This window comes from Vanessa atalanta, chromosome 24 (assembly GCF_905147765.1).
Source record: "Vanessa atalanta chromosome 24, ilVanAtal1.2, whole genome shotgun sequence".
Lineage (NCBI taxonomy): Eukaryota > Metazoa > Arthropoda > Insecta > Lepidoptera > Nymphalidae > Vanessa > Vanessa atalanta.
In genome coordinates, this window is record NC_061894.1 from 4,886,454 (window position 1) to 4,997,168 (window position 110,715).

Sequence of the window (110,715 nt, forward strand, 5' to 3'; positions counted from 1 at the left end):
GTTTTCTCATAATGCTACTGGGTTCTTCTACTATTAGAGTCGTTAAAAAGATACCTTAGAAACTTGATGAAGTATGGGAATTAAGTTATCGAAAGCTTTATCACAAAAATATAAGTAATAAAAATAAATATCTCAAGTCATTAGTCATTGTTTTTTTTAATGCATAACTATTTAAAAATGTAACAATTTGTAAGTAACTAATAAAAATATCAAAAAGCCGTGATCGAATTGTTTTCTTTCAAAATTAGAGCAGTTGGTTACAATTTTAGACTAAAAAATAAATAATGTGGAAATTTGTAGTAACGGGAAATGAAAATGCATCACAGGATGCATATTTTTCGTTTTTTTTTTTTCAAATAGTCATAATTTTTAAAATAGTGACATAGATTTTTTTTTAGATTTTTATGATAAGTTTAATAAGTAACCCAAATCCGGTTTTAGTTATGAAAAAAACAATTTTCACGAAATATTCCAATGGTATTTATTGATTCAAAAATTACTATTGGTAACTTATTTATGACTTCGTTTGACTAGAGCTAGGTTATATTGTAAATATTAAATATATTTTAATTTTAATGGCTTCTATAATATCTATTTTAGACAGAAAAAAACAAAACAAAACTCCTGAATGTTGAGAAAATTCTACAATTGTAATGCTTTTGTAATAAAAACCTTTGTTGTTTATATTAACTATTATTTATTAACAAATTTATCTAACAACAATATTAAATGCTTTGGTGGCTGCATCTTCGATTTCTTTGTGAATTTTGTTAACTTCTGCCTGTGTAAGTGTCCGCTCTAAATGCCTGTACACTATGCTGTAACAAAGGCTATGTTTCTTTGTCTTTGGATGAATAAATTTATCCTTTAACTTCACCTGGAAAAAAAAATAGTACATATAATTAAATAACTCTTACCTAAGCTACTATATCAAATTTGCTTTTGAGGTATGCTATGAGGTAGCTAACAATTATTAAATAAAAACTTTTAGGATTAAAAAAATTACAGCCAATTTTATTTTTTAAGAATTTTCGATCATAAACAATTTAAATAAATAATATAAAAAACATATTACAGTATTATTAACATAGTAACATATTACACATTAATACCTGTTCAATAATATCTCCACCTATATCCCTGACTAGATCATAAAAATCATTACTTGTAAATGTATCTATAGTAGTTGTTGGTGGTAGCCAGAAAGATAAGTCATTCGTACATTGCGGATAGATGGATACTGGCTTATAAACAATATTTGCATTGGCATTCTTATTTTGAAATTGTGCCAAAAATCCTGAATCTGTACTCCACACCAATCTTATATCTGGTATTTTATATAAAGCCATTGCAAGTCTCTCTAACCCTATCCCAAATGCATAGGCTATGGTGTTATTTGGACCTGCATTTGCAAGAATTTCATTCCTAACAATACCGCAGCCTAGAGTTTCCATCCAGTTTTTTTCGTAGTAAATTTCCAGCTCCCATGACGGATGGGTGAATGGAAAGTAGGCATCAACCCATCTATATTTAATGTCTTCACCAAACAAAACGCGAACCATACCAATTAAATGGTTTTTCAACTGAGCTTCCATTAACTTTGTTGCTTCTAAAGTGTGGCAGCTCTGTTTAATAGGGTTTGATATTGAGTTTGTATAAGCATGTGGATTTGTTCGGTCAAAGGATGGTTCAAAAATGTCTAGATCTGGATGATTCTCAAAAAGCTGTTCTTTTCTCTGAGATCTCACTGCATCTATCTGTAATATTATCATTATTACATGTTTATGAACAATTTTAATAAAATGAGTTTTATTATATTGTTTGGTGGTAAATGTTATCAAACAATTTAAATTAGACATAATAAAATATTAGGAAAGGAAATTATTGCATTATTTGTTTACGGTGGGTAATACTTACTTGATGAAACACAGGAAAATGTGTAGAGTCTATTTCATCTCGTCTATATACATCTCCAATCATCAAGAAATTATCAAGTCCGGCTCTCAATAACTCACTCTGATGAGCAGTCATATGAGCGCGTAAGAGTGTTGTACTGTTTATATAATAACAGTCAGACTTAGCTCGACTCGGATGGTCCTCTGGTATTAATAGATCGTCGAAGTTTTGCTTTGTTGATACTACAGGGGATACGTTATCGTACACGCTAAATATGGGATTTCCTCCGTGTGTAAAGGACGAATAAAAGTAATTTACAATTCGCTGACGCACTAAAGACAGAGGATTATCTTTTTTTAAATGCAAATTACGATTTAAATACGACAATATCTTAGGTGTTATGTTAGTGTATTCATCTGTACGATATTCTTTTTCGCCTATACGCAATGTAGCCAAGGATTTCGGCGCCGTACTATACTTATTTTTGTTGAATGATAAAAACAGTATTCTTCTGTTCTTAAATAGGATTTTCATGATTCTCATTTATAATTATTATACTTATATTAAAGGGACATAAGTAAGTTTTTCTTATTTAATTTATATTTTTGAGCACTTCTGTTCCTATTTTCTAATTAGAATCGTAATTTGTCAATTATCAGCTGACAGCCGACATGTGTTTTGACATCTTGAAAGGTACACAGATAAAACTATATTTTTATTTAGTTGAAAAACAATATTTACAAATATTATTTTTATTTTCTCACAAATAATTAAAAATGGAGTACACATTTCTGAAAAGGTTACACAAAATATCTAGTAACCAGATGTTAATTTTATAATGATTTGTCAGTAAGCACTAAGGGTCAGAAGTTAAACAATAAACATTTGACAATCAAATCGATAATCTGATATTTGACAGTTTAAAATTTTAATTTAAAGTTATCTAACCTCTGCTATATCTACTTATAAATAATAAAAAAATAATATAAATTGTATGCAATGTTTTCAAAGCGAATATTACATATCGCTCAACTCGGTGCGGTCGGTGTAGCGGGATATTATATAGGTTGTAAGGATAAAATTAATAGTTTAAGTGACACAGTGGTTATCGATGGCAAAACTTTAAAAAGCATGCCTGGTCTGCCAATATTTGGCACGGTATCTGCAGCAACACCATATACAGAGAGCGGTTCTCCTCAAGATAGAGTAAGTTTAAGTAACAAAATCATATTTAATGAACAATAGATTTACCTTAACCTACTATGCGGTTAAGTAAAAGTAAATTATATTAATTGATTAAAAATAAAAATTGTTAAAAATTAAATGCGCTAAGTAGGTGAATAAACGAAATAAAAAAAATATATTTACAACAATCAACACATTAATTATTAATTTTTTAATTATATTTTCAGATATCGCAAATTATGAAATACGGCTTTCCCAGTTTGGATAATGTGCGTTCCTACGATGACTACGTTCTATCTTACGATCGTCGAAACAGGGTGCCTAATTGGGTGTTTGAACATATTACGAAGGGGCATGTCATGAAAAATGATGCTGTAGACAGAAGCAAGTGTGACTTTAAACCTGATGAAAGTATTCATCCATTCTTTAGGTAATAATTGCCTTTTTTTAACCTTCAACAATAAATTTCAGAGAATTATTTTAGTAGTCAATTTACAATACATTCCATATTAATTAATGTATACCATTCATAACATTTTATATGTGCTCAATTATTTTGTCAATCAATAATGTAAACTTTTACAAACATAAAAAAAAAGTTATATGCAATATTTTCTATAAATAAGTGGATATTGGAAATTGACAACGGATCTTTTATTCAGAATAGAAGGGAAATAAATGATATTAAAGACATTAATATAATTAAAAACAGGCAATTATCATAAAGTTACTAAGGTTTTACTTAAGAGAATTGATTTTTATATTTTGTTAATTAAATTGCAGATCTCAAAATAGTGATTACAAAGGATCAGGGTTTGATAGAGGTCACATGGCAGCAGCTGGCAACCATCGCCTTGCTCAGAAACATGTGGATCAAACCTTCTTCCTAACAAACATGGCTCCTCAGGTAACAATAACCACAAACAACAGATTTCCTTGATCATAATAGTAAAAGCACACAAAAATATTGTTGAACTCTTTATATAGTGTTAAAACATACATAAATATATGTTTTATAATGCTGCACATACTGAGTTTCTGGGGTATTATCCCAATAAAAGTTATTATACAGTTGACAGGTCTTACACACCTGTGCCTTGGGAAGTGTGTATAGTGTCTGGTCCTGTGGCTGAATTCATTCTTGTCATATAAGGTTACTATGCCATCAAATTATAAGAGACCTATATAGCAGGCATAGTCAAAATGGTCACGACAATTGTCTTATTTGGTAGACTTCTTAGAGAATTGCATTGTCATATTTGATTGGAAAGAAATTATCTACATTTATAATTATAATGAAACAATATGTTTTAATAACCAGGTCGGCGAAGGATTTAACAGACATGCTTGGAATCGCTTAGAGAAACATGTTAGGAAACTAACCAAGGTTTATGACAATGTCTATTGTTGTACGGGTCCTCTTTACCTTCCTAGGTAAATATTAATCTCTTTAAATTTAATATTCTTATATTGAACAATTAATATTCTCAATTAAGTAAATTAAATATATATAAGGCTGTTAAAAGTAATTCAAAACTAAAAGAAAACTATATTAATAATTATTGTTCATTTACTCATCATATAAGTCAAATCAATTCAAATCATCCTTGAAGAAATTAGCTTTTGATTTTCTTTATCATTTAAAGAAACATATATTTTGAGTTAATTTGTATTATGAAATAGCAATTAAAAAATTAATTGGTACTAAAATACCTTGTACTGGTACCTAAGTTGTTATCAAAATGCATACCTATTATGTATAAAGCGGCTTCATAGCTCTTCTATCGCCAAAAAAAGAAAAATTATGCGAGCGGACAGAGCCAATAACAATGGCTACACAATTATTTTATAATATTTGTTTGATTAAATTAGTATTTCCATGAGTTGTACATGAATACTTATAGTTCAAAAGAAAACCTGCAACTATTTTGGACATTATATAGTACAATATGGGGTCTCTATTATAGGAGTAAATAATGTACTTTACATAAGACTATAAAAGGGTAACAATGTTTTAGTGAATATTGGGATGAAAAGATGAAAACAAATAACCAAAAAAACAAAGTCAAGCCATGGCACATTTAGAATTTTTATTTCAAGTAATAACATGTTCGAATTTATCAAAATTTCAGAAAAGAAGTAGATGGTAAATCATACATTAAGTACCAAGTGATAGGTGCCAACACAGTGGCAGTGCCCACTCACTTCTACAAGGTTGTAGTTGCCGAGTCCCCTGATGGCTCGTTGGACATGGAGGCATATGTCATGCCCAATCAGAAGATACCGGATGAAACACCTGTGTCTTCTTACATGGTAAATTTAACGTTTTTAATTGTAGACTTTTAATTTTTTTCAGAATGTATTATTGTTTGGTTATTTTGCTATAGCTTTTAAAAATGAAGGGCATGAATTTTCTTTGATTGTTTGAAATCAATCATATTTGAGAAAATTTGCTTGTTCTCATTTTACATTGTTTTTCTTTTCAAGGTGCCGCCAGAAACGATCGAGAGAGCAGCTGGTTTACTATTCTTCGATAAAATACAAAGAAGTAAGCTCAGCAGAATAAATGGAAAAAAAGTGTAAATCAAAGAACTCTCAAATATATTTTATTAGTTCAATTATATTTATTAGATTTTTAATGTATGTGTAAATAATGTAAATGACATAGTAAATATTTTTAACCTTAAATAAAAGACGTTAAATTAAAATAAGTCAGTTTCATTTAATCAAAAATGTATACACTAATATTATAAATGAGAAAGTAAATCTGTCTGTTACTTCTTCACGCTACAATAGCTAAAACGATTTAGATTCAATGGTTTGGAGATAGTTTGAGTCACAGGGAAATACTAATTCTACTTTTTTAATTCAGCCCCGAGGGTGTAAAATGGAGTTTAACGGTTTGTACGCTATAGGTAGTTTTATAAATTTCGCGTGGCTATGTAAATGCGACAGTATTATAGAAGTAAAATCTGTTTGTACAGTATACATATATAAATCTCACAAACACCCAAGGAAAATATGTATAAGGGGGCGGGGTTTATAAATTATAATTTTATCGCTGTCGAGTTTAATTCAATTGTAAGCATTCTTGTCGAATTATTGTGAAACCGGAAAAAAATAATTGATTTATTGACTTCTCAACTACTTTTTACACAATGTTACGTCTAGACTTTTGACGTATCATTGTTTAATATGTATATACCTATAATCTCATCAAAAACATAAATGTAAAAATGAGAGCCAAGTTAAATATTATGATATATACCTTGGTTGTTGTCTTCAACGACAAAAGAAGTGAGATCTAAATTTGTGCCAAGTTAATAGTCCTTTCTGAAATTTATTTATAACTACATAAAATATCATTTCTTCTTATAACTTGGGGTAATATATTGTTGCCTATGGTCTGACTTGGCTAGTTCTTATATGTTTATAAACACAACTTGTAGTTTGTGTTTATAAACATATAAGAACTAGCCAAGTACCAGTAGCCAACAACCAAGGTATATATCATAATATTTAACTTGACTCTCATTTTTACATTTATGTTTTTGATGAGATATCACTACTTTTTGTATATAAATTATTAGTAGGTACTTATTAATAACAAAATTAATACCAAATGGTTTTTGTTAAACTATTCTATTTTCCTACGTTTACGGGGTATAATTGTCTTTTTTTTGATACGTTCTTAATTTTCTTGTAGGTACCTCTGAAATGTTCGAGTGAAATGCCCATTCAGTTTCCGGATTTTTTTACGCGTTTTCTGTTTATACTTAATTTGGCCAAATAGGGGTGGTATAACGTGCGCAGACGGTTGTACTCTACAATAGAGCTCTCTTGTGTCTTGATTTTACTTGGACCTAAATTGATAAGATGTACTCCATCTAAGGTTTTAACTCTGGAGAGGCCAACGTAAGCCTGCTCTTTACTTAATATAGAGAAGCCTATGTCGAAAAGAGCACCGTCAAGGCGAAGGTCTTGTAATTTGTGTATAGTAGTAGAATATGCTAAGCAAATAGAGAATTGTTTCCTTTGAACATATATGTACATTACTTAATATCTGTAACTTGGTTTTGACTTCTAGTTCGCAAATTAAATTATGTTTAAATTGAATTGTTATTTTACGTGCGCTATTGTTGTTGTCGACGTCCCCAATGTACCTTCTCTATTTTTCCATTGGACCCTTTCACCAGTCCTGCTGACTGCTGACATCAGCAAGTTTTTGTTGTATACTAGTATACTCAAACAAAAAATATGCATATGCAGTCGAATAGACTAGGTAGCTTCCATCGGCAGGCATTGAAATAATTCTTATGAGCGCGGTTGCCACTCGCTCAGACACGTCCGCGTTAAGGTTTAATTGCAACGCTCCTATCCCGCCGCTCCGGCGTCGCGTCGCGCGCCGTGTACCGAAATGCCTATTATTATTATTTTTTTAAGTATAATTATTTTGCACCATTGATATGCGCTAAATGCTAGTTAATAACGTAATAAATACGAAAGTCGGCTATACTCATAAGTACTAAAACGGATATATTTGGATTTAAAAAACTTAAGGGTGGTATTCAACTTGTTATATATTCACGTGAAGACCTTAAAATCCACATTAAGACCGGCTGTCATAAGTTTTGATTGCTGGTTCTTACATAATTTTTTTTATTGCAGTTATTACAGGAACTTTACAGGAACTAAGTATATAAGTGTTCTCCTAATAGACCTAATAAAATGAAAAATTATAATAAAATGATAAAAAATTACCAGTTTCAGATTTTTTCCTTTATATTGGCCTAATTATCTACCTGCATGCCAAATTTTAACTTTCTAGGTCACCTGGAAGTAGGATATAGTTTTGATCTATAGGTCAGTCAGTGATAAAAATGACGATTTTTAGACGTTAATATCTAAATAACCATTTGAGATGCGTTTATGAAATTTGGAACACATATGTATCTCGCGAGTCTCAATATATGAGCCAAATTTGACACATTTATGTCAAATAGTTTTTGAGTTATGAGGAGGTCAAAAGTGGCTCCAAATGGTTCGTGTAATATTACACACGGTGCTGCTTGCCAGTTCTGTTACTAGAACTTGGCTGACACGCTACCGCGTGTCTAGATATTGCGTATGTATTGCACTAATCCTCTTTCCTTTGACACACCCTGAGACCTTGCATATACCTACTGAGCCTTTGAATATGAGATATTTAGGAACGTCGGCATTTTGCATCGCGATAAAATCAATTGATTCATGACTTTCAATATATAATTTTTATTAAGCATAATATTTGTATGATGTTTTGCTGTCACATACTAGTACAGTTAGAAAAATAAACAAGAATATATTTTTTTCTTATGTTTATCTTTTGACATAAACGTTTTATGTACTGTGACCCCTTTTCGACTCATGCGAAGCCGGGGCGGGTAGCTAAATTAGAAAAAAATTATAACTGCCAATGTTAAATAAAACAACAAGTGTTGTATAAAAGGGTTGTATATATATTTATATTGAAGTCATATAGTACAATACGATCAGTTATCGTCGTCTTCGTCGGAGGCGCCGTTCTGTTGCGGTTCTTCATCCATACCGGCGTCACCCATACCTGATAATACAAGAAAAGATAAATTAAATAATATAATACATTTAATTGCATATAGGTTACGTATTTCACTCGAGAAAAAGAGTAACTACTGAGTTCCTTGACAGCAGGTTTGCTAGATGACATAGTTGGACACAAAATGTGTATAATTTAGTCATCTCGTGTATCCAGTGTGTATTTTAGATTGACTATAATTTAATACAACAAAATAAAACGAACAGTTCGTGATCTAAAACTAAACATTACCGAACGTTGCTAAGCAACATTTGTAATATCTAGCGAATTTCATGTAAAGGAAAATATTTATATCTAAATAAATCGAAGTGACGAAACATTTGTATTCGGAAGATTAGAATTACGCTAAAAGAAGGTCGTCTGACAAAGTTTACGGCAACAATAGGTTTGGTTCTGTGTCATTGATTGCTCAGAGACTAAGGCGTATAAAATAAGTTTGCTTTACTCACAGCCTTGCTTGGCAAACATTCTCGGTAAAATATGCATATAGCCTATTCCAATGGAAGTAGGAAAAAAGATAAACAAACCTTAGATTTATGTATTTCATACGATTTGCTAATAACTCAGCTATATCGTGCACTACTAAGAGTTTATGAATAATATATCTTTTTTTATAATACAACACTATTGCCCTTATTTCTCCTTCCAAAATTCCGATAACAGTTTCGTCGACGTTTAAAAAGGCATTTTTTCGCAAATCCATAGTGAATATCATAGATTAATCAAACTCTCGACCAATGGTATCGCGTCAATTTGCTGTCGAATGTTGTTATTTGGCTCTTTTCCTGTTATGGTTGGAATAGAGTATACATAATCTGTGGTCATTTAAATACTGGATCACGAATTAGGAAAATTAAATGATGTATGCTGTTTAAAATAAGAATATCCTGTAACCTTGGTCTTCGTTCTCCTCGGCGGAGTCTCCGGCCACTTCAGCGTTCTCAGCCTCAGCGCGCTCCATTTGTCTCGCCAGCTCGGCCTCGTCCGTGGCGGTCACCACCTTCGGCTGTTTGAACAATTTCATATTACAGTCATATATTTCTCATCTTAAATATTATAGAGAAAATCAATATCTAGTAAGAAATAATAATAATGTAATTTATACAAACTTATAATAAATCAAATATTAACTAAATAAAACAAATGGCAATATTTAAAAAGAAAATTTCCCTTTTTAAACTTTAACGAAGTCCAGATTTTACTTTTTAATACAGATTTCGAATGGTCTCGACCTGAATTACTGTCTTTTCCCTTTTCCCAGTAATAGTTGATGTATTGTGATAAGTTTTCGAGCGGTCTAGGCTATCACATAGTGACTGTTAGCTATTACATATAAATACAAATATATAATCTAAAAAGGTGACATTCCAATGGCACAGAACATACACAATGCACATATAATCGGGTAGTTTGATTTCTATGAACCATATTGAGACTGGGCTCAATATTAATTTACTAGAGCTTGATATAAAGTAAAATAACACCTATAAGTGCCCACTACTGGGATATGGCATCTCCTATTTTTATAATATAAATAGTATGAGATTTATAACACTTACAGCCATTTGCACGTTGAACACACCACCGGCCGTGGTGATTGTATCCTGTATTTTATCAATTGCATCTTGCAATGCTTTGAGACCGTCTGTTTTTTCTGGGGTGGAAGTTGTCATTACTGAAATTTAAACGAAAAATTATAATATTTTATTTAAGCAAACTATTATAACTTGTTTGCATTTACGTTTCGAATTTTATATCATCTCATTATTTTGATATGCTGTTGAAAATCTTATAGCTTACACACAATGTATTTACTATTTATTTAATTAAAAATGAGGACAAGTATTGCCCTGTACTCAATGTATTATAAAACAATGACTCTTGCTGCATCTGTCTCTCTGAATGGATAAACTCAAAAACTACTTAACAGATTTAAATACCATACACCAATAATACCATTTCACCAATAGATAGAGTTATCCATGAGGAAGCTATAGGTCTATAGACTTAATATCTAGTATAACTAAGATTTGTGAACAATAAAGTCGAGAGAGGTTATATATCAAAACTTACCATACAAAGGTGGAGCAATAAGATTAATCTTAATTGGCATCTCGGCTGTGGATAGAGCAAGTCCAGATTTTAATGCAGCTTTAACAGCATCAATTCCTTCGTATCCATAACAAGCACATTCAATATCAGCACGGATTTTAACAGCTTGCGAGGTGAGTTTCCTCTTAATGTTTGCTAATAATACTTCCTTTGTTTTCTCATCAAGACCACACTCATTAAGGACTGAAGGGTCACTGAAAATTGATAAAATAATAACATTTAATAAAATAATTATACCAGATGATGCGATGTTAATGCTTTGTGGAAGCCCCCCTGGGTAGGAAGCAAGCACTAGTAGACATAGCATCTGTTTCCAAGGTTGGTGATGCATTAACATTAAATAAGAAATGGTTAAAATGGATCTGGTATACTATTTATACTAGACTTGCACTGATCTCAATTAACCACTCACTCCATTTTTCATTTAAATTAGTGATGTTTACAACTGATCAAGATAGCAAATTATCTACTAAAGAGGTTTGTCATAATTTAATGTTTATACTTAAATTTTCACTCTCAAGCAAAAAACTTTAAAATAGAAACTCACACTGCAGCTTGTTTGAAGAAATCATAAGCAGATGCCTTTTTCTTATATTTCTCTTCAAAGAGCCATGCCGTCTGCTTGTATAGCTCCTCTAGCTGTTCTGAGCTCTGGTAATGAAGAAGTTCAGCGACATGTCGAAGGATTGAGTTGACAGCTTTAGCCTTAGCATATCTCTCTGTGCATTTGTCTATGTCTTCTGCAGATACACGACGCTTTGATAAATCTATGTAACCTGTAAATGTTGATTGTATTATTATTAGTAGCAACTAGCTGTCACTATGTGACCATAAAGAAAATTTAAAAAGGCACATACTCAGGTAAATTACTTTTTAAATTATATTAAATTAAAAAATAAATTCTAATAAAAATGCTGTTGACTTTAGATAATAAAATAATAATTAGAATTATCACGAAACATCAATGACTAAATGCAAATATATTTAAAATATATTTTTTTATGATATTATTTTTTTGATATTTTTTCGTCCACCAACAAGGTTATAAATTTATAATTTCTTAGGATTTATTCAGTATCAATACAATATAATAGATATGACTAAACTAAACAGATTTTACTAAAATTTAAAATCTATATACATACACAGTATTTTGTGGAGAACTAGGGCAGATTATGACTGACCAAAAATATTGAAAAATGAGTTTATATTTTTTGTTGAGAACAATAATTATAAATTAGTTTATAATAATATAGTACCATATGCACAAAGGTTTTTTTGAAAAGTTTAAACAGGACGTAACTTTAAGTGTTTCTTACCCTTTTCTTTATCTACTCTGATAACCACGACCGGTTCTGTCTTTCCTACACGAATTAACTTGTTGATAGATCTTATACGCCTTCTCGACAGCTCAGAGAGCAATATCATACCCTCTATATTATTATATTCAAGTAAATGTACATATGCACCCATTTCGGCGATTGACCTTACGTTTACCATCACTACATCTTCCACTTCAGGATATTTTTCTTGATAAAATCGACAGGACAACGGCATCTGAAGTTAAAAAATTATAACCTATATGTAGCAAAATTTTTTGACTTAATAACAAAATTTATGTTGAAGATAATTGAAATACTAACTTTTACTTATGGCCTGAACTTTTTTTAATAGAATTATAAGAGTTTTTTCTAAAAAATGATGCAATTTTATTTGTTCACGTTGAACCTCAACAAAGTCAAATTGAGTTGACAAATTGACAAGTTAACACTAAGCAATAGACAAAGCACAGATAAAATTCATAATAGATTATATGATTTATATTTTACAAGCATTTTGTGATACGTATACTTTGTTTAAAAAAATATATCTATTCACGATATTTATATGTTCATTATTTTAATTAAATCAATATTTTTTATTAAATATCGTACTAAAATAATATATTTCCTATTTCATTTCATAAGCCCGAAAATTAAGAATAAGGATAAAGAAGTTCGGTTGAATGCCATAATTATTTTTTATAGTCATATAAAAAAAATAAGTCGGGTTATTCGAATACATATTATATAGATTATATATGTAGCAGTTAGGCATTAAAAAGTCTTATTCAATATAAAGTAATTAAATTATAGGGATGGATGTGGCATGCTTATAGCTATAAACGATAGGACAAGACAAGAATGTATGTTTAATTAACGTTTGTTTATTGCCTTTATCTAGATCTGTAATTGAATTCTTTTGAAGTATGCGCTGTTCTGTTTGTACTTCATAAAATAATATTTCCGGAAGACAATACATCGTTTACATGAATTAAAACCAATTTGTAATGTTTGTATTATTATTATAAATGTCTTTCTTGATTTTTCTGAGAAATGTAATTTAGAAAACCACTATGTGTTTACATTTTTCATGCGAATTATTAAAAATAGTTTATTTATCTCAATTATTCTATGTAAATGTATACTTGAATAGAACAAAATTTGTTGTGTTGAATTTTTCTTATATTTTTTTATATTCTAAAAATAAATGTTTGTACATATATAGTTTTAATTATGTATAGTTTAACTACATTTGTAGCAATTTTCTATTCTTCTTTTTTATTTCAAATATGTAAGCGGACTGAGAAATTGACCGCTGATAAAAGCGGCCACCACTGCTTTAGATGCATTAGAATTTATAAGAAGAACACTATAAGAAGTAACCTACCTCAACGTGAATGAGCTTTGAAAAATGGATGGATTGTGTGCGGGATGATATTCAAATATTATAGAAGACAATTGGGCTGACTACAAATAAAATGGAATAAATATATACTAATATTATAAATGCGAAAGTAACTCTGTCTGTTACGCTTTCACGGCTAAGCCACTAAATAGAATTTGATGATATTTGGTATACAATAAGCTTAAAAAGTGACCTATGTCCTTCCTTGGTAAAGTACATAGGCTTTTTACTTTTTTATACTTAACACCTGACGACCCTGAAAGTTTTTTTTTTTTTTTTTAACACAACATAATAATAGTGTAAGTATTATGTTGTGTTAATTTATTAATATTAAAAAAAAAAAAAAAAGATGATTTACATTTTTTCTTCAAATTCAAATGGGGCCAATAGAGAAGTAACAAGTATCCCAAAAAAAAAAACTCATATCGGTTCATAAATAATGGAGTTATGAGGCAATAAAATTAAAAAAAATAAAAAAGCGAACTAATAACTTCCTTTTTTAAAGTCGGTTAAATATAGTAGGAAACAAGTTAGAAAGAAATTTAAACCTTGTTCGCATCGTTAATGTATGTTAACATACAAAGCAGATCATCTGTTGATTGAATAATACGTCCAGAAGTCGTTATATCAGCAGTTATATTCCGCAAGAATTCACTTCGACCACAATCTCACTCGTGAAATGCTAAAAACCGATTTGCCGTTACGTTGTTTTGATCTGTTTTTTTTTTTTTAAATTATAGTCATTATCGCACATTCAGGGTCGGAATTTGGGGAGGGCAACCGGGGCAACTGCCCTGAGGTCTCCACAATAGATATTCCGACTAGTTAGCAATTTTAATGCAATTATATACAATATTGCAATAGTTCGAACAGAAATGAAAATGTTCAAATTAATTTGTAAAATAATAATTAGGGGCACTACTCTGTTGCTCCAGGGCCTCCACTCCTGTATTGTTCCAGGACCAGGTGTTCTGCGCTTATCACTTTTTGATATTACACTATCGTGTTCTGCGGTGAGTTTCGAATGTCCTCACAGAATACATCTACAGATGTTTATAAACACATGCCATGGTAATTTAAAGTGTAATTAAATCCTTTTGTATGGATCAAGATTACAGTCACTTGTGATGCGTTATATCATTTGTTAGTCACATATTCTAAGAATACTAATTTCTCTGTGTTGTTTAGATTAAGGCCTAGTTACTATTTCAAGTAACGATGTGTTTGCTTACGGATGGTAGAACTGTCTACGCGGCGTAATATAATAATATCGAGATAAAAACGTTTTATAAGTTTCGAAGTTGTATGTCTATACTACTTGTATAAAGTCTATGCTACTTTTAAATCTTAACTAAAAATTGATCCGCTACTAATGTACAATAACGATTCGTTCAATAAATACAATTGGACGTGAACTGGCAAAAGTAATATTTGATATGGAAAAGGATTTTACTCTATTTTTATAAAACAATTCACTTTTTGAAAATAAATTTCTTAACGTTCAGGAGCTTAAATATTTGTATGGACGCGAGGGAGCATTTAAATATGTAGCGTGCGAGTGGGACGCATATACCATTTATGATGATGCGCTTAAACTCCAGTGGAAATATAAGCATTAAAAAGCCTGTCAGAAAAATTAATTGATATATATCATTCTGCGTCAACAAATCTCAGTTTGTTGATTAGCCTGCGTCTATTGAGCATACCAGTACTCGTCGTGGTCTATAATGGTGATGCCATATACTAAAATGTGTTCATAATTTAAAAAAAAAAACGCCTTACATATTCAAATCTTGTTAATTAATTCTAATATTATGGATATTTTTAGGTAAGTTTTTTGCAATGTAATTTAATTATTATTAAAAATCGTAACTTAGCTTTAGCAATTGGTGCTTTTGTTGCTAAATTGAATCGCCAAATATTCGGTTAATTGGTTCAATAACCGTTCAAGTTGTAAAACTGTAATTAAAAACGCGTAAAACGAAACCAAAGAGATGACTTCAGCATTTTAAAATGCGTTGTAATAACCAAAAGCTTAATAATACCTAATTATTATAAATATTTCAAATGTTATGTTTTCTTTAATTTAGTTTTTTTGTTGTGTTTATTAATGTAATGGACTTATATAACAAATCTTTACCTGAATGCGATATTCTCATTTTTTTTTAAATTAAATCAATCTTATAAATATAACAATTAAAGAAATGTTATCATAATCAATTATTCATTTTGAAGCATTACAGATTTGAAACGTTAAAATAACAAGGTTGTAAAAATGTAATGAATATCATTTTAATTTTAATTATGTTAAATTTATTTAAAAAGAAAAAATTATTATACATTATAATTTATGTCGATGAAGCGAGATTATATGCAAACAACTCATGTAATTATTTATGTAATGTATTGATTATAGTGTCTATTTGATTATATACACCGTCTGCAAATATATAAGGTACCTGTTGTTTGAAAATCCATTAGAAATATACCGTAGGTAGGAATATTTTGCATCTTTATAAGTAGTAAGGTATTCTTAAATTTCAAAGTTAGTTATTTCATCTCTAAATCCGTGATAATACTTAAGTCATAACCTAGTTTCATAAACGGATGCACGTAAATTCGTGATATTACGTTTAAGCATACAGTTTTGCATAAAATATTTATCTCACACAGAGATGATGATTAGTATATGTTTATAAATACTTTAATTTTCTTTTCCGCATTATGTTGCATTTTTTAATTTTAATTCCTTAAAGAACGACTCGAAGTACAATCATTCATTCGAAACTTATGTCTTTTCGAAAGTTAATGAGATCAAATTTAAATTTAAGATAGACTGATTAAGACTCATATTTGACAGCTGATAAAAAAAAATCAGAAATCTCAGTCCAATTTTAGTCCTAGATCTGCACCTGATTCTGGTCTATAGAAGTAGGACAAATTTAATGGTTTCTTGAAGGTCAATTAATTGTTAACCCCACAGTATCGAGATTTGATGACCTGCTGAATTGAGCCGCGAGGTCACATTGATTCGGTTTGATTGGCTGTACGATATTGACTAGAATGATAGAAAATTTATTGTTTTTCAACAACCTTAAGAGGTTGTGCAAAATTATTATTTTTTCTAAGTAACTAAATTTAAATCTAAATCTGCATCAGAAATGTCGTTAAGAAATCTGTGTGTTATGTAATATTATTACCAAATATGTGTAATTTACTAATATTTTATGAATAGTTTAGAAGTCGAGGTGGCCCTATCGATAAAACACTCAAATCTAGATAAACATTATTTAATATAAGTCATCTTGTACTCGGTGGTCATGGTTAAATGTTATAATCTAGCCAGCATGTATCAGATGGTACACCCCATGTATCCATCAACCCACACTGGAGCATTGTAAAGTAAGCTCTAAGCCAAGCAACAGACGTACTAGCAAACCATCTTGGATTGAATGGGGCTAGACCCTTCGCTGGTTTCCGCAGGACACATCACCAAAGTTTAATTACAATCGGATGAATGAATAACAATTAAGAAATGTACAGAGGAAAAACAAACAAACATAATTTTTTATTCATATGGAGATTATAGAAATTTCACATTGTACTTAGAAAAAATAATAATATCATTTTTATGACACAGTTATGCGCTCATTGGGCCATTAAGGTCGGTTCAATTTAAAACAGCCACTTGACCAATACTAGAGACATCATTAGCTTAGCTGGATACAATCTTATATTTTAAATTACTGTAACAATCTTTATTGTTTATAATAATATTATAAATACGTAAGTAATTATGTCTGTCTGTTATGCTTTCACAACCAAAGCCCTAAACCTAATTTGTTAATTTACCCAACAACTAGTACAATATATTTTATAAACGTCTTGACAAAAGTTTTGTGTTTCTTCGAGAAAGTATATATAGTCAGAAGCAATACTAAAAATACATGTAATAAATAGAATTACATACGCAAAATTGCAGAAATAATTCTGAAATAGAACGTTATCAGAATTCAGTTCCATTTATATAAAAAAAAAAAAACAACCATTACAAATAATAACTCAAATTAATCCTAACTTGCCTAACTCTGTATGTATATTGTTTGAGTGTGATAATGTTGGTGTGTGAAATGTTAACCAGTAAACTATTTAAAGTTTGCTCTTTCGACGATATTAAGCATAATACTCTCATCTTTATTTATACTAAACAGTAACTGCTATTGGCAGATCCAGGATTGTCGTTTGGGTGTGGGAGTGTTCTTTATACCGCTTCATTCCACCCTCAAACCCCAACCCCCTTCCGCCACTGATGTTGCCCGGAAATGTCCCACTTCTAAAGAAAGTCCTTCTAGGTTATTAAGGAGAATGTTTAAAGCTTATTCTAGAATGGTAAACTAATGCAGGTATAGGATATTTGTAGATTTTTTATTTAACTTGCAATGTTTCTTAGTTAGTTTAGGTAAATCTGCGTCTTATTATACGGAATTGTAATTTTACACATTGGTCCAGTTCCATTTGGCCCCCTTATTCTACATCCACTTGGTGGTAGTGCGTTGTGCAAGCCCGTCTGGGTAGGTACTCTCAGATATTCCAACGCCAAACAGAAGTACCGGTTTGAAGGGTGAGTGTGCAAGTGCAACTAAAGGCACAAGGAACATAACAACGCGTGGCCATTGTCTGAAGTCGGTGGTGACCACTTACCATCAGGTGACCCAGTTGCTCGCCCGCCAACCTATATCATAAAAAAGCCAATTGGACTCCAGACGAACAGTATAAACACATAACACGATAAATCTTGGCTCGTAATTTCCTTAACTAAATTTTAATAAAAACTTATTTAAAAATTTCAGGTATTATTGCATCGTATTTTTAATTTACACTACACGACTGAAGACGACTAATGCAATAGGTAAGACTATATACACATGAATATTAAATATACATCTGAGTACCCACTGACTATTCAATCGCCAAACGGCATATTTTACTGCCTCATTGCGATTTGCATTATAACTGATCCAGAGTATCCGGGAAGATCCAGCCGAAACAAATTAATGTTTAATCCTAATTTATATTTTTAATGCCAAAGTTAAGTTGTTTATTTGTAACGCTTACTTCTTACTAATCAATCGAAAGTCACGAAATTGGATATACTTCGTCAGGTTACCGGGTTACCTCCCTATAACCGAAGAAAATGCAGATGGAAACTGGTTTAGTGTAATTAAAACTCAACAAAAAAATTAAATAAATTGAAATTACATCTATACTGATGTTATTAATAAAATAGTAACTGTGTTTGTCTGTTTGTCTGTCTGTTGTTTTGCTATGACCAAACCACTGAACTAAAGTTGATGAAATTTGGTTTGAAACATGCTTGAACTATAAAGGAAGGTTACAGGTTTTTTTATGCCCAACACCGACCAACCCCAAAACGCATATATCAATATGATTTATTTAACCTTTCTACCTCCTAAACCTATTGAAAGTTGCATAAAGGTTCCATCTATCGTTCAGATAGAAAAAAAAACGTTCTCCACCAGACAATCTTCGGAAAGATTTCAATTTGACTAAGGCATAAGGTGTTCAAATTGTAATATAGTTCAATGAATTTCCAGATAACGTAACATCAGTATCACCACTAGCGTCGTGTTCCTCGATCGGCGGTATTGATGTTGATTTTCAAACGGTAGACTTGATAGCAGTTTATCGACTGGACAGATCCGATACAACCGGTGTGACACTCGTCCAAGGGTCGCAAGATTTGCAAAGGGCGTACAGAATTGGTGACGGAGCGAACCTTACTTTGCCTTTGCGGTATGTACACGTGCTCTGATAGCATAATTTATATATGGAAACAAACCATAGTTATTCTTAGTTATTTTATGTGTTAGTCTTTCTCGTACTAAAATTGTGGTTTGTTTCCTTAGAATGTTTTAAATAAATCGTGACGTACACAGTATTAATATAGTAATACTGTGTAACTTACTTAGTTAGAAGATAGAATTCTTATGTACATAGAGTTTAGTGTTGCATATCGATAGTCCACTATCGATAGACTATCGATAGTTAAGGTGTTAGAGATTGTATCGATAGTACTATCAATATCCTGAATAGTTTTCGAGGTCAACTATCGATAGTTCTGCAACGCTGATAGAGTTAGTGATTATGTTGTAGATCAATGCTTATATAACAAGATCCCAGAGAAATTAAAAAAATATTTTAAATTTAAGTTTGCTTGAGAATGGAAATTTTTAAAATAGTGATTTCTTAAATAATAAGCTCACCTTGGGAAAGAAACGATCATTCAAAATATTGTCAACAATGATTGGTGATACGAAAAATTTGGGTGAGTTTCTTACAACGGTTTTTATCGAGTCTGTGATATTTTTCCAAATCGGTGATAGATTCTCGATATTCAATAAACAATTATTAGATAATAATTGTTTACAATTGAAAACAAATTCGTTGATACAAGAAAAAGAAAATGTGCAGCAAGGGATTGGATTATTAATTCGATAAAGGTCTTCGGAGAACAATACTAATTTCAATAGGCCCTTTTATTTTGCTACATATACGATAACAATGAAGATATAAACGAAACAAATATAATAATAAGCTTTTATGAAATGGGATGTACGTTCTTGGTATACATTACTAATATAATCCCCAATTGTTAAACCAAAAGTAAACTGGAAGAATATTTCGAAGTTAAGTTATCTTTTTGGAAAATCACAAGCAACAAAGAATAATCTAGAATATTTTAAATGTCAATACTTAATATAAAAATGCAAATGAAAAATCAAAGGATAATGTAGGAAATAGGAACGATGAACTTTACCGACAAAGATCTTTACGTTTTAGAAGGAAAGAAACGTCTTCATCATTCGCTTCGTGTAGTTATTCTTTTCTTCGTTTATAAATTAAAATTTATACTAGGAAGCGTAGATTAAATTAGCAGTGTTAAACTGCCTGAAGGTCTCAAGTTTTTTTCTTAGTTTAGTGCAAGCCTTCCATTCATGAGTTATCATTAGCTCAACTATACAACGTATCGCCTATGCAACGTATTCCTGTGTTCCGGGTTGAAGCTTGAGTGATCCATTTGGTTGAATGTCATGTAGGGCGGACTAGCAACTTGTAACTTCACCTTTGCCCATAGATTTTTTTGTTTAAAAAAGAAAGAAAGGTCGCCTAAAGGCGGAATGATGCTTTTTGCTTACGTGAAGACTTCTGGCAATTCACAATACTGTAAGCCGTGTAAAAAAAGAACTTCGTTCCTATAAATCTTCTTTTTGGGTTGGGGACCCTTGCGGACATACGTAAAACAATTCATCTAACTATTACCACAATCAGACTAGTGGTTTAGTAATACATAGAGGACAAACGAACATACATACATTTTTATTTTTACAGTGCTAATATCCCTGGGAGTATCTACTTATCTAGTGCATGGGCTTTCTATTTGAATATATTGTAATAATTTTTCCAGACACGTCTTTCCCAATGGTCTGCCAGAATACTTCAGTGTCATAGGGACATTCAATGCTCATAATCACCGACGGCCTTGGAGCTTGATTCGCGCTAGATCACAAACACTTCAGTTCTCGATAACATTACTGCCGAATCTCAGGAAATTTGCTGTTTTTGTGCAGCATTCTCGAGTGGTCTTTTCTTCACCGGAGGTAAGACGTTAACTGTAAAAATTTAGTTGTAAAAGTAAAAAAGTTTTCAGAGAAAAGCTAGGAAAGTATTATTTTTACGTCGTCTTGTGAAAATAAGTTGTCGCATCTAAAGTAGATGATTCGTAAAGTTCAGTTCAATCCCAAGTTGACATTCAAGTAGAGAAGTTTAAAGTTAGAATTTAAATAATGATAGTTGTTACGCGTGGTTTCTGCCCATTATATTTTTCCCGGATAGGTAACTTTTATATATTAATAAATTATGTGGATCCGCTGCTTAGTCAATGGATGAATTGATGAATATTCGTGAATCCATGAATATCATGGTTTATTTAAGCTTAGATGTCACATTTTTTTCGTTTGTATTCCTTGTGGAATAGATTATAATATTTTTGTATTTTAATGTAACAATACTTTCAATTACTGTCTATTGAATTGGTATTTATTAAATATACTTCTGGTATTCCATATTACCAAATAAATAAGTATAAATAAGTTTATTACTCATCAAAAGATACTCGTACAATATGTTATCCAAATAGACTAATTTCGTTTCGAATTATTGGCACTCATAAATAAATCTAAGATGAAGCCTGTATATCAAATGAAGTCTTCGAAAGGTTGAACTGGAAATTAATCCGAATATAAATATTAGTTAATTGTAGACCATTGCATAGACACATACACACATGACATTTTAACAAAAAACATATTGCGATGCTTGGTGCTGTTCAGCTATATCCGTCCTAGTAGATACTCTTTAAAGAGTATCATCGAATATTTTTTAAGCGATTTGTCTATGGTATATTTAAAAAAAATCATTGAATATTCATGGTTCTATTTTTAAATGTTATTAACAAAATGTTTCAGCTATTCAGACCAGGGTGGCATAAACTGCACGTGGCTATTACGAATGACACCGTTTACGCCGCTGTTGATTGTATTGAGGTAAGAACTAGATTTTTTTAAAGTATGTTTGTTATACATTATTAGTACTTTATTACACAACAAAAAATATATTATACAAACGACGAGCTATTTGCTACAAGTATCATCACATACAAACTCAAACTCACAAACTCACAGTTTAAAGTTTACCAAAAGAGAAGTAATCACAGGCACAAGGGACCACATCTTAGTTCCGAAGGTTGGTGTCGTATTAGCAATGCGGTGCTCACTGGAGCGGTGATCACCTCTTAACATCAGAGGGCCTATTTGCTCGTCCACCTACCTATATCATAAAAAAAAAATGAAAATAAACTAAAACATGCTTATTTTAAAGATTGCTAGTATACGAAAAGATACAAGTTTCCAGATTATTCTTTGATTAGTTTTTAAACTCAATGTTCCAGTTAGAACCGGAGAATATAAGTCCGCACGACTTCAGTAACGCGACGTCGATCACCATTATCAGTAACGACGATGGAACTCCAGCTCCGGTAAGAAATTACAGCATAATTGAACTAATTTTGACGACGATCACAGTCTTGACATTTTCCATTAATAATATATCCTTGAAAACCCCTTATTCATACACAATCAAATCAGACTAAACGTTTTTGAAGAAGGTTTTATTTAATCCAAAACGAATTAATTTTTTGATATTCTAATTGTAAAACAGCTCCACCAATGTCTGTCCAAAATTTCAGCTAAACTGGAAACTAGTAAAAAATTTATTTGCACTATTGTATCTTTACTAGTAAGTAAAGTTTTTTAAACTGACTGATACTGATAGAACATCTTCATAATATTTTTTGAATAGTTACAAAAAGGTCTATCCATCTAGTAAAGAAATACTCTAATTACTAACCTAATTAATTAAGGACATTTACACAGTGACTAAGGCAGTCCAACTTTTTCTTTTAAATTAGATTGTATTACGGAATGTGCCTGAAATTTCAAATACAACAAATTTTGTTTTTGGGTTGAATTGTGATGTTGTAAAATCAACCAAAATTTATCTAAGATTAGTTGTAACTTATAATCTTTAACGCATAAAATCAAATGCTATTTGCTATGTGATGTTTTCTATTTATTATTGATAACATCAAAAGTTCTGGAATGTTCCCTAAAATTCAGATTATTTAATTATTACTGAGTAATTTATTATTGTAAAATTTATGAATTAATTCGATGAGGATAATCCCGATATAGATTTAACCCAAACGATGCCGCAGGGAATAATTTGTAAGTTGCCTTTTCAGATTGATCTCCAATGGTTATCGCTGAGCTGCAATCGCTACAACCTGACTGACGAAAGTTGTGAAGAAATTGTAAGATTTTTGATCTACTTTAGTTATTACTACTTTCATTCCATTGTTAACTAGTTGTCTACTGAGGTTTTGGTCGAGTTTTGAGGGTTAGGCATAAAAATAGCCTTTGCCCTAGTTTAAGTTTGTTTAATACCGAATTTCATAAAATAAGGTTGAATTGGTTTGACCATGAAAGAACAACAGACACACAGACAAACAGACAGAGTTACTATCGCATTTATAATATTAACATAGACTGGTTTTTTGCCTTGGCTTCGCTCACTTGTGCGGTGGTAAAGGTCAGGTATACTTTCCATGCCTCTAAAAAAATGTATGCTAAATTCCATGGTGATCAAGATACTTAAGACGTTGGAGTAACAAGCTAACAAACTCACATTCACATTTATAATATTAGTTAGGGTTTGATGTTTGATTCGAAATGTTTGCAAAATACCAAAAAAAATCAAGTTGATTCTCTAGTTTGGAATTTCTTCCCATTTGAACTTCTATACAACGTCTGCTATATGCATTAGATCCGTGGAGTATGCTCTTAACCTACTCCTTGAGACTTTTGCCCAGCAGCGGGACTATTAATTGTTATGTTAATATTAGTGAATAAGATCGGATTATCAGTATAATTTTAAATTAATTTTTGTTTTGTATAATTTGTTTGTTTTCAGGAAATACCCGAATTTTTGATTGCCACTATACCTCCAGTAAGTACATTCACAATTTACTACAGGGGAGGGGATTGTTGATGGGATTGATGGGATGGAGGAGATAGTAGGAGATAGTTAAGTAGTTTTTCTAACGATGTCTTCTGGCAACATAGTTGATTGACAAAATGTTTTGACAGTTTAATGCAATTTATTGACGCGTTCGAATTTTGAATTTAATGACATCACCAAAAATCTAATATGGCGGATGGAACAGTTGCATAGTAATAAATATAATAGTTGAATATATTCTCTGGTCGATATAATAGTTTACATTGTCACTATGATTCGTAGGCGTAAATTATTGTAAGATCATCTCCATAACTCAGGGGTCCGATGTGGTTTATGGGAACATAAGACCTGAGGCCGTATTTGTGACGTCACACTACTGTTATTTGCTATGTTTAAATAACTTGTACAATTTCAATTATGTTGATTTCTCATTATGTTTATTAGTATATGTCCAAATAGACGCTTATTCATGTAACTTCATATTTCAAATTTTTTTTTAACTTAATTTTTTCGTCACATATAAATGGGTCATATATAAATGGGTCGTATATAAATGGGGCGTCTGCTGATTTAAGATCAGTCATGCCTAAAGACATTGAAAATGTAGGAAGTATAATAAAGTATTATAGGTAATTGGTACCATGTGTCAGCAAAAGGAATATTTTCCAATAAGCTATTTAGTTAATAAACTGGTACTATTTTTTTTCAGTTTCCTATCGTGCCGCCAAATATTGACCCTTATTTGGAACAAACATGTAACCAAACATGTCCTCCGGTATGTTGAGACTTCACCACATAGAATAAAATGCATGTAGTTCTCATTTATTTATTTGCTTTAATGGCTTAAATTTAACCTTCAAGGGTCCTGAAGGGCCCCCAGGGCCAAAAGGGGAAGAAGGTATTAGAGGTTACACAGGATTGCCGGTAAGACTATGTTATATCACTGTTTTTTTCGTACTTTATGTTTTATAACGTCAAAGTAATTACTTTATAAAACTTTTAGGGAGTACGTGGCTTGCAAGGGCCACCTGGTTTAGAGGGGTCTCCAGGGCCTAAAGGGGAGAAAGGAGAAAGAGGACCGGCGGGAAACGCTAATAATGTGTGTATTTTATTGAGTATTTGCAAGAGTAGAATTAAATACATTGTATGTACAAAAAGACGGTCTACGGGGTCCATTTCCAAAGATGCAACTATGCAAAAGTACCTTATTAGTGCACAGTGTGCTCAAACATAAACGAAATGGAGTTAAATCTGGCCCAGGGTTTGTTGCTTATAATGGAATGTAACTTCTCTTAGGAGTATATTAAATTAGTAAAAACTTGTAAAATTGTCTATGTCTAAATTATCTTTTTTTGTCTCTAATCAGACAAAGTGATAATTTCAATAACATTACTGGTCTGATTCGAGATCTTAGGAGCAATATTCTGAAAGATTTGTTTATCTTTTATTGTCACGATATTCTAGGTGACACTAGTTCCCGGACCTCCAGGAAAGGAAGGTCCACGTGGGCCGAAAGGCGAAAAAGGAGTTCAAGGTTTTAAAGGTATTATATTATATATGTATTATATATTTACCATTTCATTGTTTCATTGCGTTAAAAATTAACTCTCTTTACTTGTAAACAATAATTGGTCATAATAAAACATTAATTTTATTTCCTTCTGAATCCAAATATAAATAATATTCCATTTTTTGTTTGTATTTGTGACTAAGATTTCTCAAGCTACTGGTAATTTAGATTCAGGTATATTTGTAATTATGGACACTATTAATTCAGCTTTAAATGATTAATCAAAATCATTTGGTGATAACTAACTCAGATATCTTTTTTCACTAGGTTCCGTACTATTAAATCAGCAAGTAGAGTTATTTATAAATAAAAAAAGTATTAATTCTATTTATTTGTCTGCACGTACGGACAGCACTAAAATATCACTTCATTTATCGATATATCGATTTAATGCACCTTAGTAAGAGGTTAACGTCTTCCGAGGCAGTACACTGTTATCTTAATTTAAATCTATCAAATTTTTGGTCAAGATTTATGAGAACTCAATTATTATATTAGTAAGTTAGTTAATGTCCTGCAATAATTAGAGTAAATCTCCACAATTGACCATTCCAGTTTTAAAACTGAAACTGAATGAAACGTCCAAATTTTCAACTTTACCAAATCAAGAAAACATTTTTTGATCAAGTAAAGATTCATGTTAAATTAAATAGAAAATTTGTAGTACTTTCATAGATATCCATTTGCCTCAGTTCTTATAACGCGATTTATTATGTTGGTATTTTAGGTGATCCAGGCGAGGCTGGGTTAGTTGGCTTAGCTGGACTTCCTGGTGTAGACGGAAGAGACGTAAGCATATGAAATCAAAAAAAAATTATTCAAGTAGACTCTTATGAGTTGAATCGTCTCTTGGATTGTACATAGATTCTTTTATGATGAATCAGCAAGGCACTCAATAGTTACTTTTTTTCTCATATAAGTACATAGTCCACTAAACATATACATATATATTGCTATATAGCGGATACAAGCATATTAACAAACTTATGGCAAAATAATAAAAATGTTACTAAAATCTAATTATATGTACATCATATTTCTGACTTCTTCCTTTAATTTAAAATGTTATAAACAGGGTTCCCCGGGTCCTCCTGGACCTATGGGGCTTCGCGGAGAACCAGGCCCCGTAGGCCCCCCTGGACCAGCAACTAGCATTAACGTTCCATTAACTCATGGTAAAATAATTTAAATTATAGAATTATAGAAACTAGAAACTGCTCACTCAAAAATTGAGGAAACCATAGAACATAGAACAGAGTTGTTTCAGTGGTTAAAACGCGTGCGTCTAAGCCGATGATTGCGGGATCAAACCTAGACAAGTACCACTGAATTTTGATGTGCATAATTTGTTTATAATTCATCTAGTGCTCGGCGGTGAAGGAATATTGTGAGGAAACCTGCATATGTCTAATTTTAATGAAATTCTGCCACATGTGTATCCACCAAATCGCGTTGGAGCAGTGTGGTGGAATAAGCTCCAAAATGAATTGATCTTTGTGCATTTATATATATTGATCAAGTTATTCCACTATAAAGGTCAAAAGGGTGAGAGAGGTCTTCCTGGTAAGCCAGGGCTGGATGGAATTCCTGGGCCGATTGGACCACGGGGGCTGTCCGGTGTCGCTGTCAGTATTTATTCTTCAATTATTTGTCTATTATTGCTTATAAAATTTAACCATGAATTACATTATTTGTATATCTATAAATTAATCAATGAGGCGACGTGTTGTTATGATTTGTATATATAGCTGCGTTTCGCTGTTTTACTCGCTTTCAATTTAGACAATTGAAGTCTACGCACACTAAGATCTTGTAAGTACTCGCGAGTACCACTCAAGGTAATGCACGGCGATTACATAACGTGGAAGGGCTTCTGTAAGACATCAATTCGTATCTCAATCGAAATATTGACAATCGACTTAAAGTGATACGGCATTTTGATACCTGTATCCTATAAATTTTATAGTTATATTTGTCAATGTCATATATCATATCACATTTGACATTTCGAAGTTCGCGGGTGTTCTGCGGTGAGTTTGAGTTTCATGTTACAGAATAGCCTAAACGATTTCTATTCCTTAGTTGAGATGTATTTGAATGTCATTATTATGGTAAAATAAAAAAGGCTTGGTAGATGAATTCACAATTTTTTATAAAGAATTTCAAAATTATTTATTATTTTTGTTAGGGCATACCAGGTATTCAAGGTCCACCAGGTGTACCTGGTATACCAGGGGAAAGAGGGTTACCGGGCATACAGGGATCTCCAGGCGAAAGGGGTCCCGAAGGACCGCAAGTGAGTAGATTTTTTTTTACACCTAACAATAAAGACACAATACAATCAATAAGTCAAAGCATGGAATTTCCAAGGTATCGGCTAGCTTATAAGACCGCATATCTCGAGCAGTGGCATAGCTAGGTGGGTGCAGAGAAAAAAAATCTGGCCTTCAGGATCTCTTTAACTTATATTGCCCTTCAAAATTATAGATAGGAATAAGAAAAGGATACAGGATACAGTGAGTTGAACTTATCATTAGTAGGCTAAATCCATACGTCATCTCTCTTCAAGGCTCTATTTCAAAGCCTAGATTACAGGGCCCCTGAGCTACGATAGCTATGCCATTGACCTCGAGGTTCTGGGTTCAAACCCCGGGTCGTGTCAATAAGATTATTGGCTTTTCGGTCAGGAATGTTTTGGCAGCAGTCAGGTATTTTGCTAAGCATAAAATACAATGGCTTTTATGTGCTTTTTGGGCTAATGTCCTGCGCCTGAATTCTCTTCGGCACTATTGTCTCATCGAATTTTGAAAGTGAGCCATTAAAATAAGGCCTTCTAATCTCGCTCGTGCAAGTGCACAAGATCGTCCATCGTTTGGGTGTTGGTCCAACGTCCAATAAGGACGCAGGATTGTGAACTAATAATGTGACGGAAAAAATTAACGTATTAAGTAAATCTCAAAAATGCACAAGCACGAGACTATCTATGTTCCTAGGGTCCTGAAGGGCAGAGAGGATTACCGGGAGTACCTGGTCCACCTGGAATAACCGCATCACCTTCTGTTAGTTTACTTGGATCACCTGGGCCTCAAGGCGATAAGGGACAGGTAACCAAAAAAATAGTTTTTTTAATTTTGGACTTGGCAATATTCTGACAATGGTTGTTATATTTAATATTTGTTATGTCTTGAAAGCTTAAAAACATAAACAATAATTTGTCATAAATATTATCTTAGGAAGAGTTAATTAATTGTAATTTAAATATAATATATGTAGCCTTATATTATAAAACTTTTTGGGGTAGAAAGGAGAAAGCGGTCTGCCAGGATTTCCAGGACGAAATGGAATAGATGGTGTTCCAGGCGTCCCTGGACAAAGGGGACTACCGGGTTTGCCAGCACCCAGTAGTATCATTACTCAGGTAATATTATAATTGCATGTAATACTGGCGTTATTTCTTTTAAAAACGACAATTAAGTTAAGTGCAGAGATCATATGACATTGAGGATTAATAAGGTATTTATTTCTCTTATAAATAATAATAGTCGTAGACATAGAAGTTTGAGTTTGGTGGTAAAAAATCGATTTCAATTACACTTTTGCCAATTTTGTTATTGTCGTGCTGAATAATTTTATTATTTTTGTTCTAGCTCCCGTCAATATCAGAGAATGAAGTTAGAAATATCTGCGAAGATCTGATTAAAGGTAAAAAGGAACTGGTTTTATAAAAAAAAAAAAACAAATATATTACCCCGTTGGTCTCGTGCCTAGATTATAAGGCAGCAGATTTCAAAATCTTGGACAAAAAATTGATGATTTTTCCGTCAATGGGACTGTTTGTTTGGAGTTGGGACTCAGCTGTGCCTCACACAGAAGTTATTAGTCCTGCGTCTGAAAATTCTCAGGACATGTCCAATCGGATTATGTGAGATAATAGGGAGAGCAACTGTTTATTATAAGAGTGAGTAGAGGAGAGCACCAGTTTTGCGTACACTTGAGGTGGACCTCAATATTATACAATTTTCCCTGCGCCTCTCTCTCGGATCATCGAGTTATAAGAGTGAGGTTATAGGGAAGTCATCTGATTGTTATCTCTTACAATAGTAAGCTATTTCCCGTTGAAAATGGCTGCTGTAAATGAAATAACCTAATTAACAACTACCCTCTTTTTAAAATTTGCTGAAATATGAATTTATGTTTGGTCATTTGTTTAATTATTTTATATATTTTTTATCAATGATAAACAGAGCGGTTCAAAGAGCTGGCAGCATCACTCATAGTACCAAATATAGCTCCAATTGAGGGTAAAAGAGGACCTCCAGGCAGACCAGGGCCTCCCGGTAATCCAGGTATGCCTTTAGAAGTAACTTATCTTTCACAATCCAGTAAGATTTTAATTTGAATTTTATGCATTGTTAGCAATTTAATTTATAAACATCATAAGTTACTGTTGGAGGGTAATCATTGGTGGGGAAGATGTGTTTTAATAGTATCTTTTTTATAGATATCGTTCTAAGAAGGACTCTCTAAGAAGGAAGCGGTAGGCATTTAGGACTTTATAACTGAAATGAGCTTACCTTCCTGTAGTTACTTTGTTTTAAATATATATATATATATATATATATATATATATATATATATATATATATATATAATATATATATATATACTCTTCTTACTTTCTTCTAGGATCACCTGGTGACTCAGGTCCAATGGGGCCACGTGGTTACCCTGGAGAGACGGGAGAGCCGGGAAGACCCGGTGGCCAAGGTCTGAGAGGAGACAAGGGTGATAAAGGAGAGAGAGGTGCAGATGGTATTGGACTACCAGGACCTGAAGGCCCAGGTGGATTACCAGGTGCGTTTTATTATATTTAGGGAGTTTATTCATAAGTTCACACCCGTGAAAAGCCGAGCGGAACATGGTCACCCGACCATGTTCCGCTCGGCTCTAAAAATTAGATATAAGAACGGTATAATCTACTTTTTTTTCCGGAAATTATCAGACATTCATATGATTGCACACATATATTTTTATATACTAGTTTTTGAAAATTCACCTAAAAATCTATTAACGTACAGGTTTAGACGATGTTATAATATTCGTATCTACATTCGGGCTGCGTGATTAGTACTGAGATTCTTGAAACGTAATTAAAATGTTCAAAACGTCCTGACATTTTTTATCTTCCTATTCAATTATGATTTCTGATTATCATGTTGTCAATGTCGCATACCAGTTACCGTTATTTCATGATCGAGCTCTACGTCTAGTTTCAAGTATGTCGTTAAAAATAGCAACAATTGCGTTGTGTTTTTTTAAAAAAACCACATTATTTTGGTCCAGGACCGATGGGCCCACCTGGACCGGAAGGCAGATCTGGTCAACGTGGTGACCCTGGCAGAGAAGGTTAGTTATTAGATTTATAGTATACATTTAAATGCAATATTTTTCGATAATATTCACAGATTTTGATAATGTTGTCCTTTGATCCAGTACTTATAGACATAATATAATTTTGATTGAACGCATACAACAAAATAGCATTGGTGCGTGTTACTAAATGGTATCGTCCAACTCGCTCTGGAGCAGAATTGTAGAATAAGCTCCAAACCTTCTTAAGAGAAAAGGGCCTCGTCTTTGGCCAATTGTGGGACATTTTCAGGCTGTTGGCTGTCTGCAATATTACTTTTACTCGACGGTGTGTTCTTGTGTAAGTCCACTATGTTAGAAAAGAGTGAAAGAGAAATCCCAGCACCGCAATATCTTGGCAAAAAGGCTTATATTAAATGGTCAGCTTCACTTATAGACCAAAGTACTGATAGAAATATGAACTATTATTTTAATTATATATGCAAATATGGGAGAAAGTCACGTCCCTTGTGCCGAAGACAATTAAATATGGCAGTAAATGGCAGTATGAGTGGAACCAACACAGGCGGGCTTACACAAAACCCTAACTCTTAATAACCTTCAATATATGTACATATGTATATATTATATATGCTTATCAAATTACAGGAGCAATAGGTCCGAGAGGAGTTCCAGGTCCAAGAGGAACCTGTGATTGTCCCAGTGTCGGGTACTACGCCTATTCACCCCTTGGAAATAATAAGGGGCCATAAATATGTGTTCATAGTTTAATCTAAGTTAGCTTTAGTGTTTTTGCTCCAATAATTTAGATTATTCAGTGTTTCCTTGCTTTATATTTGTAGACAAATGTACTTAAGTTTATTTGAAGTATACGAAGTGAAATAAATAGCGTGATGTGATTGTTTTTTTTTCTCTAAATGTAAATCGCTCGGTCTGTCGATACGTCTCACCGGGTAATTTACTGAACGGGTTTTGATTAAATTTAGTATGGAGTAAGTTTGAATTTCAACAAAGACTACTATTTTTATTAAATCTTCGATGACAATTTCTTAGGCTTTTTGTCAGTAGCCGAAATCCACGCGGACGAAGCCATGAGTACACCTAGTCCAGAAGTATAGTAATATTGTTCATAGTAGGACTTTTTCATCCCAGACCATCAGGTATAACTGAAGTCAAGCGTCCGCCTATTCTGTACATGCAATTTGTAAAATATTAATGAACTATAATTATATCATATATACATACATCATCATACATACATCATAAATAGTTTTGTTTCATGATTTTTTTAAAAAAAAACTTAATACATTTAAAATAATAGACATTCAAGTTTTTGTTGTACTCTCTGACAGTTTTAAGATCTGTATTTTGGAGTAAGTAGCTAGGTAACGTGTTCCGCGTGCTGCAATTTACAATAAAAATTCGGAGTACTTTATTTACGAGTTCCGCCACCCCGGATTTAGTTTATTATTAGTAAGTACAAATACGTGTATCGCTTATTCCCATAGAAGAAACAGTAAAGATTAGGTATTAAATTTACATATTCCATGCGATAATAACTTTAATACGCACGACAAACAGCTCTCGAATAAAATATCTTTATCAAATGTAATTTTACTTCCAAAGTAGGCACTATAAGTCCACACACACACCTCTTCAAATTATTGATGTCACTCACAAACACTAATGCACGCCAATATTATTTAATGTGGAGGGGCGCAACTTCATAAGTCTCTGGTTTGAGAAAACTTTTTAAACGATAGTTATATATATTGCAAAAATAAAACAAAAAATCATTTCAATATATAGTGTACTTTATAAAATAAAAAATTACGTCGTAATAAAATAAATAATATTAAAAAAAAAAAAAAACTCTTCATAAAACATAATTGTCTATGGATTGTCTGTCTTCGAAAGATTCTTCAATACTGATCTAAATTAGGCGGTAACAGGCTCAATTTCTCGAACAGTATCGATTTCAGCTTTACAAAAGAAACACTGTTTACTGTTAAGGAGATGTTGCATTATGCATGCCCTGAAACAACGTAAGTGCTAAGCGAACAACTACGAAAAGAAAATGCGAAAATTTCCACTAGAGACCTTTCTCTGTACATTTACTAAAGTTATACGAATTCGTTACATTTCAATAAACGTTCCACATTTAATTCCAATCTGATAGATATCTACAGAATGTTTATTCTGTCTATGGGAAAATTAATTATTTTCATATAAACACAAATTCATCATTATTTAGTTGCACTTAAATTGAATAAACTCAATTTAAGTTACACTTTTTTTGTATTTTTTTGATTCAATTCTATGTTGGCATAAATTAATTGTATCGAAAGAAAAATATCAGGACAGCAGAATACAATAAAACAGTGCAATTTGTCTACAATCACGCGTAGTACTTTATCGTTCACAATTAATTAAAAAACTGTTTCATGATTAAATTTAAATATAGAACGCTTTTATACCCAAAGGTATACGTTACACATGGTTTCCGTATAAACGGGACTACGCGCACCGCATTTTGCTATTAAAAATAATAAACAGTTTGGAATACCTGCAAGAGTGATGTCCACAAGGCATAAACGCAGTATCCGCAGGTCTGGCATAGCAGATCGTACAAAGCAGGTCTGACTGTGTCCCACTAGAGCCCGGCGACTTTGTCGTCATTTGGGCGTCACGAGCCGCTCGTAATCTCTCAACTAACTTTTCCAGCGAATTTAGCTCTTGTGCGCTCACATCGTCTGGGACTGTGATTAACAAAGGTATATTTAATAAACGAGAAGACGACCCAAAAAAAATGGGGGAACCTAACTGAAAAAATACTAAGTCAATACTTATATAATATGTAGCGCGTTCCGAATAAAGTTTTAGTACAAAACATTGCAAACAACGTCTGTCGACGGATAATCCCTTTGTAAACTATACCTATATATATATATATATATATATATATATATATATATATATATATATATATATATATATATATATATGTATGTATGTATTTATAATGTATATATAATGTTATTGCTATTGACAAAAAAAGACTTAGAAGAACCGATGTGAGAAACCAAGGTTTTGTTATTTGTCTTATTACAACTAGCGACCCGCCCCGGCTTCGCACGGGTGCAATGCTCATACTAAATATACTACAGTATGCCTTTATTTACAACGTTCACACTTCACAGATTTTCAGTCACTAGACAATAAAAACCGCTATGTCCCTGCGTTTTAAATCTGTAATATCTTCGAAAATATTCAATTAAATTACATTCTGTAAACAGTCATATTGATCTAACATCTAATATATTAAACGCACAATGTATTTAACGTTAATTGGATAAGGATTAATGGTGTATTGCTTAAAATCGCTTCGAATATAAGCCATTATTTCTCGTAAAAAGTAAACGATAAAAAAGGGTTATTGTGGGTTATCCATAAGTCCAGCTAGAGTCCAATGTAAGCGCAAAGAAATGAGTTTATTAACGACATCACTTTAAAACCTTTAAAATGATCCGTATTTCTCTACTATATTGTGCATGTATTATACATATTAACCTCCTGAATCACTATATCTATTAAAAAAAAACAACAAAATCATACACAGGGACAGACAGACAGCGTTAAGCGTCTTTATTTTATACTATGTAATGATAGCACTGTATAATTTTTGTAGTCGATTTCTGTATAGTATTAAATTGGAGGCGATTGCGAAGGACACATTAAACTGTATACGCAAACATAAGAGCTCTTAATATGTATAATGCAGTGGGAAATGGTTAAATCGCAAGTCCAACAGATTCACGTCCTTCCTGAGGCACGGGGCTGTAAACACTAACTAAAAAACTTTCAATCTTCTGCTATTAAGATATTTAGCCAGACTTGCGACTAGAGATTTGACTTCACGTCTCTAGGATCACTAACATTATACCAAGTAACGTAGGTACGTATTTATTAAAAAACAATTCAATCACAATTTTATTAAAGTCGTTCTTTTGTTATGTGATGATATAACAAAAATATTGGAAAAATAAAATAGGTTGGAACATGCCCTTCGACTAAACTTGACCTAATTTGGGCGCTTCGCGTCTACCTGCAGCTGACCTACTGCATCGTCATATATTAACTCTTTTATCATTATGTTAGCTGATAAAATGAGTCGCTATAAATTATCATTGGATATACTAATAAAATATATTTATAATAATTTGCAAGCGATACTGGCTTGGACTTTAAGTCCAATCAAGCAGAAATTATACCTAATCTATAAATACTTATAGCATTTTATTTGAACTACAAAAAAAAAATTCAAAACAATACAATTAAATTAGTTAAATGTTAAATCAATTAATATATTAGTAAATAATTATTTTCGTCGTCTTCTTAATTAAAAGTGACATTGACATCCACAAATATTAAAAGTACTAAAATATAGGCAAAGTTAAATAAAATTAAAACTAAATATATACAATTTAAAAAAAGGTTTAATAGACTTTCATAATTTATGAAAGTATAAGATTATGGCAGTGCACCTTTGTTTGAGCACACACTTGTGCTAATATGGCTAGTTGGCGTTGGGCAGTTGGCTAGAAATTTTTGGGAATTGGCCGACATTGGTCAGAAGATATATCTCAGGAACGGCTGGACCGATTTTGACGGGACTATCACTGATAGATAGCTGATGTAATAAGGAGTGATTTTAAATAAATGTAAATAAAAAAGTCACATGTCATAAAATTATAGGCATCTATACCAATCAGTAGATTGCTGTATCCGTTTATCCATCTGAGCGTGATTGAAGATTATTCATACAAACATCCTTTTACATTAGGACCATTAGTAAGATTTAAAAATAGCATATATTTATACGAACATTTGTAGAAGGAGAAATTTTTATTTTTATCTTTCTCCAACATAAACTCGAGCCCGTCCAAGCGGAACAGCGGCTCGGATACCAGCGAATTGGTAACTTTACTCAGGTGCTGAAAAGCGAAAAATATATTTTTAAATATCATGTAAAATTGCCTTTGCCTAAGTATACCTAAAAATATTCATTTGTCTCTAAGTGGTGGCGTTGGTGAAGAAAATTGGTGTTGATTAAGTAATAATTGTGTTATAAGAAATATTAAGAAAAGGCTTTTGCCATCATTGTGGCTTCTCATTGCTTTTAATAGTCTTCGAATATTGCTAAAAGAGGTTATCTTGTGATTGGCTCATGACGGCCACTGGCCAAGGTTTCGTTTCCTTGGCAGAACAATGTTCACCCATGCTCCTACTTAGCTACGCCAATGCTTAGTTGCTTGCCTAGATTTTAACGGGTAATAGGTGTTCAGTCCTCTGGACTATCACTTCTCCTGTTCCACAAGTTAGCAAATATAAATAATAAAATTAATGTCTTTATTTTCCCGCATCCGTTAAGGAGATCTTGGTATCACATATGAATTTGGTTATTTTTCCTAACTGTAAGAAAAATTAACTGATTTCTTCCATTTAAATTGTAAGGGAGATTATGATCGTTCATGATCAAAGGTAATAACGGTATACTCGTTTGGTTGGTAATGTTTATCATTAGGGAAAAATATTCAATCGAAAGGACTACGATCAAAATTGATAGTTGCAAAAAAAAATATATTTTTGGTGAAATTCTAGTTAAAAAAAAAAAAAATATAAATAAGTAAGTAAGTTTACTGTTAGTATTAATACAAGTGCTATACATAACATAAACAGCCCGTAAATGTCCCACTGCTGGGATAAAGGCCTCCTCTCTCTTTGAGGAGAAGGTTAGGAGCATATTCCACCACGCTGCTCCAATGCGGGTTGGCGGAATACACATGTGGCTGAATTTCGTTGAAATTAGACACATGCAGGTTTCCTCACGATGTTTTCCTTCACCGCCGAGCACGAGATGAATTATAAACACAAATTAAGCACATGAAATTTCAGTGGTGCCTGCCTGGGTTTGAACCCGAAATCATCGGTTAAGATGCACGCGTTCTAACCACTGGGCCATCTCGGCTCTCAAACAACAAGTGCTATGGATAGGTACATAAATAGTTAATTAAGGGGGTACACTTTTAATTTAGTAGCCTAGTGCTTGTGCGCTAAGTGAGATCTTAATTAGTGTCAGAATTTTATCTGCCTCTTATGAAACAGACAGTAAATGTTCTACTTATGAGCAAATAATTAATCTCTTATTTACGAATGAATTATAAGCGAAATTTATCACGCGGTTTTCAAGGGGACTAAAAATATAAGTCAAAATTTTCCTTTTTTTGTATTAAGATTTTAAATTTTAAATACTTATGATGCAGGTTTAATAGAACTGACAGATATCATATCACCAAAATGAAAATATCCTGATAAATTTAGAAGATTATTTTTGGACATGAGACGTGTTTTATTAATCCATCCATTAACTATAATAGTTTTCCTAAACTTTCTAGTTATTTATGAAACATACATGTATCAAAAATTCAGGATATAAAAACTTACATCCTGTGGCAACTTTGGGTCTAATATTCTGATCAGACATCCGGCCACTGGTGCTAACGCGACGTAATAGTGCACTCGATCCGTATCTGGTAGACCTCGAGCCACGAGTCTTCTGAAGCCAGCAGCACCGCCTCCTCGAACGCAGATCCGAGATACAACAGCCATTAGAATCTGTAAATGGAACAACTCCTTTCAGTGAGGCCACACGAGTACGTTGCAAAGATTGAGCGTTTAGGTTCCGGTTTATTCATACAAATATCCATGGCATGCGTCATCAGACAATTCATGTAACCAAAAATGAGATCAGGGATAATAAGCGGAGCGGGTGGAGGCGTAACGCAAGAGTGACTTATACTGTTAAAATGATTTACTACTAACACATTTATTTAACTATATTGACACACACGCTGAATGTTGTGACGTTCGTAGTAGCGGCGGCATTTTGTTGCGACACTTGTGATCCTGTGGCACTCCATGTGTTGTAATTAGAGCGTTGCGACAACGCAGAGACTGGCAACTCTGGAGTCACTCTTAGTTTGGCAATAGTACTTTTAAATCGAAATTTTATAAAATTAATGAATCGCAAAACTTGTATTGCTTGCTTAATCTACGATAGATTCCACTATAAAGACCCAATCAGTAACTCGGTATTTACTAAGCTGTGCCGTTATTAGAAATTAGTAAGAAATTATAAATCAAAATTATATTTAGCATGAATATATAACAAATCTTAATTTTACACTTTTTTTATTATCTTGGTATTATATTTTATCAAATAAATCGAAGTGTTATTCACGAAGCAACTTATTTTACTTATCAAACAAACTTTTATTTGCCAATTCTGCAAAATTCTGAAAAGTTTCATAAAATGATTGTTATTGTTTTTGATAAAAATCTAAACAGGTCAAATTGCGATGCGAATCTTTCCATTAACTGGAAGACGAATAAAAAGAACTTTTGCAATAAAAGAGAAAAAACCTCAATAAAATTTTGGCTGCGACATTGTTTCCTCTGCCAAGAGAAGATTAGAGCGCGCGCGGGTCAGTAATTCGGCTGAGCTGTCGGATTTCAATGGCTCGTGAAAACGACCGGCCCCCGTCGGTAAACTAGCTCTTTGTTATCTGAATGTTGCTTTGTACAGCTTACTTTGTGATAATAAAATCGAGCCTTATTTTAGTTTTATAAATAAAATAGTCCGAAAATTTAGAAAGTTGTTCGTAACAAGGGTTATCTATTAATATTCACTCACAATTGAGATGAAGATTGTAAAGTTTATGCAAAGAACAAAGCGGGTCTACTGTCGATTATAAGTCTGTCTTACCACCGCTTATAAGACCACCTAGCACCTTATTTATTGCCTTGTATTGCTGTTTGAAGATTGAGTGAGTCAATATAGTTAAAGGCAGTATGGATCAGCTATGCCTTAAACACAACAAGCGCCCGAGTGCAAATAGTGTTCTGGCGATCTGAACTCTCCCCAAAAACATTTTGAAGTATTTTTTGGGTGCCTTATCGATGGTCTCAGACTTGACCATTAACAATGAGACACCTGTGCTTTTTGTTCTCGCACCGTGAGTAATAAGAATGTTTTATATTTTTCACATTGCTACAGGCGAAAGAACATTGGATCTATTGGAAAAAGTGATTATTAATCATCAAATAGCCCAAAAATCTTCAAGAAACTAACTTCTTAAAAAAATCGAACCTGACACGTTCTTCCCAAAAGTAGTTCGTTTTGATTGTCACTGGATTCTGACTTCGTCAAAAGCTCCGGCGATAATGCAAGGGTCATCTCCAAGGCTCGAGCGAGCCCGTGGTAGAGATCGAAGCAAGTCGCGCACAGCTTTATGTGACGTGGTTCTAAGTGAGCGTCTATTTGTACTCTGTCCATCTGAAATGGGTGTAATGTCACATGTTAGGTCGATTTATCAATTATTATTTTTTTATTTATACTGGCTCTTATTTGCGCCAAGAAGGCACAGATTATTTCGCCAATGTCACGTGCAAATTTTTGTATCTTTATTATTTTCCCGCGCGTTCGTGATGTGTGTCAATGTGATAGTGACAGTGATGACAGTGTGCATAAATACACAGATAATATATATTTATATAAAATATAAACCTAATACTAATTTACATGTTAATATAGATCTCTATACACTATATCGGGTACACGGTTACAAGTAAATGCAGTAGAGTTAAGCATAGCATAGTAGATTTAAGTAAAATACATATATAATTTTCCATATCAATTTCATAATATAATATAATTTTGAAGTATCAAATATCAGTTTTTGACCACTTTATATTATTTTTATTAGTTTATCCAAGTACGTCATAAATGAGAAATAGAATAATGAAAAATTGGGTAAATTAATATTAGTCCACGACTTTAAAATTAAATCAAATTTGGACAATATTAAAAAATTGGTTAAAACTTTATTATTACCGTTAAATACCATTGGTTTCACAGCGAACTATTTTTTCCTTTAGTTTAAATTTATCTAAAATAGTGTGACCAATTTATAAGTAAAAGTATCAAAATTTGTGGTTTTTCAATTTGCAATACCAACTGTCTTCGTGCGTATCTGCATGAGTACGTGCGAGCACGTGCGCGCATGTTTGTGTGAATTCACTTAAATGTTTCTTTCACTCAATATATCTCGAAGAAATTGATGTCTGATATGTGATGTAAATTTTTAGCTAGAATACAATCGGCAACTTTATTTATTATTCATGAAAGTCATAAATGATATATGTATATGATATAAAATTTAGTACATTTATTGGAATAATAAAATCAATCTTACGTTTGTATATAATAATTCATAAAAAAAAAACAAAAGTTCGAGCAACTCATTAAAAGTAAATTTCCATCGAAGCGTCCTCTCGTTGTGTTATTTCAAAGTTCGAACGGTGAAGAGGTTACGAGGCTAGACTACAAAGTTTGCGAGGCTTAAAGCGCTGACATAAGTAAATTAGACTAAATTGCAAACTAGTTGAGTGTGCTCTCGAAACATCAGGCAGATGCATAGAAAATTATTTTATGTTTAATATTTTGTACATTACAGCTCAACGTTTTGTTAACGTATATCCGTAATAGTAGTTACATAACACACACTTGCTCAAATACCATAACACACACACTCACACACACATATATATATATACACACACATGAGTTACGCAATATACTCCAGGAAGATAATTGACATTGATTTCGAATCAAACAATAATATACCGAGACACAACCAACATTTACCGAAACTGCTAAATTGAAATTTAGAAATAACCTTACACTGTCTAATCTAATCTACTCGAGTTTGTACATTAAAGTTTAATTATTAAATTAATTCAATTAACCTTTAATAGTTTTTGTTTTTTTTTTCGACCTTCCGGCTGTAGCTAACGTAACTCACGCAAACACAAACACATACACTTCGTATAATAACATGCTTTTATACTCTTTGTATAAAAGCATGTTATTATACGAAGTGTATGTGTGTGTTAAGATGTTGTGTGTGTACGTATAAACAGCATTATACTAATATCCCTATTATACAGAGAGAACATTGAAGATAGGGAAATGGAGGCTGCTGTTGAACTGTGATAGTAACGTAAATTATTTACGTTTTAAAGAACGTTTCAATTTTATTCGCATTTTCTAAGTATTATTATTCATAGTCAACATTTATATTAAGTATGGAAGTGTTACTTGCTTATTACTTGCTTATTAATTATCAAGAATATTTTCTCCAGCTCGGATTGAAGACGGACGTTAGAAGAACGTTAGAGCCGAAAAAGCCCAGTGGTTATAAAGCGTGCATCTTAAGCGATTTTATGGAAATGCGAATTGGATCTTCAGTCAATAGTCGCTGAATGTCCCGCTTCTGGACAAAAACCTCCTCTACTTGTAAGAAGGTTTGAACTCATTCCACTTCCCTGCTCAAATTTTATTATTTGTACGTAACAAAAAAAAGAGCTAATGACGTAATGGTTTTTGTATAACCAAATGTAAGTACACATTAAAGCCTATCATAATTATAGCATTAATTTTCTTTAAATAAAGAAATAAAAGCAAAACGAAAGTAGAAAGTTGATTTTAATCTTAGAAATTGTTCGTGTACATGAATAAAAGAAAAATTGTACGATTGTCGGCACATTTTGTTTGATAATATGGTCGTATATCCACTTGGAAAAGATAACTGCCTATTTAATTTTTGAGAACTATTTGATCGACGCTCATTTGTCGGTATTCGGTATTTATATACAAGACAAGATAACAGTAATTGAGTTTTCCGTCTAGAAGCAAAGTAACACCCGAACAATTTAGGAAGTTGGGAGCGTTACAGCATTACCCTCCCCTGTCCCTCAATGCACGTTTAGCCGTCGGGTTTATTTTTGTTCGTTTCGGATTTTCAGCCGATATATGTTATTAGCAGAGCACCTGGGTGTGCATACACTTGGCACTACATATCTAATTTCCACCTAGTACTAGCCTTTGAGACTGATCGCATTGGGCATAATTCGGCCAGGAATATTTCATTACCCTATTTATTTTAACTGATTATGATTTTCAATGGCCTTCTTTGAGCAAAATATTCATAAAATATACAATCATAAATAAATTGTTTTAAATAATTCTATGCAAAGAAAATGATGATTTCCGCCTGACCAATTTTGGTCACGACAATCATCTTCAAAGAAGAATAGTCAGCTAAGGAGGACATTAAAGATTACAAGTATGTGCGCTAATCTACGGCATCCCGTAGATAGTTCAGTCATCGGGCAGTCCAATAATATACATATTTCTAAAGTATATGAGACACTTTTTTCTTACCTCTTGCATCATAGTGAAAAACTCCGAGAAGGCCCAGTTCAGCTGACTGAGGAGCGAGTTTAAAAATTGCGCCGCCTCTTTCTGGTGTTCGTTCAAGTAGTCCCTGATGCGACCTTGTATTACTTCCGATGGACACGGACCTAAAAGTATAATCAACTTAATAAAATGATGTGCTACTGAAGCATCTTTAAGGAGTTTGTAGTTTTATTAGCTTGGAATCACAATATGACAAATATCGTTAGAATAAAGTTACAGATGTTGCCAAATTCACCATGCTATTTGCAACGGCTGTATCGTTACACATGAATTTGCAAAATCATGCAGTTAGCATTTGCCTATCATATAAAAACATAGATAAGTAAAAATTTTACTTAAAACTCAAGATTGTTTCTTCAGGGCGCGAGAGAGGGCCGCATTTGTACAGCAGTTCTTTGTTTATGATACCCACTATTGATGGTTTATGAGGAGAAGGTTTGGAGTATATTCTACAATGCTGCCCCAATGTTGGTTGGTGGATACACATGTGGCAGAATTTCATTGAAATTAGACACATGCAGGTTTCCTCATGATGTTTTCCTTCACCGCTGAGCACGAGATGAATTATAAACACAAATTAAGCACACAAAATTCAGTGGTTCTTGCCTGGGTTTGAACACGCAATCGTCGGTTAAGATGCACGCTTTCTAACCACTGGGCCATCTCGGCTCGTGGCCGAGTGGTCTGGTCGGTTGCTACCTTGTAAAAATACAAAATTTAATGTTTGTTTATATCTTAACAGTTCACATCTTACCGAAACATTGGCTCATTAATCCGGCGTCGACTTTTGCCCCCCAATTGTTAACCGTTGGTTCTCTGTCACCGTACCTAAAATTATCACATAATTTATTAAATTTTCACTTGAAAGTGAAGAAAACTGGATTCATTTATTTATTGTTTGTTACTGGAACCATAGACAACAAAGGTTTATCAGTTTCAATTTTTAGATGTCAAAAAATTTTAAACAAAATTTTACTTCTTCCAAAATAAATTGTTTCTGATTCAAAAAGGAAATTTACTTCCGTGTTTCACTCGACTTCACATAACAGGCAGACAATTATCTTAAGCGAGAAATTTGATGTTGATGATGCTGAATATTTTGTTATAAGTTAGTCGTTATCGAAAGGGTAGATAGATTTTTTTTTTAATTTCAACTATTTTGAAAAGAAAAAAATATTTATAAGACTTCTCAGCATAAATTACAAAATAAAAAAAGTGGACCAAAATTGTACATTTTATAAAAGTAACTGTAAATTAAAATAATTGAATTGACTTGGGGGCTTTGTGCGAGCCCGTCTGAGTAGGTACCACTAAATATTCTACCGCCAAACAGCAACACTTAGTACTGTTGTGTTCCGGATGAAAGAGCAAGTAAGCCAGTGTAACTACTTATGGACATAAAATTTTAGTTTACGAGTTTGGAGGCGAATTAGCGATTTAAGGAATATTTAAAATTACTTACAAGGCTTATGTCTATGGGCAGTTGTGACTTTGTGTTGCTTATTTTTTTTTTTTATGGCATTTGTTGGCGGACGAGCATATGGGCCACCTGATGGTAAGTGGTCACCACCGCCCATAGACAAAGCCGCTGTACGAAATATTAACCATTCCTTACATCACCTATGTGCCACCAACCTTGGGAACTAAGATGTTATGTCCCTTGTGCCTGTGATTACATTGGCTCACTCACCCTTCTAACCGGAACTCAACAATATAGTGTACTGTTATTTGGCGGTAGAATATCTGATGAGTGGGTGGTACCTACCCAGACGGGCTTGCACCAAGTAAGCTTATACAATAAAAAAAAACACACACACACAAAATAAGTTTGTACTTGCCCAGGCTTGAACCCGCAATCTTTCATCTACCTTGTAATATCATATCACATATATTAATTACATTATGAAGGAATTTATTTGTAATATGTCGATAAAGTATTTTTAGGTAAGAAAGTTACCTGGCAGCCAAATGTGGCCATTGTCGATGTCGATACCCGAACCCTGAACCGTGCCAGAAGCGAACCAGCACCCAATTCGATTGAGCCCATGCACGATTTTGATACGGACGTACCAGTTCTTCGACCATGCACATTTGTCTGTGTTAATAGATAGATATTATATAAATAACTAACTACGCGTCTCGGTTCCTCTCGGGAATTATAAAGGTATATATAAAACTTTTAGATTAAAAAACAAACATAAAAAATAAAAATCTTGCTGATTAGAAAGTTGAAAATCTCGGTATTTCTCTACATTAATATATGGGTTATATAAAGATAAATAAATAAAAATACTTATACGTTAAATTATACAGGTAGCAATTTTGTTAATCATTTTTTAAAAACATTAATTTACTTGCTATATTTTTTATATCGATTGTTTATTGAAACAAAACACCAAAACTGTTTATCTCTTAAGAGAAATTCATTTTTATCATTATCACAAATATTTTTTTCAAACACATAGAAACAACATTAAAAGCTATTGCTTCAAATATTATTTATTAAAAACTGAATAAAAATATTTCTTTTAAAGACCACGTTTTATTGTACCATTACCATTACATTGTACCAAGCCATAGACAATATTCCTATTGAAGGATTTCTAGAATGGTCATAGAACAAAGTGCTGTCGAAATAGATAACATTTTGGCGTAACATCTCTAGTAAAAGAGCTTCATTTATATATATATATATATCAAAATGCTAATTACATCAAGGAAAACGTTTCGAAATGTTCGAAATGATTAAAATCTCGTCACTTGTAATGAAAACAAATGAATTACACATTATAATTAAAATCGCTTAAACAATCCTTAAAAACAATTACTAGTTATGAATTTATCCTAATATAAATAAAATATAACACTACATTTGTAATTCAGATAGTATTTTTTATTACGACAAAACAAATAAGTTGAACTTAAGTTATTGGTAAAGTGTGAATTTGATTATACAGAATTAAAGTATTTTGATTTCCATAGAGATGGATTTTCAAAAACATTAATATATATATTTTAAGAACAATAATCACCTATTTTGTTTAACTTCAAGTTCCTAAGACGAACTTCATTCATTCTAAATTTCATTCCTTAGCGATTAATTAAAAAATAAAACTTTTATCTAAACTCTAATACATTAACAAGACCAAAATACCGATAAATATATTTCTAATATCAGATAAGACGAATTTCCATACGAGACATCATCCCCTATTTAAGTGAACCCCTGTAGAAGGTGAATTTTAAAAATTCCTTCGTTAGTGCAATCAACAATGAAGCTCGTTCAATAAAGAATTTCTCATCCGGTTAGACCCACTTTCATTTAAAATGTTATAAGGGGATTCGTAAAATACGTTTAGAACTCAAATTAATTTAACTTCAGAGTTTCTTTCCCGTTATACACGATAATCAGCACACCGCGACAGCTTTATATTTAATTAATAAACTTAATTAGTGACTTGTTAAGCGCACATTGACGTTATCATCCTTGTATAATTGCACTGAACATCTGTTCTTTAAAAAAAAAAACAATTTAAAAACATCAAATTGTTATTGAAATAGTTCACTCTCTAAGCCTACTCTTAATCAAAATCAAAATATACTTTATTCAAGTAGATTTATACAAGCACTTCTAAATAGTCACTTAACAAACTATAAGTGAAGTAACACCGGTTCGGAACGTAGATTCTACCGAGAAGAACCGGCAAGAAAATCAGTAGTTACTCTTTTTCAACATTTAAAAATACAGTCATGTTAGTTAAATTTAATTATATATGTATGTAATATAACCTGCCTGAAAGTCAATAAGTATTAACTCCACGCTTTTTTATCATCTGTATAATCTTGTATTGAATGATATGTCTTTTATACCAATGTATTTTTTACAAATGATTTGAATTTATGAAATGGTTAAGTTAAAAATGTCTTGGCACACCCGATGTGACGGCAAATCCGGCACGACCAACGGCTTTACGTATTTTCCACGGCACGGCAGTGTAAACACTTCCAACTTCCACGCTCTGGGCAGATACTGATAATCATTCGATAGAAATCACGAAAGTTTTTATCGGCCGGGGCTTTGAACTCAAGACATCGAGATCTGTGTCCTTATATTTACCCACTAGACAAACGAGGCAGTAATTGTTTTAATAATAAAAAATATATAAAAAATAAAAATAAATAAAAAAAAACATACATTTAACTATTTTATAAAATATACAATATAGATCGTGTATATTCAAGTCCATATTTATCTTAAAAGATTACAAATTGTAATTAAAGAGAATAAATAACATAGAGAAAAATTATTAAAAAAAATGTTTAAAAAAAATGAATGCTAAAAGATTATATTTTTTATGATATCGGTAGGCGGACGAGCAAATGACGGCCACCTGATGGTAAGTGGTCACCACCGCTCATAGACCATTCCTTGCGCCACCAACCTTGGGAACTAAAATGTTACGTCCCTTGTGCCTGTAGTTACACTGGCTCACTCACTCTTCAAACCGGAACATAACAATACTGAGTACTGCTGTTTGGCGGTAGAATACCTGATGAGTGGTTTATTTACAAACATTTCATTTTCAAATGTTTTATTTCGCAATTGTATTGAATGTTGTGAACCAAGAATTGCCACACTTAAGTGGCAGTGGGCGGTGCACATTGCTCGAAGAACCGATGGCCGACGAGTTCTCGAATGGCGACCATGGACCGGAAGACGCAGCGTGGGTAGGCCTCCCACAAGGTGGTCCGACGACCTGGTGAAGGTCGCGGGAAGCCGCTGGTTGCGGGCTGCACAGGACCGGTCGTTGTGGCGATCTTTGGGGGAGGCCTATGTCCAGCAGTGTCCAGCAGTCCAGCGATTTTCTAATAGCACAGCCGTTTTGTACACAAGTAACAGTTCTTGATTAATATATATCTCTATTTATAATACAACAGAATTACATTTACACTTAGTTACTTAAGTCCACTTTAATTTTACTTCCAAATATAATAAAACGCAATTTTATAAAGATTTAGAATATCATAGACTTTATAAAAGCTTTATATAGCGTCAATTTGATGTCTGCGACTGGAATTCATCACATAACACTACTAAGTTTCAACTAACTATTAAGTTTCTTGCCGGTTCTTTTTTGTTGAATCTATATTCTGAGATTCAAATGTGCTTGCAAAAGCCAAAATTTGGGTAAAGTATATTTTGATTGATTGATATTCTACCACCGAATAGGATTACTTATAATTAGTATTGTTGAGATCTGTTTTGACAAAGTTAAGTGTCATAACATTTTAGTTCCCAAGGTCGGTTGGGCAGAAGGTAATGATCGTTAATACTCCTTATAGAGAAGGACTATGGGAGATGGTAATAGCTTACCATCAAATATCCATTGTCAGCCTAGATTATAAAAAAAATACTTTCCCTTTCAATTTGAATATAGAACGTATATTCTCGAACTCTGGAATAAACGATGTGATCTTGTTCAAAATAATATTTTCTTTGAAAAAAAACGTTGAAACACGAAACCTATACAATAATAAATGGAATAAAAGAGATTATTACTGTTGCAAATGAGATATTAATGTATTATCAAACGAAAATCGGTAATATTTTAATCAATTAACATTATCTCGACGAGTGTTGATTGAAATATTTATTTATTGAATTTGGAACAGTTCCGTTCAAAGATAACGACCATCTTGACTTGACCTTATCGCTGTGATCATTGTGACGGTTTTTGCGTCATAGGTTGCGAATTGATTCCCTTAGGCTAAATTGTCAAGTACATATACTACTACTAATTACTATATACTAATTATATAATAATATTATATTAATATTAAATAGCTTAATTGAAAAATAGGTAATTTGCTACTGTTTATATGGTAAATCAAGTTTTTGTATATATTATAGCATGAAGTTTGACGTGCAAATGATAAATATAGAATTTTACCCTAATCCATTAGGGATTAGTGGTGGTGAGCCGTGCCTCGGTTAACACGAAAAGTACCACATCTAAAATATTAGTAAATCAGATCAGGAAATTTTAATAGCTAACGCTTTGACGCGTTGGTCTCAAAAGATTAAAAAAAAAAAACATTCAAATATTTTACGTTACACGTACTTATACAAAATATATACATAACATACACAGAGATTGATCGTTCCACCCACAGGATAATTTATCAATTTTTTTAAATATCGGACCTATAACTTTAGACAATAACTTACAAACTATTATAACATTAAAAACTTAATTAATTTTCTACGCAGATGTGATACGACCCAAAAAACGGGTTAAGGGCAAGCGAATAATCTTACGAAAATATCTCTGCAAAATCGGCAATGCATAAAAAGCGTATAAAGGAATTTGAAGTCTCCTTTGAATATGAAGATAAATTAAAGTAATAAAAGGTAAAAAAAATGTATAAATCTCATATACATAACTGGATTCCTCCTTAACTTTTAAAACGATTTCGATTCTTCTTGGTGGTAGGGATTTGTGCAAGCCCGTCTGGGTAGGTACCACCCACTCATCAGATATTCTACCGCCAAACAGCAGTAATCAGTATTTTTCAGCCTACCGATATCATAAAAAAGAGTTTTTTTCGTGTGTATTTGAGGCCTAACCCACAACGGCTTAGATTGGACCCGGTAGGTGGTACTGCGATTGGGAAGCAAATAAAAATAAAACTCTTATTTTAACCGCACGAGTCAAGACTGACAGCTATTATGAAATAAAATCTAATACTAAATCAAGACTAAAATTTCAAATCTATTAATATACGACCAAGCAAAGATTTAATTTATATAATTAAGTATTTACTATTACTATTGTAAAATTACTTTATAGCTATGTTTTGACGACGATTTTGGCCCTGTGCTTAGCACGGTAGCAGAGTATAGAAGGACACCCTGAGTGAAAAAATAAAAAAGGTTTTATTTAAAATCAAAGTACCACCTCTTTTAATATATTGTCCTCAAGTCTATATAAGTTTTATTAGCTTGTATTGTCTAAAGGACAAGGTGCTCGAATCTGTCAAAAATTCGATCAATACGAACTCACCCTAACGCACTGTAATAACCCTGCATATAACAAAAATGCATTACTCTCCACTATCTATTAAAGTGACTAAAGACTATTGAAGTCAGATAAAATGACTTGTAAGTTGGGTGACTGGAGGTACTAGCTACCAGTCATGAAGATATTCAATCCTGAGAACAGCGGCGAGGGCATGCTTGTTGGTGACCTGGATAGCAGGTTAGGTCTCATTAAAGTGGCGACTGTTGCAACAGAGAAGAAATTGAAAATTGAAGTTATACAAGGATGAAGTTTTAAATATCTTGAGAAGTGACATGGAAGCCACGAAGAGGAATCTTTATGTTGTGATATTTGATACTAGTCATTCCGATAGCTTCTTAGCTTGTGCTAAGTTGAGGCCGATGCAGCCAAAGACTACCAAGTAAGTGCGATTTTACATAAAATTATTCTAGCTATAGGACTGTTATCTACAGATAACGATTACTATAAATTTGTTTGCGTTTCAACGATCTTTGCATTTGTAAGAAAGGCTACAAAGATGCGAACCCTCGTCGCCCTCGTGTCCTGTGTTTTCCTGGCGTCAGCCGGGACAGTGCCGGAGTTTAAGGAGTTTAAAGCGGAGAATTTACGAACTGGTAAGCCATTAATACATTCATAATATTTATTGACATATGATGATCCGCTCCTTCGTTCGCGACTAAGAGTGGGTTAGAGCGTGAGTTAGGTATAGATGTAAAGGCCATAAAAACTTTCCTGACCACATTAACAGCCTGTTAATTTCCCAATGCTGGGCTAAGGCCACCTCTTCCTTTAAGGATAAGGTTTGGAGCATATTCCAACACGCTGCTTTAATGCGCGTTGGTGCATTTCGTTGAAATTAGACACATTAAGGTTTCCTCACGATGTTTTCCTTCAACGCCAAACACGAGATGAATTATAAACACAAATTAAGCACATGATTAAGTTAAGATGCACGCGTTCTAACCACTGGGGCATTTCGGCTCATCTTGACAATGCTTATGCTAAATGAAATGCCGATCATCCGTTACTGATCAAGGGTCGGTCTTCCCATTGATTTCACTGTCTTGTTCAGATTTTATAGCCTTCACTTTTTAGTCAATAATAATAAAACAGGATTTGTCTATAAATATATTTAGAGAGTAATCAATATGTCTTTTTCTATCAAATGTCAAAGCACTCATAAAAAAGAGATGGATCAGTGCTTATCAAAATATGTTTATGCTTGTTTAGCGGAAAGGCGCAATACTAATATTAATAATTTAGTTGCTTTATATATAGTTTTACAGATGTTATGTTTTATGAATAGGGAGGTAGACAAGTAAATATATATTTTAAATGAAAATGCAATATTGGATGTAGAATCACATATTAAAGTCATAAAACAATGACGATCTAAATAATAATAAATAAATTTATATTCAACTAAGTTACACTTTAAAACGACTTAATACTAAAATTAATGGCATTGACGTTCTCGTTACCAATTTTTGCCGCAGTGAATTCCATGAAAACTATATATACATTAGCGTCAAATTCAAGACAACATTCATAATAAGGAGTTTCAAGACGCCATGACGTCATAATTCCCTAAAATATTGCCAAAATTGTAGGATATTCGTATCTTTGTATAATATTTAAGACCCTAAATAAAGGTGATAGGTTCATATTTGAAAAAACTTTATTCGGTAAAGGTTTCTTTGCAATTATTTCTAAACCGCTGACCACGAGTTTAGATCGACCTTCGTTTATAATCCACGTGTGCTATCCACTAAGCCGTCTTGGCGAAATAGTACTAGATGCACCAATAATTCATACCAAACTTTCAAATAAATCATTAAACCCATAACCGTTTGAAAGACTGACATTAATGACTGATTTTGAAGCGTTTGTCTTTTATAAACACTTTATACAGTTTCAATTACAGAACATTACAGTTAATATTAATAGAGTTAAAGGGAAATTAGATTTAAAGTACTTTAATGAAAGAAAATAATTTCAATTAACGTTTGCGAATGGCAATTTCGTAACATAAGTAATGCCCAGCGGTGAGTTTCGACTTTCTTCTTAAAGAATATCTCTACAATAATATTTATTATGATTATACGTAATAATCACATACATTTATATTAATGTAACCTGCTTGTAGATCAACAAATAAGTTCTAGAAAAACTGATTTATTAATACATTAACCCTCTGTCATTCAACTACCTCTCGGAACTCGAATTTCGAAAACAATCATAGTAGGTAACCTAAAAAACCTCTTTTAAGATGTTTGTTGAGCTTGAATTTTGTATACCACAATAAAACAATAAACATCTCAAAATAATATTTGAAGACAATTCTTATATATTTTTGTTCTTCAGACCAGCAGTTCTGGAAGAACATAGCAAGAGATGAATTATACGAAGCCCTTAGAGTAAGACAGAACTATGGGAGGGCGAAGAATGTGATTCTGTTCATCGGTGACGGCATGGGACCTAATACGATCACGACAGCCAGGATCTACAAAGGAGGCGAGACTAATCGCTTGGCATTCGAGAGATTCCCTCATATGGGGCTCCTAAAAGTAAGATAACAATAAAAAAGTGAAATAACAGTGTACAAACGCAGCTCCAATTCAGTCATATGCAGACATGACATATGTAGGTTTTCTCACGATACTTTTCTTCACCGTCGAGTACGAGATGAGTTATAAACACGAATTAAGCACATGGAAATTCATTGGTGCTTGTTTGAGGTTCACCCATTGGTGAATTGGCCATCACAGCTCATCACAGCACATAGATTACCATAATGGTTACTAAATACTTTGCAATTAGTTTATTTGAAAGGAAATTTAATTAAGTTTTAATAAATATAAATTTGATTTTTTTTTTTCATATTTTTTTCATGAATCTTGATAGCATTAACGTAATGAATAATTTCCGTAGTTGTGTTGTAACTTTACTATAAATGTATATATTAAAAAAAAACCTATATGGATTCCTTCTCCCAAACGCCTTCCCTTTTTAGACATATTCAGCAGATCAGACGGTATCCGATTCCTCGAGTACCGCCACGGCTCTCTTATGTGGTGTCAAAGCAAACCGTGGAACATTTGGCGTTGACGCTTCGGTTGGATTCTGGGATTGTCCAGGCTCCTTGAGACCTGAAGCTAGATTAGAATCACTAGCCTCAATAGCCCTTAAGGCTGGAAAGAGTGCAGGTATGTGGTAGTCAATTGAAATTAGATTCTCAACATGACAAAAAATAGATAAAACATTGGTGGGATTTGTTCAAACTCGTCCGGATAGGTACCACCCATTTATCACTAATTCTACCACCAAATAGTGCAAATAGTTGCATACCAGTTTGAAGGGTGAGTGAGCCAATTTAACTACAAGTGATATAACATCTTTGTTCCCAAGGTACTTTTTTTTTAATTTGTAATCAATGTCTATAGATGGTGGTGACCACTTACAATCAGGTGGTCATTTGCCAGTCTGCCTCCTTATTTTAAAAAATAAAATCAATTCGACATATTGTCTTCATATATTAACAGCTACGACTGTAATATTCTGAGAATTTCACTTCAAATAATATCTTTTATAATAATAAGGTGTAATCATTTATCTGTATCGCAGGTGTAGTAACGAACATGCGTATCACACATTCTACTCCCGGCCCACTCTATGCTCACAGCGCCCAACGCAATTGGGAGTGTGAAGCCAAAATGCCGGAATCTGTACGTGCTTGCAAAGACACCGCTAGACAACTTATTGAGGACTTCCCCGGCAGAGATCTTAATGTGAGTTAAACAAACATATATCTCAGATTTTAATTATTAATTGAATTAAAAAAACAACTGATTAGAGTCCTTCCTATAACGGATAGCCAGTTGACTTCACAATGAAATGGAGATGTAAAATATTTTCGGCGAAAGTATTAATCAGCATCCGCAAGGACATCTTAGCTCATTCCATGGCTCTTGGGCACATGAGAATATGCCTCGTTGGATAGTAAATAACCCAGTAAACAGTAGTCCCATTACTTGCTCATTTGTCTTTAAATTGTTGGGCTATATCAACCTAAGGTAGGAAAAAAAACGACGCCACAAATAAATAAAAACATTAAGTAAAAAAAGGCACGGCCAACTGTGAGCCCATGGAAGTAATCAAATAAAAAAATATCATAGAGATATGCGACATTAAGTATAAAAATTATAATAGAAGAAGTTTCAACATTTCCTAAGTGAGATGCGAAATGAATTCTTGGCTAATAGCACTGCTGTCAAATCAAATCAAATCAAATATTACTATAAAATACTAATACTTTATTCAATTAGGCTTTTACAAGCACTTTTGAATATAATTCATATACCCAAATATATATTTCCAAACCTAGTAATTAATTTACTGATAGGAATGATGTCTGTAACACAGGACAAGGAAAGGGTTAACTTATAACAACCAAGTTCTAACCTTTACTCTTATCTTTTTTCACGTATTGTGTAACCCAGTAAAACCTCTCTCCACACCACGGCGGAAAACAGTTTTTGGTAATCACTCAGCAGTTGCTCGAATGTCCAAATTGCTCAATGACTTCAGCGATTCAATAGATTTAAACATTGTAAGCTTCCCAAAGTTCCGATATCTAGTTATAGACCGAATTAAAAACGTCTAATTCTATATTGATGTCCAAATTTCAAATTTTTAATTTATACAAAATTTTACGTTATAATAAACTAAATTTTTTATTCGATTTATGAAACAATACTATTTTAATTCTATAACTTATTAGATGATAAATGATGATTTGTATAATTATAATTGAATGATAAATTATTTTAATTGTTTTCGTTATCAATACATGCCATAATATAATTTAATTTTAAGATATATTAAATATTTTATTGTTGTATTTTATGATTAGACTAACTGTTGACTAGATTTATTGTTGAATACTGTTAACCTATTATTAAATTGATGATATTGTAATCTAAATAACCAATTTATTTTAAATTTTAAATTGTAAGAAATCGTTTTAACTTTATTTTAATTGTTATAATTGTAATATTATTAATTTTTCCTACCATGTGATCATTTTTTTTACTTTGTCGTCAAATTAGAACCGCTTAAACAGAATGTATATATTAATATAGTTGTACATTTAGAAACTAATTAGTATGTAAATTAATAAATTGTATCATCAAAATGTAACAACTGCTAGCAAACCTAATTAAATAAATAAATAAATAAATAAATAACCAATTAACAATACTTATATTTACACAAGAATATGTATTTACAATCTTTTGGTAAATGATGCCTTAAAACTCTTTATTGACATTTATATTACTTAATTCGTGCAGGTCTACGATAGACTCGACTACATATATCCATAAAATTCGTATAATCGAGATATTTCGATATTAAATCCATGAAATTCAATGACATGACATGACATATCAACGAGAGACCATGTTTGATGTTTTTGAGTGCGTTCAGAAAGATGAGTAAAGAATGATAATTGTTAGTTTTCACCACTTAAATAGAAAAAAGATGTTTGATGATCGCAACGTTTATGAAAAGTAAATGATAAACTGTAGTTGTTTTAGTTTTATTTATTTCACCCGAGCGAATTCGGGGTTTTCATCTAGTGCCCAATAATTTCGATCTGTTAAAAGTAACTCTGGAGGACGTATTTTATCGATGTTAAATAAAAATACGGCAACGTTTTGCGCGTATTATTCTGCTTTACGCCAATGTTTGTTTTTCATCTGCTGTATACATAAGTCTAATGCTGATGCATATTTGTTCTTCTCTAGCTGTTTACTTTATTTGTGAAATGGGTTTACCGAATATCATGAGTGAATAATCATACATAAACAAATTATGTTGGTTAAATTGTGTACAAATATTATTCGAAATAATGTTTCTTTGTTAGTTGAATCTCGTTGGACTAACGTTTTTTTAATATCTGATAGGTAATATTGGGCGGTGGCCGTCAAGCCTTCCTTACCGATGTCACCCAGACCCCAGATGATCCTATCGATTCTTGGGGTTGTGTCAGAGAGGATGGAAGAAATCTCATCGAAGACTACAGGCTGGACAAACAGAGACGAGGACTAAGAGCAGCTGTCGTTAATAACAATTTAGAACTGAACAGTTTGAACCTCAACAATACTGATTATCTTCTAGGTGAATACAATTAACTACTATATACTTGGCTTAATTATTGAATAAATTTTGCAAACACTTATCCAATTTAAAAAATACGCTCGGAACTTAATGTACATACTTTATACGACAGTATTATTTCAAAACCAACTTTTTTTTCAAAAATAAACGTTTTAAAATGTTCGTAGAACATTAAATAGAATATTTATAAATTAATTGATGAAGTTCTAATTTTTTTACAGGTCTCTTCGCAAACACTCATCTGAAATACGAGCACGAACGAGACACTGGTCCTAATGGAACTCCTTCTTTATCTCAACTAGTAGAAGCTGCTGTCACTGTACTAAGAAAAAATGAGAAAGGGTTCTTCTTACTGGTCAGTACCATTTAAATGAGCCGAGATGGCCCAGTGGCTAGAACGCGTGCATCTTAACCGATGATTTCGGGTTCAAACCCAGGCAGGCACCACTGAAATTTCATGTGCTTAATTTGTGTTTATAATTCATCTCGTGCTCGGCGGTGAAGGAAAACATCGTGAGGAAACCTGCATGTGTCTAATTTCAAACGAAATTCTGCCACATGTGTATTCCGCCAACCCGCATTGGAGCAGCGTGGTGGAATATGCTCCAAACCTTCTCCTCAAAGGGAGAGGAGGCCTTTATCCCAGCAGTGGGACATTTACGGGCTGCTAATGCTAATGCTAATTATTTATATTGATGACGATGACAGAATCTGATAGACCGGAGTGAGTTCAGGCAGAAGGAACTGCATTATGTGCTATCAGAGGCACGCGAGTAAACACAGTATCAACTTTAAAACTCCGAGCTGTTATTGAGAATATTTTGACAAAAACCCCAAAAACGTTTCATGGGCCAAAGTCGTGTTTTAAACCTAGGACTTCGATATTTCCAGCCTTATAATTAAATATATTATTAATAATATTACCAATTATTATTAAATTTTGCTTGTTCGCTAGGTTGAAGGTGGAAACATCTCAATGGCCCACTTCAGAGGCCGTGCGAAGAAGGCCATCATGGAGACCTTAGCATTCGAACAGGCCGTGATGAAGGCTATGGAGATGACTAACGAGGAAGAAACACTCATCATTGTAACCAGTGATCATGCTTTCACTCTAAATATTAACGGTTATCAGAGGAGAGGACAAAGCATATTTGGTAAGGTTAATTTTAGCTGAAACGAAAAAAAAATCTTGTCCCGTGTTTTTACAAATAGTTACTAAAATATTTACAAAATTAGATTGAATATTATTTAGTTTGCCAATTGCCGAAATTTGATTCTATTCGAGATTTTATGGTTCATTCATTTTTAAATTCATCAAAAAGGTCACACGTCTAATAAATAATTTATACTGAACGTTAATTTAATACCATTTGTTATATACCAATAATATTTATGCAATCAAATTAACCTTTATGACAGGTATCGCTATGACGTCTCCCCACGACCATCGCAATTACACAACACTATCATACAGTGTTGGTGGTCCGGGATCCTTCCACTATGACATCGAGACCGCAAGTGATGGTACCCAGAAGGTTGTAAGGAGAGATCCAAGCACTGACGATACTGAAGACGAAAACTACGAACAAATTGGTGCGATACCACTCGACGAAAGCGGCCACGGTGGCAACGACGTTACAGTTTATGCACGAGGTAAAATATAACAAGACAAGAAAAGTGATCATCTTAATAGTTCTAGTATAATTAATTTTTAACATAGAAATATTACACTTATTCGTTGATAGTCAAAGTAAAAAATTCCAAGAATCGGACAGAGACTCAACTAATGGTTTTAGGAATTTTCTTGTCGCTTATTTATATTTATAAATAACTAAACTTTATTTATTTTCCAGGTCCTTTCTCGCATTTATTCCACAACATTCACGACTCTCACTACGTCTACACTGCGGTGTCGTACGCAGCTGAAATCGGTGATTTCGTCAGACCACGGCGGAACAACTAACTGTTCGATCAATATAAACTTCCCATTTAGATGTTCTGTATTAGATAACATTTTGGAAAAAATCCTTATATTTACCAAAAAGTTACCAGGTTTAGGTTAGGTTTACGTTTTTGTTTGAATCTTGGTTCAAATAATTATATCAAATGAGAGGTTAATAGACAAAAATAGATCCTATCGCCATGTTTACGATGTCGTTTAATAAAGTTTCTTAAATACCGAATTGTTGTTTTCATTTTAATTTTATTTGAAAACAAATTTAGTGCAGTCTTTAGTGTCAGAAAATACCATTATAAGATATCGTATGACCGCCCCGTCATAAATTGTACTTAGTAAAAAGTATTTTGTAAATTCGAAGTATTCTTTTAAATTTTAAGATAAAATTTGCACCCCTCTCCCAAAGTATGTAAAAATGTTCTTTAAAATATAAACCATGCTACTGTGAGTCTGATTTTGTGGAAGGGCATGGACATGTTGGTAGGGCTTTGTGCATCTGGGTAGGTACCTCCCACTTATCAAATATTCTACCGCCTAGTAGCTAGATTTAGAATTGTTGTGTTTCGGTGAAGGGTGAGGGAGCTACTTGAATTACAGTCAGAAGGGACACAATATCAGTTCCCAAGATTGGTGGTACATCGGAGATGTTAATTGTGGTTAAAATTTCTTACATTGCTATTGTTTATAGGCAGTGGTGATCACTTGCCATTATGTAACCCATTTGCTCGTCCGCAGACAAATGTTGTATAAAAACGGGTAGCTGATTTTTTGTACCGGCCATATTCTGAGCTAAGGTGTTCATAGGAACCACTCACAGGATGAATCAAACCTTTTTTCTTTTAATGTGATAAGGGGCAAACGAGCAGGAGGCTCACCTGATGGAAAGTGATTACCACCGCCCATGGACAGATGTCCAAAGGCGGTGGTAATCACTTTCACGATGCAGCTTTGTAGATGCAACACCAGGGGCTTGCAGGTAGGATGAATCAAACCTTTTTTCTTTTAATGTGATAAGGGGCAAACGAGCAGGAGGCTCACCTGATGGAAAGTGATTACCACCGCCCATGGACAGATGTCCAAAGGCGGTGGTAATCACTTTCACGATGCAGCTTTGTAGATGCAACACCAGGGGCTTGCAGGTAGGTACCACCCACTCATCGGATATTCTGCCGCCAAGCAGCAACAGTTGGTATTATTGTATTCTGGTTTGAAGGGTGAGTGAGTCAGTGTAACTACAGGCACAAGGGACATAATACGTTAGGTCCCAAGGTCGATAGCGGATTGGCTATGTAAGGGATGGTTAATATTTCTAACAGCTTCAATGTCTATAAAAAAATTAACATCACATAAGAAAATATAATCTCTGATGGCAAATATAACCAAAAATAAGAAGAACGCCACTGATAGAATAATGCAATTATATTATGAGATACTCACTGTTTTAATGGCACTCTTTCAATAGCTCGCATAGTAGCAGGTTGTGTAGCAAATGAGGCTAGTGTCTGAACGAGGGATTCTCGAGTACTGGCCAGTACTATTCGAGGATCAGCAAACTCTGAGCACAGGAATGCTGCACACGACACGACCAGTTCCTCCCATTCTGGATTAGGAAAGATTAAATGAACCTGACAAGATTTGATAATATTATCTTAGCTATTAAATCATAAGTAGGTATATTTTTATCTATTATTGTATTTTTATCTAATATGATACAGTTCTATGTCCTACACAAACTTAGGGAAATATTTTAATTTAAAAATCATATTAAAAACAGATTTAAATATTGATCCAGTTTATCTAGCCGAAAGTCCTGTGTCAATCAAACTAGCGAATATTTAAGGCGATGAAATTTTAAAAATATTTTCCTGTTCAGTACTTTTCTTTTCTTAAATACTTATAAATAAAGAAAAACGACGAATATATAATAAAAGGAAATGATCAGTTGACTTCTTCTTGTTCGAAATAAACATAAATATTTCAAGGAACCATTAAACCAGTCAAGTTGTAACAAGTTTTGTTGTCATTAAATAAATAAATCATAATAAATATTGGACAGCATCACATACATTACTCTGATCCAATGTAAGTAGCTAAAGCACTTGTGATATGGATAATCAGAAGTAACTACGGTACCAAGACAACATAGAAAACTAATGAACCATTTCTTCATCTACTCGGCCGGAAATCGAATCCCTCTAGGTCCCGCCTAGGAGTGGAGTACCCATGAAATGCGGTTAGTGTGTACTCGACCACGGAGGTCGTCAAAGTCAAGTTGTCATTTATCTACTAAGATTAATTTTGGTTTCATTACCTGACACTTGCTGGACAGGAACTGTCGGGTGCATGTACAGTCTCAACGTGTTACAAAGTTCCAACATGGCGTCCACGTGGTACTCCGGAACGAAGGCGAATAGCGATTCTGAGAATTCCGGACTGTTGCTGGTTGCTGAAAATCAATCTCAATTTAATAAACCTTAATACCTTACGTATTAATTTCTATCGGTGTCAGTTTTTAGTAGCAGAAGTAACCATGTAGTATCAAGTACTTTCAGCTTATCCAGTACTTATAAATGAACACCTGTTTCGCCTTTTGTTTTATTAGTTGTAAATGAAATCACGAGCCTTACTGATTCCGTAATTCTATACTTAACTTTGTTATGTATTAAATCATATTTAATGATACTAATCATTAATAAATCCGAGAAATAATAATAGAAGTTTTAATTTATATATTAATAAATACGTGTGCCCCTCGGAACCCCCAACGCTGTAGATTAGAGTGAGAGAGGAAGAACCTGCCAATCGCTGCGGTATGCGTAAGAGAAAGGGAAGCCAGACAGATAGGCACAGTAACGCGTTACGTAACGAAACGGTTTACACTTATGGGATACGAAGTTATCACTTCAATACTTACGGTTCATTTCAATTTGTGTATTCGAGCACGTGCGAGGTGAGGCTGCCCTCGAAGTAGGAGTTTGAGGACTGAGAATAACAACAACGTTATAATAATAATTCAATTTGTACAAATACGCTCCAGAACAATCTCACACGCACGCACACAATCAACGCTTACATACAAGTTAGTAACTAAGAAACAATTCAATATTTCTATCCTATCCTTTGTGGAGTTCTTTTACGCGGCTTAGAGTAGAGTGAATTGGCAGAAATCGTCACGTTAGGAAAAAGGCGTATACGCTCTATAGGCGAAATTTTTTGTTATTGTTTTAAGTCACATGCGATTTTTAATTTAAAAAAATCTTATCATTTTATTAATATATATATATATATATATAATATAAAATACTTTATCAGTAGTATATATATATATGCTACTGATAAAGTATTTTATTTATATCTGGAAAATAAATGGTAATATTTTTTGTTGCCTTTATTGCCTGCACATATTAAAATGAATAGATAGATTTCTTAATTCATAACCTTAAGTCTTACATGTTTCTTTAGCAAAATCACATTATAACCGGCCTAATATTTTGGGATGATTAGATATTCTACCGCCAAACAGTTATAGTAGTATTTTTAACACTTTGAACTGTGAATGGATCAGTGTAACTTCAGACACAAGGGACTTAAAATCTTGGCTCCCAAGCTTGGTGGCGCATTAGCGATGTCAGGAACGGTTAATTCAGAGCACCAAAGTCTATAGATGGTGATCATCTGGTACATCATTTGCCCGTTCGCCATGAGTACGATAAACAAAAATTAATTAGAAATTAAAATGGTTTTGACTACATATTTACGATTTAACTTTTTGTTATCTTTAATGCGATAAATAAATCGTTAAATACGTTAGCGGTAAGCGATTGCACCTGGATGTTCTGTGGATTGTAAGCTTTAGTATATTTATCATTTAAATCTTATTTCCTGATATTTATTCAGAGTTCTTCTTGGTTTCTTAAAAAAATTGCGCACTTTATGAAATGAGGGTCAGAATTTATTTACAGACATAATCTGGTTTAAAATAATCTTGCTATAACAGGAGTGCGAGCTTATGACCTTTATATTTTTTGGTTGAACCTTTAAAATGAATAGATGATTAAAAATATTGGCTTTGGAAATGGTATTGAGTTCCAGCTTAACCTGCGACTTTACTCGCGCTAAATTTATAAAACTTTACCCATATCACAAAAACTGTCACCTCCAATTTTAATGAAAAATAAAGCCTCCTTCCCTTTCTAGAGTCTTTCTGTGAGACTCAAATTATCTCAATATCAAAGTTCATCTAAATCATTTAAGCGTGAAGAGGTAACATTTGAACGTCGACCAAGTTGTTATCGAAACTTTGGAATTAAAATCAAAGTGGATATAAGTCGTTAAGTGGAGAAGTGTGGTATTATAAAAACATTACATTACATTAGCAGCCTGTAAATTTCCCACTGCTGGGCTAAGGCCTCCTCTCCCTTTGAGGAGAGGGTTTGGAGCATATTCCACCACGCTGCTCCAATGCGGGTTGGTGGAATACACATGTGGCAGAATTTCATTGAAATTAGACACATGCAGGTTTCCTCACGATTTTTTCCTTCACCGCCGAGCACGAGATGAATTATAAACACAAATTAAGCACATGAAATTCAGTGGTGCCTGCCTGGGTTTGAACCCGAAATCATCGGTTAAGAAGCACGCGTACTAACCACTGGGCCGTCTCGGTTCATAAATTAGTATAATTAATATAGTAGTATTATAAATAAATATATAGATAAATATATATCAAGACATGTTAGTAGTGTGCAATATAGTTGAGCTCTTAGCAAATCGGATGATACACGTAAATAGGGTTTGCTTATCTTTATTCCGTCCTCGATTGGAATAGACTATAATATGTATATTGGTTTAGGAGTTAAGCATTACAAGGAAACCCTTTCCTTTAATAATTAATATTGATAGATTATTAATGTTGGAGATATTGTTCCACTGTGAATTAGTGAATAGGAATATTGTTTGAGTTTTATTGTTTTTATTTTTATTATAGTACAATGATAAGTAATTACTGCCACCCATAGGCATTGACAATGTCAGAAATATTAATCATTCCGTACAACGCACTAATGCGCCACCAACCTTGGGAACTAAGATGTTATGTCTCTTGTGCGTGTCGTTACACTGGGTCACTCACCCTCCAAACCAGATCACAACAATACTATGTATTGCTGTTTGGAGTTATAATATCTGAGGAGTGGGAAGTACCTACCCAAGCGGCACATAGCCCTACCACAAAATAAATCATATCGTAATATTTTCATTTCACGCCAACGCTTGCATAGATTTTATTCAGAAACCTGAGTCTAAATACAAGTATATTGATCCATAATAAGCCTCATTTTTTTTTTATGTTAGAGGTGGCGAACGAGCAGGAGGCTCACCTGATGGAAATTGACTACCACCGCCCATGGACATCTGCAACACCGGGGGGCTTGCAGGTGCGCGACCGGTAAAAATGGGCAATATCGGTAACATAAATTTAATTATGTTACTGGTATCCAGTTATCATCATACAGAATACCTTTGATCTGAACTGGACGTATATTCCAACTGTAACGAAGCGTAGCTCGCCCCACCTAATATTGAGCTCTTCCCGGGTAGTATTTCTTTACTTGTAGCCTGCGAAGATATATATAAACCTAATACAAAAATATTATTTTACACTATCTTGAAAGGCTAATAAATTTTCGTATAAATGGTGTAATGTTAAAAATCATTTTTGCCGCGTCAACACAAATTCAATTTAGATTGATGATTATATATATAATTAGATTATAGTGATGATAGAAATTCAGAGCGGTGGTACCAGCTCTGATTGTAGATTTTATGGAGAAGATCCGGCAAAATCTCTAATGTTACTCTCTCTCATCAATGATATTGCATGCATGTAATCATAAAAAATGTTCTATGCAGTGCGAAGTACAGCATGGGAAGGGCCCGTTTATGGGTCATGTCGAAACGATTCCGTAGATTCTCCGATTTATGGCCTTCAAGCTATCCCCTGCCTAAAAAAATCGTTTGAGTATTATACCTGAACATGAGCAGCATAGTCAGGGTCTGAAGCGTAGCGTAACGAGTGAAGAGTACCAGTGAAGTGCTTTGCGAGCTCCTGCTGCCTTTGCTTAGTCCATATCGCTCCAATCACCCAAGCCATTTGAAGAGCGCTAGCTTCTAACTTCTCCTTTTGGGAAATATGATTTTAGAGTAATTATAATTAAATGTATTGCTCAATTAAAAAAAATGATTTAATTTGTACATAATATTGAAAGCGTAAATTGAACAACGCGCCTAGACGATATCGGCTATCAGAGTCATTAGTGGTTCTCTGGTATCTTGATTCTTTGTTTATTTTTTGTAAACTATTATATTTTTTGTTTTGATCTATCTTACTTTTAAGAATCTTACGCTGTTGTGAATATTTGGCTGGAATAAATTTTGATTGGCAGAGTCAGAGTCAAAGTCAAAAATGTTTATTATATATAAAAATGTTTTACTTGTTCATTGATAGGCAAAAATCTACCACCGGTTAATAAATAAACTTCTCCGGCAATAGAAACTCAACGGTTTTTTTTAATGTGATATAAAAAATATATTTTCGTTGTGTGAAACAGCCTTGAGGGGAAAGTCTGGATGACGTAAGTCCACCTTTTTGTACCATGCAATTGTTTGACATTAATGAATATCAATTGTAATTATTCGTTGTTTTTTTTAATTGGTCAGCGACTAATGCTATTTATTTCATTGCCAACCATTTTTCTGACATGGCCATCTCATAGTTTGTGATACCTACCTGGGCACTAAGATCTACATGACCAACAAGTTAAACAATAAAACATTTTAAATTAACCTCGTAAACCGCTTTAGATCTTTCCAGTTCATTCAACATCTTCTCTGTAAGCAGTCTTCTTATTTTTTCTGATTCATTAATTTCAGTTTTAGTACCTAGAAAAGTTTTTGAAAGTGAAAACTCTAGATGTGTTGAGGAATTTTCGGAAAACTTTATCATACGGTTCGTTAATAATAACTTTGATGTGTCAATTGGAGCTTAGATGTAAAATTGTACAGTGTCGATTGGAGCTTGTATAAAATAATGTTTTTTGGGTGTTGATTCTATTGACACAATTAAATTGTATGATAAATACAATAATATTGGAAAAGAGAGGTATTATAAAACACTAGTTGCAACTTATAGAACATTTGTTATTCTAAAAACAGTCAATGAAATTTACCCAGTTAATATTGTAACAATGCTCAACCATATAAGATTTTAAGTTAACATGGTTATTTTTATTACTAACAGTATTTAAAACGGAACTTCACGAGACTGAACAAGACATTCGTAGATAATGTCGAAATATCGAGCTCCAACAAATAAAAATAAAAAAGACATGGTAAATATCCCGTTTTAAATACTGTTAATGCTCAACCATTTTTATAATTCAAACATAACCTTTAAAAATGATTAAAGTATATTACATTACATAATAATATAAACACAACTCACCTTCAACGGTTTGAAGTTCTTCCGAAACTGCAATAATTCGTTGTTCTATATCGTGAAGACAATCGGCCATGTCGAGTTGGTTATCACGAAGCTCACAAAGCTATAAATTATTTACAAGTTTAAATAATAACGACGATTGTGATGGATACAAACAGTGATTGGATACCTATTATAAAATTTGATTAATTTATAAGTTAATAGTTAAACAGTTTAAGCAAGTTTACAGCATTCACGACTTCACACTTTCAAACTAAAACAACAAAATCATATATTCGGATGTCGGCGACATGCCTGACCTGGATCCCAGTAAAGACCAAATTGATGAGTCTTGGAATGCTCAAAAAATAACTCTATACGTTTGGGAACCTACTACAACTTACATTAAATATATCGCGAGATTTTTTCTTTCTCTATATTACGAAATGATATAAACTTCATCACACTAATCATTTACTCTAAAAGGCAGTAAATCCTCAACACTTGCCGCCCCACCCGCAAGTTCTTTACGACTTCATCCATCTCAGCTGCCTATACCATTACCTAACGCTTGGCTACGGCCCATGTGTGTAGGATTAAGTTACCTCATAAGAGAGAAAATCTTAAAATAATAATAATAAAAGTTTATACCTTTTCCGCATGTTTGATAGCTATACCATGGTACAACGCTAAAAGTCCATCAATGAGTCTCAAGTAAGCCGTCCTAACATCAATACACCCAGCTCCGGGCATCATCGACCTTGTCCCTTTAAGGGCTAATGCTGTCTCACCAGTGGGTCTGGAGTATAAGCTATGCACATTGAAATAGTTATAATTTTTTAATTGTCTATAATTATTATTGGGATCATTATATTCGATCGTTAAAGATTTTTAAATATCTTAAGGTTTCAATATCAATGATATTTAAAAGCTTAGTAGTTTTATTTCCAGGCAGCATCACCATTAAAATCTTGGATTTCAATTTTAATTGCTTTTTTGTTTTGTGCCAGTTGGATAGTGAATTTTAAGGGGTGTTTGGATGGTATTTGGCCAGGTTATCCATGACGGGGTCTTTATTTTTCGATATTTTTAGGTTGTACTTTAGAATTTTCAAGGTAAGCCTTCTTTTACAACTATTTTATCCTGCTACTAGATTAAAAATTACCTGTTTGCCATGGGAGGCATCGGAGGATGTATAAATCGCGCCATCGATGATATAACTTGGGGTAACGTTGCCAAACCTGGAGAACCCGCTGCCATATCACTCACACCTAACCAACATTTTCCACGGAAGATTATAAAAAATAGATGAATATGATTACAAGACTCTTACACCATTAGACGTGTATATTTCACAATGTATTGGTGTTGAATATGACATTCGGCAGCATATAAACCTAATATAATCGTGACTACTGTTAATAGTCCAACGATTTACGGTCCACTTATTGATGTGTAATTTGCAGATGCAATATTAATTTCTTAAACTATTATAGTCCTCTTGATCTTGTGACATAACGATTACACTATTTACTAGCACCGTTATTATTCTTTAAAAAAGTTTTGAAAAGTGTCAAGGAAATTAAATTTTTGTCTTTTCTTATCTTAATTAAACTTACCGTTTAAAATATTTGATGATATATGACGTATAACATCGACAGACGTGTACATTGATATAAATTGGATAAACATCTTCGTAACGGGAAATGATTAAATGATTAGTATTTATAAACCAATCAAGTATAATCATTTATAGGCTTATATTATTTAAAAATGCTTGGACATTGGTTTCCAGGTGCACCAAAACCTGGATATTACCCACTCATCCTATATAGCGCCAAGCAGTACGGATTAGTTCTGTTGTGTTCACTTTAAAAGGTGAGGTAAGCCAGTGTAACTGGGACATGGGACATAACATCTCAGTTCCGAGGTTGGTGGCGTTTGTTGGCGCGTTGGTTAGTTCAGAAAATATTAAAAATTCATACAGGGAAGTGATGACCACTTATCATCAAGTAGATTATTTGCCCGCCACCTACTGATGACATAAAAAAAAAAAAAACTATTTAGGTATCCCGTTACTTGATTCACGTCATAAATACAATAATAAGGCGTGGGTGGTGACAATGTGAATATATAAATACCAGTATCGATTCCTCCAGCTCTATTGTAATTCGGTTCAAAACTTTGTATAAATGGATTCTCCTCACCGAGAACTTGAATTAAATCCTGCCTGCGGCAAAACATTTCAATTAATTTTAATTGCTCAAAACAACGTCTAGTATTACGCGTCTAATTTATCTTTTCTTAGAATATGATTGTTCGAATTATTTAATAATAAAATATATAATTATATTTTATTAAAATATAATTTTAAAGTAAAGGTTGGACAAATACACCGTTTTCTATGATTTTGGAGCTTATTACGTTAAAGTTGTCCAATGTGAGACTGGTTTTTATCTGGTTCACACATGATTTTTTCCTACACCGCTAAGAGTTCAATTATAAACAAAAGAAAAAATCGACAGTTGTCCGGTTTTTCATTAATAATTTTCGATTAAAAACTGTCTGTGCGACCTAATACTCCATTTTGGCTTTAAAATGTATTTACATATTATATTTAAATACTTATTTTTATCAACCGATGACCAAAATTATATTACTGTGTATGTTAAAATTTTCCCTTAATACTTCGTCTTCCCTTAGTACTTCTGCGTCCGCCGAAGAGATGGAGAGGGTACCGCCGTTTTTTTAGTGGGTATCCCTCAGTACTAGGGCGCTCTAGTCGTCATGAGCAAGTCCCACTTACCCCTTCACGTAGGGGAAACGCGTAATGCGTTTTCTCAGGGGAAAAAATACCGCAAATTCGTTACAAAGTATGAAAACCAAGCGTGTCATATTTTTTTATACCTACGATGGCGTCACCCCATTCTTGATCATCATGATAAATTTCAAAATTAACTACAGCTGTTTGAGCACCAAAATTACTTATCAATGGTATGTTATTCTATTGCTTTGCTACCCCAGAAGAGTTTAGCAGTTTATAACGACACAATTACAAGAACACAGATTAAATTAGTAGCACGTCAAAGTTCGGGCACGCTTGATCTGACATGTTTTCGGTATCTAGCTTCCTCTAATTCTGTGACTTAAGCCTTCTAAACTAAACTAAGAAATAACTCCAGCAAAATCATGAAAATTCTATGCTTCCTTTAAAACTTTTTCTGAAATAAGCCAACTTATTTACTAATATTACAAACGTCAAAAATGTGAATTAAATGGTTTTTTTATAAGAACTAAACATCGTTAAATGTTGCTATATGGATATTATTACTAACATAAAAATCATTGATGAACAGGGAAATAATAGGTAATAAAGTTTTGCGGAGGAAATGAGGATTTAGTGAATGATAATAACAAAGTCAATAAAAACTCGCCGTACAGACCGTAAAGTCCTAACCAAGAACGGTAGGACTCCTCCCAGTCGATCGACGTTGTAAAAATCGAGTTCACCGTCTATAAATGTTCTCGCTGGTATATGAGGTGGTAAGTGCCTTAAAATGTCAAATTCGATAATCAGAGCACAATTAACTATTAAGGGTCTAGTATAAAATACATTGTTTTTCTTTCTTTGGGAATACTTTGAAGCAATTATTTAATCCTTGGTCGATGGTCATTGAAAAACATTGGCATTTGAGGAATGTAAACCAACTATTATTATACAATCAATGCGAGAATCATGGGACGTAAGATGTTATGAATCTTGTGCCTTCGATAGTACCCATCAATATGTCGAGGAACGAGCAACGCCATTTGCTAATACGATCAAGAACTATGCCTCGGTGTTGGTAGTTAATAAATTCTCGATACCGAAATGTCAAGTGGACAATTGGATGTAATCGATTTTGCGAAACGGCAACACTGCGTTTTTTGATGGGGCTGTGATTCATTCATTTGTTATTACCGATTTTATTCCGTGAAATAAGATATTGAGAAGTCCGTTAACAGGTTTATTTGAGCACCGAATAATGGAGGAAGAGCAATCTGGGCCCGAATGTGCGGAGGATGCGACATATATATATATATATATAAAAGCGAAATACCACTCACTGATTCATTATATTAAATCTCAGAAACTATAACACCTACAAACCTGAAATATGGCAGATAGGTTCCTTATAGGACGAAGACATCCTCTATTAACAGATTTGACGAAAATCCACCTCTAAGAGAGTAAATTTGGGGTTGGAATTTTATGTTTTATAAATTTCGCGTAGGTAAAGCCGCAGGTTCAACTAGCTATTTATATAAACTTGCATTTCAAAATACCTACAATGCCTGACGTGAGATTTGCTAGGACATCAGTTCCTATACCAATTTAAGTAACCACAAGATCAATAAGCTTCAAAATGGCTGACATGTATTTCGTTCTTGACATTCCATTTATATACTTGTATATGTAACATACATTCGCAATAGAACTATTATTGAATAAGACACATCTATCTAAATTTATCTTACTCTTTTTTAATTAATAAACTTTGTCCTAGGTCGTTTAGTGGGTGTTAAATCAGATGCGAATAAACGGTTCTACAAATTAGACAAGCTGTTTGGATGTGATCTAATTAATTTGGGTAAGAGGATACTGTTGTTTCCCCCACTCAAGGCTAGTGTCTGAAAGGCTAACAAAATTACTGTACATTTGAGACAACTGCAATTTATCAATAGTTAACATTGATTGAGTTACAGATACGTTTATTAACATTTATATACCTAAGAATTATATACCTAATTTGTCTTTGGTAATGTTTTCAACTATCGGTCATCAAATGATTAGCAACTATTAATTGTGAGGTTATTGACCTTAATACAAAACAGAACTAGTAAAATTACTAATATATTACTAAATTAATTATAAGTAATCATAATCGTAATCATCCCTTTTACATTTTATCGGAAGCTATTGTCTGCAACGTTTCTTGTGCTAAGTTATATATAGATCTATTATACAATATACTTAGTGGTAGGGGTTTATCCATCTGGGTAGATATCGCCAGCATATCTGATACTCTATCGCCAAACAGCAATACTTAGTATTGTTATGTTCCGGTTTGCAGGGTGTGTGAGCCAGTGTAACAACGGCCATAAGGGACATAATCTTAGTTCTAAAGGTTGTCGGCGTATTGTTGTTGAATGGGTAATTTTTCCTTACAGCGCCAATGCCTACGGATGGTGGTTACCACTTACCATGGGGTCCACGTCCACCTTTAACTAATTATTTTTTAACAATATACTAGTTGTCGTCAGCGGCTTCGCTCTCGTTTTAGGGTTTGGTCATCAGATCTCAGCCATAAATATAGCCTAGTCTATTCCGTGTAGTTCACTTTACTTAGACTAATAAATACTAAATAAGTCAGTGTAAATATTCTTTATTGAAAGGAAATTGACATCGAAATTTAAATTCCTTGACGAATTCTTTTTAAAAAAGGGACTTTTTTTTTTCTTATTTTCCGGTATTACAAAAGCTACAATTATATGAACAAGCATTACTTTTTCTATTATTATTATATTATAAGCCTTAAATGTCGGATACAATAATGTATTAAATATTATTCTATAGTAAATCGGTATAATAAAATATAATTTATTTTTAATTAATTAGTAATTAGCTTCGTACGGAACTTTCTCGAACCTTCCCGAATAAATCTCTCTTAAATACGTTCGCGTTAATACAAGTCGTTAACTAGACTTTAATCTAAAGCTTTGCTCTGCAAGAATCTCAGGGTAAGATCTAAATGGAGTATCGTTGTTGTTCCAACGTGATCGTAATACGGAAAAGGTCCGCATAGTGTTAGTGAGGTCTTTGAGAGTGGTCGATTGTAATAGGAAGGTTCTTTTTAATTAATTTTAATTAGATTGCTTTTTTATTAAGAACAATTTTTTTTTTCTTAGATACTGTAAGAAATATTACATTCTTACATTAACAGCCTGTAAATTTCCCACTGCTGGGCTAAGGCTCCAATGCGGGTTGGTGGTGGTGCAGGTTTCCTCACGATGTTTTCCTTCACCGCCGAGCGCGAGATGAATTATACGTAATACACAAATTAAAAACATGAAAATTCAGTGGTGCTTGCCTGGGTTTGCACCCGCAATCATTGGTTAAGATGCAAGCGTTCTAACCACTGGGCCGTCTCGGCTGTAAGAAATATTAACCGTAAATAACCATCATCACAAATACGCGCCTAACTATACACGTTTTTTTTATATGTGCAACAATCACGTAAGAACAACTGAGCGCATCCATATGAGACTATGAAAGATGCGGAATCATCCGTAGATGGTTAAAGGATATTAATTTTTCGAATGCCGTTGATCCTTCTCACTTCCTTTATTTAATGTCCAACAAGGTGGGCATTTGTGGTTACTAATGTATATTAATAAAACTTACGGATTATTCAGAGGATTTTCATTCCACAGTCGCAAAACAGCAGTGAGAAGGCGAGCATGACAGCACCAGGAAATAGCTGGCGAGTTTCTGGACACATTAAACAATCTCTGAAAAAAAAAATGAGCTAAAGTATCGAGGACTTTGAGCAAAATATTCTAACGATGAAGTCAGGAGAAAAAAAGATGTCGTATGTCTTGTAAGTGGCTACAAGTTATTATCTGTGCCATAACAAATAAATTTTTTCACAGATAATAAAATATTAGCTTAATAAATACTGAAGTCAAAATACTTTAAAACTTAATTCAACTTAGTTATTCCAATAGTTAAGGTTATCTGATAGCTAAAGTCGCTGATAGAATACTTTATTATCTGGGCCTATTTGTTTAATTATAATTTGCATTGCATTAGTTACCATATCCAATATACAATTGTCCATTATGTATCTCCTGAACTTTTCCAAGAAGATTTTCCTTGTAGATGGTACCATGGTTGTACCGTCTGTGTTATCCAATAACATAAGCAGAAACTCCAACTAATGGATGAAATAAATGCCTATGTAACTTAATTATTATATTACGATATTCAAGAGGTTAAAGTATCAAAGAGTTATAATATGAATGTCAAGTCTGTCAAAAGATAACCCTGCTGTTCCTTTCTGATCTGTTCTACTCAGGTCCGAGGTGTTACTTTCCGAATTGGCGGTAAAATTTTGACAATCAATAAGAAAGTGTAATATTTCTATGTTGAATAAAGATATTTGAATTTGGAACATCGACAATTTATCTTATTTTTTTTTTCTTTAGGTGAGTGTGCGGACTTTGCAATAGGCACGAGGGACATATCACCTTAGTTTCTTTATGGGTATGGGGTATGGTTAATACTTCTTACAATGTCTATGTCTGTGGGTGGTGGTTTACCATTAAGTGGCAAATATTCTAGTTACCTATTACGCCTACCTATTTTTTACAGGATCAAATAATTACATTTTTGTTATTTATGGACACGTAGTCGAATGTCGATAAATGAATAATATAAACTGTAGCCTTGTGATAGAACTATGGAAAGTGATGAGCAATTAACGTTAATTGTGTGATTTTATTTGTGTAAGCAATACTTAGTAAGTAAGTAACTTTTTTTGTTTCATTAATATTTACCGTAAACGGTAAAGATGTTTTCTACGTCAAAACTAAATAGCGCTTAAGCGCTTAATGTACTTAATCGGAAGCTGCATGGAATAGACTAAAATATTCAAAGGAATATTCAGATGCTAGCTTTTCATTTGTGCTGAAAATTCAGCATAATGTCAAACAATTTGAATTCCCTTACAATTTCTAAATATGAATGATTTTGTTTAAAAATGGGAAATTTTCTTTAGTTTGTCATTTAAAATAATTCCAGAATTTGATCGTTGTTACTGATACTATGATATAATGGTTTATTAATATATGATTTTAGAAACACTAAAATTCGTAGGCTTGGAAAATCGATTTATTAAAAATATTTAGTTTACTAATAAACTGTTTTTTTCGCTACAGAATTCGCTATCCCTTTCGTTTTATTTGTTTACCACGTCCACTTAAAAAGTTCACCTGCTTAAATAATATGCAAAGTGCGATATCGGCGATGAGGTTCTAAGAAAATATGAATAATTTTAATAAAATATAAGCCACGATGAACTTTATGCAAATTGGTCTGAATACATTTACCTGTATACGCTCTAAAGGAGCGATGGCATTTGTAATTTTATCACAATCTTCTTTATACTGAGCCTCTAAGGTTGAATCATCTGGAGATGATGGGAGTGGCTTGGATATTTTATCTGCATTAAATAAGACACCGTTATTCGTTGATAATAAAAATTTAATTCGCACTTACGACACTTTAAACCAATCGAATGGTTTGAACTAGTCAAGTACATTACAATTATTGTATTTTACAATTGCTTAAAGGAAGTGTATTTTTGGTTTTTGACTAATACAAAGTAGCATGAGAAAGTGATCCCGAGGCGCCCGCCAAAGAGATAGATAGGGTACCGCCGGTTTTTTAGAGGTATCCTACAATACATGCTAGGTGTTATGGACGCGTAACGCATTTTTCAGCAAGAAATAACTTTTGGTACAGTCAAACTCAACCAATACGTAAACCATAGTTTTACGCGAACCATTATACATCGTATAATTGAACTTTACTATTAAGTGAAAATCTACGCTGAATAATAAATTAAGCAGCTATCTAAGATAAATAAATTTAATTATTATAATATCAATTAATAGTATTGATTCAGTTATTTATAAGCCTGTAAATGTTCCACAACTAGCCTAATCCGTCGTCTTCCTTTGAGGAGAATGTTCGGAGCTTACATTACCACGCTGTCCCAATGCGGATTTGTGGAATCCCTGGTGAATAACGCTCAACCAACAAATGTAGGTTTCTCCACGATGTTTTCATTCCCCGCCAATCACGTGATGAATAATTATAAATATTCACACAAATTAGACACATAACAATTCAGTCATGCTTATTCGAACCTACAATCTTTGTTTAACATTGTGCTAATAAAACATTTCGAACAACACCTTATCCTTATTTTATATAAAGTTCAGATAAATATTTGGAAAAGGGATCACAAAATTCAGTTTTCATCCTTAGCGCTTCAAATTTAGCCTATATTTCAATGATCTCTACGACACTAATGTTCATCCAATTTACGAGAAATACCTGTCCCAGTTGGTGCGAATGTGGAACGTGTCATGCCCTTCTCCGCTATTTCTACAAGGATAAAAAATTCTGTTATATAAGTTGGAAATGTTTGGAAACGTTTTGAAGATCACCTGCTCTTCCAAAAAATTATCTCGTTTAGACAATGATAAAATGGATACTATTATTTTTATATATTCCATAATTCTATATTATGTCTCACACATTAATTTTAAATTTTGTTTCTTTATTAGCTAAAGAAATACAAATACTTGACAATTTCAGAGACAAATAAGACCACTGGAATTAATAAAATCCACAGAGTCCTCACTGTTGATTTGGCTCAAAAATACACTAAAATACCCTCGTTTCATTATGAGTTTTTAACAGTATCTAATCTAATCTAAATAAAAAATATATTTCTTTGGCGTCGAATATGTACAAAAGGACAGTTTTTGAAAACACCTTTATTTTAATCTTCACTCTTTCCACTTGTACTTTAATTTAACATCCTCTGCCATTTGTAATTTATTAATCTGATTCCATTGCCCTTTCATACATTACACTCACTTTCATCATCATTCCGTTTCCATAATTCCAAAAAAATAATATAAATATCTTTGAATTATCATTTATAAGTATAATTGTCTGAATAATAATCAGCAAAAATTGTTTCAGTATAAATCATTTATAATCAGAAATAAATATATGCGTAAAAAGCTACGAATCTATATTCACTTAAAATAATTGATCTAGTATGTTGTTTGTCTACCTTTGCATTTTATTGATGTCTATTTATGCAAACGTCGTAACTCCACGTGTATCAATCGATCCATTTAAAAAATACTGAAGAAAACACTCACGTATATCCGACAACATTGCAAATACAATTAATCAATTAAAAAGTAATCTAACCTAAATCTCTGAAATCATTTAGGTTAGATTACTTTTTAAGAAATTATTTTGAATCAGATAAATGTTCTCAAGTACCAGCGTATTCTAAATTTAAACTCTCTTTGACATTCTGTAAGTCAAAACCTACTCAGTGACTGGACTAAGAATAGTAACCCATATTTGAATCAATAACTTCACGGGCCATTGGATAAAATACACGTGTTCAAGCTACTATGCCATCTTGGCTCTTATCGATTCAAATTAATTAGAATTATTTTCCATTATCATCTTTCATTGTACTTGAGACAGTTTACGATGGAATTAATAACATACCAGCTATTTGGGGATCAGTTTCTCCTTGTACCGATGTAGGACGTTGCCACCAAGGCTTTCGGATGATCGATCGTAGTACGGCCTCGTCTGGACATTTTATGTTGAGGAAATTATCGAACCTTAAAAAAAATATATATAATTTATTTCTATTCAAGCTCGATGAATATTTACGATGAGTACAATAAAAAATGTGTCCCAAACATGGTGTAAAAAAACGTGCTTCAACGATTTTAAGAATTATAATTCTTTTTAATGAAATAATTTTTGGTGCTATCGTTTAAGCAAAGCAAATCGTTTAACAAGCTTATTTTTAAACTACTTCGACCACACGTCGCTTTAAAAGCGCTTTGAAAGCAAGTCCAATCTTTCTATATTGTACTATTGCAGAATTTGTAGCACAACTTTGTCACTCAGATAGAGAGCAATGTCATTAGATTATTCTTGGAACAGAAAAGTTGTCCTGATTTACACAATATCTTCTAAATTTAAGAACACGAAGTTAACGTTTATTAGTAAATTTTTTTTTACAAGAAACAAAGGTAAATATTATTGACTTTGAAAATCGAAAACTAAACGATAAATCAGTCATTAAAATTATTAAAATCTTAATTGGGATTATAAATCTTTGTTTCATATGAATATTAAAATGCTTAAGTAATTCTGTCTGTTTGTTAGTTGTTCTTTCACGGCTAAACAATTGTACTGAATTTGATTTAATTTTGTATGCAGTAAGCTTGAACTCCAAATACAATGCTATTCTTTTTATTCCAAATACCTGACGACTAACCTCAAAAACGCGACCGAAGCCGCATAACTTTTATTCTATATTTATTCACAGATTTTTGCGTCCCTGCCTTATTGTATTAAAATTTCCTTATTGTATTATACATTCTTATTAACTTATTACATGATCACATATATTATTTCGTAATAGAAATCTCTTCAGGATTTTACGTCTACGTGATACAGACGTCAATTTCGCCAACGATGTTGGGGGAGCTAATTAATTGATGCTTAAGCTCTTCGAACAACGAGGTTTCTGTTGTTATAGCCATTGTTGTCATATATCCAATAAAACTTTTACTTCTTAATTTATTCGCGAAAAGAAAATTAACAATTAATAGTACTAACGTTATTTTGTTGAAGAAAACATATTTGACGAGATGATGTCTCGTATCTCGATGTTGCATCAGACCACAGAGTACGTACAGACCTTCTAACTGCTGTGTAAAGTTCATGTCCTATAAAAAGTAACTAGATGAGAAGGGCCGAAGATCGGGCTCAATGGCGCGCCTTGGGGGAGGACTATGTCCAGCTGTGGACTAATACAGGCTGATATGATGATATGATGAAAAATTGAAGTGCTTTAAGCTTGGTATCCTTAAGCTATCCATAATCGCGACCATCCATAATTATGACGTCACACATTTAAATAGAGAATGTGAAATCCGTTTCATTTTCGATAAATTTCGTATCCGTCGATCCAAGAATGGACCGATTTCAATGATAAAAGTTAATTTTTGAAATGATAGTGGCCAGGAGATATTGTTAAATGAATGAAGCTATCAACAAATAAATAATAATATACCGGCGACACAAGGTCGTATAGCAGACACTCCCTTACGACACAATGTTCCAGCACATCACACAGTGCTGCTTCTTCGAGAAACGTCCAGAGTAAATCCAAAAGAGTACAAAGACGAGGCTGAGGCTGAGCTAAGAACTTTTGGGAGAGTCCGTTCTAAAAATAAAATCCTAATGACCATCATCATTGCCAAACAATATGTCACATCAACACGTCTTATTATTACCAGCTTAAAGGTCAAGTTAGTTTAATTATAGGCACGAGAGATCTTTCATCGCCGGGGTGAGTCATTAGTGAATTAAATGATGTATAACTTATTCGAAATGAAGAAGGAATGCAGATATGGTTTTTACTAAGTGGTAGGGCTTTGTGCAAGCCTCACTGGGTAGGTACCACCCACTCATCACATTTTCTATCCCCAAACAATAGTACTCAGTATTGTAGTGTTGCGGTTTGAAGGGTGAGTGAGCCAATGTAACTACAGGTACAAGGGACATAATATTTTACATTGGCGATGTTAGGAATAGTGTTAACGGCGGTGGCGGTGGTGACCACTTACCATCAGGTGGCCTATATGCTCGTCCGCCAATAATTCAAGATCTAGTTCAATGATATCGCGTCAATTCGACATCAAATATTGTTTATTTGGCTTTTGTCCTTTTCTGTTTGAAATAGACTACACGTTCAAATATATACATAAATGTTCTTACAAATTTATCTTCCTTCGCCTTAAGATAAAATTCAACAGCACTTTGGTCGACACCTAATCCTCGGTTCTTCAGACCTAATGTCCCTCTGAACCTCGGTAGCAGTTCTGACACCACCACATATGTCACGCGTAGTACCGTCCCCATTTCGGCCACTATGAGACGTGCAAGTGACATTAAAAACGCCTGTTTGCACAAAGATAAATTTTATAGATTTGAGGAATAATCCTTTAATATTTTAGGTTATGGTTATTCTCACGATATTTTGATATAAGTTAGGAAAATCAAAATAACAAACTTAATAATATTGTAATGACAAATTTTACTTTATACTAGTACAATCAGCGATTACGCGTGTAAAGTAAAACTAAAGTAACTTTTAAAGCCTATATACCGAAGTATATATTATCATTTTCGTATGAACGTATTGTTTAAATTTAGGGAACTATCTTAACTCTTTTCGACATCTTCTTGACTTCTGTGCTCTGTGCATCTACCATACTGTGCGGTGAGGCTCGAGGGCTGTATATAGAGTTTGAGCTATGGATACGAAGAGCCACTTCCACTTCAGCCTTCGAGGAGTCAGATTTGGCCTGAATAACAATTATTAAAACTTCACTTCTAACTCTATGAGGTTTATAATATTTAAGAAAAAAATTTAAATTGTATGTCTTTTGAATAGAGAAACATAAATTTAGTAATAATATATTAATTATTTAGCAGTAAAATTTATAAAATTAGATTATTTTATCGTGTAGATAGACTGTCAAAGCTGAGAATGCGTCGAAAAAGATAATGGTTAACTTTCAGCCAGCAAGTACACGTACACCAGAAAAATATTATGAAATTTCGCGAATGTCAGGCGTAGTTTACACGCACACCTAATAAATATGGCCCGTTTTTTTTAGTTGTCTGTCTAGACATATCAATAGGAAGCTATAAGTGAATGGCAATATTAGACGTTGATGTTGTTTCTTCTCTAGAATATAAAAAGGAAATGACGGAGCATACAAATTAATTTATGTAGATTAATATCTAATATGAGCCGTGAGCCGAGATGGCCCAGCGGTTAGAACGCGTGCATCTTAACCGATGATTTCGGGTTCAAACCCAGGCAGGCACCACTGAAATTTCATGTGCTTAATTTGTGTTTATAATTCATCTCGTGATCGGCGGTGAAGGAAAACATCGTGAGGAAACCTGCATGTGTCTAATTTCAACGAAATTCTGCCACATGTGTATTCCGCCAACCCGCATTGGAGCAGCGTGGTGGAATATGCTCCAAACCTTCTCCTCAAAGGGAGAGGAGGCCTTTATCCCAGCAGTGGGACATTTAAAGGCTGCTAATGCTAAAAAAAAAAAATATCTAATAATTATTATAAATTAATGTTATGAATAAATTAATCCTTACTTTACTAATCTTAGCTGTTACTGGTGGCTTGAGATCGGCAAGCCTATTAAGTTCGTCTAGTAAAGCTTCGAGTGATTTAAATAAGAGAGTTGCACGTATGCACTCTCGAATTGGAGGAGCTTGAAGTGGAGCAAATCCTTCAACCGGGAAGCTGTTTAAGAGAAAAACGCTATTGAAAAGATCGAAATTACGTAACTTCCTAATTAATATTATAAATGGAAAGTATGTTTGTTTGTTACGTTTTCACATCTTTATTATTCAAATGCTCATCATGAAATTGAGTATATCGTCGTTGCGCCAGCAAAGGTTTTCTTATTTTTAGATTTTTATGCCGTTTTAATAGTTATTTCAACTAACGTAGCTTTCGATGTATGAACGTCACATAGATAAATTTTGATGATTGAAGTTATCACAAAACTATTTTTACACTACGTGCGTATTGAAATAACGTTTAAAACGGCATACCAATCTAAAAATAAGAAAAAAATACATAGCGACTTTTGCAGGCGCAACGACGATATATATAATTAAATACCGTAACATGACCGTACCGTAACCGTACCGTAACCGAACTGGCTCTGCTTCGTTTTTATGTGTTTATAATTAATCTCGTGTTCGACAGCAAAAAAACATTGTCGGGAAACCTGTAGTGTCAAATGAGAATCCTCATAATATTGGAGCTAAGCCTTGATATAATAATCTCCAAACCTTCTGTTCATGAGGAGAGAAGGCGTATATCCATAAAATATTTATCACTTATGGCAGAGACTTGTTATCGTGTTTGAAATGTATTTAAAACATTTTACGAAAAATTTACCCTGAAATCTTACTCATAACAAGATTTAAAAAATATCATTAAAACCCAGTTACCATATTTGTTAATATAAACGATTGGTTTTGCCTTACGGATTGTAAATAGTCTCAAGAAGTATTTTCATATATTTACCCTACGACCGGTGACTCCTAGCACGATAAAATTCTACTATGCATAAGCAAAACGAATGGTTTCTTGGTAATAATAATCGTCCATTAGTATTAAAGATAATAACATAAATGGTACGTGTCCAAAATTCGCATAAAGGTGTTCTTGCATAGCCAGTGACACCGCCGGGAAGTATGCCAGACCAGAGCCGTGGGCGACTTTATCGAAGGCCAGACCTAGAGATACGCCGTTTCTGTAAAAAAAAACCCAATTCGATTTCCTTTTTTGTACACACAAAATTGTATTTATAATGACGACCTCCGTGGTCGAGTAGTGTGTACACCTGTTTTCGGTACGCCACTCCGAGGTCCCGGGTTCAATTCCCGGCCGAGTCAATATAGAAAAAGTTCATTAGTTTTCTATGTTGTCTTGGGTCTGGGTGTTTGTGGTACCTTCGTTACTTCTGATTTTCCATAACACAAGTGCTTTAGCTACTTACATTGGGATCAGAGTAATGTATGTGATGTTGTCCAATATTTATTATATATTTATTTATTTACAATAAGAAAGACAAGTAGACTGTGTTTAAAAAAATGCATTGCATATTATTGCTTTAATGTTGGTGGTAAGACTTTGTCATCAGATATTCTTCAAAGAGTAACGCTTGGTATTGTTGTATTCCTGTTTCAAGAGTGAGTGAGGAAGGAAGGAAAGGAAGGAACACCACATCTTCATTCCAAAAGTTTCGCATTGGCCATTGCCAACGAATGATGGAATGGTTAACGTTTCTTACAACACCAATGTCTATGGGTGGTGGAAGCCATTTACCATAATTGGCCCATTTGCCAGGTTACTTCCTTATGACATAAAAAAAGTGTATTTGACCTCCTCGTTATTGTATTTTTTGTAAAACTGTAGATCCTGTCGCCATAAGTTTAAATGCGTTATTAGCGTTGTAATGTGCACAGGTGGAAGTTACCTGTAAGCTGTACGTGGTCATTGCCGTCTCTTCGAATAATGAGAGTGAGGGAATATTCAAAGATGTATTCAAATTTACCTGTAATATTCTAAGGTGCCCTTGTCCAAATCTATGCATGAACCAATAACGTCCCCTGGAAGCCAAGATTGACCGTATTGTGAAGTGGCAACATTCCACTTCCTCACTCTTCCACCATCATAAGCGTATGAATGAGCTGTGTCTCCCACTCCGGTGTCCATTGAGAACGTGCAAGATGATGTACACCAACCAATCTATGATTTGTTTTTGATTAATAAAATTATATCAAATATCAAGTCTAGATGACTTAATGGCATTTTCTAGTGGCAAAATTTAAACGAAGTTTGCTGATTGGGTTCCAATTCGTAGCAAGCGCCATTAGTTTTCCTGTTTCTGTCTAGGTATTTTTTTTTTAATTGAAATAGTTTCTGCATCAACTATATCACGAAACACTTAATTTTAACAACTGATATAATAGGTAACATTCAAAGTCTTCAAAATAAATAAGTATCACCCACGTATTCGGGGAGTAGTCACTTACTTTTTTTGTACAATAGTACAAAAAAAGACAACATATATGCAATTTCACGATGATAGGTTGAATAGTTAAGACTCAAAAGCGTAACAAACAAACAAAGTCACTTTTGCATTTAGGCATCGAAGGAAAACATTGTGAAGTATTATTAAAATATTCGAAAGAATTTGCAAAAGTCAATTTGAATGAAAATATGTATTTGTATTCGATTTCATTACCTTCCGTCAAAATTATTCTGACATATAATGTTGTTCGATTGTAACATTATGGGAGATTTAAAAAAAAACGATTTCCAATCGAAACATGTGCTATTTATTACTGTTCCTTTGTCACATCGATTGTGAATGAAAAACAAAGTAAATAAAAAAGAGAATATCATTCCAATCTTTATTTGAATATTCATCATACGAACTAGACAATTGGCTGGTGAGTCAACCATGAAATCAACTAAAGCACGGACACACATCCATTAACGTCAGAGGCAGGAATCGAACAGTACGCTTCACTTAAATCCAATTAGGCGCCCTTTTAACCAATTAGCTGTCAAGTACTTCGTACCGAAATGCATATAATTAAACCGTGCGCTGCGTACTGTTGGGGTGCCTTTTTGACTTATGCTCTTTGATGAAATGTTTAGTAAGTAAATTTCAAACGTTTGAAGGTAATGAACAGTTTTTATTTATTCATGTGACAAGTTTTTTTGTAATTTCATTTCAAAACGAATACGTTAGCAGCTTAGAAAACGAGCGGCATATCGTGGAAAGATTTTATTGTAATCACACATACAGATCTGAACTCCAGGAATCATTATTTATTCTTGATCTGTGTTTTATTTGATGACTATGTTATTATACATTGAGACTTTTTGTCCTAGTTAAACCATATAATTGCTTATGAAAATGATATTATGGTGGAATAAATATTATTATTATTATTATTCATATACATTTTTCACTAAATGCTGTATTTTTTTGTGAAATAAATAGTAGCAATGTCCCAAATTAATTAAGGATTTTCTCCTTTTAAGTTTATCACTTGTATTAGGACTGGACTATTAGGAAGATAAATAGCCCAAGGTGACGCCTTCTCTTTTCGACGGATCGATCCTTCGACTTTTTAAATCGCTAGGCGGCCCGTAACCCATGGGGCTATTGACGCTGAATTGATCGCTTATCAAATACTTGGGTCAGTCAGGGTCAGTAAGCCAGTGTATCAAAAATCTTAGTTCCCAAGGTCGGTGGCGCATCAGCAATATAAGGAATGGTTATAATTTTTTCACAGCGACAATGGTTATGGGCGGTGGTGCCCACCTAACATCAAATGGCCTATTTAACACACAAAAAAATACAATCTACTTTCAATAGACGAGGTCAATGTTTTTTCTATATTTGTCTACGATTTTTGAAGATAAGCACTCGCTTATATATCTTATCAACTTACCTGCATAATTCCCTTAGTACCGAGTTGTACTTCGTACATCCATTTCCCGGAGAAAACGCAGGCAGTAGCCCTTATTGTTGCGAAACTTGATAACCCTTGTATGCTGACACGTTCATCACCAACTAGAACCAGTCTGCCAGTTCCTGGATACATAGAAGATCGTAACATTCAATATGAATATTCTGTAGATATAGAATTAGGCCACATTAATAGGCCTTATTAGCAGAAATTATCACCCTTATGCTCCCTTCTCTTTCTTTCTATTTCTCTGTCTCTTTCTGTTTATACGGCTACTATTATTATTTTCAATCACATGGAATCTTAATATTTTTTTATATACAATTATTTTCAAACGTTTTTATTTTATTTTATATATATTATATAGAGCAAGTAACTTCGTTCCAACCGGGTGTCTCACGACACTCTCTTTTAATCTCTTACACTTTTACTCTCTCTTATCTCTATCTCTTACTTATACGCATTTTTTTTTATCCCAATGTATGTAGCTATAGCACTTGTGTTATGGAAAATCAGAAGTAACAACTGTACTACAAACAACCAGACCCAAGACAACATAGAAAACTAATGAACTTTTTCTACATCGACTCGGCCGGGAATCGAACCCGGGATCTCGGAGTAGCGTACCCATGAAAACCGGTGTACACACTACTCGACCACGGAGGTCGTCAAATTATTTGGATGTGTTGTTGTCTCTGTTGATAGTGTTACAAAATTAAATTCCTAACTTTAAACTTAGATTTGTTAGCAGAAAAATTCAACGCCTTTTTATTTTTTTGATCCAGGACTTGAAACTAGGAATTCGAGATCTGCTGCCTAGTTATCCCGTAGATTAATGAGATTGTTACCACAAATATATTTTTTATTTCAGACTTCAAGTTCTTACTTACTTACTTAATAATATCAAAATTATATACTGCATTTATACAATGGTAGCTTTAAGTGTTTTTAATACACCCAGATACTAATTTTCTAAATCACTACATAGTATAAAACAAAATCCCTTCCCGCTGTCTGTCGGTCCTTATGTATGCTTAGATGTTTTTTAAATAGATAGAGTGATTCAAGGGGAAGATTTATACATATAATACATACATGATATAGTAGAGAAACACTGATAATTTTAGAGGTTTCTAATATGATGTCGAACATAAACAAATTTTTTGCGCTTACATTGCAAACGGTGGCTGAACCCTGTCAGAAAGGTCAAAATAATGTAGTACAGTATCGTACACCTTAAAAAGGTATACAAATAAGTCTGCGATGATATATGTCTCTCTTAGGAAGAACCCACAATAAGCATTTTTATCTCTACGAGAAATAATGGCTAATTTACGAAGCGATTTCAAGCAATACAGCATTAATCCTTATCCAATTAACTACCTCAAATAGTGTCCATTTAATATGGGGCACTAAACTGATTGAAAAAACTGTGAACCTTGTATACAAAGATATTCTGTAGTGTATTTAGTATCAGCATCGCACCCGTGCGATGCCGGGGCGAGTCGCTAGTATTAAAATAAAAACGCAAAATCTTTACCCGTAGACGCATCAAAGACGACTAGTTTGGGTCCAATTCTGCCCGGTCTCTCGTCATTTGATTCTGCTGTCTGAAAATGTATATCTTGTAATGATTTTTAAAACAGCTGATAATTAATAAAACATCTTCCTAGTGCGAGTTTATTTATGCAACAATAGCTCCGTATAAAATTATTAACACATTAATAGAATGGTGTTAGTCATAATCACATTCGGGAAAAAACATCATTCAGTAAGATAAAATCAAGCAAAAATACAGCTACACCATTAACGGATATCTTTAGTTCCTGAGGAAGTAACTGAAAGTTGAATATGGAAGAAAAGATGAACGAACATCGAAGTCCCTCATGGTTGCCGTTTAAATTTTCCTTTGTAAAACGTTTGCGAAATCCCAATAGTTGTTCATTGCAAATTTAAATATTTAATGTACGACAATCATTACAATTTTGCTATATAAATATCGAATAAATTCTTACCTCTGTTGTAACGTTTATGTTGTGTTTCTTAGTCGATTTAATCTTGTAACTGTTTACCTTTGCATCCAATATTTTGGTAAGATTTTCACTTATGTAGTTCACATATTTGCTTCTTCTGAAAGAAAAATATTAGAACTATCGTGTAAGCGAGCTGGGGGCTAATTCTACTATCAATTTTCTTCTGATATAGGTAGGTTGACTGGCAATGGACCACCTGATTGGTAAGACATTGGCGCCGTAAGAAATATCGCCATTGCCTATTTGGCACCCACTCTTTAGACAGGACTACAACAATACTAAGTAATACTGTTTGATGGTAGAATATCTGTTAAATGTGTGATACCTACCCAGAGGGGCGTACACAAAATCCAACCTAAATTGTCACTTTATCGCAATCGAAACCTAATCGTTGTCATTAAGGCGTTTTTATTTTCTAAGACGACCATTCAGCTGCGATTCAGTCGAAATTGGTTCGGTATAGAATCTAGTACGTATCGTAATCGATATAAATTAGTAGAATTGTCCTCAGGTACGAATCAGCTGAGATTGAATTTTCTGAGGAATAGTTGAAGTTCGGAATAGAATGAGGAATATATTTTAACCTTATACATTACTAGAATGGTCTCCCTAATACATACTCGCCATAAAGGCTTAAAAATTTAAGTGATCGCTGATAATACACACACGCACGCAGAAACAGAAAAATGTGCACAAATTAATTCCTATTTATTTTCTTTTTTATAAAATTTATTTTAAAGTATTCCCATACATTATATGTAATGTTTTTTTCAAATAAATCTACTTAAGATCATGTCTTAATAAATTCATTAAGTGTTATGAGTGGGGTCACCTGACACACGTACCACCAGTTCTGCTGGCAACTGACTAGGTTGACCAAAATGACCGCACATGTCTTATAAATATGTTAAACTTTAATAAATATTTTTTATCATCTTATCAACAAACTAATTATCGTATTATATATTATTATGTGTTCTAAACCGATTGTTATTGCGACTAATATTTTATTTTACAGATATAAACGTATAGATTTCGTCTGCGTCTTTGCTCGCTTTTTAGGGATTTGTCGTCTGGTTTTAGGTATCAAAATGTAATGACCTTGCTTGTGGTTCATGCTTACTTCTTACTAAATTGTATCGATTCCAATGAGGCATTGAAAGAGTAACGGGAAGACAGGCATACAGAATTACTTTTGCCTTTATAATGTTAAGTATAGATAAAAGTATAAATGAAGTACCACGTGACGTTTCAGTTTCTACTCTACGTGACTAGTTTTGAGACTTGTGGATCGTAAATCCACTTAAAAAATGAAGGCGGTTATCAATTCGTTTGTATTATTTTTAGGTTTGTTAACTCAGAACTCTGTCATTTATGAATCGTTACGGAAAATACTTTTTGTTTGCTTAAATCGAAAATGGGAAGTCTTGATTAATACCATCAAAAAGTGTAAAAATGTAGGTGAAAATTGTTTTTATAAGCTGGATTAATATTTATAATTTAATTTCCCAGGGTATTATTTTTAGACATTTTTTTGTTGTGAATATTTGATATTATGATAATATTAATGTACATAATATATGAGTAACCTAATAGCATGTAAATTTCGCACTGCTGGGCTAAGGTCTCCTCTCTCTTTTGAGACAAAGGCTTGGATCTTATTCCAGATGCTACAATTAGGGTTGGTAGATACACATATGGCAGATTATTTTTTCAATTTAGACATATGTAGGTTTCCTCACGACGCTTTCCTTCACTGCCAAGCACGAGATGAATAATAAACACGAATTAAGTACATGAAAATTCAGTGTTGATTGCCTGAGTTTGATACAGCAATTTTTCGTCTGACCACTGGACCATCTAGGCTTGTATATTATATAAATATACACATATAAAACCTCTTTAATGTCTTGTTATACGAGTATTTATATGGTTTATGTCTTACTGGGTATGTTTATCCGTATTATCTTTCATCACCAGTTCATTGCCGAAGATCTTCTTGATCATATCATGTACTTCCCCCTTCTCCGCGGAACTGCTACATACCCCGAACATAGAACGGAGTACGTTCATCATCACCGTTTCACTATAAACTGAAAACTTATGGGTATTTTTATGGTATAGGTTGGCAGACGAGAAAATGGTTATGGTAAATGGTCACCACCGCCTAAAGGCAATGGCACTGTAAGAAATATTAACTTTGAAAAAACTTTGAAACGAAAACGTTATGTCCCTTGTGCCTGTACTTATACTGGCTCACTCACCCTTAAAAATAAAACACAACAATACTGAGTACTGCTGTTTAGCGGTAGAATATCTGATAATTGGGTGGTACCTACTCAGACGGGCTTACACAAAGCCCTACCGCCAAGTAAATAAAGTTTGTTAATGCAAACAAATTTCTTAGCACGTGTTAGTAATAAGTAGGTTAAAATAGAAGTTATTGAGTTATCAGTTAAGAAATTAACCGTGTCTAATGGTGGCAGTAGAACACGCTTACGTCTTGGAAAGCACGTATTATTTTTAACCCTTCTGATCTCTTCTGGTCGTGTTCGATTGTCGTCTCATCGAATAATGAGAGAAGAATAAAGAGTACCAGTTGTGTAATGGTGATTTGCCACCGTGCTTGAAGAACTATTGAATGGAAGAAATTATATTTATTGAAGAATCGATCGTTCGTCTCAATGTACAATGTTATTTACAGTACTTACGTATTAACGCTGCCGCAGTAAAAAACAAAGGGATTATTTATTATTGGATTTCTGCTGCATGATTTTTGGGAAACAAGGGTTGTATATGGTAAAGGTTTGGTGGTGGCCTGAAACTATAAACATAACGTAGTAAACGTTATGTTTATAGTTTGTCTATATGTTTGTTGTGGTTTATTTTGATCATTTTTCTAGAAGGATTAGATTTTATAATTTGATTGCGCAAAATTGACACAACATTGATTCTGATAACTCTGACTCAATATGTTACCCTAGTGTTATTTAAGAAACCGAAGGCACGTAGGGGGTGTTGCACATTCCGTAGCGCCGAAGACCACTTAGTTTCAAAATTGTTGATAAACATCATAACTTTAAGGTTAGAATTACAATATTTATTTTTACCAATATCTCAGGAAACGAGCATTTTAAGTTAGGTTAGGTTATTATAGCAATATTAAACAAATATTATTTTACGTGGCGCGTTCGCAGAATTTTTGCGGGGAGGCGTTATAAATAACTTATTTACTTACTAGAACAAAAAATTAAAAATACTTCATAGTGTATATAATTACAAACCGCAGTTTAAATAAGCCGTATAATCCACGAGAAAATAATTAGTACAGCCATAAAACTTACCGACTTACAAATACACAAAAAATCCTCTACAAAATACGTAGTTATAAAATTAAAACTGTCAGATTAAAACATAATCTCTAAAGAGTTTATAAACTTTTTACAGGAGATTGTCACGCTTGACGTCTCATCCGTTTCATTATGCAGACTCTTTGATTTGTGTATATATGTTGAATATTTGGTACGAAAATCTTGAAATCGACGCTCCCTTAACAAAAAGCGGGTAATTGCGAAATTTTAATTTTACTCTAATTTGTTTTTTTTTTTTTTTTTTAATATAAACTTCGTTACAGATATTATGTGCATTTATTATTAAATATGTCATAATAATATTATAATCTGTTGACTTTGTATTTACGTAGTCAACTAGCTTAATTAGCCGTACAATTGACGGCCTAGCCCCTTTATAAATCAGCGTCGTTCAACTAGCGGCTGAATGATATTCACCCGTAGCGTCTATTACTACATTTAATGAACTGGCTGGCTGACGCTCAGGCCACTTATGCAGTAGGGTGACCATGAGACAAAATAATATGAGATATCTGTCATTTTTAATTGTTTATGTAATTAGTATATTATATAACGCATTGTTGTTTGGTATTAAAGAGATCATATAGCGTAACTTAATAATAAGTACTCATAAATAAAGTATTATTTGTTAACACAAGTTAATCTTCCATGGCATTTCGATCCGCAAAGAACTTTGTTTTTAAAACAAGCGCATCTATTATTGCGACACTGACTCACAGCAGGCTTACAACAACATTTTTGAAATCCCTGGCGACTGAGAGGTGATTGACTTGCCACAGCAATTCTCAAAGAAATTGGACTTTCTGAAATTTCGTCGCCATAGTTTGTGTCTAAATATTGCAAATCTTGTCGTGAAAACCAGTTTTTGATAGTACCATACTTAGTTGCAACTTTATAGACACCGTTTCTTATATCAACAATTTTTGCGTGAATATATTTGATGTCCAGAGGACCGCGGTCCATTTTGGGTACACTTATTAAGACACTTTTACCGATGTCTGACCTGGGTATTTTTTTAATGGTGGCATCAATCAAATTTTCTGCTGCTCGTTTAAGTCCTTTATGTGCTGCGTCTCCTTCTACTTTTATATTCGGTTTAACTTGACACATGATGCATACAACTTTGGAGTCGTAACCTTCTTCAGCACCAGTTATTCCACACATTGTGTGTACTGTGTTGCAAGACTCGCACTTGTGCGTTTCAGTGGCGTCGTTATGACATACTGCACAAGTGAAGTTTGACTCTATTTTTTCAGTATTCTCTGTAGAGGTTTTCGAACTATTACTATCGTTGTCGTAGTCATTGTTCTCAGTGTCAACTGGTTCTCGCTCTATAAAAGTTTTCAATTGCTCATCTCTCTCTGTAATTAAAAGTCTTGACGTTGGAATATCTGATCCATTTAAATCCGCTTTAGGTTCACGCCCAAATAATGCTTTATATGGAGATTTTCCTATATTTTGATTTAATGAAGAATTTTTTAAATATTGCACGAAGAAGCAGCCCACAGACCAGTTTGTCGAATTGTTTTCACTCATCCAGGTTCGCAGCATATTCTCGACGACTTGATTGGTTCTTTCGACGCTGCCTTGAGTTTGAGAATGACGCGGATTCTCATGAACAATTTTGCACTCAGGCCACATTGCAACTAATTCTTTTATTACATTTGCAGTGAACTCAACATCATTGTCTGATTGTAAATTGTAGGGTGCACCGAATAATAAAAAAATCTTCATCAGCTCGGCAGCTACCTCAGCAGCTCCTTTTGTTTTAAGTGGACGCAGATTTATGAATTTAGTAACGTTTTCTTGGTAGATTAAAAGCCATTTAAAATCTCCATCAGGGCAAGACTGAAAATCAATAAGGTCAACTTGTCCTCCTAAATTAATATTATTTGAGACGTTTGGTTTCGCCACGATACCTTTGCTTGGAACGTTTCTTTTAGTTTTACATATGGGACAAAGAGAGACAAAAATTTCTACTGCTTTCCTCGGAATATAGTATTTATTTTTTATTTCAAACAGTATTTTATCTCGCCCACCATGGCCGCAGGATTCATGGATATCTGATAAGACGTCAAAATATTGTTCTCTGGGTAAAATGCGTACCGTAGGATCAGTGACTGTGATTCTTTTAAAAATTAAACAGTCTTCGTTTCCAATTGTCATAGTATCGTATTTGCTCATCCAGTAATAATCCATGGCTGTCCTTCGCTGACCAGTACTCATGGTCACCTGAGCGTTTCGTATGTCGCTTACAACCTTTGAGATTCTTTCCGATGTCCAAGCTTTTCGATGCGAACCTAGAAACATAAAACAAATTACTTTAATTGTATTAATTAAGCTGCTTAGTATCAATTCTCAGAACAAACAATAATTACGAAAAATAAACGTACCTTGATGCTGTTCGTCATATTCAACAAGTTTTCGATTGAAATTTTCTTTAAAATTTAAACCACCCGAGTCAGTCACAGCAACATTCACATCATTTTTATCACAACTCTCTTCCATTGTAAATAAATACTATTTGCGTAAAATCAATCAAACTGCGAGAAACACGAACAATATTGTTGCTTACTGACGCCATATTGCCAGCGTGCGACTTACAGCGCTAGGTGGCAGAAAATGGAACTAAATAAATATGACAAGGCTAGGCGTGCAGTTAAATGTTATAAAACGAAGTTTGTGAAGCGCAACGACTTACATTATATACATGTGTTAAAGCCTTCTACTAATCGCGCTGCGTTTTTCTATTAATTTTAAGTTTTATGGAATATTTTTGAGTGTGTATTGCAAAACAAAAACTCTCCCCGTTTAGTAGTATAGATTTATTGGAACGATGTTCTTTTACGCAGCTTACAGTAGAGTGAACTGCAGAAATCGTCTCGTAAGTATTTTTTTTTATTGCCATTGGTTGGCGGACGAGCATATGGGCCACCTGATGGTAAGTGGTCACCACCGCCCATAGACAAAGGCGCTGTAAGAAATATTAACCATTCCTTACATCACCTATGCGCCACCAACCTTGGGAACTAAGATGTTATGTCCCTTGTGCCTGTGATTACACAGGCTCACTCACCCTTCTAACCGGAACACAACAATACAGTGTACTGTTATTTGGCGGTAGAATATCTGATGAGTGGATGTTACCTACCCAGACGGGCTTGCACATAGCCCTACCACCAAGTAATATAAAGGTAGGTAGGTATAAATCGTTATACCTACTGCAGGCGACTTTTCCCTCTCACTCTTTTCTCTCTGTCTCTTTCTATTGGTTTACGGTTTTACTTTTTTAAAATAACAATTTTATTTCTTGTAATTTTATGATTGTCAAACGTTGTTGATTTTTATTTTGTAATTATTATTTATATTTAAATGTCTATTATTGTAGTACATTATATAGCGAGAGTATCTTCGTTCCGACTGGGTGTTCCGCGATACCTCTATATATTTTTTTCGTGTAGAATTAAAATAAGTAGAAAGATAAAGATTTATCTTTTCCAAATTTTATTTGAAACGTTTATAACTAACCAAAAATAAAAATATTATTTGATTTCTATTAACACACATGTTTAGAAATTTTTTTTTTTGTCATTCATATTAGGGCAAACGTCATGTTTTTATTTAACATACTTATATACTTTTTTTATTAAAAAAAGCTTGACATACTGGCAAACGTGTAACTTGATGTTAAGTCGGCACTACCTATAGACATGTAAGAAATATTAACCAGCCCTTACATCGCTAAACCAACTTTGGGAACTAAGTTATGTTATGTTCCTTGAGCCTGTAGATACACTGGCTCACTCATCCTTCAAATCGAAACACACAAATACTAAGTATTGCTGGTTGGCGGTAGAATATGTGATACCGAATAATAATACGCTGCGTCATCAGTAGTTATAATAATTTTTAGTTCACGTACTAAGAATCGAGAGGGCCGAGGTTAGAACACTTGCATCTTAACCGATAATTTCGTGTCAGAGCAAGCACCACTGAATTCCCTGGTGCTTGATTTGTATTTAAAATTAATCTCGTGCTTAGGGACGGATACCTGCATGTTTCTAATTTTGATGAAATTCTGCCACATGTTTAAAAACCAACCCACATTGGAGTAGTATGGAGGATTTAGCTCCAAGCTTTATCGAAGCAGCAGCATAATTTCAGACTGTTCCCGCATATTTCCTATAAAATATTATTGTCCCAAACTGTCTTCCATGGAAGTGAAGCCGTGCTTTTAGCTAGTATCTAATTAGGTATAAAATTATTACGACTATTAACCCAAGACGACATAATAGTCCGTATCTGAATATATTTTTCGAATTCCCTTTCACATCGAAAAGAATAACACATTAATTTTTATCGTCCCGAAGGCGTTTGATAAATAACGAAGGTAGTATATCTCCATGAAAACGGGTCCGTTCATAAATTTAAACAGACCGTGAAATTATTACGCGTCTGCCTTTATTATTTTGGACAATTCGTCGAGTTGTAAGGTGACGCTCAACAAAAGATTATCTATCATATATATTTATAGAAATATAACACAACAAAAATAAAAAGTATGTCTATTCCAATGGAAGATGGAATAAAAATAAACTAAACCTTAAATTAACGTATTATATGATATTTACTAATAACTGAGCTATATTGTAGTACCAGTTCTTGATTAATATGTCTTTATTTGTAATACAAGACTATTACACGTAACAACATATATCTTCTTCAATATCCGAATAGTTTCTTCGACATTCAAAGCATCAATAAATTTTTTCGCAAATACATAGTGAATATCATAGATTATATTCAAGCTCTCGACCAATGGTATCGCGTCAATTCGGTGTCAATGTCAAATGTTGTTTATTTGACTTTAGTCCTCTTGTACTCGGATTAGACTATAGTTTTTAATTCAAATTGTTATAAACTTGCTGTTTCACGCTTTGCTGGGCATTAAATACACGAAAAACGGAGATTGATAAACGAAATAAAAAAAAAAAACTTTAATTATATACGAACGATTCCGCATCGATTGGTTTATAGTATCATACTGATTCGTTTTGTAGTTTTTAAATAAAAGGAAAAATAAAAATCTATGTAGTTAAGTGTAAAAAGACTAAGGATTTTTTTTAATTTAATGGTTTGTTAGCAATTGTTACAAAATATTGTGTTTATAAACATAGCATACAATATAATATAGACTAACGAAAATAAAATAATAAATATTCCTAAAAATTAAATTATTTATAATAAAAGTATATTGTCTAACATTAAAAAATATATAAATCTGTTTAATCTGTATTTCTAACGAAATTAACACAATGTTTTAAAAAAGACAGCGATTTCATTATGATTTGATTGTTTTTTTTTTTAATAATGCTTTAATATGAAGACTACGTAAGTAATTACGTATCTTGCTCGTGATTGGTTATGGTTGAAAAACCGACTGACAGCGATAATCTATTTTGGCGCGAAGTTATGTCATGATTATTAAATGCGCTCCTGTATCACTTTCTGACGTTTCATGTACGTGTTCTGTTGAAATTTTCGAATTGGTTCATACTGAATAGCTTAGGTAACATATTCGCATACATCAATGTAAATGAGATGAAAAGTTATAAAGATTCAGAAAGTCTAGAAGTCAAAAGTTCTATAAGAATATGTAGTTTTATTGGAATAGGACTTTGTCATTTTGTTTCATATCTTAATGCTGTTTTTTATGCAATGTTATGTGCGGTGGTGACCACTTCCCATCAATTGGTCCTTTGCCATCTTACCTAACTATTTTGAATAAAAATAATTCAGTGTTCCTTTTACTGATAAATTAACATCTGTATATTCCAGTTTACATAAGATATTTATCTGTCAACAGCAGTACGTAATATTGTTATGTTCCGGTTGGTAGCAGAAGGTTGGAGCCAGTGTTATTAGGCGCAAACATAACATCTCAGTTCCCAAAGTTGGTGGCGAATTGGTCATATGAGAAACTGTTAATATTTCTTACAACACTAACATTTATCGGTAGTGGTGATAACTTACCATCAGCTGATCAATCTTTGTCATAAAAAAATATTCAACGCTGATCCTATAATTAAAGTGTTTGACCAAATGATTTGCATTTAGCCGGATATTCATGCCTTTGTCACGATTAATGTTTAAATAAACTCGCATCAACTTACGGAAATGGTAACGATATCGTTTACTTAGTCATTTCACTGGAATAATAAAGAGAACTCGTTATTAAACATAACTATGAAATTATTAGAGGAAAATCTGAATGAAGACTTATACTTACACTATATTATACTTGATAGTGTAATCCCGTCTAGGTACGTACCACCCACTCATCAGATATTCAACCTTCAAACAGTAGTACTCAGTATTGTTGTGTTCCAATTTGAAGGATGATTGAGTCAGGCACAAGGGACGTAACATCTTAGTCGTAACATCATCCCAGGGTTGGTGGCGCATTGGCGATGTAAGGAATAGTGAAAATTTCAAACAGCAACATTGTCTGTGGGCCGAAGGTTGCTCGTCCGCCAAAAAAAAAAGAAAATTTGCGGTAGGAACAGTTTAGCCGTACAATTTTGGGTATTTGAGGAATTTGCAAAAATATGCAAATATGTAATCGGAGCGCATAAGTGCAAGCGCAAATACATTTGCACTCTATTTTCTCACTCTTAAAGTTTCATGTCACGGCAACTCGACACGATCAGTTATAATCATACAATACGTTCCCGATTTTGTTCCTCACACAAAAACGTCAGCTGAATCGAAATTGGGGTGATTCTGCTATTTTCTCGGACTAATTTTTCGATTCTAATTCGATCCAACATCGACCGAACTGCAACTGGGTCGTTGTGTTAGTAGAATAGGAAAACGTTTAAACGGCAATGATTACGTTTCGATTCATTTGCGATGAAGTTACAATTTGATAGTTAGACTTTACCTTATAGATGTTACGGAGAATATTACGTAGCTCAGTCTCAACGGATTTGTGTGTTATCCGAGACAAGGGCGTATAGATCCTACCAACATTCAAATTTCATGTTGTTTCTGAGACTATGTGAACTAAAAAAACAAAACAGTGTATTCTTTATTTAAACCTTAGTATACATAGTGTAAGAGATCATAAAGGAAATAATTTAAAAAAAATCTGTTTTATACACAATTAGACTTTTAGTTTCTATTGCTTACATTACATATTCACCGCTGATTAACTTTTAACAGTTTAGGTAGAATAATAAAATACGTTACGATTGACAATCAAGTAAACCCTCCGACGATTAATGAACGAATGCAAGCGGCCCCCAATAGTGATGTAACGCTAGATATGTCTACGTAGGCCCGCATGGGCCATGGGTAACTGATCGGGGCGATGGCACCCTACAGTGGTGGCAACGCCGTCTGCAACTACAGACGGGTCACTGGGTGGATTATTATCCGTGATGTCTGAACCGGGTGGGGTTCACGCCACAGAGCATTCGAGCCTCGGCTATCGGCGAACTGCGGCGGATCCCGTGATGTAATGATTGCTCGTCGACGCCTTATATAGGTTGCGCTACCAAGAACAGCATTTTTATGGTTGGAATTCTCTAGTGAGTGTAGAAGCCACTCTTGCATATCATGGTTTGTTATATAAAATTAACGAAATACTAATAACGAAAAACTATTAATTTATATTTATGCATTTTTGTGTAAGTGTGCGTGTGTGGTTTGGTGTGGTGAAATATTCAATTATTATTTTTTGGTTCATCCTGAAATTTCAAACCAGAAATTCGAAATCAGTAGCCATCATAACTAGCCAGTGCACTAACGAGGTAGTCATATATTAACATAAATATCATATACATATAAATGATGAATAAAAACTATCTGTACAGACAGTCAGTACAATTTACTAGTAAATTAGTAAAAAAATACTACTGTAAAAGGAGTATACCCAGAAAGGCGGCGTAGAGCGAGCATGACGGCAAAATGAGCGCCATGTCATTTTCTGTCACGGCATATAAATCGGCCTAACCCTCAACACGCGCTAATAGATTTTTCACATCAAAAGTATTACATATAAAAAGTTTTATTAATAATAAATTAACTCATGAATGTCGATATATCGTTGTAGAGATTAATGTACCTTTCGTCTTCTTACTTGTAATAGGGAATACTTATAGCGCCCGAATTACGTGATGTTTGACCTCCTTCGTCCTCACCTGTTTTGAGTCAGATAAAGGACGACATTTAGGCAATATTCTCTGGGTAACCGTTGTTATTTGTGACTTGGGTGTTTATTGTAAAAAGATACAAAATGTTTTCTCACGAACGCAATGAATTCTTAAAGAATTTAATACTTGAAAATGGAACGCGCTTGCATAGACAAATTCGCAACAGACTAAAAATATATTAGAGTTGTTTTTTTTTTTAATAAAAATTTATATACGCCAGTGCGGAAGCAATTTCATTTGTTTATTTATTGAAAAGTTTACTAGTCATTTCATAATTAACTTTTAACAACCCATATAATCAGTCCAAGTAAGATAGACTTTTGTTAAGCAAAAAAAAATAACTATGTTAAATTTTGTATGAACCATTGGAATTTTATTAAACGTACTAATTTATATTAAAAACATTTTTTTATTATTGGAGGGGGCAGGCGTGTTACCATTCGACCGACGTCGTTTTTAGAAAAATATCTCATAAAGAATATTTTTATAAACTTTAAACTGGATTTGAAGTTAAGTCATAAACGATACGTCGAATATTATCGGAACCAGTTACTTCATTGATATTTAGTTTACTTAACATTAAGTAACCAAACTTTTACATACGACACAGAACACGTTTTTCGGCAATTTAAAAATGTTATTAAGACAAAATGAATAAATACATCTTATTATTCATTAAAATAATACTTTTTGCCTTAAGAAGCCATTTTGGATTTAGGCTCAGGTTTCAACGCAGGACTAATTAAACAATAACTTGAAAACATCATTCTAAGTCTAGTTATTTAAAAGAGCAACTATGCGAATATCTCTCTCTTTTTTTTCAGTATTGCTTTATTGTAATGTTTACTTGAATAAATTACGTTTGATTTGATATGATAAATAATTACTTGTCACGTCAATAGTTTAAATTTAAAGCATTTAAAACTACTTTTAAATGAATATATATAATATAATAAACTGAAACATTCTCCAAAATACGCTGCATTCAGGGATCTTACTGATATATAATTTCGGATCTGGATATGGATACGGATATATGAATAATATTTACCAGTTTTAGTTACGGTTACGGATACGAAATTATTTCGACTTATCCGATTGTTGTGTTAGGTAGAAAATGTAAAAGAAAATACATATATTATATCATTTTGAATTTATTTGTAGGCTATAATTTAGTATTAGGTATAAATACAAAAAAAAAGATAGCTTTAACATAGCTTTAGCTAGCTTCACTCTTTAAGTATAACACCATTCAAAAACATAATTATAATAAATACATTTTTACCGGTTTTGGTTAGATTTGTGTCGGATATCCGATAGTTTCGGTTACCGTTCCGGAGCTAATATCCCTTGGTTACATCTTCATTATTAATACAGATAGATAGATGATACGATTTTATTTCATATATTAGTTTTTAGTTCTAGAGATTTTGGTGTAATCTGGTGAGACAGTGATTTATATTTAGTGAGACTGGCTTGTCTACCTTAATAAGAGTGCTCTCATTAATTGAATCTAAACAGAGAAATTGTAGTACGGTTATATTTCATCATGGTAATAATTTTATTTGGTCGGAGAGACTTGTAAACAATTCTAACCGCAATAACAAGAATACATTCGGTCGCTGATAATAAAATTGTTTACATCAAACCCGTTTTATTGGATCTATTTATTATATGTATTTATCGAAACGGGACAACTTTTTCTTTACATTTTCTAGGTCAAATTGCGTAATATTTTTTATATGTCTCAAGCTGACATTGTCGTAAATTAAAATGCTACAACTGCATCGGCTTGGCGAGCTTGTTCGATTGAGTCAAAAGTAAGGAAGATGACAGTTTTAAAATGCAAGTAAAGACTCCTGCCTGTGATGTACCTTCTGTCGTGCTGTATTTCCGTTTAATACAGCTCTGATATTGAAATAAAAATGATATTGCTTATATGTCAACAAAATATACTTTTATTGTATTTTGTTAAACCGCATTCACACAAATCGATTTAAGTAGAGCGACTGTTGAATCTAAAGTAAATTCAATCGTCTGAACTAATTCAAAGGTCTAAACCTGTCTGCGTTCATTTCTATAAGCATAATATATATTGGAAGCAGTGAATTGAATTTATTGTTTTTGTATGCGTTTTATTAATAAAATAGCTTTGATTTTTTATTACATTATTTTTAATTACAGATAGAATATTTTTGGGTGCGGCGGTTAAAGGATTACAAGGTTACAAGGTTGCATTTAACCGTATCATTATGTACCGTCAAGGATATAATTTCTAACGCAAAAAAAATTCATTTACAAAGGTAAATTCAGATTTTAGAACCCTGATAACAGAAACAGTAACATTTAATTTATGTTTTTATTAAGTGTAATTTTGTTTTGTTCCTATCAGGTGAAACCGCGTGTTCTTTTTTTTAAATTTGTTTTACAATTAGTACCAGGACAACAGAAGCAATGAAGAGAGTTTATTTATGTTTTTGTTAACTGTATTTTGTTTTGTTTCCTTTAACCCTCGTGTTTCTTTTTTTTAAATCAAATTTACAATTAGTACCAGGAGGACAGAAACAATGAAGAGAGGTTATTTGTGTTTTTATTAAGTTGTTGTTTTGTTTCTATTAGCTTTAACTCTCGTGTTTGTTTTTTTTTTTTTAAATCAAATTTACAATTAGTACCAGGACAACAGAAGCAGCATAGAGAGCTTATTTATGTTTTAATTAAACACGAAATAGTTAGTGACCGAATGTCACCAAATCTAATAATTTAGACTACCCGTAACCGCAGGGAGCGAAGGTCAGAATTCCCTACCGTAATTAAAACCGCATTGCTACAACTCCGCAGTCGAGAGAGGGTTTTGATTGTTAGTTTCAGGTCGTTTAATTATTCTGCCTTCAAATTATATAAAACCTCAAACTTTTTGTCATCATTTGAATATATATTTGACAACGTTTTGACAGATACACACATGCACATAGATACACACACAGACACATCTGATGTGTCTGTTGTGTATTTGTGTGTAGTAATTGTTCTTATTTCTTTTTCCTGAATTTCGGACATGAAGTCACTTTAATTTGAATTCTACATTTTGTTAAGGTTGGTTTGATTAAAGAAAGTATTTAAACATCAAAAAAGGATAACAATATTTTTTTAAACGTTTGTTTATGGAAGAAATCTATTTACCTAATTGATTTATACTCGTCATATATGTTCTGTACATACGACGATTGTGTAGGAAACGATATTTTAAAGAAGGTCACGGGATATTTAAAGTGATAAAACTCATATTTCACGGCTTCCGGTTTGAAACGACCCGATGCTAAATTTAAATTGCAATAAAAAAAAACGTTGTCTATGTTTACGTGACCTATACACACACACACACGCACACACAACAGTTATAACGTCACTGTCCCATTGCTCTGTCTGTGTGCTAATGCGATTGGGTTTATTTGTGAAGCTGATTAACTGAGAATTCAGTATCTGTTAGTGGAGTTGAGAGTTATACCCTCGTACCTTGGAAAGCACGCTAATCTACTGATCCAGAGCTTGATCTCTCTCACATCGAATTCACGTCTCACCCGTGGAAAATGAAAAAATAACCTATTAAAACATATAGTATATATTAACTTCACATTATAAAAGCCAAAGTTAGTTTTTTTTGTGTAAAATGGAGTGTAAAATTTGCCACCTGGTTGTGAGTGGTCACCACCGCCCAAAGACATTGGTGCTGTAAGAAATATCCCCTAAACATCCCTTACATCAAAATTGCAGCATCGACCTTGGGAACTAATTTGTTATGTTCCTTGTGCCTGTAGTTACTGGCTTATTTAACCTTCAAACCGGCGCATAACAATACCGAATACTGGTGTTTGGTAGTAGACATTGTGGTAAATAGATGGTATTTATCCAGATGGGCTTGTAAATAACCTTACCATCAAGTAATCAAATAGTGTTCACCGTAAAAACATACACGTTGTCAGAGGTGCAGGAAATGACATCGAGTAAATAATACTTGCCTTTTAATATAGATATATATCACCGTAGAATTGTAAAAACCGTTAGATTATAATCTATCTCGCGAGATTGTAAACTTCCGAAATATTGTGGACGGTGATTTAACTCACAATTAAGCGACAAAACTTTCTAATTGATAAACTACTTGATTAGGTTAGGTTAGAGTTTTTATTTAACCTTAATTAGCTTGTGTAGATTATAATCTACCGAAAAGTAATGCGTTAAATTGTAAGCAGTATGTTACATGTTCACAATCTCGCGAGATAGGTAAAGGTATTTAAAATTTGACGGTTTCAGATATACAAATTATTTATACATGATTATGTATAAATAAAATAATTTTTGTAACATGAAATTTTGTATATCCATAACATTAATCCTCTGAATTACGGCGACAATTAAATAAACGTAAAATTATTACTTTATTTAGTGAGAAAGTTCCAACGCTCTAGAAACTCAGGGCTGGCAAAAACGTCGTCGTTCTAAAATATATCTTTACAATCTGCTCTATACACATATGTAAAGCAGTTTGCGAGTTTTTAATGTTGTATTGTATGGCTGTGTGACAAATATTTTATGAGCCGTACAATTGAAAGGTCTTAAAATAGGTTTGATTTGTGGAATGATCTAAGTTCGGCCGTAAGTTGTTGTTGTTCGTGTGTGTGTGTGTAACTGTGGTCAATTTGTTTGTGTAAGTGTACGAATTATTAAATCTAGTGGTTAATTGTATGAGCTCAGAAATATCTTCAAATTTGATTCGGCTTTTTCTACTATAAAAAATAAAAAAATCGTGGGATACCAGGATCGAACAATGTTGCTTTTGCTGTATAATATGAATTAAATAACCGACAATGGAAAAATTAAAAACGTTTGAGTATTAAATGATAAGAATAAAAAGTGGTTTTAAAAGTCTTGGGTGGATTAAAACAACTGAGAGAAACTGAAAGAGAGGGTCACTTTGGTGAGGACATAAAATGAGGTGAGGAATTCTGCCTATTCACTCCACTGTAAATGAACTTCGTTCCAAAAAAATCTTCAGCATTCTTTTTCAAATTCATTAAGAGAATTAAGAATAGAAAAAAAATGCGATGCAATGTTTCAATATAAATATGACGGCGCATGATGCGCCATCTTGTTTATTCATACTGGTTGGAAAAGAGTGTCAATGGGAGTTGAACGGCGCTCTAGTGAAGCGTCGCGTCGATGGTAGCGTGGCAGCCATCTTGAATTGACTGAAATTCAAGATGACTGATATTTCCTAATAAAATGTCTATAAATAGATATATTATAAATCGCCTTATTTATATAACGTTTAAGTTTGATAAAAAAAATAATCCTTTTCGCATCATGCAAAATCAGTCGCGGAACTTTTTTTGGGCAGCCCTCGTTTGTATTCACGAGACCATCAAAACAAAAACAATAAAAATAGTCTCAGCTCAGTTGCTATATTTTTGGTTATGTCATTGTTCTGTTTGTCTGTCCTACGCATACATTGGGATTATATCACCTCTTCGGTTTGCTCTTAGGTTGTTGTTGCTGAATATGTACTAAGATCGAATCAAAATAAAGTTTTATGGACTGAGTCATGAGATATTGTGGATTTGAATTCGGTCAATGCATGGATCTTTTGCGACAAAGGAATTTTTTGTTTGAGTAAATCTGTTTTTTATTGTTTGATCTTGATAAGCAGCCTGGAAAGGCATCTATCTATGAGTATAAATGTTAGTGCTGTAAGAAATATTAACAGTTTCTCAAATTGCCAGTGCGTCATCAACTTTGGAAACTAAGGTAGTATATCCCTTATGCTTGTAGTTACACTGGCTCACCTACCCTTCAAACCGGAACTTAACAATACTAAGTATTTTTGACGGTAGCATTATTCAGAAAATTGAATTAAATGAAATTTTATATAATAAATATTAAAGTATCCTGTCCTATTTCGGAAAATAATTTATTTGTATGTGTTTTGACATTATAGTGCACTAATGTATCTGCAAGTACACTCTCTATCAATCAACTCTTGTAATCCGATTGGATGGCAAGCGAGGACCAGACTTTCCGAGATACGCTAGTGTACACTTCCAGGTTCACAGTTGGCAGGACTTTTTCCACCAATCAATTTTTAACCAATTTAGCCTGATCTTGGGCTTAAATCCAGGACCATGGGATCCGAAACCTTACAAGCTAGTCATCAGACCAACGAGGCAGTTCAACAATTTTCTATAAAAAGATTGGTGCGTTTAGTAACAAACATCTTAATTTATCATTCGTATTCAATATTAGTAACACGTCAGTGCACGTGACAGAAGTTTCATTTTGTAACGACGATGGAACTTTGCCCTCAAATTAAACTTTCAAATTTCACTAGCATCGTGTCTTAAGAGTTAAAGAAAAATACTCACCACTAAAGTGGAACAGTGCCGAGGATAAAACTTCGTAACCTTTTTTCCTAATGGGTAATGTCCTTGTAAAGGGTCAACGATACTTAAATATTGAAAGCATTTTAGATTATAGCCCAACCTTATCTTTGATATGTACAAATTCTCTGTATTTCTTTGTCTTTTTATTTTTAGGTAGCACTCTCCTCATCCTTGTAGCTTTATAAAAAACTTAAAGAATTACGTCTATTGTTATAAAAATATATTTTTAATGGATTATTGAGTACTTTTTGCGATATAAGTAATGAGTTATATATCAAATTTATGTATTAATATTTAGTTTTTTGAGACGCAAATAGAGAAAAGTCTGCAACATACAGGAATATGAATTTATAACAAGGCGTTAACGATGGACGGATGGCCAATCCTGAACCTACGAGGAATAGCTACTACTAGTCTTGTCTTGATTTTGATAAAACTATAACAGAATAATAAAATTTTTGTGATATTCTTAAAATAAAGTCGTGATATAAAACAATTAAGTTTCCGTTTAAAGTTAATTCAAAAACAGTGAATATAACAATGATATTATGTTAATGTATTCATTCTGTGGCGAGAGTGGCCATAACAGCCCCATAACCCACCACAGCGAGATCTGCACTGCAGTATAAAGCGAGCATTTAATCTTTTTACGACTTAATTTGATATTATCAGGTTTAAATTCAGCGAGGTTACTTCGAGAGGATTTTTTTTAAAATATTTCTTTCAATTTCTTTCTTTCTCTGTTCTGCGTTCAGACTTTTGCTTTCGTGCCAGGTTGTATATTTTATATTCATTTGATAGACGAACGAAGCATTCATTTGATAGACGAGCAAATAGGTCACTTGATAATAAGTCGTCACCAGTTCATTAGAATTTACATTTTCATTACATTAGCAGCCTGTAAATTTCCCACTGCTGGGCTAAGGTTTGGACTTTGGAGCATATTTCACCACGTTGCTCCAATGCGGGTTTGTGGAATACACATGTGGCAGAATTTCGTTGCAATTAGACATGCAGGTTTCCTCACGATGTTTTCCTTCACCGCAGAGCACGAGATTAATTATAAATACAAATTAAGCACATGAAAATTCAGTGGTGCCTGACTGGGTTTGAACCCGAAATCATCGGTTAAGATGCACGCGTTCTAACCACTGGGCCATCTCGGCTCTCAAGAAATATTAACAATTTTTTACAATTGACCTTGAAAACTAAAATATTATGTTCTCCGTCACTTACCCACCCTTCATACTGAAGCACGTAATGTTACCTATTTTAGGTACTACAGTACCGTTGCTTAATGGTAAAATACGTGATGGCAGTGAGGAGCGGGTGGTATCTACCCAGACTGTCTTGCACAGCCCTATCAACAAGTTAAAAAATTTCTAATGCTACCTTTGTTTTTTTATACTTTCAATGTACATAAATCATTTAAATTGCCCGAATATATATGTATATGATGAATTTCTATCCTTGAACAGAACCCTTTTCCTTTAAACAGGCCAATTTGATTTTAAAAGGTCGATTAACTCATCCAACGTTACATAACAGAAAAATCAACAAAATATATTTATATGTTTAGGTTATAAAGTGTAACACATGTACATACATATAATAAAATAACTCCCGAACACACTTTCATCATAGATAAATGTAGCAATTAAATATAATAAATTTATGATCTCTATATAAATAAATTGCGTAAGATAAATCGAATCGATGAACAATTTTAGAATCTGTTGCGTTCACATTTCTGTAAACAACGTTCAGTGTATGATTATAAACACTCGTTTCTATTCGATTACAAACACACTCGATACATTAACGATTATTCGAATATAGAATCCTTTTATTGCTCGAATCGAACTTGTTAAACAACCCTACACGATCGATTTGCAATTCGATGACGATAAAACGTAAAATTAAAAATGTATTTCGGTTTTGTTTAAGTGTTTCGTTTGTTTTTTTTTTTCACGATTATTGTTTTGTATCGGATTTATCCGTTAATTGTTTATATTTGATTTTGAGATTAGTTCTATTATAAGCTATTTGAAAATTGTTTCGCCAGTGAAATCTTTCGGTGGCAAAAATGTTCGGCTATTGTTTGTAATGACTGATTGCAGTTATTTTAAACTATTACTTACTATTCGAAGTTATGGCCGTATTTATTAGTGGCGTATATGTGGGAGATAATATTTTTAATCAAGTTCCGGTATTACAACACGGTTGTGTAATTGAATCAAATGACAAGTCTTTATAAGAAGCTCGACAGATGTCAACAGATCAGAAGTGGTTCAGTGTTGAACACGGCACTATCGGTTGTCTGAACTGTTTATTTGGTAATAATCCAGGTGAGCGTATCGTTGTATTTAATCTGTATTAATGCAATTTAACTTAATTGTTTTATATGGAATTCATTGTAATCAGTGATTAGAAATAAGTATAATTACCTGCTATTATATTAAATATATATTTTGCTTACATATAAATTGGTTTTACTATTTATTTTGCCATTCGTTCTCTCACATATAAATAGTTATCTGGCTCTTAAGGTGAAAGAAGACGTCGTGAGGAATTCTTCTTGCTTCGAACCAACGTTCTAACTCTTTGCTGCACTGGGTGAGCGTGGTGGACTATGTTTAACTATTCTCATAATGAGACAGCTCGTCTTCAGCAGTGGACAGCTTATTAAAAAGGTGACATTATTATTATTTAGGGTCAGCTTCTGTTAATTCATACGCTTGGAATTCAGGATTCAGTCCTGTGACAAATTAAAATTGCCAATAGTAAACGTATCTATATATTCAAATTTAATACACTTCTATAGATGACATTATATTTTTTCGCTAGTACCTACGAGTAAGTTTGGGTACTTGATACTTTTGAATCGACATAAAAAGCAAGCCAGACCGACGAAGGAGTCGAACGAAGCAGAACAAGTTGAATAATAAAACAAAAATCTTGAAATTCAGAGGAGACCTTCTATTCGTAATGTTGAGGTAGTGTTTTGTTCCGATTGAGGATTTTTCAAAATTTTAATTTCAGAGGAAATCCCTTAATGTTTCACCCAGTTAACTCATAAAAAATATTTAATGTTATTTGAAATTAAACGTGTACTGACTCAATCCTAAAAAGGATATCTTTCAGTCGGTTTATAGTACTGGGTTAATATTCTTTAGATTTAACATTTGCTATGTAATTGACATTAAATTACATAACTATTAGCTCACCATTAAAATACCGGCCGTGGTTGCGCTCCCGTGAGAGGGTGGTGTGGTATCATGTAGTTCGGATAATTAGTTAAGCAAAATGCAACTAAATAAAAATACCTTTGAATTTATAATATTAGTTAAGGTACGATTTTGCGATTAGACATACCCGTTTTTTGTCCCGTCGATGCTATCACATCGGCGAACGCTGACTCTATAGGACACACTTTAAACACACACCATACCCGCCGGCGGGGTCGAGGTCCCTCGTTTATTATTAAACGGATAGACGAATACGGAAGACGGGTCTCTGAGCACACAGCGACCTCCAGACGTCGTCGGCGTTCTAAGCCGAGGTCCGGCCTTACAGGAGGCGCCCTTAGGATGCGCGTATTCTGAGCCCTTCAGTGGTCTCTCAACATCTGACAGAGTCTTCCGCGACTCGCCCACCCGCCCGGTGACGCTGTAGAGGCACTCTGGCCAACAGCAATTGTCAATTTGAAAAAAAAAGCGACTATTTGTACATCTTCCCTAGCTTTAGTTATAACCGTTTTTCGTACAATATGGTGTAGAATAGTAGATAATTATTATTAATAAATAGTAAACGTTGATTTGGTTGCAAATTATTAAAATATAGATTTTAAACATATATACCTATATGTAATTGAATGCTTAAGGTCGGAATCCGTCCGGTTCTCTTTGATGCGTTTTCTTTGAAATCATTGTTTGAATGCGGGTTCTACTGAAAAATTCACACGCCCCTTGCAGTTTTCTGAATGTGATTTCTTTCCAAGAATCAGACGAATTCTTAGAAGTTTAACACTTCAAATACTTAATACATTGGAATAATAGTTTGTCTTTTTTTAATAATTTCAAGGTCATTCATGTACATTTGAATTCTGATAGTGTATATCGCCCACATATTCTATCGGTGTATGAGATACGAAACACTTCTCACGCTATCAATCACAATGCGCCGACAAGTTACTATAGACACAAGGGACATAACATCTTAGTTCCCAAGGTTGGTGCCGCATTGACAGTATAAGGAATGCTCATTGATTCTTACAGCGTTTATGAGCGATGGTGACCACTTTCCATGCGGTCCATTTGCAACTGGGACACGAAAAACTCAATCATGGGATCTAAATTGTTTTTTTTTCTTGGTATTTGTAATTACACTGGCTCACTCAACTTGTCAAATAACAATACAAAGTATTGCTATTAAGTGGGTAAATAACTGCTAAAGGTTAAACAGCCTTGAGGCACAATGCCTCCAAAGTATTTCATTAGCATTAGCAGCCTGTAAATTTTCCCACTGCTGGGCTAAAGGCCTCCTCTCCCTTTGAGGAGAAGGTTTGGAGCATATTCCACCACGCTGCTCCAATGCGGGTTGGCGGAATACACATGTGGCAGAATTTTGTGGAAATTAGACACATGCAGGTTTCCTCACGATGTTTTCCTTCACCGACGAGCACGAAATGAATTATAAACACAAATTAAGCACATAAAAATTCAGTGGTGCCTGCCTGGGTTTGAACCCGAAATCATCGGTTAAGATGCACGTGTTCTAACCACTGGGCCATTTCGGCTCTGATGTTTCAAGGAGTGTTTAAAACATCAGCGTTTTCTTGACATAAATAAAACGTAAACGATATTTCTGAATTATCTGACCTAGAGTCGATACTTCTCCTTCAGATCGAAGAACATTAAAAATGTATGCTTTTAAAAATAAAAGATTCTTAGGAAGAAATCACCAAAATATTGACGAAGATCGAGTATCGATTATTACATCATAAAGATCAAACGACGAGTGTTCGATCAAAGCGATTTTATTTTTGCCGCCATCTGCTTAGTGTGAAACGTAAATAACAGATCGGCGCCACACATTCGCGCAAATATTCACAAACTTTGTTGACTTTGTACGGAACCTTGTTATTTCGTAATACTATTTGAGAAAAGCTTCTTGAAAATTGTTAATAGACTTATCACCGTCAGCATTCATCTGATATCACTGACTCGAGATTCATTACAAGGAATACCTTGTACTCTAGGATGACATATATTTGCTTGCATATTATTGGCTAACCTTCTCAAAAAGAAGGGGTTCTTTTTGAGAAGGTTTGGTATACTACCACTCTGCTCAAATGCCTGTTGGATATATTGTATACACAGTTGTATACACAATTGCATATGTGTCTGATTATTATATCTGATCCTCGTTGGTTTCCTTACGATTTTTCTTACACATCAGACCACTAATCAATAATTAAGCATATGAAAACTAAGCGGAACTTGCATAGCTAGCTTCTGGGCGATCTCAACTCAAAGTATTCTGACGACCACCGTGGTCGAGTAGTGTGTACACTGGTTTTCATGGGTACGCCACTCCGAGGTCCCGGGTTCGATTCCCGGCCGAGTCGATGTAGAAAAAGTTCATTCGTTTTCTATGTTGTCTTGGATCTGGGTGTTTGTGTTACCGTCGTTAATTCTGATTTACCATAACACAAGTGCTTTAGCAACTTATATTGGGATCAGAGTAATGTATGTGATGTTGTTCAATATTTAAAAAAATGTATAATTTCTTATATATTTCAGTATTATTTTAAAAATTCTAATTTTCATGAGCAAATGTCTAACTCGTGAACTAGCCGTTCCCTCGCTTTCTCAAATCCAACCCTAAATAATTCTATTTATAGTTCGACGGATGTGTGGCGTTGGATTTAAGCGCAACGTATCGAAACGTCGTCGGGAAATATGTTTAAATCATAAAATTTTTCGCTCGTGACCGATTTAAATAAACATGCAAAATGTATTTCTAGTTTGCTGAAAAATCTAGGAATTGGTACCAAAAGTTTGTATATCTTTAAATATGTAGTCGCCAGTGTGTCTATTTGTGGCCGTGTTACTCCTAAACAACTTGACCGATTAAGGTCATTACCACACAATATGGTCTTTTAAGACAATTCTATATCTATAATTTCTGGATAAAAATGACCCATATCAGAAAAAAACATAGTACGATCATATTAATAACAAGGCAATTCATCCTTTGCAAGGCAGTTCACATGAATGAACTCAATTTACAGCTATAAGTGGTTTTACCCCCTCAAATTTATAAAACATTACCTACTACCTACTACTACCGTCAGCCCCACTTCTCCTCGCGATTGAAGAATTAAAATAGCACATGTCCCGGGACTCAAACTATCTCTAAATGAAATTTCATCAAAATAGTTTCAGCGGTTGAAATGTGAAGAGGTAACAAAGAGACTTAATTTCGCATTTATAATATTAGTAGATATTCAAGCTGTTTCTTTTGGTATACGTTAGTACATTGGTTTGGAAGTTTGGCATTACAAAACAGCGTATCTTCATTAGTAAGAACAGGTTAATAATGATCTACTAATGATGGAAACATATTAAAAAAACATACATATTAAAAAATGAAAATTTAGACGAAGTAAAAAATTCAATTATTAAACTCGGCTTAGTCTGCTTTACTTACATTTATACTATTTGGTATAGTTATTTTAATATAAATAAGATTTAGAGGTTGCGCTTAATTTGAAAAAAATATCAAAATTGTCAAACTTTATAACTTTAACGAACAAATTAAGTTTAAAAAAAAAAACCTAATATGGACCTCGATTTAATCAAGCACTTGATTAATTGCTTAAGAAGTTTACGTTATCATTTGTATCTACAGAAATCTTGCTAACGTTTATGAACATACATACAACATACGTACAAATATACATAAACACACACAAGCATACACGATAAATATATATAAATTTCGAAGCAATAAAGATTTTTAAAGCCCGTGCTGAGCTGAAAATTTGAATACAATTTTTCAAAATCGAACTCTCAGATACCTAATAATATAACCTTTCGTTTTCATAAAAAAACACGCCGGATCTAGCCACGGTTAGATTATAACTAGAGACTTTGAATTAAATTTCTCTGATCGCCGTGAGATGAACATCACGATATTTGATTAGTGCTTAGACTATGATATCGATGTTTCCCTGCTTGATTTCGGGCTATGGCAAACTTCCATTCTCAAGGGAAACTTGCCATTTGCGCGGGACATCATATAATTACACTAGTGTGCGTTCAAACACAGGCACAACTTCTATGTAATCATTTTCATATTAGGTAGATAGAGAGACGTTACATAAAATTTAGTGTAAACTATATACCACGGTATATATATACCTACATATATAGAGTCAATATCATATTCTATATATGTATCTGCTTAATAAAATAGCGCACAAAAA

General features: G+C 33.3%; 6 protein-coding genes across 6 annotated transcripts; 2 read left to right on the forward strand and 4 right to left on the reverse strand.

Annotated features, from left to right (window-relative positions):
- Positions 1 to 579: 579 nt before the first annotated feature.
- On the reverse strand, positions 580 to 2,552 carry LOC125073360 (probable phenylalanine--tRNA ligase, mitochondrial). Its single transcript, XM_047684161.1, has 3 exons — positions 1,918 to 2,552; positions 1,113 to 1,757; positions 580 to 877 (listed from the first exon to the last, which is right to left on the reverse strand). Exons 1-3 carry the CDS (start codon positions 2,437 to 2,439, stop codon positions 710 to 712), a joined length of 1,335 nt encoding a protein of 444 aa, XP_047540117.1. The 5' UTR covers positions 2,440 to 2,552; the 3' UTR covers positions 580 to 709.
- A 276-nt stretch (positions 2,553 to 2,828) lies between these two features.
- Positions 2,829 to 5,777, forward strand: LOC125073367 (endonuclease G, mitochondrial). Its single transcript, XM_047684170.1, has 6 exons — positions 2,829 to 3,102; positions 3,309 to 3,511; positions 3,865 to 3,988; positions 4,403 to 4,515; positions 5,214 to 5,394; positions 5,569 to 5,777. The coding sequence occupies exons 1-6, from the start codon at positions 2,896 to 2,898 to the stop codon at positions 5,662 to 5,664; spliced, it is 924 nt and encodes a 307-aa protein (XP_047540126.1). The 5' UTR covers positions 2,829 to 2,895; the 3' UTR covers positions 5,665 to 5,777.
- A 2,781-nt stretch (positions 5,778 to 8,558) lies between these two features.
- On the reverse strand, positions 8,559 to 12,571 carry LOC125073338 (eukaryotic translation initiation factor 2 subunit 1). Its single transcript, XM_047684126.1, has 7 exons — positions 12,451 to 12,571; positions 12,127 to 12,364; positions 11,355 to 11,583; positions 10,769 to 11,001; positions 10,255 to 10,370; positions 9,590 to 9,701; positions 8,559 to 8,683 (listed from the first exon to the last, which is right to left on the reverse strand). Exons 2-7 carry the CDS (start codon positions 12,362 to 12,364, stop codon positions 8,613 to 8,615), a joined length of 999 nt encoding a protein of 332 aa, XP_047540082.1. The 5' UTR covers positions 12,451 to 12,571; the 3' UTR covers positions 8,559 to 8,612.
- Positions 12,572 to 15,246: 2,675 nt separating this feature from the next.
- LOC125073357 (collagen alpha-1(IX) chain-like) lies at positions 15,247 to 32,034 on the forward strand. Its single transcript, XM_047684157.1, has 23 exons — positions 15,247 to 15,362; positions 18,385 to 18,443; positions 19,150 to 19,348; positions 21,021 to 21,213; positions 22,081 to 22,158; positions 22,563 to 22,649; positions 23,415 to 23,483; positions 24,143 to 24,178; positions 24,900 to 24,965; positions 25,052 to 25,114; positions 25,194 to 25,289; positions 25,655 to 25,733; positions 26,488 to 26,549; positions 26,836 to 26,935; positions 27,297 to 27,385; positions 27,949 to 28,056; positions 28,754 to 28,864; positions 29,062 to 29,178; positions 29,408 to 29,462; positions 30,005 to 30,106; positions 30,447 to 30,614; positions 31,104 to 31,166; positions 31,779 to 32,034. Exons 1-23 carry the CDS (start codon positions 15,349 to 15,351, stop codon positions 31,880 to 31,882), a joined length of 2,118 nt encoding a protein of 705 aa, XP_047540113.1. The 5' UTR covers positions 15,247 to 15,348; the 3' UTR covers positions 31,883 to 32,034.
- Positions 32,035 to 33,068: 1,034 nt separating this feature from the next.
- Positions 33,069 to 88,558, reverse strand: LOC125073525 (E3 ubiquitin-protein ligase RNF123-like). Its single transcript, XM_047684386.1, has 36 exons — positions 88,547 to 88,558; positions 87,148 to 87,295; positions 85,185 to 85,299; positions 84,710 to 84,779; positions 83,152 to 83,294; positions 81,237 to 81,430; positions 80,307 to 80,432; positions 79,258 to 79,408; positions 78,302 to 78,439; positions 77,850 to 78,032; positions 77,143 to 77,295; positions 76,686 to 76,795; positions 75,555 to 75,673; positions 74,349 to 74,399; positions 73,337 to 73,449; positions 72,043 to 72,162; positions 71,631 to 71,737; positions 68,629 to 68,736; positions 67,327 to 67,415; positions 66,351 to 66,456; positions 65,837 to 65,996; positions 65,210 to 65,309; positions 64,553 to 64,647; positions 63,737 to 63,886; positions 63,227 to 63,324; positions 60,623 to 60,690; positions 60,020 to 60,154; positions 59,146 to 59,308; positions 44,468 to 44,605; positions 43,265 to 43,338; positions 42,475 to 42,614; positions 39,340 to 39,525; positions 37,635 to 37,805; positions 36,016 to 36,124; positions 33,697 to 33,889; positions 33,069 to 33,165 (listed from the first exon to the last, which is right to left on the reverse strand). Exons 2-36 carry the CDS (start codon positions 87,276 to 87,278, stop codon positions 33,069 to 33,071), a joined length of 4,404 nt encoding a protein of 1,467 aa, XP_047540342.1. The 5' UTR covers positions 87,279 to 87,295; positions 88,547 to 88,558.
- Positions 88,559 to 89,194: 636 nt separating this feature from the next.
- Positions 89,195 to 91,119, reverse strand: LOC125073526 (KRAB-A domain-containing protein 2-like). The gene is made up of 2 exons (XM_047684387.1): positions 90,967 to 91,119; positions 89,195 to 90,873 (listed from the first exon to the last, which is right to left on the reverse strand). The coding sequence occupies exons 1-2, from the start codon at positions 91,079 to 91,081 to the stop codon at positions 89,195 to 89,197; spliced, it is 1,794 nt and encodes a 597-aa protein (XP_047540343.1). The 5' UTR covers positions 91,082 to 91,119.
- Positions 91,120 to 110,715: the final 19,596 nt, after the last annotated feature.

Bases quoted from the DNA above. Each gene is read 5' to 3' on its own strand.
- LOC125073360 (XM_047684161.1), bottom strand. From the start codon at position 2,439: ATGAGAATCATGAAAATCCTATTTAAGAACAGAAGAATACTGTTTTTA. The intron at 1,758-1,917 runs GTAAGTATTACC...ATAATATTACAG, and splicing joins ATTTTCCTGTGTTTCATCAA to ATAGATGCAGTGAGATCTCA. The intron at 878-1,112 runs GTATTAATGTGT...TTTTTTTTCCAG, and splicing joins GTGGAGATATTATTGAACAG to GTGAAGTTAAAGGATAAATT.
- LOC125073526 (XM_047684387.1), bottom strand. From the start codon at position 91,081: ATGGAAGAGAGTTGTGATAAAAATGATGTGAATGTTGCTGTGACTGAC. The intron at 90,874-90,966 runs GTACGTTTATTT...TTATGTTTCTAG, and splicing joins ATATGACGAACAGCATCAAG to GTTCGCATCGAAAAGCTTGG.
- LOC125073367 (XM_047684170.1), top strand. From the start codon at position 2,896: ATGTTTTCAAAGCGAATATTACATATCGCTCAACTCGGTGCGGTCGGT. The intron at 3,103-3,308 runs GTAAGTTTAAGT...TTATATTTTCAG, and splicing joins GCGGTTCTCCTCAAGATAGA to ATATCGCAAATTATGAAATA. The intron at 5,395-5,568 runs GTAAATTTAACG...TTTCTTTTCAAG, and splicing joins CACCTGTGTCTTCTTACATG to GTGCCGCCAGAAACGATCGA.
- LOC125073525 (XM_047684386.1), bottom strand. From the start codon at position 87,278: ATGATGAACGTACTCCGTTCTATGTTCGGGGTATGTAGCAGTTCCGCG. The intron at 81,431-83,151 runs GTAAGTTGATAA...AACAAATCATAG, and splicing joins GTACTAAGGGAATTATGCAG to ATTGGTTGGTGTACATCATC. The intron at 75,674-76,685 runs GTTAGTACTATT...ATTTTTTTTAAG, and splicing joins GTTTTCTTCAACAAAATAAC to GTTCGATAATTTCCTCAACA.
- LOC125073338 (XM_047684126.1), bottom strand. From the start codon at position 12,364: ATGCCGTTGTCCTGTCGATTTTATCAAGAAAAATATCCTGAAGTGGAA. The intron at 11,584-12,126 runs GTAAGAAACACT...CAACATTTACAG, and splicing joins CAGAGTAGATAAAGAAAAGG to GTTACATAGATTTATCAAAG. The intron at 8,684-9,589 runs GTTACAGGATAT...TTGTATTATCAG, and splicing joins CGAGGAGAACGAAGACCAAG to GTATGGGTGACGCCGGTATG.
- LOC125073357 (XM_047684157.1), top strand. The intron at 18,444-19,149 runs GTAAGACTATAT...ATGAATTTCCAG, and splicing joins GAAGACGACTAATGCAATAG to ATAACGTAACATCAGTATCA. The intron at 29,179-29,407 runs GTAATATTATAA...TTTTTGTTCTAG, and splicing joins CCAGTAGTATCATTACTCAG to CTCCCGTCAATATCAGAGAA.